General features: G+C 41.4%; 2 protein-coding genes across 2 annotated transcripts; one reads left to right on the forward strand and one right to left on the reverse strand.

The window, feature by feature from the left end:
* Positions 1-1,972: 1,972 nt before the first annotated feature.
* On the reverse strand, positions 1,973-7,404 carry LOC135480382 (phytanoyl-CoA hydroxylase-interacting protein-like). Its single transcript, XM_064760210.1, has one exon. The coding sequence runs from the start codon at positions 7,393-7,395 to the stop codon at positions 6,292-6,294; it is 1,104 nt and encodes a 367-aa protein (XP_064616280.1). The 5' UTR covers positions 7,396-7,404; the 3' UTR covers positions 1,973-6,291.
* Positions 7,405-31,636: 24,232 nt separating this feature from the next.
* LOC135480170 (neuronal calcium sensor 1-like) lies at positions 31,637-105,554 on the forward strand. Its single transcript, XM_064759936.1, has 8 exons — positions 31,637-32,551; positions 47,743-47,767; positions 68,314-68,362; positions 94,740-94,829; positions 96,703-96,781; positions 100,573-100,661; positions 102,181-102,258; positions 102,539-105,554. Exons 1-8 carry the CDS (start codon positions 32,488-32,490, stop codon positions 102,653-102,655), a joined length of 591 nt encoding a protein of 196 aa, XP_064616006.1. The 5' UTR covers positions 31,637-32,487; the 3' UTR covers positions 102,656-105,554.
* The last annotated feature ends 38,276 nt before the right edge of the window (positions 105,555-143,830 follow it).

The raw sequence follows: 143,830 nt of genomic DNA on the forward strand, positions 1-143,830 counted from the left end.
TAGTCGAAGGTGCTACATCTATAGGTGTTCTGTGACTTCTGCTAGGTGTGATTCAGTAGACAAAGGTGGTACATCTAAGGTGTACTGTGGCTTCTACCAGGTGTAATTCAGTTGTCAAAGGTGCTACATCTATAGGTGTACTGTGGCTTCTACCAGGTGTGATTCAGTTGACAGGTGCTACACCTATATGTGTTCTGCTACATCTATAGGTGTTCTGCCACATCTACAGGTGTACTGCTACCTTTGCCAGGTGTGATTCAGTAGACATAGGTGTTATATCCATATGTGTACTACTACCGCTACCAGATGTGATTGATGTGTTCTGCAGCTTCTACCATGTGTGATTCAGTACACAAAGGTGCTACATCTATAGGTGTTCTGCAACTTCTGTCAGGTGTGATTCAGTACACCTCCAGGTGTTATTCAGTATACAAAGCTGCAGCATCATTGATTTTAGTGCATCCTCTGGACTGGTTCAGTAGTCAAAGGTGCTACACCTACAGGTATACTGCTTCTTATGCCAGGTGTGATTCAGTACACCTGCTTCTGCCAGGTCTGATTCAGTCGACAATGGTGCTACATCTACAGGTGTACTGTAGCTTCTGCTAGGTGTGATTCAATAGACAAAGGTGCTACATCTACAAGTGTTCTGCTACATCTATAGGTGTTCCGCTACATCCATAGGTGTACTGCTACCTCTGACAGGTGTGATTTGGTAGACATAGGTGCTATATCCATAGATGTACTGCTACCTCTACCACGTGATTGAGTAGGTGAAGGTGCTACAACTATAGGTGTCCTGCGTTTTTTGTTTTTTGTTTTTTTTTTGTTCATACCCTAATGAGGTGAAAAAGTTGGTCAATACTTATAATTAAATTAAGTCAAAAATGTAAACTTTTTGACATGATAACATGATGTACAGGCAACTTTGTCTGCCATAAGGGTGCGTTTGTTTGCCCTAAGTAGGCGCAAGAAGGCAATTTTATCAATGAAACGTATGAACAAATGGAACGCGACAATGTTCCATCTTGACGCCACGAGCACAGTCAGTCACCAGCTGAAAGTTTTATCGGCGGTATGCTGAAGTTTGAACGACTACCCGAGTTATAAAGAAGCTTGTAACATACAGACGGTGAAAGATGATGCAGAACAAGTGGACTTGACTTGCTGTGGAGCTACCTGATAGCGCAGAGACATGATTGTTGTGTTTTGAACAATAGACATCAGGTCTGAACTGACGCGAGGAGCGAAAACGACAGGACGGGGAAGGCTGGCCATGCCTAGCTTGTGAATGCAGCATTTGTGGCTTCGCCGCCAGATGTATAGAGGTATGATTAAAACTAGGCTGAGCAATAAACAGGTTGATGATCTCCTGACTTGTATATAAAATTTTCTACTGTATAACTTCGCGCGGAACTTCCATATTTGTGGCCACTCATGGGCATTCTCTGTCACAACTGTAAACCCATGGAACTCCTTTTTTGAATGCATGTGGCGCGTGGACAGTTCGTAGGCCGTATGTGGGGCCTCCGTGGCTCATATCATTAACATCAGTAGCGTCGTTTCCTTGGCGACAAAGCCGTTATCATCATCTTTCGAAGAGAGCAATTTATTTTACGCCTACCAAAATTAAACACAACCGCTAAATATGGCTTTAATGTGTCCATCTTCCTGATCGAAACTTATCAACAAGCATTTATAAATATCATATTTTGCTCAGTGAGTGATCAAAATTCACCATCAGAATCAGAAATAAAATTTACTTCTAACAATCGGCGGACGTTCGTTAGACATTACCTATTTCCACATTCACACTGTAGTACACGTACACAAGCAGGTGTATGCGTCATCTAGTTACTTTATAGAGCAAACTCATATACCATACATCAGAATGAATAAATCAGGCACAAACACAAGACAATGTTATTTTAATTAACAATGCAATTTTATTTAAAAATCATAATGTCACCCTGACAACAGCCAAAAATATCATAACACAAGTTGAATACAAAATAACCTCCCTTTTTCTGCTTTTGCCGTTGTGAGGTGAGTAACTTTATAAAGTCTGTCTAGAGCTAAATGGGCCCTTATCACGTGAAAACAACTTGCACTGTAACCATATGTATTCAAATAAAAAGCTTTTCGTTAACACTTTATCAATATTAATTTCATGTTCACACAAGGACCTAACATATATAATAATTTTTATATTAAATAAATTTGCTAAAGATAAAAATACTTAAAGCACATCACAAACTAGCCCACATTTTTGAGGAAAGTAATAATTGAATGGGTCATGTCATCAGAAATTGACATTACGCTGCTATTTCAGGCAACATTAACCAGCAGTACACATGCTTTGTCAAATCATCAACTTCAAACAACTTTAATCAAGTGTGCAGATGGCTGCTAATTTGAACTTGAAAACTATTAACCGTGACACATCCATGGTAAAAAAACGTTGAAAGACAACAAAATCCCAGCACAGTTACAGACAGTCACAAAGTTAAAAACACAAGTACATTTAATACTAGGTGTAGGTCAACAAAAAAAGCTGGAAAATGTAAGCAGTACCATCTGTCCTGTGACAAGTTCCTGGATACGTATTGGAAAGCCTTGGAATAAAAGTGCATTAAGTAACTCATACAATTAATGGTTATGAAGTGCGGAGTGATTGTAAGTTAAGTCACACTTGAATGGCATTATGCTTCAAAAAGGCTTAATAAAAATTATACAACCTTTTGCTGCTCTGAATTCCATCTATTAATAGATGTAATATAGCCTTCCAGATAACTACCCTAGTTCTTCCACCTTTTCGGATGTTTGAGGACAACTTTGAATGCAATTTATCTGCCTTGAAACTTTGACAATGGTTAAAATTTATGTTTAACGGGGTTTGCCAACATCAAGGCTTCACAGAGAAAATCAAGTTTTTAGTCTAGATAGAGAAATCTCCTCAGAATAGGCTTAAAACACCAGGTGAACATGTTAAAAGGTTGAAGAAATATAGGGTAGTAGTAACCTGGTAAAATGCAATAAAAAGAAATTAACCCTATTAGTGGTTATAATATTTGTTTTATTATTTATATACTACATCTATTTGCTTGTAATACTTCCTATTCAGACAAGTCATATAACTCACGCAGCGGTCTTTGTGCGAGTAAATATCTCAGCAAGCCTGTATTGCACGCGTAACTTCAACTAGATTTATAACTGTCACAAAAGACGATAAGAATACATTTATTCAAAATAATTCAATGAAAAACATCTGAACAAGAGGAAAAATGAAGATTTTCTGTGAAAAATCCTTGTGTAAGGTGTTAAACAACATTCAGATCCGAAAATTGAAGTCCCTTAATTATTCCACACTTTTTTTTGGATGAGGTGTGGCACATTACATGTTTGGTTGGTTACAGAATACATGTTTTAATAACACATGTTGTATATTTATGAGCGTGCTTTGTTGTTTCCAGATCAAATACACAGGTCATTAATAAAAATGTTATTAAATTGCTGTTTTCACATCGCCCTATTTATAGGCCCGCCATCTGTAATATTGATTGGTTCTAGGCAGGCTTCATTGGCCTTCAACTACGTCTTAGTCAATAAAGCCTACCACAGGCCAATATAACAGATCTTGGAACTGTAACAAGGCCGATATGAAAACAGACATTTAATAACATAATATTATAAACCTGTTACAAGAAGAGATCGAGCTAAATAAAAGCTGTCTTGTCAAACTATTACAAAGGGTATGGTTTGTATCTAGTGTACATACATTTAAGTAACATCATAAACCTACAAGGACATAGGTAGACAGGAATTAGGCATTTAGTGATTTATATTAAATGAAATAATTTTTTCATCATTAGTGATGTAAAGAATGTTATGTTCTACATTTTACTACAAATTATTGCTTACCCGGTATTAACAATCTTCAATATATGACCAACATAATATTAATAATTATGAAATATTCAGTTAATTAAAATATGCTGAAATGATTTTTTGTTCAATAAAAATATATTTAGAACTGTACTGTCAGGTTATAGGCCTATACCAGTAAGCAAAGTTAACTACAATGGGGGCTCGACAAAGGCATGACCTTGAAATTATTTTACTGACATCAAATGTTCCATTACCAGGGCAAAATGATTATGCCACATTAAAACAGTAAGACGTTACAATGAAAACTCATACATTTAAGTTGTAACATATAATAGCCGTGGAGCAGACGTTGCGCTACAATGCATTTGTGATATGACAATTGCTAAAGGTACTTCCTCATACCAGCGCCACCTCCTGTGAATAAAAAAATATCCCGCCGTCCCATTATTTTCACCATATATTAAATCGGGAGTCCTGAATAAAAACAATTGTTATACTTGATGCAATAAATTGAGTAAAGTAATTGCCAGTTGAGCTATTAAAGTGAAAAACTTGGTAAGATGTGTCAATGAAACATCCATCCATGTTAGACAAACATGTCTGCAGATGTTAATGGTACACCTATTCGGCACTGATGAGGCACAATTATGCCGAAACATGTTGATAAATCATACACAAAACCGTACACAACTTGCTACAAATGCATTAAAAATGCCCTTTGGGATATTACTCTTTATGTGAAATAATAGCAGCTTATAAGTGATTAAATTCACCAAAATTACATTCGGTGAAATGTATAACATCAGCTAAGATATAGTACTGGCTGAATATATAATGGATAACATAATGGCTAAACTTATCATATATATATATTTGTTTAAATGGCAGGTAAATGGCTTTAGTAACACTGCTAACATTACGAATCTATTTAGGTAATACTAAAGTTAATAGAACAAAAAAAAAAAACAAATAGCAAACTATGGATCACATTGAAAACATCTCATAACGTAATAATTACCCAACTAATTCTTAAAAAGAATTATTTGAAAAGAAAAACACACTATGCACAATATGTACATGGGCATCGACCAAGTGAGTACTATATATAAATAATGTATCATTGATAGGCCTTGTGTATGAGGACATATTCATAAACTTAAAACACCCAAACTACAAACCGTGGATAAGGTTGAGAACATCACAACATTACAAAACTCATTCTCAAAAAAAGATAAGTGACGTGTGAGATCACACCGTGACGACATCTGGCGACAGGGTGAAGAGAGCCGCGCATCGGCAGCCTGTGTCAATGTTGTCAGGTGATTAAGGCCCACTTTTTCGTGGCGGAGTGCAAGTTTCTCTTGATTGCACTGAGAAAGGTCGTCAGTAACTTACTTACACGGCGTTAACTCCGTTTTCCTCCACAGGTAAAACCAGAGGCATTGGTATAATTGGAAAATTCTTCAATGCGGCGTTTAACTACATATGTTATCATTAAATTTAATTTTTTCTCTGGTGTTATGTTGGGCTCTCAGTGACATTGTGACATGTCTTTACTAAATCTATTTGCATACGGTATTAAGGGCCAACGAAACAGATAAATAAACTACGAGTTCAAGATGTATTTCCAATAATATATTACCACCAAACGTTCGTATCTGCTGTTTACTCCACCTTGTATATATAAGCTATATCATCACTGACACGCTTGACGCCTTTTATAGGAAAAACTGGTTAGGCCTTTAGGGTGTGTACGTGTATATTACGTGTGGTTTTCTGTTTATATGGAAAACCCATATACTTGTGTATGTATGTATGTGGTTATAACATTTAAACCAAGGTGAGGAAGCAAAATTGAATCATCCGGAAATAATATGGCCCAAACTGGTTCATACAGTGAAGTAAATCACGTCATAACATATTATTATGTGTCCTTCCACACAAGAAAATAGGACGAAGTCTGAAAATTTATTACGCCCCACTAGACTCGGCATATATATGTCCGGTAATTTGCCGAAAAAGGTTGTGTTCTATCCGTTGTGGTTTGTTCACAACGTTGTTCACAAACATTGAACATACAGTGAATGACCCGTCTTCTTGTTGCTTACCGAGTAACAAATGCCGCGTTAATTCCTTCATACGTATTCCTGAAGGAAAGATTACTGGGTATATCCTTTTTCTCCACTCAAACAGACCACACTGATATGGTAGGACACGTACCATTTTTGCGGACTAGAAACCAATGTTTGGTTCCTCTGTGAAAACTTGTAAAATCTAGGTTTTCTATGTGCATTTTTGAACTTGTACATATTAATTTAACTTTGTGAAAATGAATACTATTATTCGGTAGTACATGCGATTTGTCAAGTCCGTTCTCAGAAGACACATGCCGCGGAAGATCAGTCAGAAATAAGCCGGCAAGGCTTCCCATGACTGGTACATTGCATGGTTACAAATCAGGCATCTTGAGTTCTTAGGAATGCCTGCTTTTATTGATCGTGTCTTTGACTCCACTGTTTTCATGACTGCCCCGGAACTCCACATTTTCTGGACATTGATTGGTTCTGTGTAAATGACCTCTACCCAGATATGTGAACTAACCATAAAACCAGAATCCTTCACTTGAAAAAAGGGGTTTTCAGGAGGCAGGGTCAAGAGATACTTTTTACAGATGTCGTCCGACTCAGTTCCCTCTTTACACAGCACTAACGTAATGTGATGACTGCTATTGTTCTTGTCCATGCAGTAAAAGTCCGCGAAGTAAATCCTCCAGCATCCAAGCTCCCCAAGTAAAGCTGTCAGTGGAACTTGGAAACGATAAGGACCAAAAGCGGATATTTTCAAGGGTTCCTTGGTGTTGTTGTCTACATTTGAACTGAAAAAGAGGCCCTTCAGTTTACCGCTTATGGGACATTTTGGGTCTCCAGTGAAATCTTTCACGTAAGGCTTCATGATTCCACAGTGACGCAGGAAAATGTCATCGAAATAATCTTTGGGCTTGTTCCGGTAGAGAAACGTGGCCCTGTTCATCTGTCGTTGATTAGTCTTCCTTGACTTGTGATACAGCACAGCCCTGTGATACAGCTGCACAGCGTTCATCCTTGGTCCCAGACCTGTGATTTCTATCATGTCACACTGAGTAGTCTGACCGACATAGGGGAAAAGTGGAAATGATGATGGCTTGCTGAACTGAACTCTTACCACACAGGCGTTATCACTTCTTGCCGAAGTGGGCTCACATTTCCGTAGCACGGTGTTGTCGGACAAACCACACATTGTTAACGGAAGGCTCATTGTTGCCCCCAGAGGAACATGTGACACGAGCCAAGGGAAATACAAGTCGTTACCGTCATGGCATTTCTGCTTGATATCGAAGGTAATACATGCCACATAACGGTCATTGCCTTCTTTGTTTTTATGAGTAACCACTAAAGCCTTCTTGGTGCTGTCGTATTCCACAAGAACATTTGGTGATTTAGGGGAACATCTGTCGCGGAGCGTTGCCATGTTGGGCTCATTTCTGTAAGCCCAGCACCGTGTATTCTACGCTCACCTGTACTCCAGAGTACCGTGCGAGACTGAAAATATCGTCCACCACACGTTCATTATTTATCTCACAGGGGAAGGAACATGTGTTACATCATTCCTATTCATGCACAGTCACGATGTTCTCATTCAAATCGATATTACTGTGCGGATATGGTTTCAGTAGTTCTACATTTATGCAAATATAAAGACTCTGGTAAAACCACGAGTCAGAGTCAGCTATATTCACCATAAATATACGCTTGTGCTGGAAAAACTTTCCGGCAAGTACTGATCAAAACAGGCTCGTCTGCTCTTCAGATTAGGGCATTCGGTGGGGTCAGAGATGTGGCAAATATATGTGTAGGCTGTATAAGCTCGTCTCTGTTTTGTGATACTGTACACACTGTTAGGAGTCTCCATTCAGAGGTTTATCCGAAATTCCACTAACCTAGTTTTCAGCATAGCTCGCGTTATGTGTCCCTGGTTTTGTTATGCAGTCTCCTTGCGGACAGATGTCAATGTCGGTCTGGGAAAGGAGCCGTGGCATGAGTCAGATATTTATCTGAAATTTCATTACTGATAGCTTTGGCTTCATTGTGTGGACATACTGATCGCCGGGCCATGTATCCATATGTCGCACACTGTGACACACTAGTGTCTGGCCTATTGAGGCCTACCAAGAATGACACAGTCTGATAGTACATTACACAAGGAGTGTAATCCCACACACCGAAGACTTCACTGTGACTCTATTTTGTGGAGTTTTATTGCAATAATGAAATTTATCTAACTTTACACGGTATGCCTGTAAAGTCAATTCTCATATATTCCCATTTTCAGATATTCATTGTAAAAATCTGGTTCTCAAATGAATTTGTGTCACTCTACCACGTTACGGCAACATGAGTTAGAAACTCATTCATTAACTCGTTCAAAGTATTTCAATATTTGTGGGCTCTAGAGGTGAACCTCATTACTGAGGTAGTGAAAATTGTTACTGATTAACCGAAGTAGTTTCAGTTTTAGAGTGTACTGTTTGTTTGTTTGTTTACTCACCAATATAATATACAAAAACCTACTGGCGGGAATAAAGCTCCATGGAGCTTGCTCTATCCCATTAACATACAATTTGTTTATAATCCATTCATGTGAACTGTGGTGATTATAAACATCGTGATTATCTGTTCCTGTGAAAAAAGTAAATAAATAAATAATATATACAGGTGCTTATGCTAACGACTATCAAGTATATTATTGTGTGTTAGACTAAACGGAGAATAAGTGCTGCAGTATATACTATTTCAGTTTAGATTTGAATAAGGAAATTGACTGAATATTGCATAAGTACGAAGGGAGTTTGTTCCATTCCCGATGACCAGCTAATTTAAGTGAACGATAGGACAGATTACCTTGTTATGTGCACAACTGCCGTCAGCTTCTAATTTTAGCTTGCCACTGTTTACATATGCTAAGTTCAGGGCCTGCTGTCTGCCTCTACCTTAGAATGTTCCAGAATACGCTCAGTTCGGTGCCTGTTTGTTTACATCAAGTGTTCAGGAATTTTCGTATTCTAGACAAATCCACCAGGCTATATAAGACCTATGAAAGCAGGTCAAAGGGACAGAACGGAGAATTATTGAGAGTTTTGGATGCTTTCGCTGTGTATTACTTTAGTAGGCCTTTTGTGCTGAATTTTGTTGTCTTTATATCCCCTGGCTTTGTTATATCCTATCTCCAACGAGCACTTGTTCAGTCTGAACTTGTATATTTAATTTGTGCTCTTGTGAACACAGTGCTTATTAGTACACGGACCCTGTCTGTGGAAATTTGTGTATATTTCGTCATACACTCAGTTATACTGTGGATTTTCCCTCTATTTCTGCATGTATGCCTGTATGGTTTTCCGCGTTGTGGAATATATGCGTCCGTTTGGACTTGACACCGTTGTTGTACATGTAAGTACTTTAGTATTTGTATAGATACTGCTATCCTTTCTTGCTAAACTTAAGTGCTTTAGTATTTGTATAAGTCTTATTATCTGTTCTTGCTAAAGCTAATAAATTGTTGTAAAATAAAATCTGCTGGTTTTGGTTACTTTTTTGTGGGGCGAAACTGGGGTGTATTTCGAACAAGCCATCTCTTCATAATACAGACAGTTTGGGTCGTAACAACCTTTAAAGGGGGTTCGATACAGACCTAATGGCCAAATTGTTGTGCCACAGCGACGTACGTCAATGTTTTTAATAATGTAATTATTAAAGCTAGGTGGTAATAGTTCAGGGTAATAAAAAATTTATACATTATATTAGTAGAGAAAATGTTCAATTCAGATAAGGGCAGAATTTCAAGGGTACAAAAAAGTGGATTTGTGTGTTCTAGGTACCTAGAAATAGTCACAATTCAAATAGCGCGTTTTTGCAATATCTGCAGAGGTTGGAAGTGAGACTTATATGTTTGCCCACACAATATTCCCGTACGAAAAGTAAGCGTTGATCAAACAATAATAAAGCATAAAAAGTGTTTTTTTATTCACCGAGTCCTTAATGTTGTTTAATATACCTAGATTCCTCGAGAACTTTTGTACGAATACAAAAGTATTTGTGCGGTGTATTTTAGCATCTCCGCGAGGTTTTCTCCTATTTGGGTGTGGAAACCCGCCTAGAGGAGCGCTATTGTGAAGCACATGCAATACTGAGTTCATAAAATACTGTTCAGTTTTTTTTTAAGCAATAAAACTGTAGTGTTCTCCATTTGCACACACCAGCTGCATGGTATAAAATGATCACATTTCCAGTGATTCGGCAAGGCCATGATTTAAAAAAATGTTTGTTGAGGGTAATATGATCAATGTGCGAAATTTGGGCCGACTCTCTTTTTTTCGGGAAATGTGAGAATTTCATTCTTCGGTAGACAAACATTGCCGAACAAACCACTGCATTTCCGATTTACCGAAATTAGATTCAGTATTAAAGGTTTGTTCTGGCAGGACTCATAAATGTAGGTCTTACAAATCTAACAATAGCATTAATTGTTTGTGTGGAAATAAGGTGAAGAGACGGGAAGGCAACCATAAACGACTACGTGCCGAGACATAAACGAAAGCGTCGAGATCTGTCGGTTTGTCTAGCATAAAAGCGGTCTTTTATTGTGTGATACATGTATACAATTAGATGACTCTGCCAAACTTTTGAGAGACTTTGCTAATGGTATGACGTTTTTAATTTTGAGGGTTATTAACAAAAGTTGTGAATTCAAGGGCGAAATGCCCCAGAAGAGCCCTCCTTCAAGTTTACCATGTTCCTAATGCATTGATCTGTCCTATCAAAAGAGCCTTTTTGTTTCGAGTCAGTTGGGACACAAAACGGTACTTTTCTATTCCCTTACCCTTTTGCTCGACCCACCGACTTTTCAACTCACAAAACTTCCTCCTATCCCTTTATTCGATAAACTTTAAAGTTATGCCGTGTAAGCGCAGCTTCTGCCGCCAATGTCTGCTGACTTTTGCCAGGCAGATTGTACAAGACCAGACTGAAGACACCCCTCCTGAGGGGGACAACACATCTAGGCCATCCCCTGTTGTCGTGCAGAAACCGACCTAGAAGCTGACGGGGTGGGCCGCTTTCCAGTCAATGTAGAGTTAGCGATCCTGATTAACATGCCAAACAACAGGTCGCCGTCGAGTTTTGCTCCACATATGATGTGCTGTATTGCGGGGAGTGTTTGTTTGCCCTGCACCAGGTGAGAGGTCCGTTAAAAAGGCATATCCGCTGCCAGAGTTCATAGCCCAGGGGATCGTGAAGGAAAGCTGCATTGACGGAGAGGAAAATTTTGCCTCCCTCAACACAACCTGCACGAGGAGAAGCTGACGGAAAACTGCTTTACCTATAACGCCCTGATTTGTGACCAGTGTAAGCCTCGACACAACGACCATCTGGTGAAAGACATCCCTTCAGCGGTCCAGGAATTGAGTGTGAGCTGACAGACCAGAAGGGCTTAAGGTATGGCTATCTTTGGAACATGAAGCAGTTGTTGTCGCAGACATCCCTTGGAAATTCCTTTGTTATGGATGTTTTGTTTTTTGGACGTCACAATCCTTAGACAAAAACTTGCACAGATAGAGGAGTTATAGTTAATACATCGACACCTACGCCTTGAAATCATCAATAGCATATCAAAAAACCTGAAAACAGCTTAACTGATCATAAAGCATTCCGTAATAAAACTCAAAATTGGAGACGAAAATCGTAAGAAACGTGTAATCCAGGCGTTAAATCTGACATTCATGTACAACTCGTCACGCAGGACAGTCCAAGTAGATAAATCATGAGAGCCTGAAACTATAGTTGTTTAAAAATGTTAAAGAAGAAATTACATCAATAAATCCTGTTATGTGTGACTATTTAACGTCTTCATGTACTGTTAGTCTGCGGACCTTTGTGTTATATGTTATAAGCATAACAGGCCCTGTTATATACGTACAGTGCGGACCTGGCCGAAAGCACCTTGTTCAATGCTCTGTTTATTTAACTGGATGTACATTGGCTGTTAATTCTGTGTCTAAGAATAGTTGAATCCACCTGGCACGTATATAAGCCGTGTTTTCTGTGCAGAGGGGAGGTATTTTTGCTGCATCCACTGGGAGCCAGGAGAGTGTGAGACGCTCTCGTATCGAGTCCATTATGTTTATATGAGCTGGTGATGCCAGTTTCATTTGGGAGGACAGATTTTTATGCCGGCACCGTTTGTGTACCACAGTAGTACTGATGTCTGGTTTATGTGAATTTCTGCGGAAGTCACGTTTATTGGTGTTCGGATCTCTATTATGATTATACAGTGTGGACTGTGTAATTTGTTTAACACGCTGACCTCACCTGACCGACAAGGTCGTCAAGGACTCTAAACTGAAGTTTTCAGTTTTGCAAAGGACGTTCGTTCTGCCACAAGGTGACATTACTCTACGTCTCTGAACGGCTCGTTTGTGAGCTTCTGCGGGAGCTGTGACTGATCTGAAGTGGATTATACCTCCATGCCTGTATTTACCCTGTGTTGTGCTCTGCGGGTGTGACGTCATTCAAAGGCTTGACTGTTCCAGTTCTGTGTAACCTGTGTTCGTGTTCGCTAACCTGGCGAAGTACCTGTCTAGGACAATTTGTGAATTGTGTGTTTATCCCGTGGTCTTTACGTTGGATTTCCTGGAATACATTCCTTGGGATGCAAAGGTGAACTGGAAACTTTTAAAGACCGGTAATACTGATGTGTATGTTGTTGTTGTTGTTGAACTGTCTGTAAAACTGTACGTCTCATTTTATATATATATAAAGCATTGTTTACATTGTAATATTGAGTCACTGAGTCTGTTTTCTGTTGCTGCTTTCAATACCGTAACAGAAATTGGGGGCTTGTCCGGGAACTGATTGTTTCCCTTTTGTTTTGCACCGGATATTTGAAGTTAAATATGTGAGAAGCGATTGCTTAATTTTAACAGTGAATGATTCAGTGGCTAAATATTTACAATGGGAGATTTTGATCCTAAACAGTTTGTTCATGCGCCCGATCAGGATGTTTTTGAGAGTTTAAAGAAGGAAGACTTGGTTAAGTTAGGGACATTTTTAGGTTTGTCCATAAAGTCTTCATGGAGGAAAAGAGATATGCAGTATACTTTGTTGAAACATTTAGTGGAGATAGGGAAGTTTGATAGTTCTGCATTATTTGATTATGAGTTCGAGGGTCAGTCTGATGCCGAGCTTAAGTTTAAGCAGTTTGAGTTAAAGTTGAGATTGGAGAAAGAGGAAAGAGAGAGAGAGAAAGAGAGGGAACATGAGATAGAGTTAGAAAAGTTGAAAATGCAGAGAGAGAGAGAGGAGAGAGAAATGCAAGAAAGAGAGAGGGAAAGAGAATTGGAGTTCCAAATGAAAAAGTTAGAGGTTGAGAGAGATGAGAGACAGGATTCAGGATTTGATGTGACCAAATACATTCGGTTAGTTCCATCCTTTCAGGAAAAAGAGGTGGATAAGTATTTTCTGCATTTTGAGAAAATTGCAAATAGTTTGAAGTGGCCTAAAGAGTTCTGGACTATGTTATTACAGAGTGTGCTAATTGGAAAGGCCAGGGAAATTTACACTCAGTTAAGTGTAGAGAGTGCTTCCAATTATGACTATGTGAAAGAGGTAATTTTGAAGGGTTATGAATTGGTGCCTGAAGCTTACCGCCAGAAATTTCGTAACTATGAAAAAGGTAGAGATCAGACATACGTTGAGTTTGGTCGAGCTAAGGAGCAGTTGTTTGATCGCTGGTGTATAGCCAAGAAAATAAGCAAGGATTTTGAAAGTTTGCGTCAGCTTGTGCTGGTAGAAGAGTTCAAGCGTTGTATTCATAATGATGTAAAGGTGTTCGTTCATGTGCAGAAGGCGAGCACACTTGAAGAGGCAGCCAGTTTAGCTGATGATTATTCCTTGACACATAAGGTTACATACACGGGTAAGCCATTTAATTCATTTACACGTAGAAATACCCAGTCACATGCAACAGGTAGAGGTAGCTCTACACAGAAGAGTTCTACACCAGGCTCCAATGGTTCTACAGCTCATGGTTCACGTAGTTCAGATTGGAATGGTAGTCCTCGAAATAGGGTCACTTGTAATTTTTGCAAGCGGGTAGGTCACGTGATGAGTGAATGTTACACGTTGAAAAGGAGACGGGAAGCTCAGAATGAGTCTAAGCCCACAGGTCTTTGTGTTGCAATGCACAAAACATTGCCGGAAGTTACATCAGCAGTTAAAAGCAGATCTGAGTTAGCTGATATGGGATTGGATAAGATTCCCAAATGCTCTATGGATAGCTTCGCTCCGTTTATCAATTCTGGTTCAGTGTCGCTTAGAAGCGACATGTCTTGTGCTACCCCTATAAAGATATTGAGGGATACTGGGGCATCTCAGTCTCTGTTGTTGATGAATACTCTGCCCTTTTCTGAAGAGTCATACTCTGGGGTTCGTGCCCTTATTAGAGGTGTAGAGTCTAGTGACTTTGTCAGTGTTCCCCTTCATGATATTTATTTGTCATCAGATTTGATATCTGGACCTGTCAGGGTAGGCATTAAGCCTTCATTACCTTTTGAGGGTATTCATTTGTTGTTGGGAAATGACTTAGCACATGATAAAGTTACTGTTGATCCCTTAATGGTTGATAAGCCTTCTCTGAATTCAGTCACAGAGCCAGTTGAAAGCGAGATAGCGGGTTTATATCCTTCCTGTGTTGTTACAAGAGCTATGTCTAGAAAAGTCAGTACAGACCAGGGTAGTACTGTTGATTTGAGTGAGACTTTTCTCAACAAAATGTTGGATGGAGATTCTTCCAAATTAGACAGCCAGCAGGAAGTAGATACTAATTTTGTTAGTGGTGATCAGCCATTTTGTAGGACTGAGTTGATTGCTGAACAACACAGTGATCCAAGTATTTCTTGCTTGTTTAATGAGGCAGCTAAAGATGGTGAATCTTTACCTGACCCATGCTACTACTATGTCAAGTCTGGCATATTGATGCGGCAGTGGAGGCCTCCCGATGTTTCGTTGGAGGATGAATGGGCAGTTAAGCATCAGGTAGTTGTGCCCAAGTCTTATCGTAAAGACATACTGACCATAGCGCATGAAACGCCGTTAGCAGGTCATTTAGGTGTTAATAAGACCTATCATAAGATTCTCAGTCATTTTTATTGGCCAGGAATAAGGAAAGATGTTACTGAATTTTGCAGGTCTTGTCATGCATGTCAGTTAGTGGGGAAACCTAACCAGACGATCCCCAAGGCAGCCTTGAGGCCTATTCCTGCAATTGGTGAGCCATTCAGTAGAATCTTAATAGATTGTGTTGGTCCGCTACCTAAGACAAAGTCTGGAAATCAGTATATGTTAACCATAATGTGTACTTCAACTCGTTTCCCTGAGGCAATTCCACTAAGGAATATTACTGCCAAGACTGTAATTAAGGCTTTAGTTAAGTTCTTTACCATGTTTGGTCTGCCTAAGTCAGTACAGTCAGACCAGGGTTCAAATTTCATGTCTGGTGTGTTCCAACAAGTTATGCATGAGCTAGGTATTAGCCAGTATAAATCCTCAGCTTATCACCCACAAAGTCAAGGAGCACTAGAGAGATTCCATCAGACACTGAAAAGTATGATAAGAACTTACTGCTTTGAGACAGGGAAAGATTGGGACGAGGGTGTACCTTTGTTAATGTTTGCTGTAAGAGAGTCTGTACAAGAGTCACTTGGATTTAGTCCATTTGAGCTTGTGTTTGGCCATACTGTGCGTGGTCCACTACAGTTGTTCAAGGAAAAGTTTGTGTCTGGTGATAGTGACAATGTTAACCTATTACAGTATGTGTCAAGTTTTCGTACTAAGCTCAACAGAGTATGTGAGTTAGCCAGAGAGAATCTTACAGCTTCTCAGAAGAGTATGAAAACTAAGTATGACAAAGAGACAGTAAGACGCAGATTTGAAGTTGGTCAGAAGGTATTGGCCTTACTTCCAGTTAGTGGTAAGCCACTTGAGGCACGTTATTTTGGACCTTATGTAGTAGACAAGAGGCTAAGTGATCTTAATTATATTATTTTCACTCCTGATCGGCGCAAATCTAGACAACTTTGTCACATTAACATGTTAAAGCCATATGTAGACAGAGATAGCACTGATCTCAATGTTGTACATCCTAGTGGAGTTGCTATCTCTTGTTTTCCAGTGCCAAGTTGTAAGAGAGAGTTAAAGCGTTTTTTTGGGCATGGCAGGTTATTATCGTAAGTTCTGTAGGAACTTTTCATTTGTTAGTGAGCCACTAACTCAGCTGTTAAAGAAAGGTGCTAAATTCTTGTGGTCCATTGAGTGTCAGAGATCTTTTGATAGATTAAAGGCCATGCTAAGCAGCGGCCCCATACTTGTAGCACCTGATTTTAATTTACCATTTAAGCTAGCTGTTGATGCTAGTGATATATCTGCTGGGGCAGTTTTGTTACAAGAAAATGAAACAGATCATGTTGATCACCCTGTATGTTTTTTTTCTCGCAAATTTGACAAGTGCCAGAGAAATTATTCGACAATAGAAAAGGAATGTCTGTCCTTGATTCTAGCATTACAGCATTTTGAAGTATATGTGACTTCGTCAAGTTACCCCATTGTTGTGTATACAGATCACAATCCCTTAACCTTCTTGCACAAACTCAAAGGTAAAAACCGAAGATTGTTACGGTGGAGTTTGCTTTTGCAAGAATTTAATCTAGAGATTAGACACATAAAAGGGAAAGATAATGTGATTGCTGATTGTTTGTCACGTGTCTAGTTGGTTTTCTGCAGCTGTGTTTTTATAGACTGTGGTAAACGTTATTATTATTCATAATTATGACTATGTTAAAGAAAGTTTTATGCAAAACTTTCTTTCCCTGAAGGGTGGGGGTGTTATGTGTGACTATTTAACGTCTTCATGTACTGTTAGTCTGCGGACCTTTGTGTTATATGTTATAAGCATAACAGGCCCTGTTATATACGTACAGTGCGGACCTGGCCGAAAGCACCTTGTTCAATGCTCTGTTTATTTAACTGGATGTACATTGGCTGTTAATTCTGTGTCTAAGAATAGTTGAATCCACCTGGCACGTATATAAGCCGTGTTTTCTGTGCAGAGGGGAGGTATTTTTGCTGCATCCACTGGGAGCCAGGAGAGTGTGAGACGCTCTCGTATCGAGTCCATTATGTTTATATGAGCTGGTGATGCCAGTTTCATTTGGGAGGACAGATTTTTATGCCGGCACCGTTTGTGTACCACAGTAGTACTGATGTCTGGTTTATGTGAATTTCTGCGGAAGTCACGTTTATTGGTGTTCGGATCTCTATTATGATTATACAGTGTGGACTGTGTAATTTGTTTAACACGCTGACCTCACCTGACCGACAAGGTCGTCAAGGACTCTAAACTGAAGTTTTCAGTTTTGCAAAGGACGTTCGTTCTGCCACAAGGTGACATTACTCTACGTCTCTGAACGGCTCGTTTGTGAGCTTCTGCGGGAGCTGTGACTGATCTGAAGTGGATTATACCTCCATGCCTGTATTTACCCTGTGTTGTGCTCTGCGGGTGTGACGTCATTCAAAGGCTTGACTGTTCCAGTTCTGTGTAACCTGTGTTCGTGTTCGCTAACCTGGCGAAGTACCTGTCTAGGACAATTTGTGAATTGTGTGTTTATCCCGTGGTCTTTACGTTGGATTTCCTGGAATACATTCCTTGGGATGCAAAGGTGAACTGGAAACTTTTAAAGACCGGTAATACTGATGTGTATGTTGTTGTTGTTGTTGAACTGTCTGTAAAACTGTACGTCTCATTTTATATATATATAAAGCATTGTTTACATTGTAATATTGAGTCACTGAGTCTGTTTTCTGTTGCTGCTTTCAATACCGTAACAATCCGAATCTAACAACATGCAAGAAAGAACCAATCACCGGTATTCTATACGTGACACCAAGTCCACATTCCACGGTAGTGCTTGGTGAATACTTCCCAAGTGTTATACAAACATGGATAGCTCAGTTGTGCGGTGACTGTAACCGTTCGTTTAAGGGCCATTGTGATGTAATTATCATACAGGCTTATACAATCATGTAAAAGACAATAAGAACATCCAAAACTGCGTCAGTTTCAGTGGCAATTGGCATGTGTAACATTAGACTCTGGCGGCTCAATCGACCACTGTGTGGCCTCGGACACACCAGACCGATATTGTTAACTCTTGCATTTTCCAGGTTTATATTCACCAATAAATGGTGTTAATGCCATCACTAAATAATAATCTACATTTATTTATGTTGACATCTCCATTGATATGGATTTTGTTTTGTATTTTGCAGTCCCTGTAATGAATTTGAGAATAGAGGACCGATGCATATGGAGATAGGTGCAGACACTTCACTGACCACTTATCCGGATAACCAAATTCCTTACAGATGTCCGCAGAAGGAAGCATTTACTGATCATGACATGAGATACGCTAACCATTACTTAAACCTTTTGAAAGTAGCACATTAGTGTCCTTATTTGTAAATAGTTCATCTGGGAAAAACTGGGGAGTAAGCATAGAGTACAGCTGTAATATGCACACCTGTTATATCCTAGGGAGTAAGTATAGAGTACAGCTGTAATATGCACACCTGTTACGTCCTGAGAAGTAAGCATAGAGTACAGCTATAACATGCACACCTGTTATGTCCAAGGGAGAAAGCATAGAGTACAGCTGTAATATGCACACCTGTTACGTCCTGTTACGTTCTAGTGGGAAGCATAGAGTACAGCTCTTATAGGCACACCTGTAACGTTCTGGGAAGTAAGCATAGAGTACATCTGTAATATGCACACCTGTTACGTCCTGAGAAGTAAGCATAGAGTACTGCTGTAATATGCACACCTGTTACGCCCTGGGGAGTAAGCATAGAATACAGCTGTTTAGGCATAAATGTTACGTCCTGGGAAGTAAGCATAGAGTACAGCTGTAATATGAACCCTATTACCTCCTGGGAAGTAAGCATAGAGTACAGTTGTAATAGGCACACCTGTTACGTCCTAGGTAGTAAGCTCAGAGTAAAGCTGTAATAAGCACACCTGTTACGTCCTAGGGAGTAAGCACAGAGTACAGCTGTAATGGACACACCTGTTACGTCCTGGGAAGTAAGCATATGCACACCTGTTACGTCCTAGGTACTAAGCACAGAGTACAGATGTAATACGCACACCTGTTACATCCTGGGACAGTTGAAAGTCGACGTTTACAGGGGATATCACAGTTCAGATTTACACAAGGTGGGGTTCTGCTTTGATTTTGACAAGAGATCCGTAACAGGGGTGGATTGCGACAAGGATCAGCTGATGTGCTCAGTACCCTCCGTCGATGTGACCGTGACGGCAGTTCCAGCCGTCGGTTTAAAGCATGGGTTCTCAGTTGGCTTAGTGCCGTGTGATTGCCCCGCTTTCGCTCTTGTCATTCGATCGGCTTTAGAACAATTGTAACAGTTAAAAGAATATGTCACCGAAAGAGCCCTGTCCTGTACCACTGAAGAACAAAGCACTCGTATATGTCTTTTACGGCCACATTGTGACATGCCGTTAAATGTAGAAGTATTAGGCCGACAAAATCGGCGGACAAAAGCCCCGGCAGAAAAAAAAAACCCGCGGACAAAAACTCCGGCCAACATAAGTGACAAGGGACATACGCATAGGCGGACATAAGCTCGTGGGGTACATAAGCTTTTTGGGGAAATACGCCCCGGGGTACAATCCGCGGGGGGCATAAACCCCGGCGGATGTAAGCCCCGGGAAGATAAGCCCCAGGGGGACATAAAGTCCCGGGGGAAATAAACCCCGAAGGACATAAGCCCCAGCAAACATAAGCCCCCGGGGGACATAAGCCCCGGCGGACGTAAGCCCCGGGAAGATAAGCCCCAGGGGGGCATAAAGTCCCGGGGGAAATAAACCCCGAAGGACATAAGCCCCAGCAAACATAAGCCCCCGGGGGACATAAGCCCCGGCGGACGTAAGCTCGTGAGGGACATAAGCTCGTGGGGGACATAAGCCCCGAAGGATAAGCCCCTGGGGACAAACCCCGCCTGACACAAGCCTCGGCGGGCATAAGCCCCCGGCGGACGTAAGCTCCGGGGAGACGTAAGCCCCGGGGAAATAGGCCCCAACGGATATTAGCCCCAGCAGACATAAGCCCCGGCCGACATAAGCCCCTAGGGGACATAACCCCCATGGGACATAAGCCACGGGGGACATAAGCCACGGGGGACATAACCCCCATGGGACATAAGCCACGGGGGACATAAGCCACGGGGGACATAAGCCACGGGGGACATAAGATTAAGGGTATATGGTACATAACATACGTTGCTTGGTCCTTTGAGAAAACTTGAAACACTCTCCCTGAAGTGACCTTTAATACTGTAGTACTCGTTTGCAATCGATAGATCCCCTACTTATTCATTCAAATTTCATATATTTTAAATCTTTTGTGACGAGATTGTAGAGAGATGAATACCTACCATATTCATATACCGTATACAGAATAACCGACCCGCATTAGAGGATTATCTTGCTCTTTTGCACCTTTTGTTAGACATTTTTCCTATTCTAAGAACGAATTCAGGGCAAAAGTATAACAAACGTATTTAAAAATTTAGACTATTGAGAAATTTAAACCAAATCATTTTCTTAAGATATGTTAGGCCATAGCATGTAAATTATATTTCCGGCAAAGAAAATCATCTTGCAGCTTGTAAGAGTTTTTTCTGTTCTAATAACACAAATCGGATATATGTGTCAATTGTTTCTATCCGGGAAATAAAATTTGCATGCATCAGCCTAACATCTTCAAAGTAAATGGTCGAGTCCAAATACTCGTAGAAGTGAGGGTTTTAACCCAAGTAAACAAAAGAAAGGAAATGTGCCTGTCTCGATTTTTTAGGGTGTAGATATTCAAAACCATATAGCCAGTATTAATTTTTTTCCGGATTTATGGGAATTAATAGTATATAAACTTTTAATTTACGCAATGAGTATATCATGGTTTGGATTTAACGTTAAGATGACTGACTAGTTTTACTGGTCATATACATCCATGTAGAGCATATAAAATAGAAACAATAATGCAGTAAGCTATAAAAACAGATTTATTATACTTTATTCTGACTATTATTTAAAGAATATTAAAAATTAATATTTTTCTTTTTTAATTATAATATGATTTGGTTTAAATGTCTAAATAATCTAAATTTTTAAATACAATTGTTGTAGTGAACATCTTATGCAACACAAAATTGCATAAGATGCCTGTAGACCTACTTGCTGTGTATGTGTTAATGTGTGTGACTAAGTTATAACAAATATAAGAACGACATTAACATAAAGTATATCGTATGTATTGCAAGTGAATTTGTCACAGATTTTACACACACACTCTACATATAAGAACAATTAAGTCTGAACGGTGTGACAGGCTTCTATGAAAGCGTTATTGCGCATGTATATTCTATAGTTGGTGCGCTATTATAACTTCCACTGCAATTTTTTAAACGTATTTGAAATAAGTCTGGTTTTGTTTGGTTTAGGAGATAACTGTAAACGGTCAAGCCAACGTTTTTGTACCTACTTCCATATTACCAGGAGAACCTTCAATAGCAGTAGTTCAAAAACGGTGCCCTGAATTTTTGATATTCTGTAGAAATAAAGCTACTCCTGGTGGCTTGGAATAGTAACTCGCGAATGTCTGGGTATAAACCCACTGTGTCAGCTGAAGTTGACAAAATAACTGAGTTAATAGTAACAGAAATCAACACGTAACGAAGGACCTTCGGAGTCAGACAAACGTTCAATACAAGGGAAGCCACTCTGGTTGAAGTGTCTCCTTCCCACTGACCACGAGACATTGTATCAATGAAAATGCTTTAGATTAGGAGCGTTGCTGTCAACGTTATTTTCGATCCGGTGAAAATGTGCTTCCTTAAAAGGAGAATTTTCCCTTTACGCACATGTGTTTAGGGCTTTTTATCAACGTAAACATCCACAATGTAGACCTCCTGAATTGTAACCGGCCTCGGTAGCACAGTTGGTAGAGCGTCCGCTTTAGGGACAGTTAGACACTGTGTCGTGTCACACCTAAGACTTCAAAAGAGGAAGTTGTAACTTTCTTGTTTGGCGTTCAACATGAACGGGATAGTGTAACGACTGGTTGACCGGCATCAGTATGGCTCGGGCGGGGCGGCTTATTTGCCTTCGGTAAGTCGGCTCAGTGGAGCAGCAATAGATAAAAGAGCGGTGGAAATCCGTCCTGCAGCAAGGAGGCACATTACATACAGCGTCCGCTCTGGAAGCGGTAGATCCAGGGTATATACTGGGTCGAGTCACACCCAAGACTTTAAAAGAGGAAGCTGTAACTTCCTCGCTTGGCGTTCAGCATGAAGTGGGGGAGTGCAATGATTGGTTGACCCGTATCTGTATAATGGCTCGTGCGGGGCGACTTACTTGCCTTTAGTAAGGCGTCTCAGTGAAGCAGCACGAGATAAAAGAGCGCTTGAAATCCATCCAACAAGGAGGCACAATACATTCAATCTGAGGATTCTTTCGTTGTCATGTGACGGAAAAATTGTAAAGTACGACGTTAACACCAAACACTCTGGCCAGACAACGCCTGAATAGTATGCTGAATAATACACAGGCCAGACAACTGCTGAATAGTATATAGACCAGACAACGCCTAAATAGTATACAGACCAGACAACTGCTGAATAGTATACAGACCAGACAACTGCTGAATAGTATACAGACCAGACAACGCCTAAGTAGCATACAGACCAGACAACTGCTGAACAGTATACAGACCAGACAACTGCTGAATAGTATACAGACCAGACAACGCCTAAATAGTACACAGACCACACAGCTGTTGAATAGTATACAGACCACACAACGCCTGAATAGTATGCCGAATAGTACACAGACCAGACAACTGCTGAATAGTATATAGACCAGACAACGCCTAAATAGTACACAGACCACACAGCTGTTGAATAGTATACAGACCACACAACGCCTGAATAGTACACAAACCAGACTACTCCTGAAAAGTACGTAGACCAGACAACACCTAAATAGTACACAGACCACACAACTGCTGAATAGTACACAGACCAGACAACGCATGGATAGAATACAGACCGGACAAATGCTGTATAGTATACAGACCACAAAACTGCTGAATAGAACACTGACCAGACAACGTTTAAAAGGTACATAGACCAGACGACGTCTGAATAGTACACAGACCAGACCGCGCCTGTATAGAGTACAGACCAGACAACGCCTGGATAGAGTACAGACCAGACAACGCCTTATAGTATATAGACCAGACAACGCAGGGACAGAGTACAAACCAGACAACACCTTATGGTATACAGACCAGACAACGCCTGGTTAGAGTACAGACCAGACAACGCCTTATAGTATACAGACCACACAACGCCTGGGTAGAGTACAGACCAGACAACGCCTGGATGGAGTACAGTCCAGACAACGTCCTATGGTATCTAGACCAGACAACGCCTGGATAGTGTATAGACCAGACCACGCCTGGATAGAGTACAGACCAGACAACGCCTTACGGTATACAGACCACACAACGCCTGGATAGAGTGCAAACCCGACAACGCCTGGATAGAGTACAGACCAGACAACGCCTTATAGTATACAGACCAGACAACACCTTATGGCATACAGACCAGACAACACCTGGATAGAGTACAGACCAGACAACGCCTTATAGTATACAGACCAGACAACACCTCATGGTATCTAGACCAGACAACGCCTTATGGTATACAGACCAGACAACACCTGGATAGAGTACAGACCAGACAACGCATTATGGTATACAGACCAGACAACGCCTGGATAGAGTACAGACCAGACAAACCCTTATGGGATACAGACCAGACAACGCCTGGATAGAGTACAGACCAGACAACGCCTTATAGTATACAGACCAGACAACGCCTGGATGGAGTACAGACCAGACAACGCCCGGATAGAGTACAGACCAGACAACGCCTTATGGTATACAGACCAGACAACGCCTGGATAGAGTACAGGCCAGACAACGCCTTATGGTATACAGACCATACAACGCCTGGATAGAGTACAGACCAGACAACGCCTTATAGTATACAGACCAGACAACGCCTGGATGGAGTACAGACCAGACAACGCATGGATAGAGTACAGACCAGACAACGCCCGGATAGAGTACAGACCAGACAACGCCTGGATAGAGTACAGACCAGACAACGCCTGGATAGAGTACAGACCAAACAACGCCTTATGGTATACAGACCATACAACGCCTGGATAGAGTATAGAGCAGACAACGCCTTATGCTATACAGAGCAGACAACGCCTGGATAGAGTACAGACCAGACAACGCCTTATGGTATACAGGCCAGACAACTCCTGGATAGAGTACAGACCAGGCAACGCCTTATGGTATACAGAGCAGACAACGCCTGGATAGAGTACAGACCAGACAACGCCCTGATAGAGTACAGACCAGACAACGCCTGGATAGAGTACAGACCAGACAACGCCTGGATAGAGTACAGACCAGACAACGCCTTATGGTATACAGAGCAGACAACGCCTGGATAGAGTACAGACCAGACAACGCCTTATGGTATGCAGATTAGAGGACATTTGGAATCTGTTAGTGCTAGACCACACCTGAAAAGTACCGTTTATAAAGTTTTTTTTTTGACCTGACCGGGTTTGAGCTCGAGTCCCCGGACTTTGAGAGAGACGCTCTAACTATTAGACAAACGAAGCGGATCGCAGAAGTCTGACATTCTTGAACACCAATTAAATAACAAAAAATAACAATAACTCAACGCCACCAGTTCATTAACTATCCGCGGTTATCACTATTTTTGCCGTGGTAGATGCGATTGTTGATGGCACTGTACTCAAGTTTCCAAAACTAATGTCTGTCACCAAAATATAACCAGATTCGCAATGAAAATGACACATTTTCCCCTATTTTGGTTGCTTTTAAAATAGAATTTTATACAGTAGTAGAATTAATTTTGAGTGTAGTAGTATACTTCTTACCTTTTGTTTAACTTCGTGCTGGATTTTCCACAGTGTTGGCACTTGTACCGCATTTGAAACTAATCAGGCCTACATTAGTCCTGTAAACCCAGCAATCATTATTGGTTTGATCAGAACAGCACCCAGGATAGAGCAGTGGGGTTGACTACAGGCATCCCCTGCTAACTATACACCTATACTATTCCTGCATCCTGGAAGCGAGTACGCGGTGCTGTATGGGTCGTATGGGGCAGTATGGAACTGTATGGGGCTGTATGAGACTGTCTGGGGCTGTATGCAACTGTATAAGACTGCATGCGCCTGTATGGATAAACGTCACCAGGAAAGACACAACTGTTACGCCATAGCCCATTCACCACTTGATGATCAGTGATACTCATATAACACTCCAGAAACTAATCTCCTAAAATGACACAACACTATCTTTCCTGGGTGATGGAGGAATACATTGTCTACAAAATACTGTTATACCGTAAATGTACAGGATATATGGACATCTTGTGTTATTGCAGTAAAATACTTGTGTCGCTATAATGGCAGGTTGTCCGCAACAGAGTGTTATGTTTTCGTCGGTAGCATAAGCCTTTCTACCATCACTCAGAAAACATAATATTGTGTTGTATCAAGCAGATTATTTTTTATCGTGTTGCCTGCGCTTAAGCATTTCCCCACCCAAATAGCAGCTACATTTGGCCTGGTTTCACGGGGCGAATCACTCGTAATTGCCTATCCCGTGCTTCCATTCGGCCTTCGTTTAGGCATTCGTAGGTTATGTGACAACCGCTCAGCTATGGTCTATTTCTGTTAGAGAGTCCCCTGTATTAAGTTGTCTGTAAAATCAGTAATACTCGCTACCAAAATTCCCTTTAGTCAATGACACGTAACAACAAAAACATCTACACATTGATGTGTTTTAAGTTCACATTATTGCAAGAACAATGAAGTTTGAACACTTTATCTGATTCATGATGTTCCTCGAGTCCGTAGGCTCGGTTTCTACGAGAAGAACCCACTGCCTCCAGTTACCTAAACTGCTATCGATTTTAGTGCAAACCTTGTTTCTAACACGGCCATGTTTGAAATTGTTTGCACGTTTTAATATAATACACCCTCATGAAATGAATTTTATTTTATCTTTTGTAGTATATGATCTTATGTATGGTTTTAAACCTTGCTGGAAAATTTTGCTATAAAAAAACAGTTCGTGTCTATTCGCTTAAAGTGCAGTGTAGGATGTGTTACTGCGTGGAGTTTGTTCTTACCGCATCTTGGTGGACCTGTTGTAAAACCAATTACTCTCCACGCTCATTCCCCAAAATGCCACTTGTTTTCTAATAATCATGACGTCACCCGTGCCAATGAGTTCATGGCGTCGAAACTGATCTTATGCAGTTTAACATTATGAATTAGAAAAGGTGTTCTTACTTAATTTTCTCTGCAAGAATGTGGACTTCAAACATATCAATGTATTGAGGTTATGATGTTGCGTGTCACTGGCTAAAGGCAATTTTGGTACGAGTATGACTGAGTTTTCAGCGAACTGAATATATGCGACTCTCTAAAATATACAGGCTATAGTAATACAACATAACAGTAGTAATAAACTCAAAACGATGTTGGGACCTGGTGCAATATTAAACTGAACTCAGCAGACATGCTAACTCATTAAATGGAGGAGGCCTCCATGGCTCAGTTGGTTAGCGCGCTTGCGCAGCGTAATGACCCAGGAGCCTCTCACCAAGGCCGTCGTTGTGAGTTCAAGTCCAGCTCATGCTGCCTTCCTCTCCTGGCGTATGTGGGATGGTCTGGTAGTAACCTACGGATGGTCGCGGATTTCGTCCTGGCTCTGCCCGGTTTCCACCCACCATAATGCTGGCCGCCGTCGTATAAGTGAAACATTCTTGAGTACGGCGTAAAACACTAATCAAATAAATAAAATAAATTATTAAATGGATTTCTTTATGATTTTGTGGGAAAAATTTACTCCATTGTGGTCTAAGTACAAGCCTTATCGATCGGTATAGGTACATGCCTTATCGATCGGTATATGTACATGCCTTATCGATCGGCATAGATACATGCCTTATCGATCGGTATATGTACATGCCTTATCGATCGGTATAGGTACATGCCTTATCGATCGGTATATGAACATGCCTTATCGATCGGTATATGTACATGCCTTATCGATCGGTATAGGTACATGCCTTATCGATCGGTGTAGGTACATACCTTATCGATTGATATATGTACATGCCTTATCGATTGATATAGGTACATGCCTTATCGATCGATATAAGTACATGCCTTATCAATGGCTTCGCAGGAGTTGTTCCAATGTTCTGCGTCATTTAATTAGTCCGGATTAATTAGGGACTGGGGGAAAACCAATCTGTGTTTGCAAACACGGAACTGGTAAAAGATTTCAAGGTGAAAAAGTACATGTCCGGCAATTTGGTACGATAGATACCACGGATGTTAACACCAGCTGTGGAACACAGTCTCATCTCATTTTAAAGGTTTGATAGAATACATAGACACTTGTATGACTTATCTGTCGACCACTGTACTGTCAGTGAGTAGACATTGACCCCCGATCTTGTTCTGAGGTAAATACTTAAGGACGCTTATCAGACATTCATGGTGTGTGTAAGGCCTGTTCAAGAGTAGCAACAGGCATTGAGAATGAATAGCATGTAAATCCGGTACAGACAGCTGCTGCGAAGCAGGTAGTGACCACATCCTGTTGAGGCCTCTCAAATTACGTGGATGACAAGTTATAGACGACATACACATCATACAATTATATCTCTATTTCAAGTTCATCACACGTTCACCTCACGTTTAACACACGTCCAGCACATGCTCAGAACACGTTCAGCACACGTTCGCACACGTCAACCACACGTCAACCACATGTCTACAACTCGCCCACCACACGCCCACCACACGTTCATTACGCTTCGACCACACGTTCACCAGATGTTCACCACACGTTCACCAAACGTCCATCATACGTGCAATGGACGTCCACCACATGTTCACCCCACGTTCATCACAAATTCATTACACGTTCACTCAACGTTCATCACACGTCCACTCAACGTTCATGACACACCCACCATACGTTCATCACACGTCCCCCACATATTTACCACACGCCCACAACACGTCCACAACACGTCCACCACACGTTTCTCATACGTCCACCACACGCCCATTACACGTTCATCAAACGTCCACTACACGTTCACCACACGGTCATCACACGTCCACTACATGTTCATCATATGTCCACCACAATTTTACCACACGTCCACAACACGTCCACCACACGTCCACTACTCGTCCTCCACACGTTTATCACACGTCCAGCACACGTCCACCACATTTTACCACACGTCCACCACACGTCTACTAGGCGTCCTCCACACGTTCATCACACGTCCACCACGCCTTTATCACACGTCCACTACGCCTTTACCAAGCCTTCTCGATACGCCCATTAGACATTCACCATGTGGAATAAACTGCCATCATGTATCCATAATAAGACCACCAGGCTTCAATACGTCGACCAGACGTCCACCTCATGCCCCTGATACGTGTCTGAGACGCCTACAATACTTCCCTAATACGCTCTCCTAACGTTTGCAATATGCGGTCGCTGTGAGTTCAAGTCCAGCTCATGCTGGCTTCCTCTCCGGCCGTTCGTGGGCAGGTCTGCCAGCAACCTGCGGATGGTCGTGAGTTTCCCCCATAATGCTGGCCGTCGTCGTATAAGTGCAATATTCTTGAGAACGGTAAAACACCAATCAATTAAATAAAAAAATAACGTTTGTAATAAGACATGTTTTGTATATGGTAATGCTGACACTGATGCAACTGAATGGGTAATTTGTCAGAACAACTGGATATACCAGAGTCAGTGGAAAATTCTAACAGTACATCGAGCGCCTGGATGTAGTATAGAAAGCAAGTCATCATGTACGGGCTTTTGGTGAAGCGATCTACGATTCATCTTATATTAAGGTGATGTCATGAACGTTTGTCTGTGTATAGAGACATAGTCTACCTTGTATATGTTTCCCGGAACAAATTCACGGAACACACATTGTCGTCTGCCTGTTTCACTGTACTACAGCATACATGTACACTGAGTACTTTATATGCACTCATATGCTTTATATGCAGTTCGTATCAGATTGGAACCCACGAACTCATTTACGTGCACGAGCGGTGGGGACCTATATCATTTTAATACTTGTATAATACATTAATGCTGCACACGTATACTACATCATTTTAATACTTGTATGAAACATTAATGTTGTACACGTATCCTACATCATTTTAATACTTGTATGAAACATTAATGTTGCACGTGTATCCTACATCATTTTATTACTGGTATAATACATTAATGTTGCACGTGTATCCTACATCATTTTAATGCTGGTATGATACATTAATGCTGCACACGTATCCTATATCATTTTAATGCTGGTATGATGTAATCACAATCGCTGATTATGTGAAAAATCGGCAGCTTGTAAGCATTAAGTAATCTTCGGTTTATTCCATCTCTACCAAGTCAACCTTCAATCAGTAATCTCAGGTGTATCCCGTCTCTATCAAGTCAACATCCTATCGGTAATCTTCGGTTTATTCCATCTCTATCAAGTCAACATCCAATCAATAAGCTCCGGTTTATTCCATCTCTACCAAGTCAACATCCAATCAGTAAGCCCCGGTTTATCCCATCACTATCAAGTCAACATCCAATCAGTAAGCTCCGGTTTATCCCATCTCTACCAAGTCAACATCTAATCAGTAATCTCTGGTTTATTCCATCTCTACCAAGTCAACACCCAATCGGTAAGCTCCGGTTTATTCCATCTCTACCAAGTCAACATCCAGTCAGTAAGCTCCGGTTTATTCCATCTCTACCAAGTCAACATCCAATCAGTAAGCCCCGGTTTATCCCATCACTATCAAGTCAACATCCAATCAGTAAGCTCCGGTTTATCCCATCTCTACCAAGTCAACATCCAATCAGTAAGCTCCGGTTTATCCCATCTCTACCAAGTCAACATCCAATCGGTAATCTCCGGTTTATTCCATCTCTACCAAGTCAACATCCAATCAGTAAGCTCCGGTTTATCCCATCTCTACCAAGTCAACATCTAATCAGTAATCTCTGGTTTATTCCATCTCTACCAAGTCAACACCCAGTCAGTAAGCTCCGGTTTATCCCATCTCTATCAAGTCAAAATCCAGTCAGTAAGCTCCGGTTTATTCCATCTCTATCAAGTCAACATCCAATCAGTAAGCTCCGGTTTATTCTATCTCTACCAAGTCAACATCCAGTCAGTAAGCTCCGGTTTATTCCATCTCTACCAAGTCAACATCCAATCAGTAAGCCCCGGTTTATCCCATCACTTTCAAGTCAACATCCAATCAGTAAGCTCCGGTTTATCCCATCTCCACCAAGTCAACATCTAATCAGTAATCTCTGGTTTATTCCATCTCTACCAAGTCAACACCCAATCAGTAAGCTCCGGTTTATTCCATCTCTACCAAGTCAACATCCAGTCAGTAAGCTCCGGTTTATTCCATCTCTACCAAGTCAACATCCAATCAGTAAGCCCCGGTTTATCCCATCACTATCAAGTCAACATCCAATCAGTAAGCTCCGGTTTATCCCATCTCTACCAAGTCAACATCCAATCAGTAAGCTCCGGTTTATCCCATCTCTACCAAGTCAACATCCAATCGGTAATCTCCGGTTTATTCCATCTCTACCAAATCAACATCCAGTCAGTAAGCTCCGGTTTATTTCATCTCTACCAAGTCAACATCCAATCAGTAAGCTCCGGTTTATCCCATCTCTACCAAGTCAGCATCTAATCAGTAAGCTCCGGTTTATTCCATCTCTACCAAGTCAACATCTAATCAGTAAACTCCGGTTTATCCCGTCTCTACCAAGTCAACATCCAATCAGTAAGCTCCGGTTTATTCTATCTCTATCAAGTCAACCTCCAATCAGTAAGTTCCGGTTTATTCCATCTCTACCAAGTCAACATCCAATCAGTAATCTCCGGTTTATCCAACCTCTATAAGTTAACATCCAATCACTACACCGTGACAATAACTCTAAACAAACTATAAAAGACTTCACAATACTTTCTGGGGTTTATGATTTACACGAACACTTCTAGTTACAATGTCATCCGCATTTATATTCGGGAACATCCTAGGCATTTGTCACGATCAAGCCGTATCTGTAATCACAAAGATGTGTACATTCGCTAACAGTAGGCCTATACAGCTAGTGGAGTTAAGTGCAAGGCAAGAACATATTTTCTGTAATATATACCGTACCGGATGTTTAAAGCCCGTGACAATCTAAAGTGCATATACCTTTGTCCCGGACAAACGTCATGATGTAAGAAGCTGTTTACTATATGTGTCAAGTTCCGGTACAGGTACGTGTAGGCTTCACCAATAAACCAGTGACTCCTCCGTCATGTGCAGTCGGATATCATCTCCGTCAAAGCAAATATCCGTGTCGGTTAAGGAACTATGATAAAGACATATTGTTAGCGTAAAACTTGAACGTCCGTTTTGAGAACAGTATTCTCCGGTTCGAATCCCTGGCGGACAAAGTCGTGCCTGTAGTGAGTATAACTACATTGCGCAGTGGGAAATTGGTGAGCACCAGTGTGACATTTGTACGCGTGTGCGTTGTCAGCACTAGTGTTACACATAATCTTACCGCCAAAAGGAGAGACTGCCGGTGAAATAGGACGTTCTAGCCGGCAACTGATGTGAGACGAACGGTCAATGAATGCGGCAAACCAATAACTGCTGTGCATGAACATACTCAACTGCGAGGATAGACGAGACGGCGCGGCTGCCGGCCAATGTACGGCCGTTAATCATTCCTTGGCTGCCCTGGCTGCTAGCACCACTCCCGCCAGCGCCACTCTGGGCACACTTCGTGCTGAAGTCATCGAAGAGATACACGGTGCCTCGCGGACTGACTTCGGTCTCACGTGCGATGGGCTTGTATGTCAGTTTTGGAGAGTGCTGGATAACTGCGTGAGGATACATATGCCTATTCATATATATATATATATACATACATACATAAAGCCAAACCAGCAAACTGCGAGAGGAGTGAGGGAGCTGTCATCTGGGCCCTCTGCCTCACTCAACTCTCCCTGATAATCTTTTAATCCGGTTGAATCATCTAAATAAGGGTATACTTTACATGGACTTCAACGAGCGAGTGTCTTCGCCGGAACTTCTTTAGTAACTTGGATTGTGTCTGTTTCTCATCTTTGCATTTTTTCGCCTTGGATTTATAACGTAAGATGAAGATCTGGAGACATGGGCAAAAAAAATAGCAAACTGAGAGCGGACGAAGTGGAGGAACTGACAAAGAGGACATACTGTAAGTATTACTACGCTATACTGGTGAATAATGTGTAAACAATTAACGTCATCTGTATGTATGTATGTAATAATGTCATTTGAGGAGAAAAGACAGCCCCCAGGTTTTCTTAAAGTTTGAGAAGCCTGTTTAAATCAGAGCTGTTTAACCCATCGCCATGTGCTGCGGATAGATGCGGGGTTAGACCTCCTTTCACTCCGCAGTTTTTAATGAATTAACCTATTAACAACACTTCAGCCTGAGGCGTATGTTGTGATTGCGAGGGTGTGTGTAACGGCACTGTGTGCAGTTTGATCGCGGCTCACATAGCTTCACATGGGATGTGCGCCCGAGCTCCGTAGAACCTGTACCACAGACATCTTCCCCTTCCTTCTCCTACACGTGGTAAATATAGACCACAACTCCCCCCTCCCTACCCATCCCCACTCCACCCCCAACTCCCCCAACGCACGGGCAATAAGTGGAACAGTTCTCTATCAATGTACCGTTCGCTGAATTTAAAGTCGGTGCATTTACTTGAGTGCACAGTTAGGAAAACGATGTTGAAATGCACAAATATCATACAAGTTAACCAGAGTTAACGCTGCGACCTAGTAACTATCCCTACTGAAAAACACCACTAAGTCTGTTCTGTATATTCACCATATAATGTAACATCACAGAGCTCAGGGTAACAGTCTTACTTCATATACATATAAGGAATGCAGGAAATCAGTCTCCTCACCCCGAATGCACACATGTGGATACATGTGGGAAGGTCTGTCAATAACCTGCGGATGGTCGTGGCTTTCCCAACACATTGCTAGCCGCCGTAAGCCAAAAGGTCATGTGTACGGCGCGAAACTCCAATCAAATAAATCAAATATAATCAGGAAAGTGAGAGAAATGCACCATGGAAATATTGTTTCGGATATAACAGTTGTAAAAGTAAAACACGCGTATTATAGACAGTACGTCAGTCAAAAATTCAGTTCGTCGAAGATTCAGTCAGAGATTCAGTCAGTCAGCTTATTTCAGAAACAGAGAACGACATGTAAACGATGCCAGTCATCGGCCAATCAGACACTTATCGATCGACTACAATGGTACACAGAAATTTAAATATTCAGTGCGAATGTGACGAATAGCCTGCAGATAAATAAAGAATGAGATGACCTAAATCTGGCTCTTATTGTCATATCTACCGAAACGTTTGTTAATATTATATAATATTTGTGTACTGATGTCAGTTTAAAGTAGACCATCTTTATTTTTAATGTGTATCCTCTAGTGTTAGAAACGACCTGTCTCCCCCCTTCACCCCCACCCCCGTTACATACCCATTGTTCACCTAATGCTCGGGAATATAATATCAGTATAGATGTTAAACTGATTTACAAGATTTACTATCAGGCCTATGGTGAGCAATATCAAATGTACATATTGCCGTAGATGTTCGAGTTGGTAAAAAAGTGATGTTTATTGGAATGTGGGAGGGGTGAGCCGAAGGATGGTTACAGGGAGAGAGTGGATGGGGGTAATATATGGATGGCAGCAGGCCGATATTGCTCTAAAATCGATTACCGCATTTCCGGTGAACAGTTTATGTATTGCCCCAGGTCACGTGAAAGCCCGCGAGATTCAGATTTCTAAGGAAGCAATAACAGGCGTTGATTCCGGCGGTATAATATCCTGTTTTTATCCCGTGTTACTTTGACTGTTGTCTGGCATGGATGGCCTAGGGTGGTTACAAGCCTTATTGGCTGCTGAGAATGAAGATGAAGCTGTACAGGTTACCGAATTTAGAAGTGCAGGGATTTACATTCAGTCAAAAATCAACAGTGTCCTCAATACAGGCCCATAGTATAGACCTATAGGTTACACAAGCGCATTGATTTTCCTTACTATTTGTCTAGTTTGTCAACTTCAACCTCAAAGACATATATCCCCAAATTTTCTCGTGGTACGATACCATACCCCTACACGTAGTTTGCAGTTTTCCCCACAGCATACCAAACATAAACCTAGCATGACCACCGTTTTTTAGGCTGTGGTTGCTGGAAATGAAGTCATAACATCTTCTTAACTCGGTAACCTCCAGGGTGTGGGTAATAACAGAGGACAACAAGTTTTCAGTTCTATACGAAATAATCAACATTATAATATATTTTAACTAGATGCGAAATAACAGTGCATAAATTTATAGTGTATGAACAAACTAAAATGTCTGTGTGGCAATATTATCCAGTCAGTGCTCCTTCACACTTCAGTTTGGAGGCAAATCTTGAGCTCGAATGCCCGAACTCCGCACGTGTAACGTGTAGGCCTATAGCTACGTGAAATGTCCTGCTCTTCAGGCACAACCTTTATAAGGCCAACCGATGAAGTTCAGGTTCTCTCCCCTGAGATAGCGCGGATCATTGGACAACTGATGTGGAAGGAGTGCTTAACCATGTGATAGCTTACCACAAATTTGGCTTTGTACCCCAAGCTTCGATGGTGCAGACTTTTCGCTAACATGGGGAGATTTATCTATGATCAAAACGCACACGTCACTAAAAATTGTTATTGACACAGAAAAACACCCGGATACGTGTACATGTATATCTTAACACAATATAATTGCAGTCATCCGACCTTCTCTGGTTTCCGCTTGTAAATCCAGATCCCGCTCTTTGAAGCACCCTGCAGTCGTACAAATCAATCGTGGGCGACAAGGTCACTTAGCATTTATACAGGACAAAACAACTTGTACAGATAGTGAGGCCTGAAAATAGGCCTATAACTCTTATAACGATAACGGCGTTTGATCGTTCGATAATGTCTACAAATTTTGGTGTGCGAAAATAAGATGCGTTCTTTAGTTTGATACGTTTTCGAGCCGGGTTATTAGTGATAGACCTTCCATGGGTCCAGTATCAAGCGGATACAAATTTGCGTCTAGAGCTATGGATCATGTCATATCTGCTATAGAGAATAGGCCATTTAAACTGCCTTCTGTGATCCTAGAACACGTCGTTCCGAAGGTACAGACATTGATCAAGTCACTCTCTCAGCAGAATGAATGTAAAGCCCCTAACTGGACAGGTGTGTTACCTTGGGCGTGGTTCCTCATTGATTAGGTTTGCTAAAGGAGGTTAATTTGTGTCATATGCATCGGATGAGAGCGACCCGCATTACACTCTGTGGTTAGCTATGACGTGAACACTGTTGGCAAATGTGAGTCTTGTGGCCGAAGAATATGTTATATTTATTGTAAGGTAAAGATACACGGATACTTCGATACAGCGTCTTTGATGTGGCCGTCTTTCTCTCTGGCAAACATGCTCTTCTTTCTTTTTTCCATCATAGCCATTTATTCGTATGGTAGCGTGTAACACGAACACTTGCTTGCTTTTTTGTTGTAGGGCTCATTGTTCAAATAATCATTGGTGATTACTGACTCCCGATGTCCGTTTTGTGTTGACAAGTGGTGTACGTATGATGAATGTGACGAGTGGTGGACGTATGATGAAGGCTACGATTGGTGTACATATGATAAATGTGACGATTGGTGTACTTATGATGAATGTGACGAGTGGCGTACGTATGATGAAGGTGGCGATTGGTGTACTTGTGATGAATGTGACGAGTGGCGTACGTATGATGAAGGCTACGATTGGTGTACATATGATGAATGTGACGATTGGTGTACTTATGATGAATGTGACGAGTGGCGTACGTATGATGAAGGTGACGATTGGTGTACTTGTGATGAATGTGACGAGTGGCGTACGTATGATGAAGGTGACGATTGGTGTACTTGTGATGAATGTGACGATTGGTGCACGTGTGATGAAGGTGACGATTGGTGTACTTGTGATGAATGTGACGAGTGGTGCACATGTGATGAATGTGACGATTGGTGTACTTGTGATGAATGTGACGATTGGTGTACGTATGATGAAGGTGACGATTGGTGTACTTGTGATGAATGTGACGATTGGTGTACTTATGATGAATGTGACGATTGGTGTACTTGTGATGAATGTGACGATTGGTGTACTTGTAATGAATGTGACGAGTGGCGTACGTATGATGAAGGTGACGATTGGTGTACTTGTGATGAATGTGACGAGTGGCGTACGTATGATGAAGGTGACGATTGGTGTACTTGTGATGAATGTGACGATTGGTGCACGTATGATGAAGGTGACGATTGGTGTACTTGTGATGAATGTGACGATTGGTGTACTTGTGATGAATGTGACGATTGGTGTACTTATGATGAATGTGACGATTGGTGTACTTGTGATGAATGTGACGATTGGTGTACTTGTAATGAATGTGACGAGTGGCGTACGTATGATGAAGGTGACGATTGGTGTACTTGTGATGAATGTGACGATTGGTGCACGTGTGATGAAGGTGACGATTGGTGTACTTGTGATGAATGTGACGAGTGGTGCACGTGTGATGAAGGTGACGATTGGTGTACTTGTGATGAATGTGACGAGTGGTGTACGTATGATGAAGGCTACGATTGGTGTACTTGTGATGAATGTGACGATTGGTGCACGTGTGATGAAGGTGACAATTGGTGTACTTGTGATGAATGTGACGAGTGGTGCACGTGTGATGAAGGTGACGATTGGTGTACTTGTGATGAATGTGACGAGTGGTGTACGTATGATGAAGGCTACGATTGGTGTACTTATGATGAATGTGACGAGTGGTGCACGTGTGATGAAGGTGACAATTGGTGTACTTGTGATGAATGTGACGAGTGGTGCACGTGTGATGAAGGTGACGATTGGTGTACTTGTGATGAATGTGACGAGTGGTGTACGTATGATGAAGGCTACGATTGGTGTACTTATGATGAATGTGACGAGTGGTGTACGTATGATGAAGGTGACGATTGGTGTACTTGTGATGAATGTGACGATTGGTGCACGTGTGATGAAGGTGACAATTGGTGTACTTGTGATGAATGTGACGAGTGGTGCACGTGTGATGAAGGTGACGAGTGGTGCACATGTGATGAATGTGACGATTGGTGTACTTGTGATGAATGTGACGATTGGTGTACGTATGATGAAGGTGACGATTGGTGTACTTGTGATGAATGTGACGATTGGTGTACTTATGATGAATGTGACGATTGGTGTACTTATGATGAATGTGACGATTGGTGTACTTGTGTTGAATGTGACGATTGGTGTACTTGTAATGAATGTGACGAGTGGCGTACGTATGATGAAGGTGACGATTGGTGTACTTGTGATGAATGTGACGATTGGTGCACGTGTGATGAAGGTGACAATTGGTGTACTTGTGATGAATGTGACGAGTGGTGCACGTGTGATGAAGGTGACGATTGGTGTACTTGTGATGAATGTGACGAGTGGTGTACGTATGATGAAGGCTACGATTGGTGTACTTATGATGAATGTGACGAGTGGTGTACGTATGATGAAGGTGACGATTGGTGTACTTGTGATGAATGTGACGATTGGTGCACGTGTGATGAAGGTGACAATTGGTGTACTTGTGATGAATGTGACGAGTGGTGCACGTGTGATGAAGGTGACGATTGGTGTACTTGTGATGAATGTGACGAGTGGTGTACGTATGATGAAGGCTACGATTGGTGTACTTGTGATGAATGTGACGAGTGGTGTACGTATGATGAATGTGACGATTGGTGCACGTGTGATGAATGTGACGATTGGTGTACGTATGATGAATGTGACGAGTGGCGTACGTATGATGAAGGTGACGATTGGTGTACTTGTGATGAATGTGACGATTGGTGCACGTGTGATGAAGGTGACGATTGGTATACTTGTGATGAATGTGACGAGTGGCGTACGTATGATGAATGTGACGATTGGTGTACAAATAAGGAATGTGACGATGATGAATGTGAGGGGTGGTGTGTGAATAAAGAATGTGATGAATGATGTGCGAATAAGGAATGTGATGGGTATTGTGCGAATAAGGAATGTGACGAGTGTTGGGCGAATAAGGAATGTGATGGGTATTGTGCGAATAAGGAACGTGACGAGTGTTGTACGAATGAGGAATGTGACGAATGGTGTGCGAATAAGGAATGTTACGAGTGGTGTGCGAATAAGTACTGTGAGGGACTAGAAGTATACCAAGATTTGAAACAGGTATTCATTATCTCTCTATATCCAAGCACGCTTACATTTCGTAGTACATCAGGGATATGTTTTAAGTTACTGCAACCGATTCATTTAACGCCTTTATCTGCAGCCGATGACCATTAAACAAAATATAAAAGCCGAATACAGATGTTTCAGGTTGGCAGATTTTGTATAGAAGAGCTGGGCCTTGTGCCAAGACAGTTGCAGACGGAAAGCCTTGTTACATCATTTTCACAAAACGCGTGGTAAAATAGTGCGCATCATGTATTTACATATGTTTCTATCACTATATATAGCCGGGTGTTGGACGTTGCACTTGTGATGAATGTATTTACATGTACACAACGATACTGCTGCAGTCTCCCCGATCAGTCACCGGCACTAATTTCTTTGTACACCTGAACGTATTGTACCGTACAGATTGTGACAGGGAAGGTATCTGGCAATAAAAGCGCCCATGCGTAACCTACATACCACTATCCACGTGACCCAGCTCAAATAATTCTATTAATTTTAATAATACACCGTGTCGTTCATTTTACACCACGATGACCCTGGAACAGGACGTTTTGCTTCGTCACCCTGAGTCCTTAGGAACGCCTGTGATTATGCGAAATCTTATACACGTGTCCGGGCATACTTCTTCATTACAATGTGGTATTTACTGCAAACCACTTGCGGGCTAATTAGTTTAATTTTGTGAACTATTGTAGGATCCGCTTCTGATGCCGGGCTCCAGTGATTTGCCTTCCTATACAAACCTGGTTTGTCAGTACCTCCACCCACTGTTGCCTGTTCATTTCAGGAACTCTATGGTGAAGTGGTAGTTTGCAAATGCAGCCCAATGTCCCAAAGGACTCTCATCAATGCGCTCGCTGCGATTTCAAATCCACCTCATGCTGACATCCTCTACAGTCGTACATGGGAAGGCCTGCAGCTACCTGCGTTTGGCCTTGGGTTTCCCCAGGGTTCCCCGGTCGCCGTTATATTAGTGAAATATATTCTTGAGTGACGACGTAAAACTCCAAATAAATAAATAACTCAAACATACATCTCCCTTTCCTAACAGTATAACCTTATACAAACCAAATATGCTACATATTCACATTCACTTATGAGGGGCAGCCATTGTGAGCAAAGGTAAACGTCGCCATTTTGAGCACTTTGTACGGTAGCAGCTTTACCCTGAACTATATTTGTTACTGACAGACGTCATGATAGCCAGCTAAACTGCCACTTGGTCGTATCGGTTTTTTATGTCAGACAAAAATAAATGGCGTTTATTTATCTGCTGTTTCAAAGACTTCGCTCTCAGCGTGCATTGTCTTACACAGTTCGCTACAATGACTATTCAATATTACCCAACTACAACCTACGTGGTTCGCCTGACTACACTTGATAAAAATCCCTTTGCTATCCTTAAAAGCGTTTTTTTGTTTTGGCTCGGTGGAGAATCCTATGCTTTAAAACAAAAATTAGGCTCGGGGAACGTGATGGCCGGAAATAGCGGGAGAACGTGATTTCCGGAAATAACCAGAGAACGTGATTGCCGAAAATCTCGGAAGAACATGATTGCCGAAAATAACCGGAGGATGGGATTACCGAAAAGAGGCGAAGAACGTGATTGCCGGTAAGAGCCGAAGAACGTGATTACCGGAAATAGCCAGAGAACGTGATGGCCGGAAATAGCTAGAGAACGAGAGTGCCGGAAATAGCCGAAGAACGTGATTGCCGGAAATAGCGAGAGAACGTAATTGCCGGAATTAGCGGGAGAACTTGATTGCGGAAATAGCGGGAGAACGTGATTTCCGAAATGGCCAGAGAACGTGATTGCCAGAAATAGCCGGGGAACGCGATTGCCGGAAATGGAGGGAGAACGTGATTGCCGAAGATTTTTCAGAGTGGAACTCCTCCACCACACACCAGGTGGTGCAATAGGCTGCACATTAGTAGGGTGGCAGAGCATCTCGTTTCGTTGCGGATGCAGATGACCGCTCCCTGAGGGTAGTCAGTAACAATATACCTATGAATATAAATCCTTTATTGGCTTGGTCGGAGAAAGGCAGTGTAATAGGCGAAAGCGGGACCGATGTGGGTTGAATATATACACGTTCATTATACAGAAACGGGATGGTTTCACATCACTAAACTCTGGAGGGTTTTTCACTATTGTTATTTTTTATTATATAAACTATTAATATGCATATATACTGTTTTGTTATTATGACTGAGGTCGGTCTTTAAAATGCTTTCTTCCATTATATAACATCCTTGTGATTTTGTTATTTGTCTGTAGAGAAGGCTCGAAGACAATATTTTGTCTGTAAAGATGCATCCAGGACAATGTTTTGTCGTAAAAATGGCTCCCTGACAATATTTTGTCAGTAGAAGAGGCTCCCTGACAATGTTTGTGTGTAGAAAAGGCTCTCTGACTATTGATTTGTCTGTAGGGGTGGGAGGTGGGTGGGGAGGTTTGGGTATGTGTGAGAGGGTGGGCGTTTCTGCATGACACCGTTTCTCTGTATAGAAGGTTCCATGACACTGTTTTGTCTATAGAGAAGGTTCCATGATACTGTTTTGTCTATAGAGAAGGTTCCATGACACAGTTGTGTCTATAGAGAAGGTCCCATGATACTGTTTTGTCTATAGAGAAGGTTCCATGACACTGTTTTGTCTATAGAGAAAGTTCCATGACTCTGTTTTGTCTATAGAGAAGGTTCCATGACACAGTTTTGTCTATAGAGAAGGTTCCATGACTCTGTTTTGTCTATAGAGAAGGTTCCTTGATACTGTTTTGTCTATAGAGAAGGTTCTATGATAATGTTTTGTCTATAGAGAAGGTTCTATGACACTGTTTTGTCTATAGAGAAGGTTCCATTAGACTGTTTTGTCTATAGAGAGGGTTCTATGGTACTGTTTTGTCTATAGAGAAGGTTCCATGACACTGTTTTCTCTATAGAGAAGGTTCCATTAGACTGTTTTGTCTGTAGAGAAGGCTCCCACTACAATAATTTGTCGACAGAAAAGGCTCCGTGAAAATATTTGACTGTGATGTAATCTTTCCGCATCACACAGAGAACATGCATAAATTTGCAGGAGCTGACATCTAACGTGTAGGATTTCGAGTCCTCTTGCATCCAACTCCTTCATTAAATGGATGGCCAATGATGAAATATGGAAGGCCAAGACCAAAGTCAAGACTGAGAGGCAACACACTAGCGGAACCACTGACCGACAAAGCGCTGACTTTATGTTTGTGCAAAATATTGATGATACCTGCCCTCAATGGAAGCACACTGAAAATCGGACGCTCGTCATATCCGGTACATTTTACTTAGTTTTACAACCTAATGTCTGAAAAATAAATTAATTATGTCAAGAAAAAAGCTCGAGTTTTTCAAATAGTGACTAAATGTGCAAATACCATTAGTACGTGGAGAACATTACACACATTCTGGGAGGTCTTTCCTGCAATATTTTTCTGGATTTTTCGCCAGTTCACATGTAACTGGTGTGTCATAGACTATAATGTATTCCTGTACGCCCTATAGTGCACTTTACCCTTGCTAACAACATGGACATGTGTTCGGTGAAAAACAGCTGTTGGTTGCAGGCATTTTACTTGGAAATAAATCAGGCACTTACTGAGCGTTAGTGAAGTATGCCCGAGCGATACTTAAGCGATGGACAGGTAAAGAGTGTATGCTGTATACTTTCGTAAATTTGTATGGTACACGCTGAGATATATTAGGTTAGGAGACCTCTCCGGTACATGCTCAGGTGTAAACCTTTAGAAGGCCTGTCTGGTATACGCTGAAGTGTATTAGTTTAGGAGACCTCTCCGGTACATGCTCAGGTGTAAACCTTTAGAAGGCCTGTCTGGTATACGCTAAAGTGCATTAGTTTAGGAGACCTCTCCGGTATATGCTCAGGTGTAAACCTTTAGGAGGCCTGCTTGGTATGCGGTAAGGTGTAAAACTTTATGGGGCCTCCCTGGTATATGCTGAGGTGTAAAACTTTAGCGGGCGTGTTATGTGTATGCTGAGGTTTATTAGTTTAGGTATATCTGGTATATCCTGAAAGGTTAAGAAGACCTGTCAGATATATGTTAAGGTGCGGTATATGGTTAAATGCGATAGTTTGAGGAGCCTGTCATCTATGAGTTGAGTGGCGATAGTTTAGGAGGCCTGTCAGGCGTTTGGCGAGGGGCAATAGTTTAAGGGGCCTGTCAGGTATATGTTCAGTGGCGACGGTTTAGGTGGCCTGTCCGGTATATTCTGAGTGGCGACGGTTTAGGAGGATATGTCAGGTATATGTTGAAAGGCAATAGTTTAGGGGGCCTAAAAGGTATATGTTGAAAGGCAATAGTTAAGCAGGCCTGCCAGGTATATGTTGAGGGGTAATAGTTTAGAGAGATCCCGCAGATCATCTGTACGGCCATCCGGCTGTATAGATTCAGATCGCCCTCAAGTCACGCTCATACCCGCAGATCATCTGTACAGCCCTCCGGCTGTGTAGATTCAGATCGCCCTCAAGTCTCCCTCATCTGTACAGCCCTCCGGCTGTGTAGATTCAGATCGCTCTCAAGTCACGTTCATACCCGCAGATCATCTGTACGGCCATCCGGCTGTATAGATTCAGATCGCCCTCAAGTCACGTTCATACCCGCAGATCATCTTTACAGCCCTCCGGCTGTGTAGATTCAGATCGCCCTCAAGTCACGTTCTGTACAGCCCTCCGGCTGTGTAGATTCAGATCGCCATCAAGTCACGTTCATACCCGCAGATCATCTGTACAGCCCTCCGGGTGTGTAGATTCAGATCGCCCTCAAGTCACGCTCATACCCGCAGATCATCTGTACAGCCCTCCGGGTGTGTAGATTCAGATCGCCATCAAGTCACGTTCATACCCGCAGATCATCTGTACGGCCCTCCGGCTGTGTAGATTCAGATCGCCCTCAAGTCACGTTCATACCCGCAGATCATCTGTACAGCCCTCCGGGTGTGTAGATTCAGATCGCCCTCAAGTCACGTTCATACCCGCAGATCATCTGTACAGCCCTCCGGGTGTGTAGATTCAGATCGCCCTCAAGTCACGTTCATACCCGCAGATCATCTGTACAGCCCTCCGGGTGTGTAGATTCAGATCGCCCTCAAGTCACGTTCATACCCGCAGATCATCTGTACAGCCCTCCGGGTGTGTAGATTCAGATCGCCCTCAAGTCACGCTCATACCCGCAGATCATTTGTACGGCCCTCCGGCTGTGTAGATTCAGATCGCCCTCAAGTCTCCCTCATACCCGCAGATCATCTGTACAGCCCTCCGGCTGTGTAGATTCAGATCGCCCTCAAGTCACGTTCATACCCGCAGATCATCTGTACGGCCCTCCGGCTGTGTAGATTCAGATCGCCCTCAAGTCTCCCTCATACCCGCAGATCATCTGTACAGCCCTCCGGCTGTGTAGATTCAGATCGCCCTCAAGTCACGTTCATACCCGCAGATCATCTGTACGGCCCTCCGGCTGTGTAGATTCAGATCGCCATCAAGTCACGTTCATACGCGCAGATTATCTGTACAGCCCTCCGGCTGTATAGATTCAGATCGCCCTCAAGTCACGCTCATACCCGCAGATCATCTGTACGGCCCTCGGGCTGTATAGGCTCAGATCGCCCTCAAGTCACGTTCATACCCGCAGATCATCTGTACGGCCATCCGGCTGTATAGATTCAGATCGCCCTCAAGTCACGTTCATACCCGCAGATCATCTGTACGGCCCTCCGGCTGTATAGATTCAGATCGCCCTCAAGTCACACTCATACCCGCAGATCATCTGTACAGCCCTCCGGCTGTGTAGATTCAGATCGCCCTCAAGTCACGCTCATACCCGCAGATCATCTGTACAGCCCTCCGGCTGTGTAGATTCAGATCGCCCTCAAGTCACGCTCATACCCGCAGATCATCTGTTTGGTCCTCCGGCTGTGTAGATTCAGATCGCCCTCAAGTCACGTTCATACCCGCAGATCATCTGTACAGCCCTCCGGCTGTGTAGATTCAGATCGCCCTCAAGTCACGTTCATATCTGCAGATCATCTGTACGGCCCTCCGGCTGTATAGATTCAGATCGCCCTCAAGTCAACCTCATACCCGCAAATCATCTGTTTGGCCCTCCTGCTGTATAGATTCAGATCGCCCTCAAGTCACCCTCATACCCGCAAATCATCTGTACGGCCCTCCGGCTGTGTAGATTGAGATCGCCCTCAAGTCACGCGCATACTCACAGATCATCCTTACGGCCCTCCGGCTGTGTAGATTCAGATCGCCCTCAGTTTCATCTGACGGGACATATATTATATGATGAGACATATTATGTCGGAAATTATAACACTATTTTAAAACTATATAAACAAGTAACGAAAAAAAATACTTTACTTGCTCATATTAAATAGGTCCGGTTGTTTATTTGAGAACGAACAACTTGTTCATTGGTTGCGGGAGTTATCAACTGTCACGGGAACTAATTTAGTCCACACAGTTAGCGTGTGTGTGTGGTGCAGCCAATACATTCCAATGTTTTTTTGGGAAAGACAAAAGCCCTAGCATGTGAGAAAACCTTGCGTTCATTGATGCTTTCTCGAAATGTCTTAATTTACATACTAAGTGTGTACCAAATAGGTAGTTTTATGATCACACGAAATGCAGCGGAGTTGTAAGAGAACACAAAGCTGATGGCGCTAAGCTCAAGTGGGCTTGGTTCAACCGGCTGATGCGCTGCACGGATGTAATTGTTTGGCTAAAGATTGATCGAGTTTCATTGCAAGACAAGTTGCGTAATCGCACTGATTCGTACTGATTAGTTCATCTATTTACCCATCGTTGTAACACGGCTTTTCTTGTCGAAAAAGAAAATAACATAATTAGAAGTGTGACTCTCTCCCAGGAATAGTTTCAATTATTCTTAATTTTTTTATCTCTGGCAGAAATCGATTTCGCTGCATATTTCACTTACGCTGTGTTGTGGGTTTGGACTATGTGAAGGATTCTCTAACCCGTGGAATAAACGTATATAGGAGTAAAGCAGGAGAAAAACGTGAAACAAAACGAGTTAAGGGAAAATATTCCGAAGGGGGAATGTGTTCTCCACTTTTTAACACTAGGCCTACTTATATATTTCCAACTGGGCCATGTTGTTTGCTTCAAATGTTAAAGTGTTTTCATCACATATGTCAGGTATTCGGCAAATGCTTTAGCAGAAGTAATCTCGCATACAGTTTGATATGTCTTTTACAATGTGTTTATCAGAAGAAATTTCACGCATATGTTCTGTTTTGTAAATGTGTTTAGCTGAAGAAATCCCACACATGCGCTGTGTTTCTAAAACGTGTTTAGCACATAGGCCTATACAATACTTTTGTTAATGTGTTTTGCAGGAAAAATTTCAGACATATGTTGTGTCAACCATATACATATACACTGTCTTCTGCAATGCGTTTAAAAGAAGCAGTATCATGCAAGAATTGTATCTTCTGCAATGGGTTTAGCACAAGCAATCTCACACATACGTGGGCAATTTAAATCAGTTGATTCCGACAAGCAGTTCATGATTTGTGCCTTTAGTGAATTTGCGCTTGTAATAAATGTAAAATGTACATAGTTGCAGAAACGATTGTTTATATCTTATGTGCTACGTTTTCTAAAATACAGGGGCCTCCGTGGCTCAGTCGGTTAGCGCGCTAGCGCAGCGTAATAACACAGAAGCCTCTCACCAATGCGGTCGCTGTGAGTTCAAGTCCAGCTCATGCTGGCTTCCTCTCCGGCTGTAAGTGGGAAGGTCTCTCAGCAACCTGCGGATGGTCGTGGGTTTCCCCCGGGCTGTGCCCGGTTTCCTCCCACCATAATGCTGGCCGCCGTCGTATAAGTGAAATATTCTTGAGTACGGCGTAAGACAACAATCAAATAAATAAATAAATAAATTTCTAAAGTACAGTTCACTTGTAAGTGGTTTCAACAGCAAATTGCTGGTTGGAATATGGCTTCAAATTTTGAGCATTTAACAGCAAATTCAGTGTAAAATACTTTTCTCCAAAGGCCTTATAGAGGTTTTTCCACAAGGCAGTAAAACTTGATATACCGCAATGACATGCCATCACCACTGGAATACATCACGGCTATTAGCAATGACATGCCATCACCACGGGAATACATCACGGCTATTAGCAATGACATGCCATCACCACGGGAATACATCACGGCTATTAGCAATGACATGCCATCACCACGGGAATACATCACGGCTATTAGCAATGACATGCCATCACTACGGGAATACATCACGGCTATTAGCAATGACATGCCATCACCACGGGAATACATCACGGCTATTAGCAATGACATGCCATCACCACGGGAATACATCACGGCTATTAGCAATGACTTGTCATCACCACGGGAATACATCAAGGCTATTAGTGTAGATCATTCACAAATACTGTATCCAGCTTGTTGTACAATATGAATCTGTCAACATACATACTGCTTCACCGCTCTCACTGCTTGTGGGGCCTTGGTGGGGTCTTTTGGGGATTTTGTTGGGGCCTTCGTGGTACCTTGGTGTCAAAAACTGGTGTGACGACTTGTGAGGCCTGATAATCGCTGAACAACATTTGTCTTTTACCATCGCATATCTTCCCTCGGGCCCTGCGGCGTAAAACACCAATCAATGTAAATAAGCAAATGAGCTGTATATCTATACATCATATGGACGTATCAGAGATTTTTCCCTGATTTCGTCCACCAGTATAACTGACTGCCATCGTGTATTTAAGAAACTCTTGAGTATGGCGTCAGGCAAAACACAAAGTAATACACAAAATCTGCTTTGTGTTTAATTTATTCTTAATTCATGACGAGCGAAAAGCTCGGTAATGATTGATACATGGAGGACATCCTATCCACATACATACAGCCATGGAATGTTTGCATGTATCTGTAGCTTTCCTTGATTACCAAATGACATAAATGTGAACTGTGTCATAATACTGCATTTTGTTTTGTTTTCCGCAGTTTGTGAAGAGGAAATAAAACAGTGGTGAGTATGATGTCATACTTTGTTAAACGTGTTACATCACATTCATTTTTGGTCGCCTCTTAGGTAGTCTCCCCTTTTCGTTGTATTAAGTCAGATATGCCGTCTGCCGTGGATCTTTTGACAGTCATTGTTTTGACAAGTCACTAAAACCCTAACCCACTCACGTATGTAAACGTAAATAAAGTGATGGGTTAGTCGGTAAAATAAAACAATTATTGCATGTTTCAGAGTGGAACGTCGTGATTTGTCGGCTGTCGACAGCTGATTCCGGCAACTCGCGCTGCACGTACAACTCACGCTGCACGCTCGTTGTACATCATCTGTCTCACATAAACATGCAATCATTGTATAATGTACAACTGTATACTTCTTGAGGTAAAGTATCAGCCTTTGTATAAAACACAATGCACCCTATGACACCCTAAGGCAACATAATTTTGAAGTCATTCGGTTAGCTTTGTGATGCAAAGCAATCGAAGTTGTAAGATAGAGTAAGGAATTTTCTGACGTAAGAAACCGAGGCTTGGGATGGATGTAACTTGCTGGCGGTGTTAAATAACATAATCTGGTATGTACACTAAAATACATATATGCTTATAATGTAATGTTACATTCTTAGTGATGTAATGTTACTGATTTCGTGATGGAATGTTACAGACTTCGTGATGGAATGTTACACGCCTCGTAATGTAACAAACTTCAGGATGTAATGTTACAATTTTGTGACAAAATGTAGCAGACATTGTTATGTAAAATAAGAGACTGAGTGATGGACAAGTCTATCCTGTCGTATTGTCGACTAACAGTCTCATTTTCATTTTTACGCTGAATAATCTATATGACCATTCAGGCACTAGCTATTTATATACATCCATGCTTGCTGGGAAATTATTTACTCTTGCAGTTGATGGCCATCACTACTGTACAGAGTACCTCCGATTTTGGGTAGTTCCTTATCCTTCATCTCACACCCAACCCACCCCACCCCACCCCACTACCAGTCAATTTACTTTATTCACTTTTCTCGTTGCAATGAAGCGAGCTATTTGGGTCGCATGTAATTTTAACTCAACCAGTGACCAGGCGTTGACCTCACCTGACCGGTCAGGTTACCATGGTTATCTCTTGCTCGGTCGACTGACAAATCGAGTCAGGCTCCGAACTGGACACTACCTCTGGCCAGATATGGACGTAAAGGTGAACCGTGGTCCAGTGAAATTATGGTATTCCTGTAAAACAGGTCATGGAACCTTCGAAATCGATATGGGCTACACTGACTCATTGAGATGAGTCCGCCGTGTAAACGTTTACGGAACAAATTGTCTGGAAACTCTAAACCTATTTCCAGTTCTGACTGATGAAAACAGACAGCAACGTGCTTTGTACGTGCAATTAACATCTAACAGGCTATATAGTTTAGCAATGGATTCTAAGGGGAAACCTTTGGTCATGGTCCAGTGAGGTCGCGAGTTCAACCCCGGCTATGGGTGTCATGACATTGATCTTACATCAGGAGTTTTTCTCTTTCAAGGGTTAGGGTGAACTTCTCTAACCTCCGCAAATTTCCCCCACCAGTGAAATATTTATGAAGTGTCATAACAGAATGAAGTGTTAATGTGGGGTAAAGCAATGCAACACGACAAAGTGTTAATACGGGGTAAGGCAGTGTAACAGAACACAGTGCTAATACGGGGTAAAGCAATGCAACAGAACATGGTGTTAATACGAGGTAAGACAATGCAACAGGACTAAGTGTTAATAAGGGGTAAGGCAATGCAAAGGACAAAGTGTTATAGTCTGTTTCTTTTAGCGAGTCGCCTATTTCCAGCTGTCTGTAAAATCAGTCATACCCGCTAACAAAAAATTGCACAAATTCTACACACCGATGTGTTGTACTTCTGTATTATTACCAGGAAAAACAGTTATAATACTCGTTCTAATTCAAAATGTTAAAGTCCATAAACCTGGTTCAACAAAAAGAATTCATTGCCTCAGGTGACGTCATAATTATTCAAAAGCAAGTGGCACGCTGGGCAGTGGGCGTAGATAGTAATTTGTTTTACAATAGCCGCATATCTAAACATACGGTTAGAACAAACTTCACGCAGTAATACCGCTACTACATTGTCTCATTCAATAGACTACATTTTTGTAGAACAGAATTTCCTAACATGTAACTCTAACACCATACAGCTGTGAGATCAGATTCTACAACAGATAAAATAAGTCATTTATGGATGTTATAGCATACTAAAAACGTGCGAACAGTCTCAAATGTGGCAGCGTCAGAAACGGATTTCAAATCTAAGTAGATAGCAGTTTAGATAAGTGGTGTTGCCTATTGTCAAAACATATTAAACTCCAGGACGCCATAGTTTTCTAAATAATGATGACGTAATCGAGTCAATGAGTTCTTGCCGTCGAAACTGAGCTCATTTAGTTGAACATCATGAATTACAAGAGGTGTTCTAACTTTATTTTCTGTGCAAGAATGTGAACTTCCAACATATCCATATGTAAAACTTGTGTTGTTAGGCGTCACCGATTAACGGCAATTTTAGTAGTTAGTAGAACTGATTTTACAGACAGCTGTATACAGGCGATTGGCTAAAGAAATATATTGTGATACAGGGGTAAAATGTCTTGGCCGAAAATTTAAGTGCCAATGCATGATACAGGATGACAGAGCAATAAAGGAGTTGTGCCAAAATAAGGTGTCATGGCAGGGTTAAGTGTTTATACAAGATTAGGATAAGGCGTCGTGCCAGAATAAGGTGTTACAAGACAAGGCGTCGTGACAGAATGAAGTGTTAATGCAGAATAAGGCTTCGTGCCAGAATAAAGTGTTAATACAGGATAAAACGTCGTGTCAGAATGAAGTGTTAATACAGGAGAAGACGTCGTACCAGAATGAAGTGTTAATACAGGATAAACCGTCGTGCCAGAATGAAGTGTTAATACAGGAGAAGACGTCGTGCCGGAATGAAGTTTTAATACAGGACAAGACGTCGTGCCAGAATGAAGTGTTTATACAGGATAAGGCGTCGTACCAAAATGAAATGTTAATACAGGATAAGGCTTTGTGCCAGAATAAAGTGTTAATACAGGATAAGACGTCGTGCCAGAATGAAATGTTAATACAGAATAAGGGCTCGTGCCAGAATGAAGTGTTAATACAGGATAAGACGTCGTGCCAGAATGAAATGTTAATACAGGATACGGCGTCATGCCGGAATGAAGTGTTAATACAGGATTGGGCGTCGTGTCATAACGAAGTGTCAGTACAGGATAAAGTGTCTTGATTTACATTATTAAGCATTGTACAAGTCTGATCAAACCCAGGGTATGCTTAATTTTATATTCCTCACTGCAGGAGTCAAAATCTCTGGATAAGAAATTCCACCTCCGTTTTTGTGGCAGCCTGTTGGTCGATGCTGTTTACGCACAGATTGGCGCACAGATTTACGCAAAGATTTGCGCACAGTGATGAAACATCTGTAGCATTTAAGCCTCAACCAATTTTTCGAAAAAATGTATAATATTTGTAACGATTACAAGTTTGATCTTGCATTAGTCAAGTTGTGTTTTCCAGAGCCCTTTAGTTTTTCCACTCCTCTGATTTCCTTTTCGCAATTATATATGGTAGACGCCTTCAGTCGACGTTGCATTGATTTTTCCCGAGTGCTATTTAGCTCTAAGACTCCGACACTGTTATTCCAATTATGCTATTTTTTTCCGAAATGTATGCGGTTGTTTACTCTCGTCATACTGCGTAGAGACATCATAAAATTGTATTTCTAGCAGCATTAGAATGACATAATACCCTAGAGAGTTGCATTGATTTGCCTTTGTCTTTTTTTTTTTTTTGGTGCATTCTTATGCTGACCACGTCCACGTATTGATCTCAGTGGCAGAGTTATTTGACGTTGTCTGTGGCGGAGATTGGTAAGCTCTATTCAGCATTGGAAATGTCATCAAGACATACTGCTCATTCTCCACGCGCGAACAGGATCTTGTTTGACAATAATCTCTGCTGCCGGTACATTTGCTGATCTTCACAGGCGTCGCCTCCGTTTTCAGCTCTCTCATTTCGGCACATTAGTTCTAAAGAGATTAGACGTCGAAAGACAAATTTCAGGAGGGATATTGATTCCAGAGACATTCTCCATGGTGTTAAGAATGGAGTCAAGCAGTGGAGGGCAACTGCTTTAAATAAGTAGACAGTTAAGTTAAAATAGCCAGCGGTTTGCACTTAAGGCCAGCCATTTATTAGAACGTGCTACAGTATTAATTAAATGACTTAAAGAATCAATAATGGCCACAATAAATTCTTATCTTATATAGGTTAAAGGGAATCCAACTGATACCTTATAAAATAAAATCCATTTATTTATTTATTTGATTGGTGTTTTACGCTCCACTCAAGAATATTCTTATACGAGGGCGGCTAGCATTATGACGCAAAACCGAGGTAGAGCCCGGAGGACATCCACAACCATCCGCAGTTTGCTGGCAGACCTTTTCACGTGTGACCAGCGAGGAAACCATCATGAAGTGAACTTGAACTCACTGAGACTGCATTGGTGAGAGCCTACTGGATCATTGCTGGTACGCTAATCACCTCGGCCTCGGAAGACCTCACAATTCTGTAATAAACAAAAGGAAGAAACATTGCTATGTAATAAATTGTGATATATAGTAGAGAACAAAGCCAGAGCAGCGAAGACATTGTGATGGTTGACAAATGGTCACACCTATTAGCGGTGAAACCAGGCCTCTTGTCAATTGACCGAGTAAGCCTGCTAATGCTTTTATAAACTTAGTTCCTATATTTTTACATATAAAACTAAAACCTAACATCTTTCCGTCGTTCTCCTTGGTTATATCTGCTATTCGTCTAAAAGCATCTAATGTGGGTGTGTTTGTTGTAATATGGATCCCTGCATTCGATAATCCATGGAATTCGGTTTGTGGAGTTTTAACAGTTTTTTAAACATATTTTAACAGTTTAGCGGATGTACATGTCACAGAGAACAACAAAACTGATTATTCACACACTCAACGTCCTCCGATTTATTTAAACATGTTAAAACTGACCTTTTTGAGATACTGATGCAAATAAAGCTATTTTTGTGATGCTCGGAGAGACATTGCAATGCACTGATATGTAAATATGTTCCCGGGCCTGATCTGCCAGGACCAGTAATACAGACAGTGTGAACGTAAGCAGTAGACCACATCGGACCACTAAGCCACACTGGCCTGTTGGACTTTAGGACACGGTTTTCATCATGAACACCCGGAAAATTTATTTATTGATGTGTTTTGCGCCGTACACAAGCATATTTCACGGATACGATGGCGGCCAGCAACATGGAGGTAGGAAACTGATTAGAGCCCAGGGAACCCACGACCATCCGTAGGCTTCTGCCATACCTTTCCACGTACGGTCCGAAAAAAAGCCAGCAAGACCTGGACTTGAACTCCCATTGACCACAATAGTGTTATTACGCTGCGCTAAGACCCTAACCTCTAGGCTACGGAGGTTCCCACAATCGGAAAAGGTTCCAAATTGCTAGAGAACCGTTTTGTTTCACAACGAACCTGTAGTGTGTGTAGTAAGTGGAGGAAGTTTTGTTGGAAACACTTATAGAAAATGTTCACTTCAGCTCTCAGCTATTCTGACCTCTGCCGTAGAAGTGTTATCTGAACTTGCACATGAGAGATATCAAGGCATTGCACATGGTGTGGAGATACGGTAACAAGCAGAGCCACACGCAGCTCTATATAACAAGTTGCCACGCGGAGGTCAAGACACTCGCCAAATGCTCCCCTCGAGCTTTCTTCGATACCGGTACAGGCACTGGTAACAGGATTCGTAACGTAGTTTAGGAAATCCTTTAGATTCAAGTTACATTTCTTCATAAACCGGGTGATATTAGTACTGTCACAACTTGAGGGTCATCCGTAGTGTATCAAGTTTGGTCACTGACTTAAAACAATGCCTGTATTTAATATTATGTTGTATTCTTACATATACCACGTGGGAATGTCTCAGCAACCTGCGGATGGTCGAGGGTTTCCCCCGGGCTCTGCCCTATTTCCACCCACCATAACGCTGCCGCAGTCGTATAGGTGAAATGTTCTTGAGTTCGGCGTAAAACACCAATCAAATAAATAAAATACATATACCAGGAACCTGTTAGTGTACTAAGCATCCCCGCCTGTGGCCCCTGTTGATGCAGTAGCATCTCCGCCCCTGGTCCCTGTTGGTGGACTAAGCATCCCTGCCCCTGGTTCCACTTGGTGGACTAAGCATCCCTCCCCCTGGTCCATGTTGGTGGACTAAGCACCCCCGCCCTTGGTCCCTGTTGGTGGACTAAGCAACCCCGCCCCTGGTCCCACTTAGTGGACTAAGCACCCCCGCCTCTGGTCCCTGTTGGTGGACTAAGCACCCCCGCCTCTGGTCCCTGTTGGTGGACTAAGCATCCCTGGCTCTAGTCCCACTTGGTGGACTAAGCACCCCCGCCTCTGGTCCCTGTTGGTGGACTAAGCACCCCCGCCTCTGGTCCCTGTTGGTGGACTAAGCACCCCTGTCTGTCGTCCCTGTTGGTGGACTAAGCACCCCCGCCCCTGATCCCTGTTGGTGGACTAAGCATTCCCGCCTCTGGTCCCACTTGGTGGACTAATCACCCCCGCCGCTCGTCCCTGTTGGTGGACTAAGCATCATCGCCTCTGCACCCTGTTGGTGGACTAAGCACCCCCGCCCCTGGTCCCTGTTGGTGGACTTAGCACCCTCGGCTTTGGTCCCTGTTGGTGGACTAAAGCATCCCCGCCTCTCGTCCCTGTTGGTGGGCTAAGCACCCTCGCCTCTCGTCCCCGTTGGTGTACTAAGCACCCTCGCCTCTGGTCCCTGTTGATGGACTAAGCACCCCCGCCTCTCATTTCTGTTGGTGGACAGCATCCCCGCCTCTGGTCCCCGTTGGTGGACTAAGCACCCCCGCCGCTCATCCCTGTTGGTGGACTAAGCACCCCCGCCCCTGGTCCCTGTTGGTGGGCTAAAGCATCCCCGCCTCCGGTTCCTTTGCATTCTTTTAATGTAATAGTATGTTAAATGTGATGATAACACAGCATTTTGAGTAATTCTAGACCAGTGAGGTCTAATCATTTCCAGTTAACATCGCTGCCTCTTTTTTTGACCTAAGTCTGCTTGTGGTCGTAGACGTTCCCACAATTTATGGATTTTACACGTGCATAAACAGGCAGAATAAAATGTTGTAATGTGGGAAGAAAGTCGAGAGAGTAACGATAGAATGAGGTGTTGATACAGTGTAAGGCGTCTTGCCACAATGAAGCAATAATACAGGATACGGCGTCGTGGCGGAATGAAGTGCTAATACAGGATAAGGCGTCGTGCCAGAATGAAGTGTCAATACAGATTAAGACGCCGTGCCAGAGTATAGGGTTTATTCAGGACAAGGCGTCGTGCCGGAATGATGTGTTAATTCGAGATAAGGCGTCGTGTGAGAATGAAGTGCTAATTCAGGATAATGCGTCGTGCCAGAATGAGGTGTTAATACAGGATAATGCGTCGCGACGGAATGAATTGTTAATACAGGATTATGCTGCGTGCCGGAATGAGGTGTTAATATATGATAAAGCGTCTTGCCAGAATGAAGCGATAATACAGGATAAGGCGTCGTGCCAGAATGAAGTGTTAATTCGCGATAAGGCGTCGTGTCGGAATGAAGTGTTAATAAAGGATAATGAGGTGTGCCGGAATGAAGTGTTAATACAGGATAAGAGGTCGTGCCGTTATGAAATGTTAATACAGGATAATGCGGCGTGCCGGAATGAAGTGTTAATACAGGATAAGAGGTCGTGCCGTTAGGAAATGTTAATACAGAATAAGACGTCGTGTCGGAATGAAATGTTAATACAGGATAATGCGGCGTTCAAGAATGAGGTGATAATAGAGGATAAGGCGCCGTGCCAGATTGAAGTCTTAAAATAGAAAAAGGCGCCATGCCAGAATGACGTAATAATACAGGACAAGACGCCGTGCCAGAATGAAGTGGTAATTCGGGACAAGGCGTCCTGTCGGATAGTGCGTCGTGCCAGAATGAAGTGTTAATACAAGATAAGGCGGCGTGCCGGAATGAGGCGTTAATACAGGATAAGGCGTCGCGACGGAATGAAGTGCTAATGCAGGATAAGGCCTTGTACCAGAATAAAGTGCTAATGCAGGATAAGGGGTCGTGCCGGAATAAAGTGTTAATACAAGATAAGGCGTCGTGGCAGAATGAAGTGTTAATACAGAATAATGCCTCGTGCCAGAATAAAGTTTTAATATAGAATAAGGCGCCAACAATAGAATAAAGAGCCAACAACACGGTAGGACGGAAATTATTTATTTATTTCATTGGTGTTTTGCACCATACTCAAGAAGATATCACTTTCCTATGTACGACCGGAGTGGAAGCCAACATGAGGTGGACCTGAACTCACAACCACTGCATTGGCGGAAGGTTCCTGGGTCATTGCGCCGTGGTAGAGTCTTTCCCCACCCCCAAACCCCACCCCCGTCCTCGGCATCGGAGGCTCTGGTCGGACATAAAACAAGTAACATCATGACAGGACGGAAGCAAGACAGCTAATATCACGAGAGGGCAGATATAAGACAGCTAACATCACGACATGGCGAACATAAGGCAGCTAAAATCAAGAACTGGCAGTCATAAGACAGGTAATCACACGACAGGGCAGATATAAGACAGGTACTCACACGACAGGGCAGGCATAAGACAGGTAATCACACGACAGGGCAGACATAAGACAGGTAATCACACGACAGGGCAGACATAAGACAGCTAACAACATGACCGTGCAGACATAAAACAGCTTATATCACGAAAAACCGGTCATAGAACAGTTAATAACTCGACTGGGCGGACAGAAGACAGTTAACATCAATACAGAGTGGACATAAAACAGCTAACAACACAGTAGAGCGAACATAAGACAGCTAACATTAGAAAAGGGCAAACATAAGACAGCTAACATCATGATAGGGCTGCAACAAGGAGGTACATTACATACACTCTAAGGATTCCTTCATCGTCATATGACTGAAAAATTGTTAAGCACGACGTTAAACCCCAAGCACTCACTTACTCACTCATGATAAGGCGGACATAAGACAGCTAACATCACGAGAGGGCAGACATAAGACAGTTGAGGTCACAACAGAGTGGACATAAGGGAGGCAGCAACACGGCAAGGCAGACATGCGGCAGATAACCACAGGACAGGACCAACATGCAGCTAACAACATTACTAAAGAACTTTACTTCTTCCCATCCAGTCGAAATACGAATCTAGACGAGTGTTGTTTTCTTCTAACAAGCTCTGAGGGAAAAAACATCGATTTGCTAATAGTGTGATACAGATACCTTACGTTTAGTGCAGATGCATACGGCGGTAAAAAAGATGGAAGGATGAGAGTGGCAGAGGTATTTTCTTGACCGTCCCTGAGGACTTTACATGTGCACGTAATACGTTGGCTCTGTTGAGTATATGTCGAGGATCGATGTCAATTTAAAGCCGTCAGACTACCCCAGACACCGCATCGATCATAAGGATCATTTCAAATTAGGAAATAGCTGTTGGTGAGGTTACAACAAATCCATATGTCTAAGTGTCCTCCAGGACTCTCATTGTTTTACTAGGTTATCTGCCTGATAAAAGCATGCTTTCATTGTTATCTACCTAGACAAGGAGATCTTGCCCCTAAAATGGCCGCTGTCTTCTACGTGGTAACGCTGAGGTTCAAGGGCCTCCTTGCTGTTTTCTGTTGCACTCCGTATTTTTTCTCACTCGACCTCTTTTATGCATATCTAATTTTTATTTATTTATTCTATTTCTCCGATATGGTTTTAAATGTACAGGTGCACTCCTTAAAGCGCATCCTCCACTCTATGTGCCTGTTTCTACATTTCTGCCACCACTGGTAAACGTTGTGCAGAAATCTGGAACAGCGCGATGGTCACTTGGTTCATGGTGATGACGCAGAAAGTGACGTCAGATATTATTCCATAATACATGCGCATTTTCGCTTTGACAGCTCAAACAAATCCACTGAAAATACATTATGAACGCAGGTGAAGTCGTAATGAAGGAAGTCCTGTAGTTACGAGTGACGTCGTGTGGGAAATACTGAATATTGTCATCAAACTCTCAAAACTCCCAAATCAATGTACATAATACAAATGTAATCGTGTAACTGGTGATTTCTTTACCAGTTAATAACCCTGACCAAATCTGGTAATCAAATGTTCAAACGATCAGATGGCGTGTCATGGCGTAAAGATGACTTTACTCGTATTGCGTGTTCTCAGTGGAGTTTTGGGCCGGAGAGTAGTCGGGAGAAGCTCATGCACATGAGAACTTCTTTTGTTGCTCTGGCGCTGGTACAAAATCAAGGGAATTCTACCGAGCTCTGAAAATTCAATTACGGTTATATTTCAGACGAGTTTAAGTGAGTGTAATATTACGCCATCTGGGTTAAGCGTGTTTTCCTGTCTTGCCGATCACTTTACATGACCGTTAGGCGAAACACGGAATCAATGCAGTTAACTGAAACTGTCTAATCTAGACTCAGACAAGTACAGCCTTCCTAAACAGCTACGGGTTATCTGTAACTCTGGCATTCAGACTACTCATATAGCCTCCCACACTTCGCTGCGCCCTTCCCAAATTGATTGAGGTTGCCTGTAGCTCAAGCATTCTAAACCAAAAGGATTGCTTCCAAAAGGATGTCCACTACTGGATATTGCGATTTTTATTCAAAATATTGTGACCATTCGTGATTTTAGTGGTATTTGTCATCAACAATGATGTTTGTTTAAAGTGTTTACAATTTACTGTAGTAGTGTTTATCGTCAACAGTAATGTTGTGTACAGTATTTGCATTTGGCCGTAGTAGGGTTTATCGTCAACAATAATGTCTGTGTACAGTGTTTACATTTTACAGTAGTAGGGTTTATCGTCAGCAATAATGTCTGTGTACAATGTTTGCATTTTACATTAGTAGGATTTATCGTGAACAATAATGTCTGTATATAGTGTTTACATTTTACATTAGTAGGGTTTATCGTGAACAATAATGTCTGTGTACAGTGTTTACATTTTACATTAGTAGGGTTTATCGTGAACAGTAATGTCTGTGTACAGTGTTTACATTTTACATTAGTAGGGTTTATCGTGAACAATAATGTCTGCGTACAGTGTTTACATTTTACAGAAGTAGGGTTTATTGTGAACAATAATGTCTGCGTACAGTGTTTACATTTTACGGAAGTAGGGTTTGTCATCAGCAACAATGAATGTTGTGAATATAACAGTGATGTTCGTGACCAGTAAGAGACATCATAGTGTTTACAACCTCGGTGTTTAACGTTTGCAAATCACAGAGTTTAACGTTTACAATCAGATTGTTTATCGTTTGCAATCATAGTGTTTAACGTTTGCATTCAGAATGTTTATCATTCACAATCATAACGCTTACTGTTTACAATCACAGCTTTTGACATTTACATTCATAGTGTTTAAATGTTACAACATCGGAGTTTAATGTTTACATTCTTAGTGTTTAACGTTTACAATCACAGATTTTAACGTTTACAATCATACTGTTTAATGTTTACAATCACAGCGTTTAACATTTACAATCACTGTTACAACAAGGGAGGTTAACGTTTACAGTAAGATGGTTTTACCTTAGCATTAAACACTCATGTGGGCAAATATTTCGGGCAAATAGACCCTTAAAGCAGTGACGACAGATTTTTGGCAAAAGATCACACGTATCTGGTGAAATCCGGCTTTTTCTCAGTTTTTCTTAGTTGCGGTTTTAAATATCAACAATGAAAGTAACAACTTTCACGCCTAGCACCATGTATTCAGCAGAATTATGTAATCAAAGAAAAATAACGTAAGGACACATGCGACACATACTATATGTGTATACATGTGACACAAGCTATATGTGTATACATGCGACACATACTATATGTGTATACATGCGACACATACTATATGCGTATACATGCGACACATACTATATGTGTATACATGTGACACAAGCTATATGTGTGTACATGCGACACATGCTATATGTGTGTACATGCGACACATACTATATGTGTATACATGCGACACATACTATATGTGTATACATGTGACACAAGCTATATGTGTGTACATGTGAAACATGCTATATGTGTATACATGCGACACATACTATATGTGTATACATGCGACACATACTATATGTGTATACATGCGACACATACTATATGTGTATACATGTGACACAAGCTATATGTGTGTACATGTGAAACATGCTATATGTGTGTACATGTGAAACATGCTATATGTGTGTACATGTGAAACATGCTTTATGTGTGTACATGACACATACTATATGTGTATACATGTGACACAAGCTATATGTGTATACATGCGACACATACTATATGTGTATACATGCGACACATACTATATGTGTATACATGTGACACAAGCTCTATGTGTGTACATGTGAAACATGCTATATGTGTATACATGCGACACATACTATATGTGTATACATGCGACACATACTATATGTGTATACATGCGACACATACTATATGTGTATACATGTGACACAAGCTATATGTGTGTACATGTGAAACATGCTATATGTGTGTACATGTGAAACATGCTATATGTGTGTACATGTGAAACATGCTATATGTGTGTACATGACACATACTATATGTGTATACATGTGACACAAGCTATATGTGTATACATGCGACACATACTATATGTGTATACATGCGACACATACTATATGTGTATACATGTGACACAAGCTATATGTGTGTACATGTGAAACATGCTATATGTGTATACATGCGACACATACTATATGTGTATACATGCGACACATACTATATGTGTATACATGCGACACATACTATATGTGTATACATGTGACACAAGCTATATGTGTGTACATGTGAAACATGCTATATGTGTGTACATGTGAAACATGCTATATGTGTGTACATGTGAAACATGCTTTATGTGTGTACATGACACATACTATATGTGTATACATGCGACACATGGTATATGTGTGTAGAATTGACATGTGCTATATGTGTATACATGTGGCACATACTGTATGTGTATACATGTGACATATGCAATATGTATATACATGTGACACATGCCATATGTGTATGACAAATAGGTCGAGCAGTTTCACCAGTGTAGATGTGACATATACCGGTACAAACGAACCAGTCAGTTTTACGTGTATACCTCGGTCGTACATGTTTACAGCTGGGGCCGGATTCATGAAGCTCTAGTGACGTTGCGTACACGTTGTAGGCAGTTACGCGATCGTTACATAACGAGAGCCTTGTGAATTCGGCCTCTCAACAGGACAGCTTAGTCACATACAGATGAGCTGCGAAAATGTACAAGATTTCTGTTCATAAATTAGCAGCCAAACTTCGGATGAATATAAGGTGTGAAATCATCCGCAGCAGCGTGTAGAAACAAGTGAGAATCAATCTCGAGCACTCTCGCGTGACCTTGTTTAACCCAGGCTGTAGAGCTGTCAAAGAATAGCGAGATGAATCACGTGACCACTGACTCAAGAGATTCGGGTTAATCTTCGGATCTTCCCGAGAGAAAGGTGTAATTTTATCGCTATTTCGACAAGCGCAACCATTGCCTCCAGGAATTTAGCTCAACATTAATCACATTTATGACTGGGTCAAAGTTCACTTCCGCCAGAGGCAGTCGGGTGGGTAGTATCATATAGGCCTATCAAAAGCACAAAAACCCCTTGAAATGGTAAAACATAATCGTCTTCAGTTGCGAGAGTCTGTACTCCATGTGAACTCCACCTCCTCATCTCCCCCTCTTTCGCTTTTTATTGCACCGTGTTCCTTGCAGGGAGTATTGTGAAACATTATTACTGTGTTATTTCCATCAGAAATGTAAGAACATTTTGTTTCCTTTTATACTTTTAGTATTTGTCGTTTTGTCCCTAGAATGAAGTGTACAAACACTGGACACATTAATAAATACTTGCCACATTTATAAATACTGGCCACATCTAAAATAGTCGCCACATTTATAAATAATCGCAACATTTACAAATACTGGCCACATTTATAAATACTGGCCGCATTTACAAATACTAGCCACATTTATAAATACTCGCCATATTTACAAGTATAGGGTATTAAAAAGGCACAGGTGAATTTTCATATCATCAATCCGCTTTAGGTCAAAGCCGGATAATTAATTTTACAAATTGTTATTTTCAGACAAGTAACACTGATAAAGTATGAATGTCAATAAGGTTAACGTAGGAAGGAGAAGGCCATTCCTCTATGGCACCAGCTCACAAGTGGACGTTCACCTCAGCATTGTCGTAGCAGCACGTTGTACCACGTATATCCGGGTATTTATTTTTGTTTAATGGGGTGGAGGTTATCTTGCTGAAAGAATGAGCGGCCAGTTTTCCTTTTTCATTTGGGCAAAATCAGGGTATCCCTTTCTGACATAACACGGGTATGGCAGGCCCACTAAAGAAACCATCCTCAAGCAAAAAAGCAAGCAGATCATTCTTTTGTGCGGATGTGGAAATGGTTAAGTCATTGATATAGGCTGTTTATTTGGTGTTTTGACATCTTTATCGTTAGTGTATTCACATTCGCATTCCGCCTTACCGCAGTGTGCGTTTCGCCTTCCACCTTACCACTATATGAGTTGTCACCTTCCACCTAACAACAGTGTGAGTTGTCACTTTGCGCCTTATAACAGTGAGTTGTTACCTTCCCTTACATTAGTATGAATTTTCGCTTTCCATCTTACAGTAGTGTGTGTTTTCGCCCTCCACTTATCCACGGTGCGAATTGTCACCTTTCTCCTTATCACAGAATGAGTTGTCACCTTTCGCCTTCCATAAAGGTAGCCATACTCATTACATCTACATGATGCCTTTATGAACAGTTGCAATTAAAGCGCGACTGAGATACTTGTTTATTTGTTATTTGACATGGAACTCATTCACGGATTACGAATTTGAACTTTGATATGGAATTCATGCCTGGAATATCCACTGTCTACCGGCATCATTGAAAACTGACGACCGCTTCTCTCTTGTGTGTTACCGGCTTTATTTCTTATTTTTATAATTTCTTACATACCTTTGTCTGTGAAAGCTAGTGTTAAACATTTTTTTGGAAACTGATCTTGCGATTATCGACTTGGAACGCCCTTTACGGACTACGAATGGTATATGAATGTCGTACATGACGCTTACATCTAATGTCACTGTACCACAGAGGTCCATGCATGTCCCTTAGCAAAGGCTTATAATGTCACTGTATCACAGCGGCCCATGCATGGCCCTTGGCAAAGACTTCTAATGTCACTGTAACACACACATGTATGTACGTCCCTTAATTAGCAAAGGTTTCTAATGTCACTGTACCACAGAGGCCTATGTATATCCCTTAGCAAAGGCTTCTAATGCCACTGTAACACACACAGGTATGTATGTATGTGCCTTAATTAGCAAAGGCTTTTAATGTCACTGTACCACAGTGGCCTATGCATGTCCCTTAGTAAAGGCTTTTAATGTCACTGTACCACAGTGGCCTATGCATGTCCCTTAGCAAAGGCTTCTAATGTCACTGTAACACACACATGTATGTATGTATGTCCCTTAATTAGCAAAGGTTTCTAACGTCACTGTACCACGGAGGCCTATGTATGTCCCTTAGTAAAGGCTTCTTATGTCACTGTACCACAGAGCTCTATGCATGTCCCTTAGCAAAGGCTTCTAATGTCACTGTAACACACACATGTATGTATGTATGTCCCTTAATTAGCAAAGGTTTCTAACGTCACTGTACCACGGAGGCCTATGTATGTCCCTTAGTAAAGGCTTCTAATGTCACTGTAACACACACATTTATGTATGTATGTCCATTAATTAGCAAAGGTTTCTAATGTCACTGTATCACAGCGGCCCATGCATGTCCCTTGGCAAAGACTTCTAATGTCACTGTAACACACACATGTATGTATGTCCCTTAATTAGCAAAGGTTTCTAACGTCACTGTACCACGGAGGCCTATGTATGTCCCTTAGTAAAGGCTTCTAATGTCACTGTAACACACACATTTATGTATGTATGTCCATTAATTAGTAAAGGTTTCTAATGTCACTGTACCACAGAGCTGTATGCATGTCCCTTAGCAAAGGCTTCCATTGTCACTGTACCACAAAGGTCTATGTATGTCCCTTAGCAAAACCTTTTAATGCCATTGTAACACACACAGGTATGTATGTATGTCCCTTAACAAAGGCTTCTTTGTAGAATCACTGGACTTTTCTCAGACCCACTATATGCAAAGGTTCATTTAGACGCGATCGTTGCATTTGGAGCGCACCCACTCTAACTCTAACTTTTTGCAAAGGTTCAACCGAAGTTTGCGCTCGAAAGAAAACGCAATCAATGTATTGACTACGTCCAGCATTTGATGAAAATGGATATTTAATGTCAGAAGATGTTTTGGAACATAGAACTTTTGTTGCGACGTTATGGAATGATTCATTCCCTTACTTACCGCCCAATCACACTTGTAATTGATGCTCATTGGAATTATTGGATTTGCATTCTGAAGCATTCAGTTTACTGATTGGCTGAGGCGAAAAAACCTGCACTCGAAACGGAAATCCCGTAGAATGTGTAGTTAATTCTGGACTCATAGGTTAAATCTGGTTGTATGATGTGGGTTGGGACTTACGTAACGCACGGTGATAAACCTTTACTAACAGGCCAAGTTGCGGCACTTCGCTTATGTATTCCTCCACTATCAGAACTATGCACTCTCCGCATCCGGCAGCCTCTCAGGACATCAGTTTGCTACCAGCGTTTTTCCTTCCCTGCGTTGTTTTCTTACTCTGTGATATTTTCGGGTAATCCACCGTTGATGTCAATCGATATATGTTGTAAATAATGAAAGCCATAGGACATCGATCAGCCTTAATATCTCAAAATTCACTCCTGAAAAATAAAGAGAATTTATTTTAAGATTTTTCCAGTCATATCTGGTTAAAATGAGAAAGGAATGCTCATTTTTCCCCCTTTCATCAATAAAGATGTAATTAAAACACTTGAAAACAGGCTGCTCAAGGATAGATGGACAATTAAACGTGGTGAGCCTGTCACAAAGTAAACGTGGTCAGCCTGTGACAAAGTGAACGAGGTCAGCCTATGACAAAGTAAACGTGGTCAGCCTGTGACAAAGTGGACGTGATCAGCCTGTGACAAAGTAAACGTGATCAGACTGTTACAAAGTAAACGTGATCAGACTGTGACAAAGTGAACGTGATCAGACTGTGACAAAGGAAACGTGATCAGCCTGTGACAAAGTGAACGTGATCAGCCTGTGACAAAGTGAACGTGATCAGCCTGTGACAAAGTAAACGTGATCAGCCTATGACAAAGTAAACGTGGTCAGCCTATGACAAAGTGAACGTGATCAGCCTGTGACAAAGTAAACGTGGTCAGCCTGTGACAAAGTGGACGTGGTCAGCCTGTGACAAAGTGAACGTGATCAGCCTGTGACAAAGTAAACGTGATCAGCCTATGACAAAGGAAACGTGATCAGACTGTGACAAAGGAAACGTGACCAGCCTGTGACAAAGTAAACGTGACCAGCCTATGACAAAGTAAACGTGATCAGCCTATGACAAAGTAAACGTGATCAGCCTATGACAAAGTGAACGTGATCAGCCTATGACAAAGTAAACGTGATCAGCCTGTGACAAAGTAAACGTGATCAGCCTGTGACAAAGTAAACGTGGTCAGCCTATGACAAAGTAAACGTGATCAGCCTATGACAAAGTAAACGTGATCAGCCTATTACAAAGTAAACGTGATCACCCTGTGACAAAGTAAACGTGATCAGCCTGTGACAAAGTAAACGTGATCAGCCTGTGACAAAGTAAACGTGATCAGCCTATGACAAAGTAAACGTGATCACCCCGTGACAAAGTAAACGTGATCAGCCTATGACAAAGTAAACGTGGTCAGCCTGTGACAAAGTGAACGTGATCAGCCTATGACAAAGTAAATGTGATCAGCCTAAGACAAAGTAAACGTGGTGAGCCTTTGACAAAGTGAACGTGATCACCCTGTGACAAAGTAAACGTGGTCAGCCTATGACAAAGTGAACGTGATCAGCCTATGACAAAGTACACGTGATCAGCCTGTGACAAAGTAAAGTTGTCAGCTTGTAGCAAAGTATACGTGATCAGCCTGTGACAAAGTAAACGTGATCACCCTGTGACAAAGTAAACGTGATCAGCCTGTGACAAAGTAAACGTGGTCAGCCTATGACAAAGTAAACGTCGTCAGCCTATGACAAAGTAAACGTGATCAGCCTATGACAAAGTAAACATGGTCAGCCTATGATAAAGTGAACGTGGTCAGCCTATGACAAAGTGAACGTGGTCAGCCTGTGACAAAGTGAACGTGGTCAGTCTGTGACAAAGTGAACGTGATCAGCCTGTGACAAAGTAAACGTGGTCAGCCTATGACAAAGTAAACGTGGTCAGCCTATGACAAAGTGAACGTGGTCAGCCTGTGACAAAGTGAACGTGATCAGCCTATGACAAAGTGAACGTGGTCAGCCTATGACAAAGGAAACGTGATCAGACTGTGACAAAGGAAACGTGGTCAGCCTATGACAAAGTAAACGTGATCAGCCTGTGACAAAGTAAACGTGATCAGCCTATGACAAAGTGAACGTGATCAGCCTGTGACAAAGTGAACGTGATCAGACTGTGACAAAGGAAACGTGATCAGCCTGTGACAAAGTGAACGTGATCAGCCTGTGACAAAGTAAACGTGGTCAGCTTTTGACAAAGTAAACGTGATCAGACTGTGACATAGTGAACGTGATCAGCCTGTGACAAAGTAAACGTGGTTAGCCTGTGACAAAGTAAACGTGATCAGCCTATGACAAAGTAAACGTGATCAGCCTGTGACAAAGTAAACGTGATCAGACTGTGACAAAGGAAACGTGATCAGCCTGTGACAAAGTAAACGTGGTCAGCCTGTGACAAAGTAAACGTCGTCAGCCTATGACAAAGTAAACGTGATCAGCCTATGACAAAGTAAACGTGGTCAGCCTATGACAAACTGAACGAGGTCAGCCTATGACAAAGTAAACGTGGTCGGCCTGTGACAAAGTGGACGTGGTCAGCCTGTGACAAAGTGAACGTGATCAGCCTATGACAAAGTAAACGTGATCAGACTGTGACAAAGTAAACGTGATCAGCCTATGACAAAGTAAACGTGATCAGCCTATGACAAAGTAAACGTGGTCAGCCTGTGACAAAGTGAACGTGATCAGCCTGTGACAAAGTAAACGTGATCAGCCTATGACAATGTGAACGTGATCAGCCTGTGACAAAGTAAACGTGATCAGCCTAAGACAAAGTAAACGTGGTCAGCCTGTGACAAAGTGAACGTGATCACCCTGTGACAAAGTACACGTGATAAGCCTATGACAAAGTAAACGTGATCAGCCTATGACAAAGTAAATGTGATCAGCCTAAGACAAAGTAAAGTTGTCAGCTTGTGACAAAGTAAACGTGATCAGCCTATGACAAAGTAAACGTGATCAGCCTGTGACAAAGTGAACGTGGTCAGCCTGTGACAAAGTGAACATGGTCAGCCTGTGACAAAGTGAACGTGATCAGCCTGTGACAAAGTAAACGTGATCAGCCTATGACAAAGTAAACGTGGTCAGCCTGTGACAAAGTGAACGTGATCAGCCTGTGACAAAGTAAACGTGATCAGCCTGTGACAAAGTAAACGTGATCAGCCTATGACAAAGTAAACGTGATCAGCCTATGACAAAGTAAACGTGATCAGACTGTGACAAAGTAAACGTGATCAGCCTATGACAAAGTAAACGTGATCAGGCTATGACAAAGTAAACGTGGTCAGCCTATGACAAAGTGAACGTGATCAGCCTGTGACAAAGTAAACGTCATTTGACATTTTAACATGTGTTATCAGTATATGTACATGAAGGCATCTGGTGAAAATAAACATGGCAAACATTTTCACACGTTTAAAATATTACAATCCACATAAAAGTCTGCCTTGTTATGAAAGCGTCAACATTTTGTCATCTTCACGCTTCACACGATTAGATGAGATTGACGTAGAGTAAAGCAAGATGTGGGGACAATAATAACTGTGGTTGAAGCTTTACATTTAAAGTGAATGACTGGCAGGAAAAGGTGGTCAGTGTTAAGAAGGGAACGGATGAAAGAAGGTCTGATATAAACTGTATAATCCAGGATGGTGCTTTCGAAAATTAAAACATGACGTAAAATTATATTTTTGTTGATATCTGTAGCGAATGTATTTTTTATATATCTTTCAGGTACAAAGGTTTCATGAAGGATTGTCCAGATGGACGGCTAACACTAGAGGTAAGTTACTTTATCGCACATTCTTACAGACCCTGGCTTTACTTTCGGCAGTACTCTCCTGTCGCTGGTTTAAGAAGCGGCTTATGCTGACAGTGTTACACCCGGTTATAGGCATCTAGTACTTTATTTAGGGTGCATAATCTGTTATATAACCGATGCAGACAAGGAGTTATGTGTTTCTATCCGTGTGACTCTGGGGAGGAAGACAGGCTTTCCACTCAGAATAGCCGGTTATGCTGCTTTGATGCGGCCAGGATGTGTAACAACTTACAGGCCTACAAATATGAGCTTGTATCATAAAAGATCAAACGAATTCCTGGGCGTGGTTGTCACTGCGAAAGCTTACACTGTTACAACATGCCTTTGAGCTCGCACATTCCCATTTCTGTCGCAAGGGTTGGGGTATAAGCATAACACCTTATGCTTTGCGTCGCATAATCAGTCATAAGCTCCAGTTCATGTTCCGCCCTTGCTGATTATTGACGTGACGAAAATAAAGCCACCGATATTAACAGCGTGGCGTAATCCAGCATGGAAATCTAGCTTATTTGCTTATGAACCAGGTCGCACGTATATGTATATACATTTTCAAGTAATTTATGGCTAATAATAGTTAATTGCGTCTAGATAAAATTCTAAAAGGATATACCATTGATAATAAGTAGCGAACAGAATAATATATATGAGCATTAGAAATGGGTAGTGCTATAGCTGTCAAGCTGGGAGGAGGGCTGGCATGTATAGAAGACACAGGGTAGAAACGTTAGATGACAGCAATCTTAGGTAACATTTCCCATGCACAATATGCTTTTCCTTCTTCATATATGTATACAGATAAAACACTATTACTTTATCTACGCCTAGCATACCTATTGTTTCACCAACGTCCATAAATAACAGCATTTCCCCTTTCTGTGAGATTTTCGTCATTTCCAGTAGTAGAAATGTATCTGTAGCTTTCAATGCTAGATCTCTACATACACGGTAAACGTACGTCGGAAGAGCATTTTACTCTTCTGTGTATGAAAAGCAGAAACTTGTGTATGTTTGCTGTAAACCTTAAGGTGTAGAGCATAGTGTTACATCAACACCCTGGCCTCTGCCTCGCTGCGATGTTCTACTGTTTCAAAGCAACGCATTATTTACCTTGGTTACCATGACAACAGCACGCAAACTGCTTGTAAATTTAGTTGAAACGGATAAAAATAGGCTAAGTGTTTAGAGCGCGCGCCAGAAATCAGATGTAGGCTAAGTGTACTACGGGAATGTTGGCGTGACGTAATTAATTTTCGTTTTTTCGGCTAAAGTTTCTCGTGCGAAATATAGTACAGTTTTATAGGTATTTAACAGCACTAAGGTCAGTAGTTCTGTGTGTAAGACGAATTCTACTGGAAAAATCGGGGTGTAATCGTGTTTGGTGACTAAAACTGTACAGTACTCTGATAGATGTTTCACAAGCCGTAAGACGCAATCAATCGTTATTTTGAAAACTATACTAGTTGAACACATTTGCATTGTTTCCAAACCATTTATAATTGTGATAAATTTACTTACAGTTACCTTAAAAGAAATTAATTATGCAACTTGCCGGCTTTTATCACGGCTCTACATGCGATGCAAATGCTAATTTTGTGTGACTTTGCAGCTTATGCGAGTAAACTGTAACTATTGACGGGTATTTTGTTACATTGTGTACGTTACATTGACACGAGACGGTTAGTAAACATTATCGGCCATACATGATACTCTGTCCTTTATCGTAAACCGTCCAGTTGTATGTGTGTCAGAAACTTTACCGCTCTCTACTGATTTGAAACCACCGCCTCTAATTCGGTGCCTGGAAAGCCTTCTGACGTAACGTTGTAGTTGATTCAGTGTGATAGGTTAAACTATCCGAATAGGTTAAAACCATAATCATACATTAACGGACTGTTTGTGCCAAGGTAATTTGAAGTTCTGGATAAATAGGTGCGACGAATGGAGCATCGGAGATCGAACTATGTTTTCTTCTTTTTCCTATTCTTTTGAACAGTTCTGTTTGCAGTCAACAGAACAAGGTCAATGTAGGGAAATAAAACAAGCTGAGTCTGCGCAAACAGAGTGTCGCCAGGAAGTTGTGACTTCTGGTGTCGATGAACACCGACTCATTCATACCCAATAATAAACGGAGATTAAAAAACTTCGGGTCGATAGTTATATTTTTTGCCATTGTCCCTGCGCGGCTGCGGGTGCATTCCCTGAAATTCAGTAATGTCGTCTAAGACAACGATCGCAGCATTGACTTGCGCAGTTATGTTTCTTTATAATTTCGTTTACGTGGTCTCATTATGATGACTTACCCAATAAATATTATCTATAGCTTTGTTACTGTAAATCAACAATACGGTCATTTTGATTAATTGAATTTAAACTCGCAAATGTTTGAGTACATGGCGGTTTCTGTAACTCGTTAACGAACAAAGAAATGTTGAGTTGACTACATATCGGTCGCACGGTTACAGCTATGGTTACTCTGAAAGAGTCGCTGTGACTGTTGCGTTTGTGTTTGAGTTGGTTTTTACCCTTCCAGTATATGTGGTATCTATGAAGTATTCCTAGCAAAACTCAGATATCAGTATATGTAATATCTATGAAGTATTCCTAGCAAAACTCAGATATCAGTATATGTGGTATCTATGAAGTATTCCTAGCAAAACTCAGATATCAGTATATGTGGTATCTATGAAGTATTCCTAGCAAAACTCAGATATCAGTATATGTGGTATCTATGAAGTATTCCTAGCAAAACTCAGATATCAGTATATGTGGTATCTATGAAGTATTCCTAGCAAAACTCAGATATCAGTATATGTGGTATCTATGAAGTATTCCTAGCAAAACTCAGATATCAGTATATGTGGTATCTATGAAGTATTCCTAGCAAAGCTTCATTTATATGTAAATAGGGGCCGTAAAGTCTTAATGTTGATCTCAGAGCACCTTATGCAGGCATAGGATTCCATACAAATGTACATATCGCAGTTAATATCACGAATTGAGTAAACCGCTGTTTTAAAGCTCTGCCCTTTGCGTACCGTAACAACCACATGCATAATCTGGTCTCAAATTACATGTACCTGTTACAGCTACTTTGACATTCAGCTTTAAACCTAACCATATGGCAAAGTGTAAAATACTGTTGATATCCTTCATAACATCTGTATTACTGTTTATCGCTCATTATTACTGTATTACGCTATTGTTTACTGATCGCCCAGATACCTTAATAAGTTTCACATACAACTGAAGGACAAATACTGTACAGAACTGGAAGTTGTACCACATTTAAATAAATGAACCATAGCTGAGTTCGAAGTTAATGTTCAAGCAGCAAAAGAGGAAATGGAAGAAAAGAAGACGGCATGAATCATGTAGTCGGTTTTTCCTTGCATGTGATATTTGATTCCGGTTGTACAAGAAAATCTAAAAAAATCTGCCACATATATCTGTGCCGTAAATTTCCATGATTACAATCCTTAATGATTCTTTTGATCCACTCTACTTAGCCTTCCCCATGTCAGAAACACATGGTCAGCTCACGGTGTAATGATATTGGAGTGCCTATTGTTCGGCAGGGCGAAACTGTGAGCAGAGCTTCGCCATAACGTCAGGACGCCAGAGTGCCAGTTTTATCGCACACTCGTACTCAGTATTTACTACACGTACATAATAACACAGAGTGGTAGCTATTGTGCTGAATAGTTTCAAAATCATGTTTGGCTAGCACAGAATTATCAATCTCTAAGGAGTTCAGATGCTGTGAATAAAAACTAGGACAAACAGTTTATTTCCCACCACCTCTGTGTTGTATGGAGCCCAGCTTGATGCTGTCCCATCGAGTAAACCTCAGAATGGAGGAGACTTGTAAGCTTTACTGGGGTTACCCACGTGCCGCTTCTGTTTCAGGAGGTTCAGTGAGTACAGTATTCATCAACATAACAACCATGAACTAACCCAAGTACCAGACAATCCATTAGGCAGCCTGTCTCTGATTGAACCTGTCTTGTCTATCATTTGCACTGTGGCGTCGGAGAAAGGCTTGTCAGTCATGTACATGTAGGTCGTTGAAGCCATCCCACGAGAGGCAGCTTCCGGGTTATTTACTTTGCCTCTAGATCCGGCGTTCTCATTGCTCTTATGGATTTGCAGTTACATAATGCGTGCCAGAACAGACGATGGCCAAGGCCTAAGTAGATAACAAAGATGACAGAAAAGTTTCCAACACTTTAAGAAATTTTCAGTTTACCATCTTACATGTGAAACTTGTCATTGGATTTACTTTCATTTGTTAAGAATTTCTCCTTTTCGAGAAACAAATTGTATTCCCAAAGCTGAAGGCTGTGGTTTTAATTCTCATACTTAACGGTATCATGGTATTTACTCTGCATCGTAGGAAAATGTATTATAAAAAAAAGTCTGTACATACAAAACTACCGATACATGAAACCTGAAAAATTGACATGTTGGCCCTAGTTGCTGAACGTTTGGTGGTACCTGAATCAGTGCATTAAGATGTCTTGTATGACATTTTCTAATGTTTGACCACAAAGCAATGCACCAGTACGAACTTCACACCCATGTTCTGTAATAGGGTTGCTCATATTACATGTAGGACTATAGATCAGAAAACTTTTCGACAAAAGGCGAAATCGGCCACACCACTGACCAGCTAGCCAAAATATAGAGAGGTAATAGTCATGCTAGGGCGGCAACAGTGTCGTTGTAGCATGCATGCATGTTTTCAAACAATCCCCAGAATATACGGTTTAGTCATAATGATTCACTCTGAATCAAAGATCCCTGCCATATATGGTTTAGTCATAATGATTCACTCTGAATCAAAGATCCCTGCCATATATGGTTTAGTCACAATGGTTCACTCTGAATCAACGGTCCCTGCCATCGAGGGTTTAGTCATGATGATTTATTCGGAATCAACGGTCTCCACCATCTGGGGTTTAGCCCTGATGATCCCTTCTGAATCAACGGCCCCCACAATCCGGGGTCTAGTCATGGTGATTCATTCTGAATCAACGGTGCCCACCATCTAGGGTTTAGCCGTGATCACTTATTATAAATCAACGCCCCCCACTATTTGGGGTCTAGTCATGATGATTCATCCTGAATCAACATTCCCCAACATCTAGGGTCTAGTCATGATGATTCATTCTGAATCAACAGTCTCCACCATCTAGGGTCTAGTCATGATGATTCATCCCGAATCAACATTCCCCAACATATAGGGTCTAGCCATGATGATTCATTCTGAATCAACGGTCTCCACCATCTAGGGTCTAGTCATGATGATTCATTCATAATCAACAGTCCCCCACCATCTGGGGTCTAGTCATGATGATTCATTCAGAAATAACGGCACCCGCCATCTAGGGTTTAGTCATGATGATTCATTCTGAATCAACGCTCCCCCACCATATGGGGTCTATTTATGATGATTCATTCTAAATCAACGGCCTCCACCATCTGTGGTCTAGTCAGGATGATTCATTCTGAATCAATGGTCCCCACCATCTAGGGTTTAGTCATTAATTCTAACGACCACCGAACTAATGAACTACTGTTTGAGGTTGTCTTTGAAAATGGGTATTGGGATAGTCTAGAAGTGGTATACGAATTCTGCCTTTGATGCTTAGATCCGCTGGTCTTACTGTACCGGAAAGCGGCAGTTAGCTGGGCATTATGTTTGTCTGTGATCACTCTATGTCCGTTATGTGCGGATATCGTTTGAATTGAGTGGAGACTGTAAATGAACTGTGCAATCGCCACAACTGAATGAAGGAACAGAAATGACAGGCCACCAATGACCCCAGGGGCGGCAGAGCGTATCTCTGTGGGTCGCCTCTGACCACAGGGAGACATTTATCTGCGGCGTTTATGCCTCTGACATTCGGAACTTGTAGATTACGTGGATAGGAGTCCCGCCAGGAAACAAATCGATGCGACTTCTCCGAACTGAACGAGTACTTCCGGTCTAGCAGATGTCTTTCCACTCCAGACTATATGCTCTGAGGTCTGTTGTTCCGATAGAGTGGTGTACATGTAGCAGTTGCTGTGATAACGTTGACTGATTGATTGATCGGCTGGTGAGGTGGATAATAATTCAGTGAGCCTTCTCACATCGGCTGCTGCGTTTTATTGTTATAATAAGTATTAGGTTAGACATTTTTTTGTCGTTTAAAAGGACAACGAAAGTACTGATTATTTGATTTTTGTTGGGAAACCAGTGATAATATCAAATATCTTTGGTGAGATGTTTTATACAAAATGGCATCCACTTGGTTTCAGAGTTGTCTCTTTTGTGAGATGTATTATATCTGATTGACATCCTCTGAGTTTCAGAATTGTTTCTTTGGTGAGACAATACCTGAATTGCATCCTCGTGCTTCAACGCGGTTCTTTGGTGAGATGTATTATACAAGAATGGCAATCTCTTTGTTACAATGTGGTTCTTTGGTGAGATGTATTATACAAGAATGGCAATCTCTTTGTTACAATGTGGTTCTTTGGTGAGATGTATTATACAAGAGTGTATCTTTTACCTCTTGGAGTGATATTAAACGTATAATTAAATAGCCACATATCAAATCAGGGCATGTCAATGCGATCATTGAATACAGGGCGTGTCAATGCGATCAGTGAATACAGGGCGTGACAATGCGATCAGTGAATACAAGACGTGTCAATGTGATCAGTGAATACAGGGCGTGTCAATGCGATCAGTGAATACAGGGCGTGTCAATGCGATCAGTGAATAGAGGGCGTGTCAATGCGATCAGTGAATACACACTTCTTTTTTGAAGAGCAGAGCCCCATGGCAGAGTGATTGGAGTGGTAGCGCAGCCCAATAACTCAGGTGCCTTTCATCATGACTATTTCCTCTCTGGCCTTATGTGGCAAGGTCTACTAGCAACCTGCGGGTATCGCGAATTTGTCCACGGGCTCTTCTCGGTTTACTCCCGCCATAATGCTGTTTTCCGTCGTATAAGTGAAATATCCTAGAGTAATAAAATTAAATAAAATAGGTGACTATATTGTTGGGCGCTAAATGCGATTTAATATATAGTTGTATTGCCAAGGGTAGTCTGGGGAGAATAAATGGATCTCATGGATTTCCTAACGGAGCATTGACATGTCATAATGATGCGGAGAATTGCACAGATATCGTCTCTGTCAGAGCTGATGCGGGGAAATTTCAGTGCCAGTGCTGCTTTGAGTGGTATCACTTGTTACAATCATCATTGGCGGTAATTGCTTGGTCACATTTTAACCACCTTTCCACTTGAAAGTCTTGTTCTAGATGCAGAAATGGAATCAGATAGAGGATGTGATTTTTTTTCTGGTTGTCATGTTTTTGCACTCAAGAAATGAACTTGTCTTGCTCTCTACAGAGGCGAATTTTTATTCGTAACAAGAACCGTAGTACTGTCCTAATTAATATATTAACCGCACAAATCCATATGCATGTAATACCAAAAGTATGATTATACACATATTTTGTGCGGTCTAAACTAAACTAAAACACATCGCTTTATGCTGTGACTCTGCACTAGTAAGTGTTTTCTGGCCACTCGGGCACCAAAACGTGTGAGGTAATGCTTGAGAGGACGGCTGTGCTGGAGGTGGAAAGAAACTGTACAAGTTTATCAGTGATAGTGCAGTTGAATTATATATGATATAAAAAACATACAAAGCAGAGCAGCGACGACAATGTGACAGATTTCGAATGGTCATACAAGTAAGTAAGCGATAAAATCCGGCCTCTTATCAATTTACCTCAGGTACGGTTTTATTCTAACTGTTCACGATAATTGCCTAAATAGTAGCAAATTACACTCCACTTGTACCATGGTTTTTGTTCAATTAATTAAAAGTGTGCAGTATGTTAATAGCCGTTTATGATACACCTCTGGTCCTGAATCACTCCTGGTGATATCATGTCATCACATTTAGAATACAGTAACGTGAAAAGGACTAGGCCACATTGGGTTAGCTTTGTCCACAATTAGAGTTACTCGCGGCGGTCTGTTTGAGTTAATGCTGGATGTACGGACGTATTAAACAGGACGGAAGCGCTTTGGTCACTAATTAGACTCCTAAATCCCATCCTCCGTGTCAATAAATACAGCGGGATTCACTTGTGGCTGAGCTGTGTTTGTTTCACTAATATTCCAAAGAGAAGGCTTGGAAAGATTTTCTTCGATTCTGTCAGATAGACGAACCAATAACGAGGAAGTGTACTTCCGCTCTGGGTGCTTGACTGGTTTCGGGCCTGGTCAAAGTAATTAGTTTCAAAACTGGAAAATTTTGTTCGATAAGACAAAGCGAGGTAAATGTATCCGGAAACCACATACATGAAGAGCTTCGAGTTTGTCAGAAGGATATTTCTGAAAGAATTAGACAAACAGCGTTATCAAAGAATAAATCTATAAATCATTGGCACTGTTGACAGATGTTCTGCAATAGTGGAGGCTTTCTAACTTCTGCATCATATGTAAGCCAGTAGGCCTAATATCGTGGTGATAAGTGTCTCAGACAAAGCCAGTAGGCCTAATATCGTGGCGATAAGTGTCTCAGGCAAAGTCAGTAGGCCAAATATCGTGGCAGTAAGCGTCTCAGACAAAGCCAGTAGGCCTAATATCGTGGCGATAAGTGTCTCAGACAAAGTCAGTAGGCCTAATATCGTGCTGATAAGTATCTCAGACAAAGTCAGTAGACCTATTATCGTGGCAGTAAGTGTTTGAGACAAGTCAGTAGACCTAATATCGTGCTGATAAGTGTCTCAAACAAAGTCAGTAGGCCTAATATCGTGGTGATAAGTGTCTCAGACAAAGTCAGTAGGTCTAATATCGTGCTGATAAATGTCTCAGACAAAGTCTGTAGGCCTAATATCGTGCTGATAAGTGTCTCAGACAAAGCAAGTACGCTAAATATACGAATACAATAACACGCCAATGGAATGTTCGTCGTGATTTTTGATGAGGCCATATAGAGCTTGTAGATATTGTACAGGCACAAACTTAAATCAGTTTTCATGTTCTTCCTAACTGATGGACATGTGTCATGCAGCACGCACGGTGTTGATCGTTGTTGATCGTCCAAATACGAAAATGTACATTGTGTTGATAGGGTCCAAACAGGAAAATGTACATCATGGATAGGGTCCTAATATGAAAAATGTACAACGTGGTTAGCGTCCAAATAGGAAAGTTTACACCGTTGTGATGGTCCTAATAGGAAAATGTACATCGTGGTTAGGGTCCAAACAGGAAAATGTACATTGTTGTTAGGGTTCTAATAGGAAAATGTACATCGTGGTTAGGGTCCAAACAGGAAAATGTACATCGTGGTTTGGATTCAAACAGAAAAATCTACATCATGGTGAGGGTCATAGTAGGAAAATTTATATCGTGGTGATGGTCCTAATACGAAAGTGTGCATCGTTGTTAGGGTTCAAACTGTAAAATGTACATTGTTGTTAGGGTTCAAACAGTAAAATGTACATTGTTGTTAGGGTTCAAACAGGACAATGTACATCGTGGATAGGGTGCTAATACGAAAATGTACATCGTGGTTAGGGTCCAGACAGGAAAATGTACATCGTGGTTAGGGTTCAAACAGAAAAATCTACATCGTGGTGAGGGTCATAGTGGGAAAATTTCTATCGTTGCGATGGTCCTAATACGAAAGTGTGTATCGTTGTTAGGGTTCAAACTGTAAAATGTACATTGTTGTTAGGGTTCTAATAGCAAAATGTACATCGTGGTTAGGGTTCAAACAGGAAAATGTACATCGTGGATAGGATCCTAATACGAAAGTGTACATCGTTGTTAGGGTTCAAACAGGAAAATGTACACCGTGGCTAGAGTCCAAATAGTAAAATGTACATTGTTGCTTAACTTACTTTCCGATATAATTGATATGATGGTTACCGTGCATGGTTTTGCGAACCCCTTTCAGAATGGGCGCACTGTGTTGATATGTTATTTTATATGTATTACATCACACTTTTCGAGTAGAATAGTACCCCCAAGCAACGATGAATCGCTGAAGCATTTCATCAGAAGTAGCAACATCGACAGATTCGCCTTTTGTACAAACAGCAAACAGCGATAGATTTAGTCGACACGATAAAATGTTCCATCTGAAAGTAAATCCAGAAATCGTCATGAAGGCGTTGGTCAACACCACCGTCTGACTGGATAGCACCAAATGCTACGGTCTTAACCATTTTGGCTGCAGAGCAGAGAGGGAATTTTCAAGTAAATAATGTATGTGAACCACATTTTGGCCAGTTTTTTTGTGTTAAAACCGAAACTTGATTTATTATCCCTAAGGGGAACCGTGTTCAATCTTACAAAAAAAAGACATTTCGCATAAGATGACGGCTTTGTGTGATTGTCTGTTGTGATAAAGCTGACAAACAGGACAACGCAGAAGTCATCTACGTCCATGTTTACTGTATGTTCTATATTTCATTCACCAATATTCAGTCACATGTATTACCTTGCATTCTAATGTTATTTACGTGATTGACATTTTGGCAAGACGGTTCATCCATGAACCATTCATGACTAGCTTTGGCATGATTATATAGATATACTGTCTAATTAAGGAAATGACTTCATCTTCCCAAAGTGTCAGTTTATTTCTTGACTGGGTATTTTCTTGCCAAAATTCTACTTTCATCTGTCCCCACCCGATGTATTACTGATGTACTAGATGGAGAGTTGATAGAATTGTAGTTGTCTGGCGACTTATGTGCTTTCATATTATTACTTTCCTAATATACATGTAACACATGGCGCAAATTGGACGTAAGAACGTTACATAATGTACTTTTGTGAAGGCATTCAGATTTCAGTTGTCAAACGCCTGAGGCCTTCAGATTGAAATGTGAACGTGATTTTAAGCGGTGTGTTGTTGCTGTTGTTATTTGGGGGATGGGGGGGGGGAGCGGGGGGGTATTCTTTGTGCTTGTGACCTTGGGCGCGCTTTTAAATTTCTAATACTTAGTACCTTGTGACTTTTTTTTCTTGTTTTACTAAGATGTTTCTGATGTAGGTTCCCTTTTTGTCGATTTTGCTTGATAGCGCCTCGTATGGTACACACACAGTCCACCAGTCTGCGTAAGCTCTGCATTTGATTTCTGTAACGACAGGCAAACTGTTTATATCAGAAACACCTCGGATTACCGCTGTAATGGAACAATCCCTACACATCGATATAAAGTAGGTTTTACGTATGACACAATACGGGACATATCCTGGAGAATTGTGTAGACCTACAAGAGCACATTACAGAGCATTTATTAGAATCTAAATGCTTTGTTCTCATGGCTGTCCAATGCCACAGGAAGGAGTTTGATCTGTGATCTAATTGATAGATAGTTAATAATCGTATAGCAGTATGTAATTCATTGCGACCGCTTGATGTAGAGACTAAATTCCTGCCAAGCTGTGGCGTTAGAACTTTGATCTACTTAGACCTAAGTTGATTGTAAATCACTAAGATCTCGATCGTAGCCATTGCTTACAATCGACACCTTTGTGCACGAAGGGATTATAAGTTACGATAGTTGTAACTTACAATCACTTACAAACTTACAATTGATTTCAAATTCGCTTTCAACATTGCTTTTAAATGTACCTCATGCCCTAGTAATGTTAAGTGAAACAATCACGTGCCAGGTGCAAAAATCAAATTAACAGGCAAACGATGTGCACGGCTATACATGCCGTGTATTTGTTTATTTATTTGGTTGGAGTTTTACGCCGTGCTGAAGAATACACCGAAGCACTTATACAAGGGCGGAAAGAATTATGGTGGGAGAAAACTGCCTGATATATATCATCCAAACAAGGACTCATGTACCGCAACCACGGAGCTTATCCGTCGAATATTTCCATCCTAGTGAATATACTCGTCAAGTTGCATGTAACTATAAACACTTGCAATCAAGGCGATACTAATGATGCACATTTGCGACAAAAGGCTACTTTTTAGCACTATACATCATTTGGATGTCATGATCCTGAACCATTCTTACCTCTCCCCCACATCCTGATGAAGAACAATTCATAAATAACAGCTGGTAACAATTTTTATAAATTACGAATTCCATTGGTCAGACCTTTAAAATCTGCTTGAACCATTTCTGAGGCGGACGACGGCTGCCACAAATCTGTATTGATAGCTACTTGAACCATTTCTGAGGAGGACTGCGGTTGTCACAGCCCTATATTTATATATAATTGAACCATTTCTGAGGAGGACTACGGTTGTCATAGCCGTATATTGATAGCTGCTTGAACCATTTCTGAGGAGGACTACGGTTGTCATAGCCGTATATTGATAGCTGCTTGAACCATTTCTGAGGAGGACTACGGTTGTCACAGCCCGATATTTATAGATTCTTTTTTTTTTTTTTTTTTTTTGATGGGTGTTTTACGCCGTACTCAAGAATATTTCACTTATACGACGGCGGCCAGCATTATAGTGGGTGGAAACCGGGCAGAGCCCGGGGGAAACCCACGACCATCCGCAGGTTGCCGGCGGACCTTCCCACGTACGGCCGGAGAGGAAGCCAGCATAAGCTGGTCTTGAACTCACAGCGACCGTTATAGATACTTGGACCATTTCTGAGGAGGACGACGGCTACCACAGATCTGCATTGATAGCTACTTGAACCATTTCTGAGGAGGACTGCGGTTGTCACAGCCCTATATTTATAGCTACTTAAACCATTTCTGAGGAGGACGACGGCTACCACAGATCTGCATTGATAGCTGCTTGAACCATATCTGAGGAGGACTATGGTTGTCACAGCCCTATATTTATAGCTACTTAAACCATTTCTGAGGAGGATGACGGCTGCCACAGATCTGCATTGATAGCTACTTGAACCATTTCAGAAGAGGACTACGGTTGTCACAGCCCTATATTTATAGCTACTTGAATCATTTCTGAGGAGGGCGACAGCTACCACAGATCTATATTGATAGCTACTTGAACTATTTCTGAGGAGGACAAATCGTCGTCAGCATTAAGACGGGCTGGACCGTCGTGTCTGGTGACTTTACTGTCAGTACTAAGGCAGACTGGACCGTCGTGTCTGGTGACTTCACTGTCAGTACCAAGACAGACTGGGCCGTCGTGTCTGGTGACTTCACTGTCAGTACCAAGACAGACAGGACCGTCGTGTCTGGTGTCTTCACTGTCAGTGCTAAGACATGTGGATCGTCGTGTCCGATGTTTTCAGTCATTTCTGAGAAAGGTGGGAGCGTCGTGTGTGATGTTTCACTGTCAGCACTAAGACAGGCAGGATCGTCGTGTCCGGTGTTTCCACTGTCAGTTCTAAGACAGGCTGGAGGGTTTGTAGATATGTCCACATTTAGCCTGACGTAACAAGAGGCTACACCCATGAAAGCCATAAATCCCTAAACCAAGCAAACAAATAACAGAAATTAATAAAATGTTGACATTAAACCAAGACATTAAACAATGTGAACACGCATCATCACACGGGAGTGTGGCACAGATAGGCTGAGATTTCCCAGCGATATTATCAATCCAAGACGACTTTGATTAGCGGAACAATTTTGCCGTCTTCCATGTTTGTTCTTCCGGAAAACTGCGGAGGCTTATCTCTGGGAGTGTGGTATGAATTAGAACATTTGTACTGAACTAGTTTTCCCGGGTAAAATAGGGCTACAGCATTTTTACCGCAGTTAGTATAATTCATTGCTTAACAAGGTTTGTGAAAAACGGCAGATATTTTATTTTCTTGCTAAAATAAGTTGATTAACAAAATTATGACGCGAAATTTCCCAAGCTTTGCCATTTGGGCAATCTTTGTGGGTTGTGAACAAGCCTTGTTATGCCCATTACGCTTGCTTTAGCCCAAGACGCTGAATAAGCCTGTATGATTCAGCCTGTCTGCTCATACCGTCACCCACAAAGGTTGTCTGGTACAACGAGGCTTAATTGCACACAGTGACCTAGTCCCGCGCCTAGAAGCCATGTCAAGCCTGAAAACTGCTTAATGCAGTCACGGACGTCTTTCTGCAAAGAAATGTGGATGCTTGCCATAACTATTTACAAACTAGACGTATTCCGTGTTTATTTGTTACTCGCTGTATTTTGAGAAGCTGTCCAACCATCGCAGACAAGAGAGAGCTATCTTCTTTACGGTCAGTGTTAAGTAACATTGGCTTGTGATATGGTTAAACGATGTAGTGGTTTATTTACCTATTTATCTAGCCTCCATCTGAAGCGATTAAAGCGTGACAACCTAGATGTACCATCTGTCATCTCTCTAGCCATCTAAAATTCCACGTGTATCTCTACTTACCTAGAATATCTGATTGTGTTGATGTTACATGTACAGACATCCACAGATCTATCACGCCAGTCTGTAAAAACTTCATCCAGCTAACTTCTCGTTTAAAAACGCCGGATTTCGATTTTTGTATTACTACAGAATAGCATAAATAATTACCTTTCACAATTTACTTTTCACAAAGTAACATATTCGATTGTGCACGTATTACCTGTTTAAATTTGTAACAAAGTTTATCCACTTTGTAGTACTGTAGCTTTATATGTTAACTTTGGAAGAATTTTAATATCATAAAAAGTATGTCTACGAATATGATGTTTGGGGTATTCTAAAATATTAACAAAAACTGTATTTGCTCTGCGATCAGATTTTTTGTTAAAGATCTTCGTTATGGCCCCTTTAAGTCATTTACGGAAAAATAAATGGACAAATACGTTAGAGACGATCTTTTGTGTTCTTGGCAGTGAATGGAATAGAAAAATTGCTTATTTTTGTACGTGCTTGACAAACACTCCGCTGAGAGTGGTATTTCTTTGCGCGCAGTTCGGAAGGTATTAGTAACTCCTACTGAGTCTTTTGTCGACTGAGGCCGGCCGGATGGATTTCCCGAGGCACACAGCATATCTTTTGTGGCCCTGCGTGTTGGCAATGCACCCGTGGGCCTTTGGTTATGTCGTTATTTCTGGCACAATGCCAAGACAATCAGAATGTTGGGGTGTTTAGCGGGTAATCTTTCACAACGCTACAGAAATCAAGGCGGAATAGAGTGCGAATCTGCTTAAAGCCCTTCCACCAGATAGAGATCGCCATTTGCCCCTATTGACTTCAGAATGCTGTCTGACTCAGGAACCGCTCTCCTTGTTCGCCAACTGTTCTCACAGAAGCGTTCTTTTTTCCTGAAACTTTGCCGAAAATTTCGTATCAGTTTCAGTGAGAAGTGGGTTTGCTTAAGAACATAGGCACCTCGCAGTCCACGAATCCAACGAAAAAGCGTGCCGCCTCTTTCAATCAACTTTTCAGTGAATAACTCTACCTGGATTTGAATATTTACTTCCAAAATAAATAATGTAGGCGTGTTAAATAGGAATGGAATGAGACAATTCTGTAGAGGGCCGTCAGGCAAAATAGGCATGGAATGAAACAATTCTATAGAAGACCGTCAGACAAAGTAGGCATGGAATAAGACAATTCTATAGAAGGCAGTCAGACAAAATTGGCATGAAATGAGACAATTCTATACAAGACCGTCATACAAAGTAGGCATGGAATAAAACAACTCTATAGAAGGCCGTCAGACAAAATAGGCATGGAATGAGACAATGCTATAGAAGACGGTCAGACAAAAAGCGTTCTCGTTCAGTAAGATAAAGACCAAATTCCATCACAAACCAGCAAATAACTAGGAAAACATATAAAGTAATGATTTTGGACGGATTCATGCAAAGAAAAGAAGCCAACAGACTGTAGGGAAACAGTGACATTAGTCATACAGTCAGTACTGGCATTTTTGAATCTATTATCGTGGTTCATGACAACTATCATAGTCCAGTAAATGTCAACAAAGGTAAAATAAAAAGGTCAAATGCATCACGAGACTAACAAATGCTTTACGTCTGGCTGTTGATTAATCTTCACACATTCAGATTCACAGATCTCCTTTTGTGTGTAATTATACGTACTTCCGCTTTACCTGGAGCTAGAGATCCTTATGGTAAATAAACTCTCTACCATACGGACTGTTGGTATTAAAGCATATCTGATGGAGGTATCAAAGCACAACTGATGGAGGTATTAAAGCACATTTGATGGAGGTATGGAAGCATAACAGATGGAGGTATCGAAGCACAACTTATGTAGGTATCACAGCACAACTGCAGGGGGTATCAAAGCACAACTGGCCGAGGTGTAAAAGCACAACTGATGGAGGTGTCAAAGCACAACTGCAGGAGGTATCGAAGCACAACTGATACAGGTGTCAAAGCACAACTGATGGAGGTAACAAAGCACACGTGATTAAGGCATCAAAACACAACAGGTGAAGGTGTCAAAGCGCAAATGATGACGGTATCGAACCACAACTGATGTAGGTATCAAAGCACAGCTAATGGAGGTGTCAAAGCACAGATAATGGAGGTGTCAAAGCACAGCTGATGGAGGTCTCAAAGCATAACTGATGGGGGTAACAAAGCACACGTGATTAAGGTATCAAAACACAACAGATGAAGGTGTCAAAGCGCAAATGATGAAGATATCGAACCACAACTGATGGAGGTATCAAAGCACAACTGATGAAGGTGTCAAAGCACAGCTGATGGAGATATCAAAGCACAGCTAATGGAGGTGTCAAAGCACAGCTGATGGAGGTATTAAAGCATAACTGATGTAGGTTAATTATGTGTAATTCCGCTATACTTGGCTCTATAGGTCCTTGTGATAAATAATTAAACTCTACCATATGGACGGCTGTTATCAAAGCATAACTGATAGCGGTATTAAAGCACAACTTATGGAGGTATCAAAGCACAGTTGATGGAGGTATCAAAGCACAGTTGATGGAGGTATCAAAGCACAGCTGATGGAGGCATCAAAGCACAACTGTTGGAGGTGTTAAAGCACAACTGATGGAGGTATTAAAGCACAACTGATGGAGGTATTAAAGCACAACTGATACATGTGTCACAGCACAACTGATGGAGGTAACGAAGCACAACTGATACAGGTGTCAAAGCATGACTGATGGAGGTAACGAAGCATATATTTTTGGATTGATTAAGAACTATCTTTGTACATGGTTTGGAAACACATTAAATCTAAGCGCTTACAGCAAGTCTGACATCTTTCTGGCATCAAACCGCCAACGATGGCTCAGCTGGAAGAGACTCTCCGGAGAGGTTGGATTCTGGGTTGGATCACACCTAAGACACACCTAAAACCTTAAAAGAGGTATTTGTAGCATCCTCGCTTGGTGTTCAGCATTAAGGGTAGAGTGCATCGACCAGTTGACACGTATCAGTAAAATGGTGAGGCGACTTACTTGCCTTCGGTAAATCCTCTCCGTAAAAGTGATAAAAGAGTGATGAAAGTCCGTCCTGCAACAAGGAGGCACACTACATGCATTCTAAAGATTCTTTCTTCGTCATATGCCTGAAAAATTTTGAAGTACGACGTTAAACCCCAAGCACTCCCTCACTAACTCACTCATAGCCATCCTTTCTTAACTCACGGTTCTTCTGTATGATGATAATATGGATGCATAGTTTATTGTACAGTCAAAAACTATCTGAAATCTGGTAATATTGTCGAAAAAATGGTTATGATGCAGAAATTATAATTATTTATTTATTTATTTACTTACTTATTTATTTTTTTGTTTATTTGTTTAATTGTTGTATTACGCCGTACTCAAAAAATATTTCACTTATATGACGGGGGCAGCATTTTGGCTGAGGGGAAAACGGGCAGAACCCGGAGGAATCCCATGATCATCGGCATGTTGCAGAAAGAGCTTTCCACGCATGGTATGAGAGGAAGACAGCAAGAGCTTGAATTTTAACAGCTACATGATTGGTTAGAGACTCCTAGGTCACTGGAAATGATTTTAATCGGTTATTAACACCGTGCCTGTCCCATAATAATGAATCTGTAAGGTCCACTCACTCATGTTACTAAAGTGGAATAGCGTACGATAAATCTGTAAGGGCCATTCACGCATGTTACTTGAGTGGAATAGCGTACGATAAATCTGTAAGGTCCACTCACTCATGTTACTTGAGTGGAATAGCGTGCGATAAATATGTAAGGTCCACTCACTCATGTTACTTGAGTGCAATAGCGTGCGATAAATCTGTAAGGACGATTCACTCATGCTACTTGAGGGGAATAGCGTGCGATAAATCTGTAAGGGTCACTCACTCATGTTACTGTACTGTTATAGCGTACGATACACAAATTATTCACGGCCGTGTATTGCTAGGACGCTTGATTGTCATTTTTTAAGATAGGTTGAGAAATCCATTGAGTATATGAGTATATTTGTAAGTGAGAAACGTTCTGGTCCCTTGTGATGTCTTTAGCCCCATCTGCAGTTCATATGCATATTGGCATCAAGTCTTCCAGGCAGCTTAGAACCTGAGCGTTTTCACTGACCAGATCGCTATCCTAACGGCCTTTACAACGATCACCAGTCTAACATTAACGGTTATACCAGCCTCGTTTATCTTTACTGAGCGTAGCTGGAAGCTGTTGGCGGTCTGCCGTCGGTTTGTTTGTGGCTGTGGATGAAAGCTGGACTTAATGGGAGCACATAACAGCTAATTCAACTGTCCCGCTCGTAGTATCGCACTGATGGTGTCTGCAGCCCTACACCTCCACTTGTACGTTTTCTATGAATTCTTTCCAACCTTCTTTCCTGTAATCTCTCTCACTCGGTTACCGCTCGTGGTATGTTGACTCACCTGTGAAATACTACGGACAATACCTGCCAAATCAAACGTTATCCACATTAGCAACATGTATTCCAAAACAACTAAGAGCTCTAGGTGATTTAATAACCGTCATGGACAGCGCCCAGAAAGCTACCCCGGTCAAGCTGAGACAGCTTTATGAATGGCACAACAAGATTTGCACACCAACGATAGCTTACTGTTTCAATCGCAACACCAACGCACCAGCCACTTAAGTTTTCAGACGAACAACTTTCTACTTCCGTTATACATGTAGTCAATATTAGTCTTTCTTATTCTGGCCAATGCATTTGGCTTCATAATGGCTACTCTACGGTCTATTCTGTAGCGGACAGAGGTACAGCCGCGATACAATCACGCCGTAGTCACATTAGTGATTGTTGTAATACATTGCTACTACGTTCTTACGGGTTATAGTAATATATTGCCACTACGTTCTTACGGGTTATAGTAATATATTACCACTACGTTCTTACGGGTTATAGTAATATATTACCACTACATTCTTACTGGTTATAGTAATATACTACCGCTACGTTCTTACGGGTTATTCTAATATATTACAACTACGTTCTTACGGGTCATTGTAACATATTACCACCACTTTCTTACTGGTTATAGTAATATATTACAACTACGTTCTTACGGGTTATTGTAACATATTACCACTACTTCCTTACTGGTTATAGTAATATATTACAACTACGTTCTTACTTGTTATTGTAACATATTACCACCACTTTCTTACGGGTTATATTAATATATTACAACTATGTTCTTATTTGTTATTGTAACATATTACCACCACTTTCTTACTGGTTATAGTAATATATTACAACTACGTTCTTACGGGTTATAGTAATATATTACCACTACGTTCTTTCGGGTTATTGTAATATATTACCACCACGTTCTTACTGGTTATAGTAATATACTATCACCACGTTCTTAAGGGTTATTCTAATACATTACCACTACGTTCTTACGGGTTATTGTAACATATTAGCACCACGTTCTTACGGGATATTGTAATATATTACCACTACGTTCTGACAGGTTATGTAACATACTACCACTACTTTCTTACTGGTTATAGGAATGTACTACCACTACGTTTTTACGGGCTATTGTAATATATTACCACTACGTTCTTGCGGGTTATTGTAATATATTACCACCACGTTCTTGCGGATTATTGTAATATATTACCACTACGTTCTTACGGGTTATTGTAATATATTACCACTACGCTCTTTTTGGGGATTTAAAAGACTACAGCAAAAGCCAGAGTTGCAACGACAGTGTGATAGATGATGAGAAAATGGTCACAGGTAGCGGGTGAAATCCGGCCACTTGCCAGCACATTTCAATTAGTTTTTATTATACATATGTTCATGCAGACTAATTTGGTTGGTGTTTTACTCATGAATATTTATTTATTTCACCGGTGTTTTACTCATCGATGCTTATTTATTTTGATTGGTGTTTTACGCCGTACTCATGAATATTTCACTTATACGACCGCGGCTAGCTTTATGGTGGGAGGAAACCAGGCAGGGTCCGATGGAATCCCAGGACCATCAGCAGGTCGCAGACAGACCTTCCCATGTAAGGCCTGAGAGGAAACCAGCATGCACTCCAGGTTCAGTGCGCCGCGCTAGCACACTTAACCTCTCTGCCACGTAGGCTTCTGTGATTGCATATTGTTAAACACAATAAGGCTTCTTATTTTACTTTTGCTTTACTGATTGATCGCTAAGTTGTGCAATACGAAGTGTAACTCCGAATAGCCGGAATGTATGTGTGTATATTTAGGGTTTAATGTTGTATTTAGCGATTTTTTAGTCATATGACAACGAGCAGAGATTAGATGTGTGTACATATATTGTGTTTTCTTGTGGCAGGGCGAGCCTATGCCGCCAAAGTGCTGTCGCCATTGAAGCGTCATGCTCAAGACACCAGACATGACACCCCACCGAATCACATTCCGAATTGCCTCAATAATACCCCTTCAAAGCAAACGGTTACTGAAAAATAACGTTTTTAAGACATCTCATAACGTACATAGGCATACTGCTACACTCCAAATATTAATCTGTCAGTTTTAACAATTAATCTTTTGTCTGAATGATGCTGGAATGTATTCTATTGTCATAGCATAGTAGTCATATTCAACGCACATGTCATATTCAACACATTATCCTGTTAGTGTAATAGAATCTTTATGTTGAATTAATAAAATGTTTGTGTGTTTTATTTAACAGAACTATCTGCTGCAATAACAGAATACATTCTAGCATCACTTAGACAACAAACTTTCTGTTAAAATTAACAGATCCGTTTTTTGAGTGTAGTCATTTTAAAAACAAAGTTGCTTATTATTCATGAGATGTATTCAGCACCTGTGCTATTTCTGGCAAGTTTCATGTAATCATTCTTTATTTAATTATTAAGTGTATTTCGGGTGAGAAAATATAGAAAATTTCAAAGTTTTCTGATTTTTTTCCCGTTAACTTTTAAGCTGAGCAAACGGATCAAAATTATATTATGTTTTTCAAAAGTCCGTTCGTGCCTCCAAGAACAGTACAGAAACATTAACGAGTTTGACTTGGATTTAAAATGCAATATAAAACAACTTTGTCGTGGCTGATGAGCTCCTTCTATGTCTGTAGATCGTGTGATTGTGGACGGCCTGAGTCAGATTAACCCTGCTGAAATCATTAGGCAAATCATACACATCTGCAATCGTATAAACCGAAACAAACTGGGTTTTTTTGGAAGAAAGCTTCTTCTAATCCCTACTCAGCTTTATGATATATTCCTGTCAGTCATCAACGATTGTGTGCGGTGCAAACTGTGCTCGGAAAATTGTCTCTGTGTCTGCATGTGGCAAAGATTCTTATCGTCTCTACTGATGACTGCCATTTGTATGCGTGACGTCACGCGGGCGACAGGGCTCTATTTGGCGCGTATCTCGCTCGGCCCAGGTCACGGGGTCAGATGTAAATGAGTGTTATCAGTAGACATTCGTGATCGGACGAGAGGAGCGAGTCGATGGCCTCCCCAACAAAAACGCAGCTCCGTCCTCTTAGCGGAGATCGATCTGTCGCTCGCCAGCCCTTAATTATCCGAATTATTTGGCGTATTTGTGCGCATTTCCCTGATTTCTGCTAAACAGCTGTTGCAGGAATACCCTGAAATTTATCCAGACCGCAAACCTTCGGAAACCGTCTTTACATACTAGAACTGAGAAGAACGGAAACAAATGACCCCGTCTATAATGTCTTCCTCCGCCATTAATTCTCCAGCAACCCGGGCAGCTTACACGCTGGTGTACCCATCCACGGGACTAAGCCGGACTAGACCGACGTACACAATGTCGACGCATAGCCAGATTTCTTTACAACACATAGGAAGAATATTGCACACTTTACATCTGACCTCGCTCTGAAATCGGCTGGTCAATAACTTAGCTTTCACATTAATCCCTCTTAATCGCTACAATAACTAACATGGAACTTTTTCCTGTCGCCTTAGATGTTTTCAAAATATCACAAATGTACTCTGCGAAAACAGGTTTCATGCGATTTTAAAGTAATTTTGAAATCATATCAGAACATTATGCGGGAAGAATAACAACCATACAAAGGTGGCAATTAGCACACAAATAACGGACACACCCTTAGAGGGCGCCGGAACCGCAAACCGTCATCGCATGACTATTGATAAAGTGGACGCCACTGCCCTGCTCAAACGTGAGATCATGTGTTTCCCAATATTTGCTTATATTTCTTTCTGTTTATCATTAATGCCAAATTATATTGTGGACTCGCAGACTCTTTCTTAGGGCGATGTCAAATGAGGCCAAATGGAACTAAAAATGGCGGTTGGAAATGTTTGACTATCTGTTAAGGTGACAGGTACATTTGTGTTAATTGTGACGTTGTGGTCTTTATTATTCACCAATAAGTAGCACAGATGAAGTTAGAATTAACGTAAGGTTAAAGGAAGCACGTTTTGGTGTCGTACAGTTTTGGAATATTGAGGACAGCACGATCGAAAGGAGCGAGTTTCAGGTTAGTGAGGGGGGAGCACAGATCTGTATTTCTGAAAGATGAGCTGAGAAGAATGAAATGGATCTCGGCTGTAATCTGACTCTAAGAAAGGCGCTAACTTAGAAGGACACAATCGACCCATTAACGCTGGGTATACATGCATGCATGCTTTAAACCCTGTGTACTTGTTTAACTTTGTATGCGCGTGAGTGTGTGTTATGGAGAGGTTAGGGGTCTCCTCAGCTTCAATGTGTCTTACTTACACCTACTGGATAGACAGTTCATATGGATGTGACGAGAACGAAGACTGTTTTTACAACTCGAATTCATTCAAGGTTATTCCAGCACTCCAAGTTTCTTAACTTTTACAGTGAGTATAATTCTCTTGTAATTAATATGGACAGAACGTGTAGAATATGGCGCTCTGCTTCATGGTTGTGTCTTATTCGGCTTGACCTAGGGGCGATATATTCATCGTGTTAAATTAGATCGAAACTTTGGATATACAGTTACAACCAAAGCGCAACTTAGATAAATAATTTATTATCGACGACTTATTCTTGCATGTTACACGATTTGAATACTGATTACACTAGGTCGCATAGAACATACCTTAGAACACCGTATACAGATAAGAATAAACCTATAAGAGCACCGTAAACAGATAAGCAGGAACCTATTAGAACACCCAACACAGACAGAATGAACGTATTAGGACACCGTATACAGATAAGATTTATTTATTTATTTATTTGATTGGTGTTTTACGCCGTAGTAAAAAATATTTTACTTATACGACGGCCGCCAGCATTATGGTGTGAGGAAACTGGGCAGAGCCCGAGGGAAACCCACAACCATCCGCAGGTTGCTGGCAGGCCTTCCCACTTACGGCCGGAGGGAAAGCCAGCATGACATATGCAGATAAGAGTGAACCTATAATAACACCATATACAGACAAAATGAACCTTTAAGAACAAAGTATACAGAAAGAATGAACCTTTAAGAACAACGTATACAGAAAGAATGAACCTATAAGGACACCGTATACGGAAAGAATGAACCCATAAGAACACTCTAGCATTTTAAATGCTTACTCTCCTCCACCATGGCCAAAATACTGGGTCTATAATTGTTCAAGTTCTATGAGTGCGTGCTCCATCATTTATGTGGCGTATTAGCACCGTGTTGTTAACAATTATAGTTAGATTCTTCTTTCTTAGCTGTTAAAATTGGGGCCTATGTCTCGACGCCCGCTCTTGCGTAAAATAGTACCTGTTAAAACACACCACTGTCTGCCTCAGCAGCCATACTGTCATTCTACGATTTAGTCTAAATTATATCTATCCTTGTGTTTATGCCCATTGAATAATATAAATTTTAAATATGTATACATGTGTATACTTGTCATTTTGTTTCGCATTTAAGTAACTTTGTTAAAGCAAGCACAAGTTGTTGTGACACATGCAATGTATGTCTTTATTTCCCAAACATCATTGTTTGTTGCCATACTAGTTGTCAATTCGCCATAGACATCTTCTCAATAAAATGTAACAAGTGAAAAATTATAAGTTGCCGATAAACTCTTTTGCAATATGGACATATTCAGTTAGGGAGGTTATTATTGTGACGTCATCATTGTTTTAATAAGGCCAGTCTTCGTCTCGAAAGTTATTATAGATTACATTTGGATCCTTCGTACTTCCACGTAGTTGTTGTTCTTCAGTTTGGGTGCCATTGGATTTTCGCATCAGATTTATTGATGCACATTCGTTCATGTCCGAACGAGATTTTTAGTTTCCGCTCGGCTGTTAATCAGCGCGGTGCAAAATGGGCCACACCACACGAACTTCATTACCCTCATCTCCAAGGATGTGCCCTCTCCGATCTTTAGTGACGGGAACGTGTTTGGGAAAATTCAAGCCAAAGCTTCAATAAATTCTCCGTTCAATTCAAGGCAGGTAATAACATATAATTCCCCAATACGTGAGGTATGTGAAGACAAATCTAGCGCTTCTTCCTGACAGGTGATGAGAACTCCCTCAGATAAGACATCAGAATGTCTTGTTCGTGTTGTTAAACATCTGTAAGAGGCACCACTTGGCTGGACTCCTGTCACAGTGTCCATCATATCGATGACTCCTGTCACGGTATCTATCATACTGATGAGTCGTGTCACAGCATCCATTATCTTTATGACTCCTGTCACAGTATCCATAATACTTATGATTCCTGTCACAGTGTATGTCATGCTGATGACTCCTGTCACAGTGTCCATCATACTGATGACTCCTGTCACAGCGTCCATCTTACTGATGACTCGTCACGGTGTCCATCTTACTGATGACTCCTGTCACAGTGTCCATCATGCTTAAGACTCCTTTCACAGCATCCATCAAACTGATGACTCCTGTCACAGTATCCATCATGCCGATGACCCCTGTAACCTTGACAATGTTGACATTGTTTTCCCGTTTAGCTATTTAATCCCGGGGTATGCATGACGCGATGTCGTGTTGCACGTTTCTCTGTTATGGAGGGCCTCACGACCTGAACTTACTTTGCTTTATTGTTCACATCAGCTTGCTATATTCTGATATCAGCTTACCCCGTCAGTACGTGGGACAATCCGTTTTGATTTCCCCGAATCTGTGGAGTTTTCCGAACCATCGACGACAAACCATTAACACATTCGCTAACTATATAGGACTATACTTCCAAGACGTTATATTTAAATTAGCCAATTTCGCATAAGACATATATTTTGGAAGGAGAAGGGACGGGGGATGCAAACAATCTCCTTATTTTAGACCCTTTAGACATTTTTTTGGAAATTACATAATAAAATTATAATTATGTTCTATCAGTTCCTTTAAGAAGTCGGTACTATTAAAACTGAGGTATCAACGCGTTTTAAACCAGCGTTAAGAAAAGTGTTTGATATTTGAAAGTCCATGGTGAGCATAATTAAGTCCAGTCTGATAACTTGGAAGGACTCGTTTGGTATGTCAGTAATAAAAACGTTTATTACATGAACCGCACCAACAGTGTTTTTTTCTCTTTTTTATGAAGAAAAGGACTCTTGAAAAGACGATATATACCAAAGGGGTGGGGCCTGGGTGTCCCAAATACCACCACACGAAGATATTTTCGAATGCCCTTTTTCTTGAAAGAAAAAATCGAAAAAGAAGAAAAAATTAAAGTCCATATTTGCAAATGGAAAAATATTTTGCAAATATCCACGCTCTTTCATGTCAGATTTGCATCATTTTTATGTTTTCTTCTCCTTTAAAGTTAGATAACCATTTAGGATGTTTCAGGGTAATTCAAATCTTTGCCAGATATGACCAGACCTTGCTGAGAGTGTGTCAAGAAAGTTGCCGCTGGTTCATGTGGCCCTTACATGTTTTTGTATAAGTTCCTATTGCGTATTCCATGTTATATTTCCATGTTTTATCTATTTTCAGGGATTCAAAAAAATATATAAGCAGTTCTTTCCGTTTGGTGATCCGAGCAAGTTCGCCACATTCGTATTCAACGTCTTCGACGAAAACAAGGTAAGTGCTATTCAAAATGTTCCCGATTAGATTGTTTTACATGGCTTGAACAGTAGAAACTACATTGCGTCATCCAAATTCTTACATCATGGAACACAAGTGTCTTTTTTAAATTTCAAGCCATGTAAATTTTCCCTCGTTGCCCCCATCCATGTCCACCACATATATTAATTTAGTGATCTACATGCATAAACAAACCAGTGATCCGGGAGTAATCAGTGAGCCTAGAGTGAATAACCAGTGAAACCAGAGTATCCAGTGACCCTGGAGTAAGGAGTGAGGAAGGAGTAACTAGTGATGAAGGAGTAACCAGTCAGGCCGGAGTAACCAGTGAGCCAGGAGTAACCAGTCAGCCTAGAGTGAATAACCAGTGAAACCAGTGTACCCAGTGACCCTGGAGTAAGGAGTGAGGAAGGAGTGACTAGTGATAAAGGAGTAACCAGTCAGGCCGTAGTAACCAGTGAGCCAGGAGTAAGCTGTGAGTCCAGCGTAACCAATGAGCCCAAAGTTCGCCGTGAACCCGTAGTATTAAACCAGTGAACTCAGACAAACCTGTGAGCCCAAAGTAACCAGTGACCCCGAAGTAACCAGTAAGGCCAGAGTAGCCAGTTAGCCCGAGCTCAACATTGATGGGATCTTCACCGCTCTTCACTTCTGACCACCTCAATGGCCTTAGGGCTTATTGCCACCAAGACACGGCGGGAGAATCTTTGAGATTCGCTGTCCCAGGCTGAACCCACACTTTATGTGTCACAGCGATTGAGAGACAAACTTAACACACACAGACGATTGAGAGACAAACCTAACACACACAGACGATTGAGAGACAAACTTAACACACACAGACGATTGAGAGACAAACTTAACACACAAAGACGATTGAGAGACAAACTTAACACACACAGACGATTGAGTGACAAACTTAACACACACAGACGATTGAGAGACAAACTTAACACACACAGACGATTGAAAGACAACCCTAACACACAGAGACGATTGAGAGACAAACTTAACACACAAAGACTATTGAGAGACAAACTTAACACACACAGACGATTGAGAGACAAACTTAACACACACAGACGATTGAGAGACAAACCTAACACACAGAAACGATTGAGAGACAAACTTAACACACACAGACGATTGAGAGCCAAACTTAACACACAGAGACGATTGAGAAACAACTTTAACACACACAGACGATTGAGAGACAAACCTAACACACACAGACGATTGAGAGACAAACCTAACACACAGAGACGATTGAGAAACAAACTTAACACACAGAGACGATTGAGAAACAAACTTAACACACAAAGACGATTGAGAGACAAACTTAACACACACAGACGATTGAGAGACAAACTTAACACACACAGACGATTGAAAGACAAACTTAACACACACAGACGATTGAAAGACAAACTTAACACACGCAGACGAGCACACACGTCTCCGTTACTCCTATTAACACATTACGTACAAACTTTTCTCCATGAATGTAACGTTCTATATCCGAATAACCTTGCAGAGTTGACAACGAAATAGCAAGCCTATCAATGGTAAAGTAAAGTGTGGTTGGCAACATCATTATTTCAGCTGGAGGCCCCAGTGGTCCAGTGGTAAGCCGAATAGTGCAGCACAGTGACCCAGAAGCCTTTCACCAATTCCAGTTCAAGTCCAGCACATACTACATGTAGCTTGCCCTCCAAAAATACTTGGGAAGATCTGTTAGCCAAATGCGGATGGTCGTACGTTAATCAAGGGCTCTGGTTGGTTTCCTCCCAATCAAATAAACATATAGATAGGTCAATGTCAGTTAATTGTTTTCTAACTCTACGATGATATTTTTTGTTTGTTTCACTAGGATGGTTTCATCGAGTTTCACGAGTTTCTGCAGGCTTTATCAGTCACGTCGAGAGGAAACGTGGACGAAAAATTACAATGTGAGTTAGCTCTGGGACAGGTTGGCCAAGTGCCATCAATAGTCCTCAATGGTTACATTCAAAAACCTTGAACACATTCCTGTCTTAAGGGTTTTCAAAACTCTGCTGGACGAAACTAGGCTTACGTCATCTTAAAATATTACGGAATTAATGTCACCCGAATACATGTATGCCGAAATTTGAACTTTGCAAACCGACATTTTCGAATCACATATTTCTGCTGTAGTCTGGGTTCCGAATTAATACAATCTTCTTTTTTTTACAATAGCAGCTTACAGTTCATGTGTTTATTATTAAAACAAGAATTGCTATAGCTCCAAAAACAAGTTGTCGGTCACCCTTTTTATGGTGTAATTATCTGGACCTTTTCTTGGGCGATGCCTAGTGTATCATTATTCACCGATATGGTAGGTATTATGAAGTCGGATTTATTGTAAGGCCACAATAGTCACCAATAACATAGGTACTGTGAAGCCGGATTTATTGTAGGGCCACAATAGTCAACTATACAATAGGTACTATGAAGTCGGATTTATTGTAAGGCCACAATAGTCATCTTTAAAATAGGTACTATGAAGTCGGATTTATTGTAAGGCCACAATAGTCATCTTTTATATAGGTACTATGAAGTCGGATTTATTGTAAGGCCACCATAGTCATCTTTTAAATAGGTACTATTAAGTCGGATTTATTGTAAGGCCACCATAGTCATCTTTTAAATAGGTACTATTAAGTCGGATTTATTGTAAGGCCACAATAGCCAACTATAAAAAAGAAACTATGAAGGCGGATTTATTGTAGGGCTACAATAGTCATCTTTTAAATAGGTACTATGAAATCGGATTTATTGTAAGGACACAATAGTCATCTTTAAAATAGGTACTGTGAAGTCGCATTTATTGTAGGGCCACAATAGTCAACTATAAAAAAGGTACTATGAAGGCGGATTTATTGTAAGGCCACAATAGTCAACTATAAAATAGGTACGATGAAGGCGGATTTATTGTAGGGCCACAAGAGTCAACTATAAAATAGGCACGATGAAGGCGGATTTATTGTAGGGCCACAATAGTCAACTATACAATAGGTACTATGAAATCGGATTTATTGTAAGGCCACAATAGTCACCAATAACATAGGTACTATGAAGTCTTGGTGATCTTGATGACCACTTTTGAAGTCAACTTTGCCGCATTTTGCATGAATTGTCGGCTTATATCAGCTGTTTGTGGTGTCGCATTGTCATGTTGGAACTGGATGCCTGGACCCAGTTGTTCGTAAGTGTATTAGCTAATACCACTACTAAGTCATATTTTGTATTTAAACTTTTGGCCAAACGCAACAACCAATGCAGATCTCCAAAGGCAAAGAATTTAACAGCAGCAGATTTATTTCGTTTCTAAAGTACCGCTAAAATTTTGGGGCTAAGTACAAAACTGAATATTTCTATTAAAGTTAAATCTGGTATTTAATCTTAAGCTGGTTTTAACAACTGGGCTCTGGAGCATGAGGCGCCATGAACGGCACGGACTCTGGAACAAGGATCTGATCACGATATCCCGCTTCACTGAGGTTCTAACAAATTCTGAGAAGACGTTAGCGCACGTTCCCGTAGAATGATTCCCAAACCATTAGGCTAATCACACGAAATCGAGCAACTTTCTGTACGAGCCCTGGACGTGACGTTCACTGCTCCGAGGCAACTCTCGAACCCTTCTGTCGGTAAATCGCAGTGTAAAACGTGATTCGTCTCTAAACACAACCCTATTCAATAGTCTCTGGTTCCAGCGTAGGTGAAATTGTGACCTACGTAGACGTTTTTACGGCTCACCTTTGTCATAATAGGCCCAGTATAAGGACTTTGGACACGAAGATTGGCAGTGCGGAAGCAGTTTCGTGTGGTCTGGGCAGCAACGCGACCTCTAACAGTGTGTTACAGCTTGACGTTGCGGTTGTAAAACGATTGCACAGATGACATGGCTGAATTTGACTCTCTTCGTCATGTGTCGTCACACGTGACCGTCCTGCCCTGGGCCGATCGGCTGTTGTTCCCGTTTGATGCGTTGTGAGTTGTCCACTGTATCTCATGGCGCTTGCACCAGCCACAGTAGACCGGTCAGTCTGGAGCATACCAATTTGCTCTTGCCATAATTCTTTATCTCTCAAGGATTGTTCTTTTCTAGTGACCAACAAATTCTGCACACGTCTTGGTGCTCAACCACATGACATTGTCTTCACGTGACCCTCGCACAAGTGCAAGGTCACGTTTTCATGAAAGAGCGTGCTACTTGCAAACCGCGTGAATCACCAGGATTACAATTGTCTGATGAGTCAGGTTAGAACTGGCCATTATAAATTTCGCCCATATGAACTGCCTTGTATTATTCATTTTCAGTATAATTCATTTCTCCTATTGTGGAATATTATTATAAAGAACAATGCTACCAGACGGACGTTACATCGCCGATGCTCTGCCGGCATAATAATTACCGTAAATTACCAAATTCACGACTTAGAGACTTCATATATTGAGCTGAAGTTTTGCAGTTATGTGTCCCCTACAAGCAAGCGTTTTGGTACGTGTAGCCTCACTACCAAATCAAAATTTGTATTACTAGCATCATTAAGTCCCAAAATAATTACTTTCGCGAAATATTCGTCTTGTCTGTGCACTTGTTACCGTTCAAAATGATATCGAAGTTCCTAAACTTTACAAAACTCAAAGATGATTTTGCCATTATGTGTAATATAAATACGAGTCAAATTTGATTTGATTACTAAATGTGGGTTTTTCCCACAAAAATACAGGATTGAGAGAGATCTCTCATGTCATCAATGTTTGTAACTCTAATTTTTATTTTAATTGTGTAAACATTGTTCTTCACACTGCTTAAACAAACGTCGCACTTTCTTAATTGGGTAAAGAAGCACCTGCATTTAATTCCCGGTATCTTTGATAAACAAGTGTTTTTAAGGTGATGGGTGCTGGCTATGCCTCTGTGGTCGAGGTGTTCAGCATACCAGCGCGGCGCAATGACCGAGGAGCCTCACCTCTCACCTCGTAGTTGTGAGTTCAAGCCCAGCTCATGTTGAGCTTCTTCTCCGGCCGTACGTGAGTGAGTGAGTGCTTGGGGTTTAATGTCGTACTTAATTTTTCAGTCATATGACGACGAAGGAATCCTTAGGGTGCATGTACGTGTTATGTGCCTCCTTATAGCAGGACGGATTTCCACCGCTCTTTTATCTAGTGCTGCTTCACTGAGACGACTTACCGAAGGCAAGCAAGCCGTCCCGCCCGAGCCATTATACTGATACGGGTCAACCAGTCGTTGCACTATCCCCTTCATGCTGAACGCCAAGCGAGGAAGTTACAACTTCCTCTTTTAAAGTCTTAGGTGTGACTCGATTAAAGATTGATCCTGTCAACCAGTTGTTGCGCTATCCCCTTCATGCTGAACGCCAAGCGAGGAAGTTACAACTTCCTCTTTTAAAGTCTTAGGTGTGACTCGATTAAAGATTGATCCTGGATCTACCGGTCCCGAAGCGGACGCTCTACCAACTGTGCTATCCAGGCCGGCCGTACGTGAGAAGGTCTACTAGCAACCTGCGGATGTTCGTGGTTTTCGCTCGGGCTCTGTCCGGTTAAATCTCATCATACTGCAGGCCGTCGTCGTGAAATAATGTGAAATAATGGTGTTCTGCATTTTGGTGTCAAACACCATATAGTGAAATAAAATAAATAGATCAAGTGGCTAACTGTATTGATGTTTTCAATTGTGATTTGTTACCAGGGGCGTTCCGATTGTATGACTTGGACCACGATGGTTACATAACACGGGAGGAACTTTTAGACATTGTCGATGCAATTTATAAAATGGTGGTGAGTAGAGTGCATGTAATAATTTGCTTTTTTATGGGCAGGTGATGGGCACGCGATGGGCACGTGATGGGCTCATGCTGTAAACCTCATTATACATGAGATATTGTGTACACATCCCACACTTCAAAACATATACTTTTATTTTACTGTACACAATCGTATATTACCGTCGACATCTTCATTTTTGTTTTACACAGGAAGTGTTTAGTTTCGAAATTTTGACAATTTTCTCCCAAAAGACTTTTCCGTTTGAACCAATGATTAAGGAAGGTTAACCCAATGATATGCTCAATGTGCCAGTCAAGCTTGGTCCCATTGTATCCTCAATGTACCAGTCAAGCTTGATCCCATCGTATCCTCAATGTACCAGTCAAGCTTGGTCCCATCGTATCCTCAATGTACCAGTCAAGCTTGGTCCCATCGTATCCTCAATGTACCAGTCAAGCTTGGTCCCATCGTATCCTCAATGTACCAGCCAAGGTTGGTCCCACTGCATTGTTAATGTATCAGTCAAGCTTCATCCCATCGTATCGTCAACGTACCAGTCAGTTACATGTTCAATATACCAATCCATGTTGACCAGATACATGAGCAATGTACCAATCAAGGTTTACCCAATTACATATACAATGTACAGTGGACTCTCTCAACACCGACACGTTGGTTAACCGACATCTTGTTAATACCGACAACATTTCGTGGTCCGTTTTCTGCTCCATTTGACACTAATGTTAATTGTCTTCAGTAAACCGACACTTGTCTATTCTGAACACCGACAGTGGTTTGTAGTACAACCATTTCCAATGAGTGTTAATCTGCCTTGTCTCATCCGACGCAGCGTGTGGCACGACGTCCGATGGGGTCCGAGTTTGGCTTCAACTTGCCTGCTCGCCAGGTGACAACATCCGACCACGGCCAATAGATCAGTGAAGCGTCGCCGTGTGGAAATGAACCTGAGTGATTAAGTTCGATTTTTTGTAAAGTAATTATGCGTATGCACTAAAGTAAAGAACAGACGAGATTCTTTATATATTTTGTTGCTATGCATCACTGTGCAGCAAGTTTAATTAAACGTATATGTATGTACAATACACATGTTGTTGCTGTTGTAGACTGCTTGCCCATCTCTAATACACCGACATCTTGTCTAAACCGACATTTTTGTTCGGTCCCCAGTACGGTCGGTTTACAGAGAGTCCACTGTACCAAGCAATGTTCACCCAGTTACATGCTCAATGTACCAAGCAATGTTCACTCAGTTACATGCTCAATGTACCAAGCAATGTTCACTCAGTTACATGCTCAATGTACCAAGCAATGTTCACTCAGTTACATGCTCAATGTACCAAGCAATGTTCACTCAGTTACATGCTCAATGCTCCAATTAAGGTTAACCCAGTTACATGGTCAATGTACCAGTCAAGGTTGAACTGATTACATGCTAAATGTACCAGTCAAATGTGACCCCGTTATATGCTTAGTGTATCAAAATGAAAAATATTATATTTTCTCTCCTCAGGGCAATATGGTTAAGCTACCAGAGGAGGAAAATACGCCAGAAAAAAGAGTTAATAAAATATTTGAAGTCATGGATCAGGTAAGAAAGTTTACAGCAGTTTATAATCTGTGTGGTGACACATTCAAGTGCAACCCATGGCGATTTGTATGTGAGTGACGACAGACATTATATTGATATAGGTAATCTAAAATATTACAAAAGGCCACTGCTCAGTGGAAGTGTCAGTAATTTTATTACACTGTAAAAATTGATTAGAGAGTAAAATAATCAGAATCATTTTCGGTCTTTCTCCAAAAAACTTAAAATTTACCTTTTGCTCTTTCCTAATTACTTCATCGTGTTTTATCTTTTATCACAGAATCATGACAACCGGTTGACGTATGACGAGTTTTTAGAAGGATCGAAAAAAGACCCAACGATAATCCAGGCGTTAACATTATACGATACAAGCAATAGCGGCTCCATGACTTCATGAAACAAGCGTTGTTATTGGACAAACAGATTGTCATTTTAACCAATCATATGTCGTATATATTGCTGCACCATGTTTGTACAAACCCTTAACTTGTCTCTATTTGGCTGCCATGATTCAACTCTTAGTTTTGGAATCATTTAAAAAGACGTAAATCTTACAAAAATTTTCAAAGCGTCATTTATTTCACCCAGTGACCCTCCTTTCCAACGGGCTCATGTACAAACTAACAAGGTACGACGGGGGAGGTAAGTTTCGGTCACACTGGTTATCTCTTCTCGTGTGGTGACAATTCCGATCGTTAAGGCAAGACTTTGGCAAGTGACACAGTGTTTATCAAGCGTTGTACAGCGTATTTTCTCTGTTTTTAATGCTCAAGTCATTGAAGGATGACAACTAAGAGGCTATTCCATTCAAATTTATGTGCCACTTATGTGTCCTTACTTGTAAAGGCTACTTTACTTAGGCTTTGTGTCTAAATAAAGCTACTTACCCTGCCATAGATATGAAAAGTTTGACATTTAAAATGTCAGTACGGTATTTATACAGAATTTGCCTTCAGTGCGGCGGGAGAGATACTGTCCCACAATGATACACGTGTAACCTATCCTGAGGGTAATAATACAGGGGTACATGTAGAGATGATGGTAAAATATGTGTTTTTATACCTGGGTCATTATTTGACGCTCTTAGCCTCGCGTGCTCGTTCATACATAGCTACATATATATTGTCATTTCTTTTATCATTGGATATTGGTATTGTATTATTTTACATCTTTTCTTTTATTATCGCTCACAGGTCAATCTTTACAATAAAAAACCTGACTGTGTTGGGTGAGATATCCAGGGTGTGTCCTCTTGTCACATCACCATATTTATCACAGGCGAATGCTGCACGTTTCTGGTAGATTTGCTACAGTATGTGTCTATATCATCCTTCATGCAAGACACCAACGTTGCGGTGAACACTCTCCGCTCTAAATCCTCGCAGTAAACACTACCCACGTCATGTGTGCCCTCACTCCTCGCAGTAACACTATCCACGCCACGTGTGCCCCCACTCCTTACAGTAAACACTACCCACGCCATGTGTGCCCTCAGTCCTCGCAGTAAACACTACCCACGCCATGTGTGCCCTCACTCCTTGCAGTAACACTACCCACGCCATGTGTGCCCCCACTCCTCGCAGTAAACACTACCCGCGCCATGTGTGCCCTCACTCCTCGCAGTAAACACTACCCACGACATATGTGCCCCCACTCCTTACAGTAAACACTACCCGTGCCAATTGTGCCCCCGCCCCTCACAGTAAACACTACCCACGCCATATGCGCCCCCACTCCTCATAGTAAACATCACATATGCCATGTATGCCCCAGTTCCTCGCAGTACACACGCCAGATATGCCTTCACGCCTTACAACAAATAAAAGACACAGTAAACAATACAAAACGGCTAGACTCCCCTCAATCACGATAACATTCTTCTCACAATAAGAAACACCCCCACAACAAGACACACCCCTCACAACAAGGCACACCCCTCACAATAAGAATATGCCCTCCTCTTAGAATACGAATCTCCCCTCACAACAAGACACACCCCTCACAACAAGGCACACCCCTTACAATAAGATAATCTCCGCACAATAAGACACACCTCTCACAATAAGCCATTCCTCTCACTGTAGAACACTTCCCTCACGGCAAGACACTCCACTCAGGATAAGACACTCCCATCCCTGTAAAATGACCCGGTAAGCATACTAGCACATCATATTCTCTACAGGGTTCCATCACCTGTCCACTAAGTATTATCATTTATCCCGTAACTATTTTTGATAGAACCATAGGACGTAATGTTAAGTACTGATGTGTTTTGACTTTGTTGCATGTACATCTCAATATGCATAGCTCACCTTGTTATTAAATGTGTAAAGAATTTGTTTACAGTGTAATTTTTAGGTCCCATGTATGTTACAACTCCAGTAAACTTTTTTTGTTCTCCATGTTTATCTTTTGGTATTATGATATTGGGAGACAACTGATTTGTATGCACGTTTGTTCTTATTATTTTCAGAATACAATAGCTTATTTCACCTGTTGCACAAGTGTAATCTTTGACATTGCTTAAAAGCGCGCAACTAACTTTAACACTAATATCCCATAAATATGTATAATTACCTTTGTCGTAAGTTGTAGACGTGTTACGTGCAAGCAGTAAATATTAATGTGTTGTTCGGGCCGTAGCAGCCATATTTTAGTTAACGCGTTGCACAGGCTGAGTGGATAGGTTTTTTTGTATTCGTTCCAAGGACACGAAGGTCAAAAACCAGTGATATTTTTTTTTTGTTTAAGTTTTGTGATACAATGTATCTCTCCAAGTCACACTCATCTTTATATTGCGTTTCAGTGCAGTAGCCCTCGCATTTCCCTTGTCAAGATTACCTGTGTGTAACGCAACCACACCCTTACATTTGTAGCACACTTACATTTGTAGCACACTTACATCTGTAGCACACTTACATTTGTAGCACACTTACGTACACATGTATGAGCGAGAAGTACATACGGGCCTCATTAGGAATTCAAGGACCGCTCACAAGTTACCTTCTTGTCTGTTGTTGTGGTTTGCATGTACGGCTCTGTAATATATTGCCATTCGCTGTTTTGTATTATGTGTTCCAACTGCTGAACACATGATAATCAAAAATAAAATAATCATGCAAACCAAGTCAGCCATCTTCGAGTGGTTATTAAATCATTATAATGACCTATATTTAGCTCCACACACGTAAAGTTTCGCATATACTTGTAACGCTGTCACATTCAACATGCTAAACTTCCCTGTATGAAGCTTTCTGCATTTTCTAGCCTTTATATAATAAACTTTTCAGACTATGTCAGACAAAACCTCTCGTTGAAAAGATCATGTTATTTGTCACTTCTATTCCTGTGTCAGACATTACCTGAGGTGTACATTCTCAGGTATAGTTGGTTTCTTGCCACTCTGATTCCTGTGTCAGACAATACCTGAGGTGTACATCCTCAGGTATAGTTGGTTTCTTGTCACTCCCATTCCTGGGTCAGACACTACCTGAGGTGTACATTCTCAGGTATAGTTGGTTTCTTGCCACTGCGATTCCTGGGTCAGACATTACCTGAGGTGTACATCCTCAGGTATAGTTGGTTTCTAGTCACTCCGATTCCTGGGTCAGACATTACCTGAGGTGTACATTCTCAGGTATAGTTGGTTTCTTGCCACTCCGATTCCTGTGTCAGACAATACCTGAGGTGTACATCCTCAGGTATAGTTGGTTTCTAGTCACTCCGATTCCTGGGTCAGACACTACCTGAGGTGTACATTCTCAGGTATAGTTGGTTTCTTGTCACTCCGATTCCTGGGTCGTGCATTACCTGAGGTCTACATTCTCAGGTATAGTTGATTCCTTGTCACCCTGATTCCTGGGTCAGACATTACCTGAGGTGTACATTCTCAAGTATAGTAGGTTTCTTGTCACTCCGATTCCTGGGTCAGACATTACCTGAGGTGTACATTCTCAGGTATAGTTGGTTTCTTGTCACTCCGATTCCTTTGTCAGACAATACCTGAGGTGTACATCCTCAGGTATAGTTGGATTCTTGTCACTCCGATTCCTGGGTCAGACACTACCTGAGGTGTACATTCTCAGGTATAGTTGGTTTCTTGTCACCCTGATTCCTGGGTCAGACATTACCTGAGGTGTACATTCTCAGGTATAGTTGGTGTCTTGTCACTCCGATTCCTGGGTCAGGCATTACCTGAGGTGTACATTCTCAGGTATAGTTGATTCCTTGTCACCCTGATTCCTGGGTCAGACATTACCTGAGGTGTACATTCTCAGGTATAGTAGGTTACTTGTCACTCCGATTCCTGGGTCAGACATTACCTGAGGTGTACATTCTCAGGTATAGTTGGTTTCTTGTCACTCCGATTCCTTTGTCAGACAATACCTGAGGTGTACATCCTCAGGTATAGTTGGATTCTTGTCACTCCGATTCCTGGGTCAGACACTACCTGAGGTGTACATTCTCAGGTATAGTTGGTTTCTTGTCACCCTGATTCCTGGGTCAGACATTACCTGAGGTGTACATTCTCAGGTATAGTTGGTGTCTTGTCACTCCGATTCCTGGGTCAGGCATTACCTGAGGTGTACATTCTCAGGTATAGTTGATTCCTTGTCACTCTGATTCCTGGGTCAGACACTACCTGAGGTGTACATTCTCAGGTATAGTTGGTTTCTTGTCAGTCCGATTCCTGGGTCAGACATTACCTGATGTGTACATCCTCAGGTATAGTTGGTTTCTTGTCACTCCGATTCCTGGGTCAGACATTACCTGAGGTGTACATTCTCAGGTATAGTTTGTTTCTTGTCACTCCGATTCCTGGGTCAGACATTACCTGATGTGTACATTCTCAGGTATAGTTGGTTTCTTGTCACTCCGATTCCTGGGTCAGACATTACCTGATGTGTACATTCTCAGGTATAGTTGGTTTGTTGTCTCTCCGATTCCTGGGTCAGACATTACCTCAGGTGTACATTCCAGGTATAGTTGGATTGTTGTCTCTCCGATTCCTGGGTCAGACATTACCTGATGTGTACATTCTCAGGTATAGCTGGTTTCTTGTCACTCCGATTCCTGGGTCAGACATTACCTGATGTGTACACACTCAGGTATAGATGGTGTCTTGTCACTCCGATTCCTGGGTCAGACATTGGCTGAGGTGTACATTCTCAGGTATAGTTGGTTTCTTGTCACTCCGATTCCTGGGTCAGACATTACCTGATGTGTACATTCTCAGGTATAGTTGGTTTCTTACCACTCCGATACCTGGGTCAGACATTACCTGATGTGTACACACTCAGGTATAGTTGGTTTCTTGTCACTCCGATTTCTGGGTCAGACATTACCTGATGTTTACATCCTCAGGTATAGTTGGTGTCTTGTCTCTCCGATTCCTGGGTCAGACATTACCTCAGGTGTACATTCTCAGGTATAGTTGGATTGTTGTCTCTCCGATTCCTGGGTCAGACATTACCTGATGTTTACATCCTCAGGTATAGTTGGTTTCTTGTCACTCCGATTCCTGGGTCAGACATTACCTGAGGTGTACATTCTCAGGTATAGTTGGTGTATTGTCACTCCGATTCCTGGGTCAGACACTACCTGAGGTGTACATCCTCAGGTATAGTTGGTTTCTTGTCAGTCCGATTCCTGGGTCAGACATTACCTGATGTTTACATCCTCAGGTATAGCTGGTTTCTTGTCACTCCGATTCCTGGGTCAGACATTACCTGAGGTGTACAATCTCAGGTATAGTTGGTTTCTTGTCACTCCGATTCCTGGGTCAGACATTACCTGATGTTTACATCCTCAGGTATAGTTGGTGTCTTGTCACTCCGATTCCTGGGTCAGACATTACCTGAGGTGTACATTCTCAGGTATAGTTTGTTTCTTGTCAGTCCGATTTTTGGGTATGACATTACCTGATGTGTATATCCTCAGGTATAGTTGGTTTCTTGTCACCCTGATTCCTGGGTCAGACATTACCTGAGGTGTACATTCTCAGGTATAGTTGGTGTCTTGTCACTCCGATTCCTGGGTCAGGCATTACCTGAGGTGTACATTCTCAGGTATAGTTGATTCCTTGTCACTTTGATTCCTGGGTCAGACATTACCTGATGTTTACATCCTCAGGTATAGTTGGTGTCTTGTCACTGCGATTCCTGGGTCAGACATTAACTGATGTGTACATCCTCAGGTATAGTTGGTTTCTTGTCACTCCGATTCCTGGGTCAGACATTACCTGAGGTGTACATTCTCAGGTATAGTTTGTTTCTTGTCACTCCGATTCCTGGGTCAGACATTACCTGAGGTGTACATTCTCAGGTATAGTTGGTTTCTTGTCACTCCGATTCCTGGGTCAGACATTACCTGATGTGTACATTCTCAGGTATAGTTGGTTTCTTGTCACTCCGATTCCTGGGTCAGACATTACCTGATGTGTACATTCTCAGGTATAGTTGGTTTGTTGTCTCTCCGATTCCTGGGTCAGACATTACCTGAGGTGTACATTCCAGGTATAGTTGGATTGATGTCTCTCCGATTCCTGGGTCAGACATTACCTGATGTGTACACACTCAGGTATAGATGGTGTCTTGTCACTCCGATTCCTGGGTCAGACATTGGCTGAGGTGTACATTCTCAGGTATAGTTGGTTTCTTGTCACTCCGATTCCTGGGTCAGACATTACCTGATGTGTACATTCTCAGGTATAGTTGGTTTCTTACCACTCCGATACCTGGGTCAGACATTACCTGATGTGTACACACTCAGGTATAGATGGTTTCTTGTCACTCCGATTCCTGGGTCAGACATTACCTGATGTTTACATCCTCAGGTATAGTTGGTGTCTTGTCTCTCCGATTCCTGGGTCAGACATTACCTGAGGTGTACATTCTCAGGTATAGTTGGATTGTTGTCTCTCCGATTCCTGGGTCAGACATTACCTGATGTGTACATTCTCAGGTATAGTTGGTTTCTTGTCACTCCGATTCCTGGGTCAGACATTACCTGAGGTGTACATTCTCAGGTATAGTTGGATTTTTGTCACTCCGATTCCTGGGTCAGACACTACCTGAGGTGTACATTCTCAGGTATAGTTGGTTTCTTGCCACTCCGATTCCTGGGTCAGACATTACCTGAGGTGTACATTCTCAGGTATAGTTGGTTTCTTGTCACTCCGATTCCTGGGTCAGACATTACCTGAGGTGTACATTCTCAGGTATAGATGGTGTCTTGTCACTCCGATTCCTGGGTCAGATATTACCTGAGGTGTACATCCTCAGGTATAGTTGGATTCTTGTCACTCCGATTCCTGGGTCAGACATTACCTGATGTTTACATCCTCAGGTATAGATGGTGTCTTGTCACTCCGATTCCTGGGTCAGATATTACCTGATGTGTACACACTCAGGTATAGTTGGTTTCTTGTCACTCCGATTCCTGGGTCAGACATTACCTGATGTTTACATCCTCAGGTATAGTTGGTGTCTTGTCACTGCGATTCCTGGGTCAGACATTACCTGATGTGTACATCCTCAGGTATAGTTGGTTTCTTGTCACTCCGATTCCTGGGTCAGACATTACCTGATGTTTACATCCTCAGGTATAGTTGGTGTCTTGTCACTGCGATTCCTGGGTCAGACATTACCTGATGTGTACATCCTCAGGTATAGTTGGTTTCTTGTCACTCCGATTCCTGGGTCAGACATTACCTGATGTGTACATTCTCAGGTATAGTTGGTTTCTTGTCACTCCGATTCCTGGGTCAGACATTACCTGATGTTTACATCCTCAGGTATAGTTGGTTTCTTGTCACTCCGATTCCTGGGTCAGACATTACCTGAGGTGTACATTCTCAGGTATAGTTGGTGTTGTCACTCCGATTCCTGGGTCAGACACTACCTGAGGTGTACATCCTCAGGTATAGTTGGTTTCTTGTCAGTCCGATTCCTGGGTCAGACATTACCTGATGTTTACATCCTCAGGTATAGTTGGTTTCTTGTCACTCCGATTCCTGGGTCAGACATTACCTGAGGTGTACAATCTCAGGTATAGTTGGTTTCTTGTCACTCCGATTCCTGGGTCAGACATTACCTGATGTTTACATCCTCAGGTATAGTTGGTGTCTTGTCACTCCGATTCCTGGGTCAGACATTACCTGAGGTGTACATTCTCAGGTATAGTTTGTTTCTTGTCAGTCCGATTTTTGGGTATGACATTACCTGATGTGTACATCCTCAGGTATAGTTTGTTTCTTGTCACTGCGATTTCTGGGTCAGACATTTGCTGAGGTGAGTATTTTCAGGTATAGCTGGTTTCTGTCACTCCCATTCCTACGTTAGATATAACCTAAGTTGTATTTTCTCTGACATTGCCGAAGGTGTATTTTCTCAGACATTACGTGAGGTGTATTTTCTCAGACATTATCTGAGGTTGATATTCTCAGACATTATCTGAGGTGTATATTCTCGGACATTATCTGAGGTTTTTATTCTCAGACAATACCTGAGGTGTATATTCTCAGACATTACCTGAGGGCACTGTTAACACTACCCTGCGAAAATCTAACTGAATAGCCGAGTCGATCCACAGTTTTTCACATCAGAACATTTCTATCTAGTACATAGAGTAGCTGGCGAAAGGGATACCTCACAGGACGTCTAACTCTAACCTGAACCGCTAGGGAGGGCTGTTATCAAAAAAGTGCTAAAAGCTAACTGAATAGCTACGCCGCCAGATCCACAATTTTTCACATCAGAACATTTCTATCTAGTACAGAAAGTAACTGGCAAAAAGGATACCTCACAGGACATCTAACTCTGACGTTGTTCATATGCAAATACATAGAAAAAAAAAAGCTGATTGTTTTGATGTGGGGAATACGTGAAGAGAAAACAAAGGAAACCTTTGCTGATTTCTACATAGTTGTATTCCAACTGCAGTTTCGAACCTTTTCTTGAGAGTTGAATAATATGTAAAACGGACAGATGGCTCAATCCATTGTCACCAGGAATTTTCTTGAAAGGGACATTGCAAAGCAGAAAAGGGCGATACAACATCCACACAATGGAAACCTCCTCTTGATCCAAAACGGGAAACAAAAAGTGTTAAACCACCAGGAATCGAAAAATTACCTGGAAATCAAGAAAAAGAAATTGGAGATCTTAGTTCTTGAATATTAACATCTTAATTTACTGATAAAATACACTAAAATAGAAGCAAATATGAAATAAATCATCTCTAGCAAATGTGGGATACCATCAGGCACGATTTGTGGAAAGCTTGGCGTCGGATATTTCCAAATCAGGCAAGAGATTCCTGGAATAAATGGGGACCAGTGGCTGGAGAATCTTCCAGAGAGTTCTCCAGACACGAGTGAAACTGATCCCAAGGTGATCGACTACACCTTTGTCACCGTATGACGACATTGAGCTAGTTAAAATAAGGCAAGTCAATAACAGCAGGCGACAGAATGCAAACCCTCCTGACTGGCACAATACGGGGCCAAAATTCGCGAGGAAGCCGAGTAGAAGAACCAAAGGAGGAAAGTATGTGCTGTTGATGGACTTCGCTTCACGAACCCGTTACCCACAGGAGTAAATTGGAACAACTACCGATCGGGTATTTATTGAACAGTACCAAAACAAAACCAGGGATGATGCCGTCTACAATCACTCCAACGCTGGCAATTGTTTTTACAGAACCGAAGCTCTCGAAAAAGAAACGGGTATCAAAAAACCTTTAGTAACCTTAGATCAAAATCAAATTGATATCTAGAAAATGGGTATTGGTTTTGAACCAACGCCGGAAACTAATCCGGATGATCTTTCAAAAGATGTCCTGGATTACAGTCGCAGGTTTAGAATATGTGAATTAATGCATGGATGTAAACACGAACACGAACCCTCTACGATGATTTGTTAAAATCAGAAATAACTCACAATTCGGACCTAGAACTTATGACATGGATGATATATCTCTAGGCGTTTGTAAGTACTTTATGGGAAAAAAGATATAATTAGCAGTGTATAACAAAATACCTTAACATGTCCAAACTTTCATTAACTTAGGGGCTTGGCGTTTGCTGTTAATAATAACAGATTTGGATATTATATCTTTAATCTCAAATATCTGCGCATTTTTTATTTTCAAATAATTTTTTTATGGGATATTTTGTCATTGGTTTCTCAGCTTGGTTTCTCAGTAACCCATGATTAGGGTTGTTTAAACCGGAGCTATTTAAGTTTCCATTTCAGTTCCTAGAATTTGTATGTAATGTTTATTATTAAAAACGAAAGAGTTGTTGTTTGAAATAAATGTAATGCTGTTTGTGACAAAGTTTTTGTTAACGCGACTGGGAAGGCAGTCTGGAAATCTAGTAAGTCAGTATTGGATTGCTTTCGGACCTAATTCATGCGGTATGCCACTGTACAAACTTCGCATGTCGAATGTAGCCAGCTTGGCTTCGGCATTTACTGCTATAGGTGGTTGATTCAAAAAAGTCTAAGTCGTGTCGAACGAAGCTATGAATTTGTTCTTGGAGATTTTGTAATATAATATCAATAAGATGACCTAGCCGTTGCGCTGGCGAAGAGGGGCGGGCAATGTTAGGCCTAAGTTTCAGACCATAAAAGTCACGCGACTTAGACTCAAACTAAGTTAAATAGTCTCTTTCTTTTTTAGTGAGAAGGTGTTCATGTTTTCGCACTAACTTCCGAAGGTTTGTTAAAATGTTGCTGTCCGGAATACATTTAGATTGTTTATACGTGCTATAGTCAATAAACATTGGCAGTTTTTTTTTTGTTTTTTTTTTTGGCGTTTAATAGTATTTGTTCATAAAAACATCCGCTTTACCATTTTCGGCGTCTTTTATAATTATATCTGTACTGTTTAACTGACTTTTTATCACATGTTTTTTAATGGATTAGAATGTTGGAATAAGGTTTTTTGGAAGGTTTTATAGGTGTGTTGTTTAAAATGTTCAAATATATTTCCAAATGATCATCATCACTAGTTCTGGATCTGAAATGTCAGATATTTCTCATTAAAAAATCATCGGATTCAGAGGCTTCTTGTTCATGTTCAGATCTATGCATTAATTCACATATTCTACACCTGCGACTGTAATCCAGGACATCTTTTGAAAGATCATCCGGATTAGTTTACGGGGTCGGTGTAAAATCAAGACACATTTTCAAGATATCAATTTGATTTTGACCTAAGGTTACTGAAAACAGTTTTATAAGATTGTAACACAGAACTTTGTTTGGAGTGATAGATCGGATTGTCGAGAGATGTGACGAGGGAAAGAGGCGGCTATAAACCATCCATACCTGCCACCCTCGCGGTAAGATGCTTGCACTTGTGTTTGTGGCTGGCTTCCTCTCCGGCCGTAGGCCTACGTGGGAAGGTCTGCCAGCAACCTGCGGATGGTCGTGGGTTTCCCCCGGGCTCTGCCCGGTTTCCACCCACCATAATGCTGACCGCCGTCGTATAAGTGAAATATTCTTGAGTACGGCGTAAAACACCAATCAAATAAATAAATAAATTGTTTTACTAACGGAGGGTTGTTTTTTGAAGGTTTTTTTCTTAGTTTTGCTTCACGTCACGGGAGTTGCCATATTCATCTCTCACGCCAAACATATTTATGATATTCAACCTTCACGGTACCAGTTATATTTTATATTTTGAAAATACCGTGACCTTGTTTATTTGAACAAGCTGAAGCAAGTTTATAGCTGTAAGCATTCGCCGACTTGTGAATATAGTGTGGCGTCGCACATGACGTTTTGTATGACGTAGTGTCTTGTTGCGTGACGTAATAAATGTTAAAGTTGACTCGTATTTTTATTACCCTATTGGACTCATAAAGTTCCCATTTATATATACATCCATAACGTACTGGGAACTGTAATATGTCTTCGTGCTAATTCGCCTTATACATGAGGCATACATTAAACTCAGCTTAAACTGGTCAGGTTTCGCAGCTCTAGCAAAGAACTCTGGATAAATTGAACTGTATATTCGAGACCGAGGACCTCCGGGCATTTGCCGTTTTACTGGCCCCAATAAGCTCACTCGTTCATACACGACGGTGAAAACATTGTCTAAATAGCTTGGAAGTTAATAGCGAACGAAGTTCACATTTTGCACAACTCGCTTGCGAGAAAATAGATAAAACAGAGTTATCTGTCCTTGTTTACCTCCCTTTGCAAGTGGTCTCAGACCACTATTAATTTTCCATAAGAGACAATGGTCACGTTTAATGCTGTATCTCAGCCCCAAACATTCTGTGGCCAATAAGCTTTGGTGCATACCTGGCCCAGCATGTGAGGACTCAGCCACAAAAGTCTTCACATAGAATGACCCTCAAATTCTGAACCTTTCCATGCCAGCAGTTAGGAGGGCTTACCAGCTAGGCCAAGGGGGGCGTTACTCGTAGGCACATCGCCACCTGTCTCCTTACCTCGTGTCCCTGAATATCAAACTTTCAGAATTTCGGTTTATACCTCCACAAAGCTTAGACAATATCCATCATTTTGGTACCAAGCATGCACTTGTACACCCGTATGCCCCACTACACAATTCGAGTCATTTTTGAAACAATTTACAGCCCAAACCTACATGTAGGCTCTAATCGGGATTGGGATACGCTGTTATTGAGTACACCGTTTTGTATCGCTGAACAATTAAAATTTTCCAGGAAAATATTTCGGCCATCCTAAAAGATTGTTTCACGAAGCTAAATATCTGTTGCAAAAGTGAGCAGAGAAAATTCTCTGTAAATTTCACGAAAACAATCCCTAGTCTCTACATGAGACGGGCGCTTGAGTAAGTGGACTGGTAACACCACTAAGTGTCAGCCAACCCATCAGCTCACGTGTAAACGGGAAATTGATATGGCAAAATGTTGAAAGGGAGTGTGAAACACTACAAGTAATTTGACATTCAATGTGTATGTTGGATGCGTGCTTATGTATGGTGAATACCGGCATTTGCCAGCATTTCCAAACACTTCCAGTGCCTTAAGTGTTCAACATTGACAGCAGTTAGGTATGTAGTTCAGCTGGGGTAGGCCACAAATTGCTACAGATGACATTGTTATGTTAAACCTCGTAAAAACGTCAAATGCCCATGCATTTAACTGGTACTTTTCTGGGTAATGAAATATAGATACTTAGTTCTGTGAAAGTCAGTTGTAAATACAACTTCTCATAATATTTGTATACTGTTGTGTCTTTTACTTCATATCCTAAGAAACATTTCACGTGCATACACAAAATGCTTACGTATACGACATTTGTTACCTTTCAATATGGTAGGTTATTCTAAAGTATAGTTACATTTAACCTATACGTTATTGCATGCAATATCCTTCGCATATACTGACCTCCAATGTACATGGTCTCTCCGGCTCTGCCCGGTTTCCACCCACTATAATGCTGGCCGCAGTCGTATAAGTGAAATATTGTTGAGTACGACGTAAACCACCAATCAGATAAATAAAAATCTACATGATACTAGATGGTCAATTAACTTCATTTGATAATATTTCGTGTACTATGGTCATGTTGCTGCACTCCTGTGTTTACATGAATTTACTTATTAAATGTATGAATCCAGTATTTTCACTTTATAGATTGTTACAAGCTGTTGGTGACACAGATTTAAATATAGCTTATTTATTATTTAACATATGGGTTCTTTATAACCATGTCTTAACATTCCGCTAACATTCAATAATCTACGAGGTTCTTTCACTTTTACAACCATCAAATGTGTCTAATAGATAACATTTCAGGCAGTACGGAAATGTTACCCTATGTCCTAATTTGCCAATATTTTCTATATAGTGAAAAAGTATATAATTAAATATGTTCGTATCTGCAGAATTATCCTTTGCGTTCCTGGGGTTGAATTTTAAAAGTTTGATTATAATTTTGACGAAGTAGCTTATTTCTTATTTTCTATTATTTGGGTTGTTTTTTAGGACTTAGGCATGGTTATAACTGTTTAAAAATGTTGACCGAATGGGCGTTATAAAGATGGGACAATAGTAAATAGTGGCATTTGAAGGGAAGCTTTTTCCAGCTTGGTCAGGACAACACCCACTTCATCAATGGCGTCCATTGTACAGAAAAGCATAATAACAAGGCTGTAAGAATTGATAAGCAGGATTATCGTAGGACGACCTAAGAACAAGAGTGTATTTTAAAGCTCTGAGCTTACGTCTAATCGACATGGGGACCTCACCACAGGCCACTTGCAAACAACGTAATGAGGTCCCTTTAATTGCACCAGTACAAACAGATAACGCCCGGGTGAAACCCACGACCATCCGCAGGTTGCTGGCAGACCTTTCCACATTAGGCCGGAGAGGAAGCCAGCATGAGCTGGACTTGAACTCACAGCGACCGCATTGGTGAGAGACTCTTGGGTCATTGCGCTGCGCTGGCGCGCTAAGCAACTGAGCCAAGGAGACCCCCCCCCCCCACACACACACACACACGGAGTGAACAACACTAGGAAGATCATTTATCACTCAGAAGATCTCTGAGGGGTACCATTCTCCGTAGTAATTGGGTCTGAAAATTCTTTACCTACACGAACAGATATTTGTCTATTAGAGAAAAAGGTTTCTCTCCCATGCCAATACGTTTTCCCCTAAACCCTTCTCTGCCATTTTCTTCAGCACCCCACTTCTCCACACCATATAGCACGCCTTCGGCACCTAAGAAAACTGCTAAAACATATTCCTTATTTAACAAACCATTCTTAATATCAGATTCTAGCCTAACAACATGTTTTGTCGTCCGTCGGTTACGTCTAAACCCACTCTGTAGTAGGGAAAGAAGACCTTTACTTTCAAGATGCCACGTTAGGCGAGCATGGACCATACGTGCTATCATTTTACATAAATTGCTGGTGAGTGAGATGGGTCTATACGATAACGGATTAGAAGGAGGCTTTCCGGGCTTAGGAACAGGTACCACAATCGATCTTCCCCAGGCCAAAGGCATCGTCATGGAATTGCAAACACGGTTAAAAGAAGTAACAATATGTTTAAGAAGGAATCTGGCATATTACGCAACATCCAATTATGAACACCATCTTCTCTTGGCGTACTCTTGTTATCTTTGGATATAGCCCACTTGACTTCTGCCAAAGAAAAATCATTGTTTATTACCATATCGTCAAACATTATGGGGGCCTCCGTGGCTCAGTCGGTTAGCGCGCTAGCTGAGCGTAATGACCCAGGAGTCTCTCACCAGTGCGATCGCTGTGAGTTCAAGTCCAGCTCATGCTGGCTTCCTCTCCGGCGTAAGTGGGAAGGTCTCTCAGCAACCTGCGGATGGTCGTGGGTTCCTCCTGGGCTGTGCCCGGTTTCTATCCACCATAATGCTCGCCGCCGTCGTATAAGTGAAATATTCTTGAGTACGGCGTAAAACACCAATCAAAAAAAAAATCAAACATTATGTTAGAAAGGTCATCTTTGTATGGCTAAAACTCAGAATCATAATTGTCAGAGCTATTGACAAAAGCAAAACTTTTACACAAAATATTAGCCTTATCTATATCACTTACATACATTACATGTTCTTTACTTAGAGTGGGTATAGATGAGTTAGAGTGGTTCCCCCTAACTGTGTTAACCTTTTGCCAAACCGATTTAATAGATGTGTTAGAATTTATGGTAGAGCAAAACGTACGCCAAAATGACTTCTGGGTTCTCTTGATTATTTTTTGAGCTTGCGCCTTCTTGTTCTTGTAGTCTATTATATCAAGATAGAGTAACGTACGTTTTGCTCTGTTTTTAGCTTTCTTGCGAGCTTTGATGGCTTCCTCACATTCTTCATTCCACCAAGGTACAGAGGGTTTTGGACAAGGTCTTCCTGATGACTTTGGCATACTGCTTTCAGCTGCTCTGGAAATGTAACCTAAAATTGCTTCATTAAACTCATCCAAATTTTCACTAACTACATCATTTTCTGAAACTTGACTTAGTAAATGCTTTAAAGAACTCCAGTCTGCATCTTCAGTTTTCCATCTTGATAGCCTACCCGTAGAGTTGTTACATAACGGCTTACCAGTGCGAACATGCACGGGATAATGGTCGCTGGCACAAGGTGACAGCTGATCCACGGACCAGAAACAGCCAGCACTTATATTAGCAGAACAAAATGTAAGACCCAGGCATGATTACCAGTATCAATTCGTGTCCCCGCGCAAGTATTCAAAATAACAAATATCTTCTCCAAGATAGCGACTTGCAGAAGAAATTATTTGCTGAAGGTTGTCTCCCTTTTTCTCTACTTTCAGAAACACATAAACAATTTTTGTTATAAAAGCGATCACCTTTACCAGTAAATCACCTGACTCGGTAGATGTCACTTGACTGTCTTTGTTCTCACCTCAAGCCTCCAGTGTATGTCTCCTAATAGCTTGGCTAATAGGTCAAGAGGTCCTCGGAGAGGGGGCCGGGTTGGGGGAGGTAGGGCCAATTGGTGCAGTGGGGTAAGGCGCAGCTGTTCTGACAATCCTCAACGCTTCGGTAAAAGATAATTTTTCTTAAGTTTTAATAAACTGTGCTTTATTGGCTTTCTTTCTCACGGGACATCCACTAAAGGCAGCAGAGTGGTCGCCATTGCAATTGCAGCATTTTGGGGCCTCCATATAAGGACAATCAGAATAATCATGATTCTCACCACATCGTGAACAACGTCTACCAGATTTACACTCCAGCGCCATATGGCCCATCCTCTGACATTTGTAAAACCGAAAAACTCTAGGTACAAATTCCTTAACTGTAAAATTTTGAAATGCAATGGACACATGCTCAGGCTAAGACTTTGATTCAAAATGTAATAGAATAGTCTTTGACGGGGTTTTATCTCGTCGGAACATACGCTCAGCACGGACCACATTATATTCCGACAAACCCTCCTGAATTTCATCGACATCAAATTCATCACCCAATCCTGAAATAACACCCTTTACAATAGTTTTATAGTTCTGATAACACTTCACCTCAAACCCCATAATGTTAGAACATGCCAAAAGGCTCTTAGCTTGCTGGACATCGTTTCATTCTATGGCTAGATTACCAGCATGTAAACGTTTTACTGATTTTAGCGTTGCGCTCTTTATAACTCGCTCTTTAGGCCTCGCCTAAACGTAAAAGGTTAACTTTAGATAGAGAGTGGTTACCAATGGCCTTCATAAAGACCACAGTACTATTGACAATAACTTCAGGTGTAGAGGAACAGAACGAGATTTCTTTCCAGCAGCATTTTCAGGATTTGATCTCAAACGTCGTTTACCAGAGCCTAAGATTTCCCTATGAGACTGTAGACCACCCGAGTCCACAAACTCTCCAGACGACTCATCCATTGTGGCTTCTGTCTTGAACAAACTGTACAGGTAAAAACTTCGTGCAACAAGACACCAACAGGGAGCTACCAGTTAGCCTACGGACTATTAGTTTTGGCGTGGACGACAGAAACCCGTGTTAGTGAGTGAATGCTTGTGGTTTAACTCTTTCGTTTAGTGCTACTTCACTCACCTAAGGCATGAAAGCGGCCCCGCCCGAGCCATTATACCGATACGGGTCAACTAGTCGTTGCACTATTCTCTGCATGCAGAACGCGAAGCGAGGAAGTTACTACTGCCTCTTTTAAAGTCTTAGCTGTGACTCGATCCAGGATTGATCCTAGATCTACCGCTACCGAAGCGGACGCTCTACCAACTGTGCTGTCCGGGCCGGTACCCGTGTTAGTAGTGCTGAAAACACAGTGCATATACAATCAAAAAAACTGCCCCTTTGTAATCCCTACCCTAACAAATACAATCTATATTAAAAGAAAAAAGAAAACTACAATGCAATCCTACGCTATACACAACAAAAAGAAAAATCAAAAAAAAAAAAACAATGTACGGTTAAATTTACAGCCAAAATCATACAATGGTACAACCGAGAGACAATAGCTAAGTGCCACAACACCAAAAACTAAAAAACTCGATCTATACGATAGCTTTAGTTTGATACACAAAGTCCATGTGTTATTACAGGCTTGGAGAGAAATGCAACTCTCATAATTGTATAGGTGCTAGTGATGGTAAACACATAAGGATACGGGCTCCCCGAACAGTGGCTCTCTCTGCTTCAGCTACAAAAGTAAGTCAAGTTGTGTTTGCCTTGCATATACCTGTACTTCATGTGGGCAATGTGTGCACATGGTTAACTATTGATTACTTTTCTTTTCCGCAGAATTATGGGATGATATCACCATCAATTAGTTAAGATAAATTAGCCAGAATATACATTTATTTATCTATTTGACTGGTGTTTTACGCTGTACTCAAGAACATTTCACATACGACGGCGGCCAGTATTATGGTGGGAGGAAACAGGGCAGGGCCGGGGGAAAATCACGAGCATCCGCAGGTTGCTGGAAAACCTTCCCACGTACGGCCGCAGAGGAAGCCAGCGAAAGCATTGATGAGAAGCTCCTGGGTCATTACGCTGCACCAGAATACAAATCATCACCAACAGTAAAATATATTGTTACCTGTACATGTACCTTATTGCTTAATCTATTTATCAATGATGGTATTTCCTTCCTTTTGATTTTTTAATGTTAGGTGTTTTAATTAAGTTTTTTAAACATTTTATAGTTCTTCTCAGTGGTTCCCGTAGCCTTAGTGGATGCAGACTGTAGGTTCACCTGTGTAGATATTGGAAGTTACGGGGTGAAGTGTATTAACCCAGGAGCTTCTCACAAATGCTTTCGTTGTGAGTTCAAGTCCACCTCATGCTGGCTTCCTCTCCGGCCATACGTAGCAAGGATTGCCAACAACCTGCGGATGGTCGTGGGTTTCCCCCGGGTTCTGCCCGGTGTCCTTTGCTGGCCGCCGTCGTATAAGTGAAAATATTCGAGTATGGCGTAAAACACCAGTCAAATAAATAAATAAATATATTGAAAATTATGGTTCCAATAGTGACAGGGGTATTTTTTCATCATGTACACTGGGCAAGTGAATGAGTCAGGGTGAAATGCGAATTCCAGCACCCCGAGTCCTGCCCGGGGCATCTGAACTGGGGCCTCTTCCAATGGTCATTGTTGGGAAGATGCATCCCCCTTGAAAACCAACATCATGAGACCAAGACCTGGCCGTGAACAACCAGAGGATAAAAAGGTAACTTTATTCCTCACAGGAAGTATATGAGCAATAATCTTCGCATTTAAACGTCCACAAAGTGACGGGCTTTCGCTTTATTCGTTTTCCCATTATGTTACGCTGTGGATGCAGCCATGTATTTTGTGCAAAGTTTTGTTGTTCATAGGAATATAAGCTTTAAACAGTTTGAGACAGTATATTTAAAGTTTTTATGCCATCCATTTGCCATGATAGTTTGCGTTTTTTAGAGAAAAACAGTTTACTGACTTTATTGGCCTAATGGTGAGATTATACATGCATATACTTGCGTCCAAATAAAATTCACTTCATATGAATAGCCTGATGTAAATACATAAAGAAAACTTTATTTCCGGTGGTCAACTATCCAACTATCGAGTAGAGCGAGGAGAACGTCCTCTTTTGGCATTCTTGTTGAGAAATTCCGTGTCTACCTGAGGACAGTATCCTTAATGCCAGAAAATATGAGACTTTTGTATGTGATTAGATTTCTGATGGGTGCACATGCACTGTATTAAAGTATTGCAGCTTCGAAGTTGCACGGAGGTCCCCTGTGTTGTCCTATAAATCATGCTTAGCCAACTGTAGATATTCAGCGTGCTCTTATAAAGCATTCTTAGCCGAATGTAGATATTCAGCCTGCTGTTATAAAGCATGCTCAGTCGAGTGTAGATATTCAGCCTGCTCTTATAAAGCATTCTTAGCCGAATGTAGATATTCAGCGTGCTCTTATAAAGCATTCTTAGCCGAGTGCAGATATTCAGCCTGCTCTTATAAAGCATGCTTAGCCGAGTGTAGATATTCAGCCTGCTCTTATAAAGCATGCTTAGCCGAGTGTAGATATTCAGCCTGCTCTTATAAAGCATGCTTAGCCGAGTGTAGATATTCAGCCTGCTCTTATAAAGCATGCTTAGCCGAGTGTAGATATTCAGCCTGCTCTTATAAAGCATGCTCAGTCGAGTGCAGATATTCAGCCTGCTCTTCTAAAGCATGCTTAGCTGAGTGTAGATATTCAGCGTGCTCTTATAAAGCATGCTTAGCCGAGTGTAGATATTCAGCCTGCTCTTATAAAGCATGCTTAGCCGAGTGTAGATATTCAGCCTGCTCTTATAAAGCATGCTTAGCCGAGTGTAGATATTCAGCCTGCTCTTATAAAGCATGCTTAGCCGAGTGTAGATATTCAGCCTGCTCTTATAAAACATGCTCAGCCGAGTGTAGATATTCAGCGTGCTCTTCTAAAGCATACTCAGCCGAGTGTAGATATTCAGTGTACTCTTATAAAGCATGCTCAGTCGAGTGTAGATATTCAGCCTGCTCTTCTAAAGCATGCTTAGCTGAGTGTAGATAGTCAGCGTACTCTTATAAAGCATGCTTAGCCGAGTGTAGATATTCAGCCTGCTCTTATAAAACATGCTCTGCCTAGTGTAGATATTCTGCCTTGTCTTATAAAGCATGCTCAGCCGAGTGTAGATATTCAGCCTGCTCTTAAAAAAACATGCTCAGTTGAGTGTAGATATTCAGCTTGGTCTTATAAAACGTGCACAGCTGAGTGTGATATTCAGTGTGCTCTTATAAAGCATGCTCAGCTGAGTGTGCTATTATAAAGCATGCTCAGCTGAGTGTGATATTCAGTGTGGTCTTATAAGGAATGCTCAGTTGAGTGTAGATATTTAGCGTGTTCTTTAAAAACATGCTTATTTGAGGGTAGATATTCAGCCTGCTCTTATAAAACATGCTCAGCTGAGTATTATATTCAGTGTGCTCTTATAAAGAATGCTCAGCCAAGTGTAGCTATTCAGCCTGCTCTTATAAAGCATGCTTAGCTGAGTGTAGATATTCAGCCTGCTCTTATATAGCATTCTCAGCCGAGTGTGGATATTCAGCCTTCTCTTATAAAGCATGCTCAGCCGAGTGTAGGATTTTTAGCGTGCTCTTATAAAACATGCTCAGCCGAGTGTATATATTCAGCCTGCTCTTCTAAAGCATGCTCAGCTGAGTGTGATATTCAGTGTGCTCTTATAAAGAATGCTCGGTTGAGTGTAGATATTCAGCGTGTTATTAAAAAACATGCTCAGCTGAGTGTGATATTCAGTGTGCTCTTATAAAGCATGCTCAGGTGAGTGTAGATATTCAACCTGCTCTTATAAAGCATGCTCTGCTGAGTGTAGATATTCAGCCTGCTCTTATAAAGCATGCTCAGCTGAGTGTAGATATTCAGCGTACTCTTCTAAAGCATGTTTAGCCGAGTGTGATATGTAGTGTGCTCTTATAAGGAATGCTCAGTTTAGTGTAGATATTCAGCCTGCTCTTCTAACAGATGATCATCTGAGTATGAAGTGCAGTGTGCTCTTATAAAGAATGCACAGCTGAGTGTAGATATTCAGCCTTCTCTTATGAAGAATGCTCATCTAAGTGTAGATATCCAGCCTGCCCTGATAAAGCATGCTCAGCTGAGTGTAGATATTCAATGTGCTGTAAAGCAAGCTTAGTTGAGGTGAGGCCTTCAAGTGACTCACTGTGAGAATATTGACCTTCGTAAGAAATAGTTGATACTGTGCTGTAAATTAGGATGTGAAAGGTCTTTTTCATGATTTTGTTTATTCTGGATATTATCAAACACTCGGACTGATCAGTTTATTCTTCAATTATTGTCTTAATTTCATATTTTTTGGTATCAATATTGCATTATTTATTGATTATTTTTTTTTTGGATTTTTTTTTTCTTTATTTTTTGGTGTCAGTTATTTCTTTATGTAAGATATTATGGTATGAATTCATGTCTGTTAGGCTTGATATGGTTCTTGACCTGTTCTTCCCTTGCTGTCACTGTTCATGCAGCCTTGGTGACAATAAATCGTCCAATACACTGATGTGGCTGTTCGCGCTGTCTAACCGGCCATGATAGCACAGTTGGTAGAGCGGCAGACGTAGATCCAGGATCAATCCTGGGTCGAGTCACACCTAAGACTTTAAAAGAGGAAGTTGTGACTTCCTCGCTTGGCGTTCAACATGTAGAGGATAGTGTAACCCGTATCAGTGCAATGGCTCGGGCGGGCCTCCTTACTTGCCTTCGGTAAGTCGAGTCAGTGAAGCAGCACTAGATAAAAGAGCGGTGGAAATCTGTCCTGCCACAAGGAGGCACATTACATATGCCCTAAGGACTCCTTCGTCGTCACATGACTGAAATATTGTTGAGTACGACGTTAAACCCCAAGCACTGACTCACTCATGCTGTCTAACATTCATGAAGACGTCTTGTTTTCCACTACCACTATCAGTTAATTGTCGTAAGGCCACTCTGGCTTCCTCCACCCATAAAAGTGACTGACAAAATATATGAGAAAAATTATTTAGTAAGGTATTATAGTAATTGAACACAAGTAAATATAATTACATAGGCTCAGGAAAGACAACACCAGAAGAATTTGTAACCTCTTGCTTTACAGATGTTCAAGAATGCCATCTGCATTTGGAACTAGTATTTCCTTTTGCTGGCCCCCTGTCCACTTTTCCTGCCTCCCACCGCCATGAGATTCCTTGAACAGCAATCTCCTAGGCCCTTCCGGTTTTTTTTCTCACATTTTTCTGTTTATAACAAAAGTATATATACATGTATATAAATACTATATATAAATATAAGGGTATATTTGTAGTTTTGGGCAATAGAAACATTTTGGGGGGCCTCCGTGGCTCAGTCGGTTAGCGCGCTAGCGCAGCGTAATGATCCAGGAGTCTCTCACCAATGCGGTCGCTGTGAGTTCAATTCCAACTCATGCTGGCTTCCTCTCCGGCCGTACGTGGGATGGCCTTGCAGCAACCTGCGGATGTTCGTGGGTTTCCCCCGGGCTCTGCCCGGTTTCCACCCACCATAATGCTGGCCGCCGTCGTTTAAGTGAAATATTCTTGAGTACGGCGTAAAACACCAATCAAATAAGTACACTGTTGCCTAAGATGATGGAATAAAATATTTTGCACCAGATTTTTCCAAATTTGCACCAGATTTTCCCCAAGATTTTGGGCTACCAAGAAAATTCCAGACAGATTTACCATCTTCGGTTAAAGGTGGAACCATTTCCAATGTTTAAACGTCCAGGGAATGCAAAACTGTGAAAGGAATACAAAACCAGAAATTTAGCTTCAATTGTTGAGATTTAATGTGACCATAAGATTCAAATGAAAACAGATGAATCAACCCTAACTTGACAAATGGGAATGCACAAATAAAGTCTCAGCAACAGATTAAAAGACTCTAGTAACGTGTGTGACCACCTCTTGCACGAATGAGGGCAAGGAGACGCCGCGGCATGCTATCAACGAGGTTGTTGATGACGTCAACGTGCATAGCGTCCCACTCTTCCCTCAGAGCCTGTGTCAATTCTTGCAGAGTTTGAGGTGCATTGTCCCCGTCCTTGATCGTACGGCTAAGGACCTCCCAGGCATGCTTGATGGGGTTCATGTCAGGCGAACAAGCTGGCCATGGGAGCTGCTCCACACCCTCATCCCAAAGAAATTGTCTGAGGACGTTGGCCCTGTGTGGCCTGGCGTTGTCGTCTTGAAGCCGAAAGTTGTTGCCGTAGAGTTGTCTTGCATGTGGCAAGCAGTGTTTCTGTAAAATATTCAGATACACGGCGGCGTTGACGTTTCCTTCCGTTACGAAAAGCCCTGTTTTGCCACCATGATGAATGCCACCCCACACCATCACTGAACCGCCACCACCTTGACTGGACTCCCGGACACAGTCATCATGGAGGCTCTTTCCACGCAATCTCCGAACCCTTTGTCGTCCATCTTGTCGGTCAAGGAGGTATCTGCTTTCGTCAGTTAAAACGTGACGCCAATGGCCGACCTGTAACGCCCGGTGCCTCCTATCCCAAAGGAGTCGTGCAACAAGACTCGGAGGAGTCAGACGTGGACATGTGACCATCCGTCTTGCTCGATGCCCTGAATCACTAAGTCGTCGATTCACGGTTTGGCGTGAAACACGAACCCCATAGTGTTGCCTCCACAAGACGCGGAGACCGCTGGGTGGCATTCTGCGGTTTGTTCGACAAAGGTGTATCAGTCTCCTATCCAGTCGTCTTGTGGTCGAACGTGGACGCCCTGTTGACTTCCCTGGCGTTAACTGATGTACCTCTCTGACGCGTTTCAGAATCTTAGAGAACGCACTTTGTGATATCCCTGCAAAAGTGGCGGTATCGGCCTGTTTAAACCCTTCCCGTCTTAGGGCAAACCATCCTCCGTCGAATCGCTGGTGGCGTAGGAGCAGGCATGACACTATGGACTTCTGTGCCAAAATTTGCGTCCGTTAAATCAGGGATGGCCTAAGTGTAACCTGTTTGTTGTGATTGATTTATGGTATTGGAAATAGCAGGATTTATGGTCATCATACTTATGTTAAAGTAGCCTATGCTACTTGGCGGAGGACCGCCGGTCGCGTGACGGCAGTTCAGCGCATCCGGGTCGGAGTATTGATTGAACTAATGATTTCAGCGCTTAGCGCCCGTATCCGGGCTACACAACCATCCTCAATACGAAGGTGTTAAGGTCTATTCTACCCTATAAAATGAAGAAAATGGGACAAAAACGGCATATTTCTTGCTGCCATTCTCTTCACTTCCATCCGCATAGGTCCTGCATCTTAGACAAATCAAGGGCAAGCTTATTTCAGTGCAATTGACCTAGATATTTCAAAACTGCGTATGCATAACGTCGTGCCTCATTATTGAGTGACGTAGGAATGTGAAAATTGCACTGCACATGTACTATGACGTCATAAAACTGAGCTCACTTGGAAACGTCATGAAACAAATGTTTCTGTTCCTGCGTCTTATCGTCTGAGTGTAAAATATTAAAAGTCTAAAAACAGAAGCGATATCTGTAGTCTGTGCGAAATAACACTTTTATCACCGAAGAAAATTCCGATAGTTCACCTTTATATAAAGCACAAAAGCAAATTTAACAAGTAAACAAATTCAAGTTCTTTTATCGGTAGACATAAACAGCATCAGCTAAAGCACCATATTACCCAACGATGTTGTTTGAAAAGTCATCTCTGTTTAATATGTATATTTGCACACGACCCGCAACGAACAGCGGGGTAAAACCAGTGATATATCGGTACAGGTAGACGTGTTTTCAAACACTCACCGGTGAACGTCTGTGACAGGCTTGACTCTGCCTATATTATGACGTCAAGTAACACGCAGAGGAAGCGCCATTTGTGGAAAATATGTCGCCTGACGTCAAAAGTCGTAATGATCCGACAATTTCCGACTGTCGCTTAGGACAACGTAGGATAAGCGTCATTCTATTGTGACGTCATAAACAGCAACAGCGCTATCACAATGGTAGGTTTGCACTCATTTAAAGCGCCAGTGGACGATATACAGCCTTAGCCTGATACTGTAAAAACATGCCCGTCATCTTGCTTAAGCCCATGCAAAATCCGAAAGCACAGGCTTTACGAACAACTTCATGAGTTAGTGAGAACAGAAGAAAGACAGATAGTTGGTCAACATGTTTCACGGCTTGATGTCCGTAGCGACCATCTGCGTGGTTTTGGCCATGAGCGGTTGGACAAGGGACGATAGTCCGAGCACTTCAGACATTCCGGAGAAAGACGTCACAGACAGGTAATGAGTATACAGCTGCCTGACAGCTCTTGTTATGGAGCTCTTATATGACATAACTGCCACAGACAGGAAATGACTGTACACCAGCTTGACAGCTCTTCTCACGGCCTTATATGACATAACCACCATAGACAGGTAATGACTGTACACCAGCATGACAGCTCTTCTCACGGCCTTATATGACATTACTACCACAGAGAGGTAATGACTGTACACCAGCTTGAAAAGCTCTTCTCAAGGCCTTATATGACATAACCACCATAGACAGGTAATGACTGTACACCAGCTTGACAGCTCTTCTCACGGCCTTATATGACATAACCACCATAGACAGGTAATGACTGTACACCAGCTTGACAGCTCTTCTCACGGCCTTATATGACATAACCACCATAGACAGGTAATGACTGTACACCAGCTTGACAGCTCTTCTCACGGCCTTATATGACATAACCACCATAGACAGGTAATGACTGTACACCAGCTTGACAGCTCTTCTCACGGCCTTATATGACATAACTACCACAGACAGATAATGACTGTACATCATCCTGACAGCTCTTCTCACGGCCTTATATGCCATCACTACCGTAGACACGTAATGACTGTACAGTAGCTTGACAGTTTTTCTTACGGCCTTATATGACATCGCTACAACAGGCAGGCAATGACTATACACCAGCCTAACAGATCTTATCACGGCTTTATATAACATCACTACTACAGAGAGGTAATGATTGTGCACCAGCCTGACAGCCCTTCTCACGGCCTTGTATGACATCACTACTACAGGCAGGTAATGGCTGTACACCAGCCTACCAGATCTTATCACGGCTTTATATAACATCACTGCCACAGAGAGGTAATGGCTGTACACCAGCCTGACAGCCCTTCTCACGGCCTTGTATGACATCACTACTACAGGCAGGTAATGGCTGTACACCAGCCTACCAGATCTTATCACGGCTTTATATAACATCACTACCACAGAAAGGTAATGGCTGTACACAAGCCTGACAGCTCTTCTCATGACCTTATATGACATCACTACCATGGACAGGCAATGACTGTACACCAGCCTGACAGATCTTCTCAAGGCTTTATATGACATCACTACCACGGAGAGGTAATGACTGTACACCAGCATGACAGCTCTTCTCATGACCTTGTATGACATCACTACCACAGGCAGGTAATGGCTGTACACCAGCCTGACAGCTCTTCTCACCGCCTTGTATGACATCACTACCACGGACACGTAATGGCTGTACACCGGCCTAACAGATCTTATCACGGTTTTATATGACATCACTACCACAGACAGGTAATGACTGTACACCAGCTTGACAGCTCTTCTCACGGCCTTATATAACACTCCTACCACAGACATGTGATGATTGTACACCAGCCTGACAGCTGTTTTTACGGCCTTATATGACATGACACCGTAGACACGTAGTGACTGTACAGTAGCTAGACAGTTTTTCTCTACGGCCTTGTATGACATCACTACCACAGGCAGGTAATGGCTGTACACCAGCCTAACAGATCTTATCAGGGCTTTATATAGCATCACTACCACAGAGAGGTAAAGACAGTACACCAGCTTGACAGCTCTTCTTATGGCCTTATATGACATCACTACCACGGAAAGGTAATGGCTGCACACCAGCCTAACAGATCTTATCACGGCTTTATATAACATCACTACCACAGAGAGGTAGTGACTGTACACCAGCTTGACAGCTCTTCTCATGGCCTTATATGACATCACTACCACAGGCAAGTAATGGCTGTACACCAGCCTAACCGATCTTCTCACGGCCTTTTATGACATCACTACCACAGACAGGTAATGACTGTACACCAGCCTGATAGCTCTTCTCATGGCCTTATATAACACTCCTACCACAGACATGTGATGATTGTACACCAGCCCGACAGCTGTTTTTACGGCCTTATATGACATGACACCGTAGACACGTAGTGACTGTACAGTAGCTTGATAGTTTTTCTTACGGCCTTATATGACATCACACCACAATGAGGTAATGACTGTACACCAGCTTGACAGTTCTCTTACGGCCCTATATGACATCACTACCATATAGAGGTAATGACTGTAAAGCATCTTGACGCCTCTTCTCACGGCCTTATATGGCACCCCTATAACAGACAGGTAATGACTGTACACCAGCTTTATAGCTCTTCTCACGGCCTTACATGACATCCCTACCACAGACAGGTAATGACTGTACACCAGCTTGATAGCTCTTCTCACGGCCTTATATGACATCCCTACCACAGACAGGTAGTGATAAAGTGGTCAAGCAATCTGGCACCGAAACCAATGCTCCTAAAACCTAAATAAATCACGATGGCTGAGGTATTTTGACTTTTTTTTTTAAATTGAAGGTCGAGAAAACGTGAAAACAGCATAAAGTTCAGATGAAGGAGTGCAAAACGTTTCTTGTAAATGAAGAAAATGCAGTTGAAAATATTTGTAGTTTCTGTGTTCGGGACCACCTCATGGCATATATTGTCCTTGTGTACTGATGTTATTACTCAGAATGTCACGTATGGTTCATAAATATATTTGCTCTGGAATTCGGTCTTTTCATCTATCAAATGTGTTCAGTTTGGATTTTGGTTACATTTATATTTTTAACATATTTATAAATATTATCAAAACTCAAGAATATTACATTCAGATAAATCTATTAATCACGCATCACGCCCATATTTCGCACATTATTATGTAAGCACAATATATTCCAAGTGGTGGTCCCAAATACCCATCAAACAAAAGTATTTATCTGAAAGACAAAATGGAAGTACATAGGACTATCTTTGTATGACCGAATGGACAGAGGAAACAACGTTGTCTTGTTTGTGATCTAATGATTTTCATGAGTGTCCTCTGATTTACTTTTGGACTGGATTTATGCCAAGGTTTGACAGGTGCACAAAGGTGTGCAATCCTGGAGGGGTAACATACACAAGCATAGAGCGTTGACAGGCAAATAAGCCATAGTTTAATTCACACAGACCGCGTTTGCTGAGTCTGCAGCCATGCCATGAATTTAGGTATCAAAGAAGCTCTGGCAACATACAAAACTTAGTCACGTGTTTCATTTGTGTATAAATTACTCTACAGTACACTGCAGTTACGATAAACACCGGAAATACCCAGTACGACAAAAGTTGCCCTTTCCCAACCATGTATACCTGTTGTAGGCTTGCATTTAACTATATCAAACATTTAAAACTAGGGAACGGCGATAAGCCAAACCCTGATCACCTGATGACTCAGCCTTATATGGTGACAACCTCATAGCTGAGACAGTGAACAGGATAACAAAATGGCTGAAAAAAGGCGATGTCAGCCTAAAGAACACTTTCGCATACCTGGAAGGATAACAGACACAAGCATAGAGCGATTACAAGCACATAAACTGCAAACTGACTCAAACCGACCATATCTGAAGAGTTATCAAACATATCAGGCATACTCTCGTACCAAAACCGGGCCTTGTACATGCACGTGTAGCTCAAACGCTCCCATATCTTGAAAGAACAGTGTTCAGTTGGTATTATCATTGCAAACATCTGGTAACAATAGTGTACACACAGAAAAAAAGAAATAGTATACATCTAACAAAAATACAGAGGAATTGTGAGCACAACTGAATCTGCAACAGCCTTTAACCCAAAATTCTAAATTTGGTCTATAAAGCAACATATAATTTGTATAAACTCGATGGGGCCTTGTCCTGTCACGTTTGCAAATGTATTTCCTCGCTGTTTCATCTGATTTCGGCATCATTTTTAGGTTTTCTTCCCCTTTATGTATATAAAACCGCTGACATGAATGTTTGTCTTGTGTAATTTACAGCTGGCATTTCACATCTTGGCATGACTCTTTCTGGGCGTGGTTAGATCCTGCCGTTGGGGACAGTTGTGGGTGTGGACAGGGAGAATTCCAACAGCTGATGTACGAGTCCCTCAATAGCGACCAAACAGAGGCACGGGAGTTTCAGAGCTCCATTTCAGACATGCCTAAACCAGACAACCAGGTATGAGCTACACTACATCAGTTGATTATGTAAATAATCACTAATCTTTAGTTGCATTAAATATTTTATTGCATGAAAAGCTTCTTTCAACTTTTCAGCCTAATATCGATGATTTGATCATCGATATTAAGTTAATATGTCAGTTTAGCCAATGCAATAAATGGATGAACAAATGTTACAGGTAAAGCACACCTTCGTGGAGGACCCAATGAGGAGTGGATTCGACGTCCGAAAAAACAAAATGGTGACCAAAGAGGACGACAGACACAAAATGCCGGCCATCTTTCTAAGGAACTCGGACCTGGTTGTGCTGTTGACATCCCTGTTTCAGGTTTGCTGGATATTGAAGATGGTCGTCTGGAAAGGTGAGTCTCTTGTTCTCTGAGATCCAAGAAGAAAAACTAATTCTTCTTCTCAAGTACACACGCTTTAATCGACATGATTAATTATTGTGGCTTTAGAATGAATTGTTGCAACCACTGGAATATGAAGAACTGTGGTGCCCTAAACATGAAGAACTGTGGTGCCTTGAGTATGAACAACTGTGGTAGTCTGAATATGAACAGTTGTGGTAGTCTGAATATGAACAGTTGTGGTAGTCTGAATATGAACAGTTGTGGTAGTCTGAATATGAACAGTTGTGGTAGTCTGAATATGAACAGTTGTGGTAGTCTGAATATGAACAGTTGTGGTAGTCTGAATATGAACAGTTGTGGTAGTCTGAATATGAACAGTTGTGGTAGTCTGAATATGAACAGTTGTGGTAGTCTGAATATGAACAGTTGTGGTAGTCTGAATATGAACAGTTGTGGTAGTCTGAATATGAACAGTTGTGGTAGTCTGAATATGAACAGTTGTGGTAGTCTGAATATGAACAGTTGTGGTAGTCTGAATATGAACAGTTGTGGTAGTCTGAATATGAACAGTTGAGGTAGTCTGAATATGAACAGTTGTGGTAGTCTGAATATGAACAGTTGTGGTAGTCTGAATATGAACAGTTGTGGTAGTCTGAATATGAACAGTTGTGGTAGTCTGAATATGAACAGTTGTAGTGGTCTGAATATGAACAGTTGAGGTAATCTGAATATGAACAGTTGTGGTAATCTGAATATGAACAGTTGTGGTAGTCTAAATATGAACAGTTGTGGTAGTCTGAATATGAACAGTTGTGGTAGTCTGAATATGAACAGTTGTGGTAGTCTGAATATGAACAATTGTAGTGGTCTGAATATGAACAATTGTAGTGGTCTGAATATGAACAGTTGAGGTAGTCTGAATATGAACAGTTGTGGTAGTCTGAATATGAACAGTTGTGGTAGTCTGAATATGAACAGTTGTGGTAGTCTGAATATGAACAGTTGTGGTAGTCTGAATATGAACAACTGTGGTAATCTGAATATGAACAGTTGTGGTAATCTGAATATGAACAGTTGTGGTAGTCTGAATATGAACAGTTGTGGTAGTCTGAATATGAACAGTTGTGGTAGTCTGAATATGAACAGTTGTGGTAGTCTGAATATGAACAGTTGTGGTAGTCTGAATATGAACAGTTGTGGCCAACAATTGCAGTGGATTGAACAACTGTAGTGGTTTGGATGTGGACAACTGTTGTGCCTTGAACATGAATAACAGGTGGTTTGAAAAGTTATGTTGGCTTGAACATGAACTATTGTGGCGACCCAAAACACATATGGTGGTTTGAATATGAACAATTGTGGTGGTTTGAATATGTGCGGTTGTGTTTTTTTTTTTTAAATATAACACTTGCTATGCCCGATATGAACAGTTGTTGTGACTTGCATGTGAACAAGTCTTGTGGCTTAAATCTGAGCAGTTGAGGTGGCTTATATGGCACATTATTTGATTGTGCACAGTTTTAATGACAACGTGCCACGTTACATGCTTGCACGTTAGTCAGTTCAAATACATTTTTGTGAATATTTATTTTAGGGGTATGCCCGAAGAATAACCATGATGGGATTTGCCAAACGCGGGGATTTCACCTCCATCCAGGTGCGACAAAACTATCAATATACACTATAAGAGGAAGAAACTGTTCACAAGTTTTTGGTATGCGCAAGCGTGTACGACTGTATGTTTCTAATATTTATTTATTCATTTGATTGGTGTTTTACCCCGTACTCAATAATATTTCATTTGTACAAAGGCGGCCAGCAATATGGTCGGGGAAAACCTGGCAGAACCCAGAGGAATCCTACGACCATTCACAGGTTACTGGCAGGAAGCCGGCATAAGCTGGGCTAGAACTCACAGCGACCACATTGGTAAGAGGCTCCTGGGTCATCGTGCCGTGCTGGCACACTATATACATGGGCCACGTAGGCACCTGTTCCTAATACAACCGTTGTCTTGCAGCAATTCCATTCAACATGACGTAAAACAGAAAATTTACGACGCAGAACCAATATATTATATTTTCGGTATGGGTAATATATTTTGTACCTGTATTCAGTGACAAAGGGTCGATTTGCAATTCGAGTGTGTATCTTTACCTTGGCACAGGGACACCTACATGGTATTTATTCTTTACTCTTGTGAAACCCATGCTCAGTCATGATCATAATTTTGTCCCAGATTCCGAAGTGGAAGACATGCGCGAGGCCATCAGGCGTTTAACATCTTATCAAGAATATCAGGAAGAAGTCCTGTCAAGAAAAGGTAAGTTTGTTGTTTGCCGCCACGGATCTCCGCCACTAACCGCCGTTGTCAGACAATGTACATGACACAACAAGGGCATGCTAAAGGATGGAATATCATTCGATCAAAGTTCACTGATGCACCGGTGTTAATTGTCTAAAAGTGGAGTCTAATGCTCTTCATAGTGATAATAAAAAATCGTGATAATATTGATCGGCTCGACGAAATATAAAACCGTATACCCACGGAATAAGCGCGTTGATATAATCGCCATGGTATTTTAAAACAAATTGTCGTTCAGACGAGCACATGGTGTTTACGCAAACTTCAATGTTTTAATTCACAAAGCCTAAAGAAATGTTAAAGCCATTTTGAATCGTTAACAGTTGAGAGAGTGGCTATGGGATGGAAGGCGATTTTCTACATGATCACACACCGGGGCATCATTCTGTTTGTAAACTCTGACCGTAATGCTTACCTCATTGTGAAATGAGCACTGCTGCCAGTCATGTGCATGTCGTCTGCCACATACCTTTGATGAACGCTTAATCGCTCTGTGACGTTATGACGTCACATTAGACTGATGATCGAATGGAAAGTATATATCGTTGTCACCAGAAATTGTTCTGCGACGCCTGGCACGTGGCATCCATAACCATTGATTTCTGTCATGAGAAAAAAAACGACGAAATCGTCTGTATTAGCCGACTGTGTCTAACTTCATGTGTACATTTTCTACTGTTTAAATCGATGCCTGACCACGTACATGTATGAATGTTGATGTGTTTGTATAGCTGACGAAATCATGTGTGTTAGTCGACTTTGTGGCTAAGCACGTGTATGAATGTTCTTGTGTTTGAATAGCTGGCCACATCACGTGTGTTAATCGGCTAATGTGACTAAGCACGTTTAGGGATGTTGTTGTGTTTGCATAGATGGCGAAATCATGTGTGTAAGTCGACTGTGTGAGTAAGCACGTGTATATGTATAATGTTGTCTTTGAATAGCTGACAAAATCATGTGTGTTAATCGACTGTTTGAAGCTGACGAAATCATGTGTGTTAATCGACTGTTTGAAGCTGACGAAATCATGTGTGTTAATCGACCGTGTATGGATGTTTTTGTGTTTGTAGATGACGAAATCGAGCACCTGGCGAAAACAGTTGAGTACATTTATCGAAAGAGCACTGAAGAGCAGGTACTTCTGAGGAAAAAAGGTCAGTTGGTCCCATATCAGTGACACACCGGAGATTAGGGGATATTAAAGTGAAAGACAACATCTGACTAATATTTATGTCCAGTGAAGACTACTATTTAAAGTATCTTAAATCGGCATTAAATATATTTTTTAATGTTTGTCAGCCCAGTAAACGTTTAATGAAACTTCGTCTTGACACGGTTTCAGCACTTTGGCGATAAAGGCTCAAGGGATAAATATAGCTTCCTCGGAAATTGGACATACTAGAATAATGTTTCTTCTAATGCTTGAACTATTTAAATAGCCTAGCTGCAGATGCACGGCCAGGGTATTCCTGGTTCAAGTCGGAGCTTCCGGACGGGTTGTGCTGGCTATTTTGACCCCTAGTAAATGTTTACAAAATTACAATAGGATTGTTGTACCACTAGACTCATGCTCAATTCTGAAACAAATGGAAATAAATTTAAGCACCAGTGAGGCTGATCTAAGCATTCGACAGCCGCTGGATTTTTTGCTTCAGTTTTGTAGCGGTGGCTTCAAAGATGAAAGCAGTTCTGACCTAGTGATCGCGGACGCCAGAGAACTTACCGCGGCTTGAACAGGGCGTTTCAATAATTTTACCCTATTTTATAAAGAAAACAGAAAAAAATCACTTATATGCGTGAAAAACGAAGGAGTAAGATTTAAATTCTTCAGTTATAACAAATTCAGAGAAAAAATTTATATAAGATTTAATTAATTATAAGCGTTTTCAGGTGAGATGTTGTCTTCTCGTTTCCATAAACCTTCGGCATCCCTAATGAATTTTGCACTGACTCTGATATTTGTTATTTAGAAACTGCTGATTATACGCCGTGAACGAGAAATATATATTTGGGGAGACGAATGCGGTTTGGACCGAGACAGTATGCCAGTGTATAACATAATTTGCGATGTCGCTGTTGAATATTACTCGGCTTGTAAATCAACAGACTTTAAGTCTGTGGTGGTCCGTAAATGATAGCCTATCAACCTGTCCCACAACACTTTGTGAAATGACCCTTCGGCTACTCGTAATTAAACAGTTGTTCTGCATGTTATTCGGTAAAATCTCTGTAAAATAATAAAATATGATGCTTTTTAGAAAGCTTGAGTATACTGCTTTTGACTGACATATGTTTTGGCAGGTGCTGTCTTGTCCTTTAAGGTGGTATGTGTACATTTAGTTTAGCGTCATTGTCAGACGGAAGGAAATGTATTAATCTACTCGACGTTCACTTTGACCTTTGTATCTCCAAATGTGAATTTGTCCTTCTAATAAGCGCCTAATATGAAACCACGTAAACAAAATGTTACTGAACACAGGGAGTGTTCACGGGCATCAGTGATATGCAGCATTAGGTGGGATTCATGTTGGATGTTACTTTGTTTTGTTTTTGTGACTGTAGCTATGAAAAGTCATTTTGATATCTACAGTTTTGTTAAACGTATGTACAATTACGCCATCATTGGTAGATATATGTAAAAGATTTGCACACATGCAAAATAATTTTTTCACGTATGTGCAAAAATATTTCACATATGTTCAATCAGTTTGCATGTATGTTGCGCCTGTTTGAACTGAAAATCATCTATATAACAGTTATTGTCTGTATTCACTGACGAGCTTGTGTCTGTTTTACCTTCACAGTTGCTGTAGTGGAGACAATAGCCAGGCGAATCCTTCACAGATCCGGAAACAAAAGAGTTTCCTCTGTAGTAGAAAAAGGTACGTGTACATGTACGTGTAGGTAGCCTAATACATTTAGTTTCAACGCGTTAATCAGACATCCTTGGGCTATGTTTTTGCCCAGTCGCTCATATCTCAGCTCGCATCACAACTGCGCCAACCCAAGAGGGTATGTTTCTGCTGCCGTTTATTTATATGTCTATGTGTTTGTCTGCTTGTTTTTCTGTCTGTCTGTCAGCCAGCAACTTTACACTAAAGGCCTATGGGCGAGAATTTAGGCGAAACTTTCCCCACATGTCGGTCTTGTGCTAATTTTGGGACCCATCCGTTCAAGTCTGGTGGTAATCAAAATGAAAAGCTGCATTCAGGATTTTTTTTTAACGATTCTTCACCATTGCCATATAAAGCAGAAATCCAGAGTAATGCCCCTTTGTTTGTAGTTTCTTGGGATTTGTTGGCCTGCGTATAGACCTAGCGGAGGTCTGCACACTCCGTGTTGAAATAAGATTTAACTATCTTCCGGGCTTATGCGACAGCCGACATGCTTATGGATGGGAGTTTTTTTCTTGTCCGTGCAACTGTACATGAATCAGAATGTTTATTCCGGGTCGAATTTTCTTCATCTGCTTTAGCGTATTGATGGTTTTCCGACCAATGCGGTCACTGTGAGTTCACGTCCAGCTCGTGCTGGTTTCCTCTCCGGTCGTTCGTGGGGATGTCTGTCAGCAACCTGAGGTTGGACGTGGGTTTCCCCTCGCCTTGCCCGGTTTCCTCCCACCATAAATCTGACAGCCGTCATATAAGTGAAATATTTTTGAGTACGGCGAGGAACACGAATCGAAAAAAAAAACAAACAAATAATAAATAAAAATAAATAAAAACTAAAACATTCAGGAAAGCCAACTTTTGTTTGTTGTATAATCAAGTTCACACACACCAAAGCCAAATACATATATGACTCTGAAATATCAGAATGCATGTGTGAATTTTATGTAGCTGACTTGTTGTCGTAGTTAATGCGTAGACATATGAGTCTTCGGCCTTTATAAATGTTGCCTTTTTTTGACTCACAGGGACAGAAAACATACACGATCAAAATCCCGCAGAGGGTGGGTTATTCTCTTTGGCTCACAAAAGTTTCGTCAGCACTGGTGATGGTAGCGGAGATATGGACGTCACTCTGACTGACTCCGAGCTGGAATGGGATTTCTGAAGATCTTGCGAGACCTGGAACGGGATTTCTTATCTCGCGAGAATTAATGAGAACACTCTTAAAAACTTTTCCAAAATCATTTGGAGTACAATTATTTTACACCAAGTAGATCTGCTTTACCATTTTTATATTTCATCTAATCTTGCCACCAATAAAACCAGTGACGATAGTTTCACTCTGAGTACTGGGTTGTGTTTTGTGATCATCTCATTTGTCTAGGAACACGATTTTTGAGTGAGGGTCACTATGTTAACTATAGCTGAAGCATTCCAACAATGTAGTCTACGTTACTCTATGATTTATTGTTGGTAAACGCCATTCTAAAGAATACTTCACGAAGTGTGGGGCCTGTACAGACTAGTGGTTGGGTGCTGGCCCAGCACAGTGGCCAAGGAGCACATCGATGCCGTCGCTGTGAGTTCAAGTCCAGCTCATGCTGGTTTTTCCTCCAGTCGTACGTGGGTTGATCTCTCAGCAGCCTGTGGGTGGCTGTGAGTTTTCCCTGGACACTGCCCGGTTTCCTCCCACCATAATACTGGTCACCGTCGTTTAAGTGAAACATTATTATTTATTTATTTGTTATTTTATTTAGTTGGTGTTTTACGCCGTACTCAAGAATATTTCAGTTATACGACGGCGGCCAGCTTTATGGTGGGCGGAAACCGGGCAGAGCCCGGGGAGAAACCCACGTCCATCCGCAGGTGGCTGGCATGAAATATTCTTCAGTACGGCGTAAACACCATTGAAATATAAAAATATCAAAATATACCATACGTTTTAGACTGCTGTAAGAGTGGAAGAAACCGGAAAGCTCAATGTAAACCACATACCAAGTTACTGATTCTAACCTGCTATACTACAAATGCAGGCTTTGAACCAATACCTCCTTTAGGCTTGGGAATCCAGCACTTCAACAGTTTGGCCACGGGTCGTCCCCGTTCTGTATAAAGAGACTTTTAAGGGAATAAAGTTTGTGTAAACAGTGAACATATTTCCAACATGGGGCTCATGGCCAGTCATTCGTGCTTACAAAACTGTACCGGTTTTTGTGCCATCGTTAATTATCTTACAGCGTCCAAATCCGGATGGAATATTCCGGCTTCCAAATGCGAGTCAGTCCACGTAAATGTAGAATCCACAGTTAAGATGAATTCCTCAAGATGCTGATAAGCGTCCTATAAGTGGTTCATCCCCCAACTGCCTGTGAATGTGTAACCTCTTAGGGTGGACGGGTGGACAATAGCGTCCGTGATGTCGGGCTGTCGATGTATGTTTCCTCGGAAATATACACAAAGTCACTTTCAGGGTAAACTGGGATGAAATATACCTATTGGCACAAAGAGAAAATGAGCAATACAAGTTCCAAAGTAACGTCTCCAAAAAATAGCAACTAGCGAAACACATGCTTACAGAGTACAGAAAATGGAGTATAAATGATAAATGCCGAATGGCGTGGAAATCGATATTTCCAAACCCAGCTAAAACCTTTACAGTGAATGACAGTAAAGGTGACTGCTCTTAAATGAGCTTGAGTAAATGACCCTTTACAAGTGGACTTGAATGAATGACTGTGAGCATCACAGCTCCGTCGCCCATATTTATAGACTAACGTAAAAGAAAATTATCGACAGTTTGATCATAAACATGTTTACAGCACCATATTTCCAGAATGTGCACCCTATCTACAATCACACTATTTAAACTCGTAAAGACCGAAGCCTCGAGAACGTTGGACTGAATTACAGTGCAGGCTATAACGTAGGCAAATCGAAAATGTTTTCGATACTCTATTGTGTCTTGTCAGTGATCAATTGTGTCTGGTCAGTGATCAATCGTGTCTAGTCAGTGATCAATCGTGTCTGGTCAGTGATCAATCGTGTCTGGTCAGTGATCAATTGTGTCTGGTCAGTTATCAATCGTGTCTAGTCAGTGATCAATCGTGTCTAGTCAGTGATCAATCGGCTGCATGTCAAGGGAATTTCCATCACATGCGCAACAACCACAAACCCAACCACAACGCTAAACCATAGCATCATACTAACACAACACTACAACGTTGTTTAATTTTCGGCATAGACCTAGACAACCATATCCGCCACACCAAACCACAACATCATAATAACCGAACGCTACCATTTTCACTATAGATGGACAACCAGATCCGCCACTGCAAACTACACCATAATATCAAAAGAACGCTACCAAGGGGTACACTGTTCACTATAGATGGACAACCACATTCTCCACAGCAAACCATACAACCATATCAACAGAACGCTACCATATGGTACAATTTTCACTATAGACAGAAAACCACATGCGCTACAACAAACCACACCATCATATCAAAAGAACGCTACTTTGTGGTACAATTTTCACTATAGACGGACAACCACATTCTCCAATGCAAACCATACAACCATATCAAGAGAACGCTACCATGTGGTACAATTTTTACTATAGACGGAAAACCACATGCGCCACAGCAAAACACCGTCATATTGATAGAACGCTACCATGTGTTACAATTTTTACTACACATGGACAATCACATTCTCCACTGCAGATCTGCCACTACAGACCACATCATCAAATCGAGACCGAGTCGTTAAGTTATAATTGCCTTTCAGTTGCTGCAGGAGCCTCCATTGCCTGGTGGTTTGCGTGATAGTGCAGCAAAATGACCCAAGAACCTCCCACTAATGTGATCGCTGAAAGTTCAAGTCGAGCACATGCTGGTCCACTTAGGTCGTACGTGAGAAGGGCTGCCTGCAATTTAACTGTGTCTTTTACCGATTTTCTAACACCGTTGTATGCGAGAAACATTCTCGAGTAAGGCGTAATACACCAGTCAAATAAATAAACAAAGAAATTTAATAGTTGCATGTGCCTGTATCGCTCAGTACATGTACATGTATCGGTCAGTACATGTAAGGTACGGTGTCAGAAGCAGCCTTGGGCATTTTTGCTTACAACATGCTGTCTACGACACTCGTGTGGCCGTTTGGGCTGTCTAACGTCGTTGAAGACCATTTGTTTTCTGCTAATGCGGTGTGTAACATGTAAACGTAACGTGTGGGAAAGTTCGTCTATAACTGGCGTACCTCATTTTTGTTTTCATTTTTGCTTTTCCCCTTACATGCACATGTACACGTAAATTTAGGCACGGTGTCATCAATAGCTCCTCCCACGTTAAAGACATGCATGGTGGCTAATATAGTAGATTGTAAAGTCGGTGGCTATTACTGCACCGGTTGATCAAGGGGTATAACATACACATCAACCGAGGTAAGGTACGGTATATAACATACACATCAACCGGGGTAGGGTACGGTATATAACAGACACAACCACCAGGGTATGGTACAGTACATAACATACACATCCATCAGGGTAAAGCATGGTACATAACATACACATCAACCAGGGTAAGGTACGGTATATAATATATACATCAACCAGGGTAAGGCACAGTACCAGATAAAAGACTACAGCCTTGATAGAGTAAAACCAGAGAAGTGACGACAGAATGATTGTTAAGCCTATGATTGACAGATGTGTTTTATTTATTAAAATCTACAGTCGAAAACTTCATCCCTTATCTGGCCTAGTTAAGGCGATGCACGTCAGATATCCACAAATTCTTGTTCCTGGATAATATCCATTACTCTTTTTCGGGCTCCAGGATTATTGGTGTTTACGTAATTCATTTTTTTTATCTTTATTTGGATCCATTACAAAATTCCGACCCCCACATATAATAAAAGAAGGGGTTACCATTTGATTAATTTCTCCACGATACCATTATAAAACTAGGTTTATCTTCATTTGGGCAATAAAGGCTACATAGTGCTGGTGCGCCATGTATTAGTACGTCTAAGATAATATAATTACCATGGAAGTCTATGTAAGCATTTTTACCATGGTACGTCATGTGTTTGTGCGTTTAGGATAATATAACTACCAGGGTAGTCTATGTAAGCATTATTAACATGGTACGTCATGTATTAGTACGTCAAAGATAATATAATTACCATGGAAGTCTGTGTGAGCATTATTAACATGGTACGTCTAAGATAATATAATTACCACGGGAGTCTATGTAAGCATTATTAACATTGTATTCAAAATCGTAAAGAATTAGTACCCCTTTTGCATTAGAGATCAGGAGGATTATGCAGGCAGCGTTGTCTCATTAATTCTGGCTTCATTGCTTCTTTATTCAAAGGGATATCAATTGTCCCAATAATTCTCGCTTTATAGCTTCTTCAGGCAAAGGGGTATTAATTGTCCCATTAATTCTCGCTTTATAGCTTCTTTAGCCAAAGGGCTATTAATTGTCCCATTAATTCTCGCTTTATAGCTTCTTCAGGCAAAGGGCTATCACTTGTCCCATTAATTCTCGCTTTACAGTTTCTTTAGCCAAAGGGCTATTAATTTTCCTATTAATTTTCGCTTTATAGCTTCTTTAGCCAAAAGGCTATGAATTGTCCCATTAATTCTCGCTTTATAGCTTCTTCAGCCAAAGGGCTAACAATTGTCCCATTAAATCTCGCTTTATAGCTTCTTTGGTCAAAGGGCTATTACATGTATGCGTGTCCTGTAAACAAATTATGGGCAAATTTTTTGTTAAAATAAATCTTTCTTCGACATCAACCAATCGTTTACAATTTTTTGAAACTATATTAATTGTTTCACCCATGATACTGTTTGTCAAAAATTATAAACATATTATTACTTTTCAGGGGCAATATAAGCATGGAATATTTCCATTGGACTTTGTAATTAATCAACTTGCCATCCATTTCTAACTGATCATTTTTTCACGTATTTTTTAATCCTGAGACACACGACATTCGATTATAAAACTATATTATTACTAATTATGTG

This window comes from Liolophura sinensis, chromosome 13 (assembly GCF_032854445.1).
Source record: "Liolophura sinensis isolate JHLJ2023 chromosome 13, CUHK_Ljap_v2, whole genome shotgun sequence".
In the NCBI taxonomy this organism is placed as follows: Eukaryota; Metazoa; Mollusca; class Polyplacophora; order Chitonida; family Chitonidae; genus Liolophura; species Liolophura sinensis.

Excerpts from the sequence above, each read along its gene's own strand:
- LOC135480382 (XM_064760210.1), bottom strand. The coding sequence starts at position 7,395 with ATGGCAACGCTCCGCGACAGATGTTCCCCTAAATCACCAAATGTTCTT.
- LOC135480170 (XM_064759936.1), top strand. The coding sequence starts at position 32,488 with ATGGGCAAAAAAAATAGCAAACTGAGAGCGGACGAAGTGGAGGAACTG. Across the intron at positions 32,552-47,742 it reads ACTGACAAAGAGGACATACT|TTTGTGAAGAGGAAATAAAA; the intron begins GTAAGTATTACT and ends TGTTTTCCGCAG. Across the intron at positions 68,363-94,739 it reads ATGGACGGCTAACACTAGAG|GGATTCAAAAAAATATATAA; the intron begins GTAAGTTACTTT and ends ATCTATTTTCAG.